The sequence below is a fragment of the Ranitomeya variabilis genome, chromosome 5, assembly GCF_051348905.1.
Source record: "Ranitomeya variabilis isolate aRanVar5 chromosome 5, aRanVar5.hap1, whole genome shotgun sequence".
Lineage (NCBI taxonomy): Eukaryota > Metazoa > Chordata > Amphibia > Anura > Dendrobatidae > Ranitomeya > Ranitomeya variabilis.
In genome coordinates, this window is record NC_135236.1 from 40,433,575 (window position 1) to 40,577,753 (window position 144,179).

A 144,179-nucleotide genomic window follows, 5' to 3' on the forward strand; every position below is an offset into this window, starting at 1 on the left:
ATTAATTTTGTGGTGTGATAATAAAACCATAATTGTTAGTTTGCAGGTGTTTGTTAGATCACATGTTAAAAAGATTCCACAAATGATCATTCATATGAAAACCATCATGATTACCTAAATAAATGGAAGTTAACGAGCGCTGATTGGCTATATCGCTGATCGGCCCATGTTATGAGTCCTTGTAAAAGGACAGTTAGAAGGCTATGAGTCCTCATAGTGCTCTTACACAAGGGTGCTCTTCAATGTCTGCTTCTGACCTATAAAGTGCTTGTATAACTTAATATGGTAAATTTACAGGGATATTCTTTATGAGGCAGCCCATTTAAGAGTGTTTTTTTTTTCTACTGGTCCCTTTAGATATGAAAACAATCAGTGGGTAACCTCATACCCATGAAATAACCTGTATTGTGTTGTTGACACCCTATGTTGGATCTCTCTCCCCTCTTAGCATCCATTATTAGGAGTATGAGCAGGATCAGACAATGGATTGAAGAAGAAATGGATCAAGAGTTGCTGGATCTAAAAAGTCCAAACCCAATATGTTGGCTAAATGGTTGAGGTGGAGTAGATAAATGGTGTTCTATCTGTTTCAAATTCAAATTCAAATGAGCTTTACTGGCAGGACTAAGTACATGTTAGCATTGCGAAAGCATATGGTAAAAATAGGGGGATAGGGGGTGGGGTAGGAAGGCATATAGAGGTCCAGGATATACCAGGCTCTTTTTAGAGGATAGGTGACATGTCTATGGTGGGGTATAGGAGTCCATGGCATATCAGGCTCTTTAGTGGGGGACAGGGACTTTTCCAGGGTGGGGTACAGAAGTCTATGACATATCAAGCTCCTCTTAGTCTGTGGCAGGCACTGACATATTCCGCTGCTATGGCCGATGCACTTTCCTCTTCCCCCAGTATTATCGGTAGTTTCTCTTCCTCCTCCATGGAGGTGAAGTCTGGGAGGATATCAGACGGTCTCTTGAAGTGAGAGTCCCTCGCTGCGGAGTATTTGGGGCACCTCAGCAGGAAGTGAGCCTCATCCTCCGCGGCCTCCTGGGGGCACTGCTGGCAGAGTCTGCTCTCTTGGGGCTTGTAGTTCTGTCGGGCCACCCAGATTCGATGAGTAGGCTGTGGGCACTTAGTCTGTATCGGCTCAGGATCTGTCGCTCTTTGGGGTTTTCTAGTTTCTCTAGATATGGGGCCAGTTTGTACTCCCTCTGTAGGTTCTGGTATATCATCAGTTTGTGGGATTTGTTTATGTCGTTCCTCCAGATGCTGAGATATTCCTCTTTGACTTTGTTTATCATCTTCTGGATTTCACCTTTTGTCAGGCCATGTAGGTTGATGGCTTGGTCAGACTGGCTTTGGGTACTTTTTGTTGGGAGGCTTCCTGGGGCTTCCTGGTGTAGGAAGGCTTTGTGATGGTAGGAGCTGGGACTGCAACTTTGTAGATAAGCCTTGAATGACAGCACCTTCTTCTTTATTGCGATGTGTAGTGGGAACCTTCCCAGCTCTGCTTGGCAGACACTGTTTGATGTGCTCCGATGGACTTGGAGAAGATGCTTGCAGAACTCTAGGTGGAATATTTCAGTCGGCCCTGCATCCCACTTTGACCAGTTTGGGTATGAGGCTGGGCCCCAGACCTCACTGCCGTACAGAAGGATTGGTGCAATGATGGAGTCAAATATTTTTAGCCAGACGGTTACTGGTGCCTTGAGATGGTACAGACATCTTCTGATGGCATAGAAGGCTTTGGATGCCTTGTCTTTTAGTAACTCTATGGCTTGCTTGAAGCTCCCTGACTGGCTGAGTTCTAGGCCCAGGTAGGTGTACCTGTTGGTTTCTGTAAGTGGACGGTTGTCTATCATAATTTTAGGATAGCCGGTAGGTTTCTGCTTTCTTTTCTGGACCACCATAATATTAGTTTTCTTCTGGTTGATTGGCAGTGCCCATGTGCTGCTGAAGGTCTCTAGGATTTTCAGATGATCTTGGAGGCCTTTCTCAGTTGGTGATAACAGCATGAGGTCATCCGCATACAGTAGAAATTTCACCTGGGTGTCATGGGGGTGAGTCCTGGTGCTGAGGAGGATTCTAGGGCCACCGCCAGCTCATTGATGTAGATGTTAAAGAACGTTGGACTGAGGCTGCAGCCCTGTCTCACTCCTCGGCTCTGTTGGAAATAGGCCATCTTCCTTCCATTGACCTTCACACTGCAACTGTTCTCAGTGTAGGAGCTTCGGATGACGTCATATGTTTTGCCTCCTATTCCACTCCCCTGCAGTTTTAGGAAGAGTCCTGGGTGCCACACTGAGTCGAAGGCCTTCTTGAAGTCCACAAAACGAGCGTATATCTTCCCGTTTTTTGTATTGTGGACATGGCTATTGATGAGGCTGTGCAGAGTGTAGATGTGGTCAGTGGTGCGGTGGTTTGGCATGAACCCTGCTTGGCTCTTTCTGAGGACGTTGTGCTCAGTGAGGAAGGTGAGGATCCTCTTGTTCAGGATGCAGTTGAAGAGATTACCCAGGTTGCTGTTGACACATATCCCCCAGTAGTTTGATGGGTCGTACTTGTTCCCATTTTTGTGTATAGGGGTTATGAGGCCTTGGTTCCAGTTTTTGGGGAAGCAGCCGGCCTGCAGTACAATATTATATAGTTTTGTTATCGCAACCTGGATGTCTGGAGGGCTGTATTTCAGCATTTCTGGGAGGATCCCATCTGGACCGCTGGCTTTTTTTACCTTTTATCTGTGTGATCCTTTCTGTTATTTCTGATTTCTGACAGTGTGATTGGTGTATCGAGAGGATTTTGGAAATCTTTGAACTTTTCCTCCATATCTTTCAGTTTTTTCACAAGCTCTTTTTGTGCCGGGTTCAGGTCTTCACGTGGGATGTCATTGTAAAGGTCCTTGAAGTACTGGAGTCAGATGTTGCCACTCTGGATGTGGAGGCTGTTGCTTTTCTGGTTGGATCCAAGGTGATTCCACAGTTCCCAAAATTTGTTGTCTTCAAGGGCATCTTGGAGTTGGAGGAGTTTGGTGGAGATGTGGTTTTGCTTTTTCTTTCTGAGGATGGCTTTGTAATTTCGTTGTACGGTGTGGTAGGCTTCTCTCAGAGTGGGGTTGATTGGGTCTCTGTGTTTTTTATTTGAGGCCATTCTTAGGGCCTTCCGTATGGTCTTGCATTCTTTGTCAAACCAGTTGTTGGGATTTTGTTTACTCGGCCTCTTGTTGGTGCTTCTTTTCAGGTCGGATATTTCTGCCATGGCATAGAGAATGTCGTTAAGGTCTCATACCGCTAGGTGTACTCCTTCTGGGTTAAGTTCATACACGTTATTATGGAAGAGTTGGAGTTTCTCCTTGATCTCTGGTGTGTTGATGGCATCTTTATATTTTTGGGCTGACATCTGGGACCATTTGAAGGATGGTGGCAAGCTAAAGAGGCCGGTCTTTTGCGGGGTTTGTGAGGGTGATTTATTTGTGGATTTGATGTATAGGAGCAGTTGGTTGTGGTCTGACAGATGTGTTTGTGGGGTGACTATAAGGGCGCCAATATTTGTAGGGTCCATATCTGTGATAGTCTATCAAACTGCTGCCCACATGGGAGTTTAGGGTATGTCTTCCCATTGAGTCTCCCTTGGTGCGGCCATTGAGGATACAAAGTCCAAGGCTTCGGCATAGGTTCAACAGTGTTCTGCCGCTTTTATTTACTGTGCAGGCATAGCTGTTCCTGTCAGTGTGCACTGGGTTGTCACAGTCGGTATCTGCTCCAAATATATAGATGTTTCCATCAGTGGTCAGGTAGTCTCTTTCCCTTCCTGTTCTTGGGTTGAGGTCTCCGTAGATGAGAACGTTGCCCAGAGTCTGGAAAAGGGCAGCTTCAGTCTTTAGGGTCTCAAAGCTGTCTGGGTTGAAGTATGGAGACTCTAGAGGAGCTACGTAAGCTGCACAGAGGTAGATGTCGGCCTGGGATGTAAGGATGGAGCGACTTATTCTTATCCAGATGTGGCTGTCTCCTCTCTTCACTGCTCTGATATGTTCATGGACCGCCTCTTTGTACCAGACTAATATTCCTCCTGAGCTCTGGCCCTGTTTGATGTTTTTGCTTTTCAGAGCAGAGACAGATAATTCCCTGTATCTGGTGTCCATGTTTCAAGGAGGATCTGTATATCAATGTCTTTCAGTCTTTGGTTAAAGTCTGGGTCGTTTGTCTTGCATCTGAAGGCTGAAGAGTTCAGGCCCTGGATGTTCCAGCTATCGATGATTAAGGTTGACATTGTGTGGCTGTATACCTTCTAATGGGTTGTCCTGCATAGCACATCTTGGATTGCTGACTGGTGATCTTGTTGTAGGCAATTGGTCCAGTCGCGTAAGTTGCTTGCATATGGAGCTGATCATGGTCTTCATTTCTGCCAGCTCACTGCCCTGCTTCACTCTGTGTGGGGTGGTTGGTGTCTTCCATGGTTTGTGTCTCTCATCAGCTAGTTTTGCATACAGTTTGCAGTTTCCAGTTTGTTTGAGTGAGACATCCTTATTTTGTGGGTCTTTTACTCTGATTTGTCCGCCCCTGCTGATGCCACTTTTAGAATGTTTTTATAGTATTTGCACAACGCTGTGTGCCATGCCTTGGGCTGCTCACTATAGAAGAGGTAATTTGTCTTTCTATTCTCTTTCTTAAGGCCCCGTCACACTTAGCGACGCTAAAGCGATCCCGACAACGATACGACCTATCAGGGATCGTTGCTGCGTCGCTATGTGGTCGCTGGTGAGATGTCAAACAGTGAGATCTTCCAACGATCGCTGCTGCGATCTCACTGTTTGACATCTCACCAGCGACCTGTAGCGACCTGTACAACGATGTCACATGGGAGCTATTATGACGATTCAGTGTCTGAGTCGTCAACGAGGTCGTTGGTAAGGTGTCAAACACAGCGATGTGTGCTACCCAGCGGGACCTCAACGATCAAAAAAAGGTCCAGACCATTCCGACACGACCAGCGATCTCACAGCAGGGGCCTGGTCGCTGCTACGTGTCACACATAGCGAGATTGCTACTGAGGTCGCTGTTGCATCACAAAACTTGTGACTCAGCAGCGATCTCGCTAGCGATCTCGCTTAGTGAGACAGGGGCTTTAGTAAGGTCTGCAAAGAGAGTTTCTGGTTAATCTTTGATGATGGAATGTTTTATGGCCTTTTTTTCTTTCATGCTCCTGTGATCTCTGGGATATGTTATCTCCTTGATGCCTGAGACCCTGCCATCTGCTGGGGTTTCATCTCCGTTGGTCTTGTGTCAAACATGTTATTGACCCCCTAGGCCTCATATTTCAAAACTATCTTTAATGCCCATAGCAGCCAATCACAGTACAGCTTTTATTTTACCAGAGCTGCTTAATCTCATCAGGACCAAGTGCCATAAATTTACCGGGCTCGGTCCTGAGCCTAAAATTCTTATTATTGTAAATTTAAGAAGAGTTAAGGCTCCTGCAAACTAACAAGAACAGGTCCAGATCCCTGGGGAGAAGACAGAAGTGCCTTTTATTTAGATAGCTCCACCCCAGAGTGTGGTCCAGAAGGTAAATGTGGAGCCTTTGGACACATTCAGTGTTTGGTGTGCCAGGATATGAGATCTCCAGAGCTGTGCTCTTATTAAAGAGAACTGAACCTTAATTTTATTTCCCTGAGCAGGTTATCCTCCTAGCCACACAGACTGTACTATGTGCTATTTTTGTTTTTTTGCGTTATGTCAGAAGGGTCATGTTTGTTTATCTAATTTTGGACAGCTGAAAACCTAAGCAGCAGCAACTACTCACAGAAGCATTTGGTGGCATGGCGGCTCCGACTGCAAGGTCAGCTGATGATTTTTCCATTTGGAAGGCGGTAAGAAGAGCCCTGCAGAAAATGATCCCAGGTGACAACATAGAGGCCTTTTTGACCATTTTTTAAAGGGTCGCTGAAGGGAAAAACACCCCCCAGAGCAAGGGGTGGAAGTGCTGGCTCCATACTTAATTGGGAAGCCCCAGAAAGTCTACTATTACTTTGCCTTACAAGATGCCAAAGAATAAAAGAATAAGTGAAATTGAAAACTGAAATTTTGGCACGCTTGGGGGATGACAATAATTGTTAGGGCACAAGAAAGTTTGTAGGAAAGGTCCAATGGCTGGATGTGCTAAAGGACAGAAATATCCAAGAAGGATGGGAGATTTTGCTAACTGAAATTCTCACTGAACAATCAGTAACAATCCAGAAAAGAACAAATAATTAAATGCATTTAAAGAGACCAGGATGGATGAACAAAGAACTAAAACATTTGTTAAAAAGGAAGAAAAATGTATATTAAATGGAAAGAGGGGGACATATCTAAAGAACAATATAATGCTGTTTGCAAAGAATGCAGGGCGTTAAAAGGGCTGAAGCCAATAATGAAGTTAGGCTTTCAAGGGAGACAAAAAGCAATAAAAAAGGATTTTTGGGGTACGTCAAAAGCAAAAGAAAAGTCAAAAGATGCAATATGATTTTTACAGGAATAAAAGAGTGAAGTGGTCAAAAATGATGTTGATAAGGCTGAACTTTTAAAGTCCTATTTGTTATGATCCGGTGACCTTGGAGCCCCATGAGACTTTCTCAGGAGTAGGTGGAACCTATACTGACCGCAATCACTAAACTGACACCGCAACTACAAGAAGCCGTGGGATGTACCTAACAATCCTAGACACCTCGTCACAGCCGGAGGACTAAATACCCCTATAGATGGAAATGGGAATCCTAACTTGCCTCAGAGCAGAACCCCAAAGGATAGACAGCCCCCCACAAATATTGACTGTGAGTATTAGAGGAAAGACACACGCAGGCAGAAAACAGGGTTTAGCAAAAGAGGCCACTCTAGCTAAAAAGGAAAGGATAGGACAGAATGCTAAGCAGCCAGTAATAAAACCCTGAAAATATCCACAGCAGATAATACAAAAATTCCACCATCTAACTAAAGACATGGAACGTATATCTGCATCTCCTGAGAATCCAACTTGACTGGAAAAATCCTGTCACAGTCTAAGCTGGACAAGAAAAAACAATGAATAGCACTGATCTATAAAGCACACCGCATGTGTGCTGCAGAAACAAAAACCAGACACTTATCTTTGCAAGGCAGGAGGAACCAGACTGAGATCCAAACCTTCCAAGAACAATGGACAACTGGCAAGGACTAATGAATCCTGCAACCTTAAATACCCCAGTCAGCACTGCAATCAGCAGGGACACCTGCCCAGGATTGCAACCCAGGGACAACTGTATTACCACCAACAACCACCGGAGAGAACCCAAGAGCAGAATTCACAACAGTACCCCCCCCTTGAGGAGGGGTCACCGAACCCTCACCAAAGCCCCCAGGCCGATCAGGACGAGCCAGATGAAAGGCACAAACTAAATCAGCAGCATGGACATCAGAGGCAAAAACCCAAGAATGATCCTCCTGGCTATATCCCTTCCATTTAACAAGGTACTGAAGCCTCTGCCTCGAAAAGCGAGAATCCAAAATCTTCTCAACCACATACTCCAACTCCCCATCAATGAAAACAGGGGCCGGAGGATCGACAGAGGGAACAACGGGCACCACATATTTCCGCAATAAAGATCTATGGAAGACATTATGGATAGCAAAAGAGGCCGGAAGCGCCAAACGAAAAGACACTGGATTAATAATCTCAGAAATCCTATAAGGACCAATAAACCGAGGCTTAAACTTACGGGAAGAAACCTTCATAGGAACATGACGGGAAGACAACCAAACCAGATCCCCAACCCGAAGCCGGGAACCAACACACCGACGACGGTTAGCAAAACGTTGAGCCTCCTCCTGAGACAACACCAAATTGTCCACCACATGAGCCCAAATCTGCTGCAACCTGTCAACCACAGAATCCACACCAGGACAGTCAGAAGGCTCAACCTGCCCTGAAGAAAAACGAGGATGAAAACCAAAATTACAAAAGAAGGGCGAAACCAAAGTAGCCGAACTAGCCCGATTATTAAGGGCAAACTCGGCCAATGGCAAAAAAAAGCCACCCAATCATCCTGATCAGCAGACACAAAGCATCTCAAATAAGTCTCCAGGGTCTGATTAGTTCGCTCGGTTTGGCCATTTGTCTGAGGATGAAATGCGGAAGAAAAAGACAAATCAATGCCCAGCCTAGCACAAAAGGCCCGCCAAAACCTAGAAACAAACTGGGAACCTCTGTCGGACACAATATTCTCTGGAATACCATGCAAACGAACTACATGCTGAAAAAACAATGGAACCAAATCTGAAGAGGAAAGCAATTTAGGCAAAGGCACCAAATGAACCATCTTAGAGAACCGGTCACAAACCACCCAAATAACTGACATCCTCTGGGAAATTGGAAGATCAGAAATAAAATCCATAGAAATATGCGTCCAGGGCCTCTCAGGGACCGGCAATGGCAAAAGCAACCCACTAGCACGGGAACAACAAGGCTTGGCCCGCGCATACGTCCCACAGGACTGCACAAAAGAACGCACATCACGTGACAAAGAAGGCCACCAAAATGACCTACTAACCAAATCTCTGGTACCAAAAATACCAGGATGGCCAGCCAACACATAACAATGAACCTCAGAAATCACTCTGCTAGTCCATCTGTCAGGAACAAACAGTTTCCCCACCGGACAGCGGTCAGGTTTGTCAGCCTGAAATTCCTGAAGAACCCGTCGTAAACCAGGGGAAATGGCAGAGAGGGCCACCCCTTCTTTCAGAATGCCGACCGGTTCAAGGACCTCAGGAGAATCAGGCAAAAAACTCCTAGAGAGGGCATCAGCCTTAATATTCACACAATACGGTGCTTAGGTCCCTCAAGCCAATGTCGCCACTCCTCAAACGCCCACTTCATAGCCAACAATTCCCGATTGCCGACATCATAATTGCGTTCGGCAGGCGAAAATTTACGGGAAAAGAAGGCACATGGTTTCATCAAGGAACCAACAGGATCCCTCTGGGACAAAACGGCCCCTGCGCCAATCTCAGAAGCGTCAACCTCAATCTGAAACAGAAGAGAAACATCCGGTTGACGCAACACCGGGGCAAAAGTAAATTGGCGTTTAAGCTCCTGAAAGGCAGAGACAGCTGCAGATGACCAATTCGCCACATCAGCTCCTTTCTTCGTCAAATCGGTCAAGGGTTTAACCACGCTGGAGAAGTTAGCAATGAACTGGCGATAAAAATTAGCAAAGCCCAAAAATTTCTGAAGGCTTTTCACGGATGTGGGTTGAATCCAATCATAAATGGCCTGAACCTTAACCGGATCCATCTCGATAGATAAGGGAGAAAAAATGAAGCCTAAAAAAGAAACCTTCTGCACTCCAAAGAGACACTTAGACCCCTTCACAAGCAAAGCATTATCACGAAGGATCTGAAACACCATCCTGACCTGCTTCACATGAGACTCCCAATCATCGGAAAATATCAAAATATCATCCAAATATATAATCAAGAATTTATCAAGATGAGTCCGGAAGATATCATGCATGAAAGACTGAAAAACAGATGGAGCATTAGAGAGCCCGAATGGCATCACAAGGTATTAAAAATGGCCTTCGGGCGTATTAAACGCAGTTTTCCATTCATCACCCTGCTTAATCTGAACAAGATTATATGCCCCCCGAAGGTCAATTTTAGTAAACCAACTAGCCCCCCTAATCCTAGCAAACAAATCGGAAAGCAGAGGTAAAGGGTATTGAAACTTGACCGTGATCTTATTCAAGAGGCGATAATCAATACAGGGTCTCAAGGAGCCATCCTTCTTAGCAACAAAAAAAAATCCCGCTCCCAACGGTGAAGAAGATGGCCGAATATGCCCTTTCTCCAAAGACTCCTTAACATAACTCCGCATAGCGGTATGTTCAGGCACAGAGAGGTTGAAAAGTCGGCCCTTAGAAAAGTTACAGCCTGGAATCAAGTCAATAGCACAATCACAGTCCCTATGCGGTGGAAGAGAACTGGACTTGGGCTCATCGAATACATCCTGAAAATCAGACAAAAACTCTGGAATTTCAGAAGAGGAAGAAGAGGAGATTGACATCAAAGGAATGTCATTGTGAACCCCCTGACAACCCCAACTAGTCATAGACATAGACTTCCAATCCAACACAGGATTATGTACCTGCAACCACGGAAAACCCAGCACGATAACATCATGCAAATTATGCAACACCAGGAATCGACAATCTTCCTGATGGGCTGGCGCCATGTGCATGGTCACCTGTGTCCAAAACTGAGGCTTATTTTTAGCCAAAGGTGTAGCATCAATTCCCCTTAAAGGAATAGGATTCTGCAAAGGCTGCAAGGGAAAAACACAACGCCTGGCAAACTCAAAGTCCATTAAGTTCAAGGTGGTGCCTGAATCCACAAACGCCATGACAGAAAATGAAGACAATGAGCATATCAAGGACACAGATAACAGAAATTTAGATTGTACAGTACTGATGGTAAATGAACTAGAGATCCTCTCTGTACGCTTAGGGCAGACTGAAATGACATGAGAAGCATCGCCACAATAAAAACACAACCCATTCTGACGTCTGAATCCCCGTTGTTCCGTTCTAGACAGAATCCTATCACATTGCATTGGCTCAGGCATCTGCTCTGAGGACAACGCCACAGCGCGCACAGTTCAGCACTCTCGCAAACGCCGATCAATCTGAATGGCCAGAGACATAGAATCACTCAGACCGGAAGGCGTGGGAAACCCCACCATAAAATCTTTAACGGATTCAGAAAGACCCTTTCTGAAAATTGCCGCCAAAGCATCATCATTACATTTAGTCAACACAGACCATTTTCTAAATTACTGACAATACAATTCTGCCGCTTCTTGACCCTGAGACAGGTCTTCTCTGCTTGATCCACAGAGTTTGGTTCATCATATAATAATCCTAAAGCCTGAAAGAAGGCGTCTACATTAAGCAAGGCCGGATTCCCAGATTCCAGGGAAAATGCCCAATCCTGAGGATCGCCACGCAGCAGGGAGATGACAATTTTAACCTGCTGAATGGAATCACCAGAGGATCGAGGTCTCAGAGCAAAAAACAGTTTACAGTTATTTTTAAAACTCAGAAATTTGGACCTGTCACCAAAAAACAAATCAGGAATAGGAATCTTAGGCTCTAAAACCGGAGTCTGAACAATATAATCAGAAATACCCTGTACCCTAGCAGCAAGCTGGTCTACACGAGAAGCTAATCCCTGAATATCCATGCTAGCACCAGACTCCTCAGCCACCCAGAGAAAAAGAGGGAAGAAAATACAAAGCAGGCTGTTGTGAATTCTGCTCTTGGGCTCCCTCCGGTGGTTGTTAGTGGTAGTGCAGTTGTCTTGGGGTTGTAATCCAGGGCAGGTGTTTCTGCTGATTGCAGCTTTACTAGGTATTTAGGTGTGCAGGATCCATTACTCCTGGCCAGTTGTCCATTGTTCTTGGAGGGATTGCATCTCTCTCTGGTTCCTCATTCTCTGCTGCCAATTCAGCTAAGATAAGTGTCTGGTTTTTTGTCTCTGTGCACACATGCAGTGTGCTTTGCAATTCAGTGCAATTCATTGTGTTTTTGTCCAGCTTAGACTTTGTTTGGATTTTTCAGTCATGCTGGATTCTCAGGAGTTGCAGATATACTTGCTATGTCTTTAGTTAGATGTAGAATATTTGTATTTTCTGCTGTGGATATTTTTAGGATTTTAATATTGACCGCTTAGAATTCTGTCCTATCCTTTTCTATTTAGCTAGAAGTGCCTCTTTTGCTAAATTCTGTTTTCTGCCTGCGTGTGTCTTTCCTCTTATACTCACAGTCAATATTTGTGGGGGGCTGCCTATCCTTTGGGGTTCTGCTCTGAGGCAAGATAGAATTTCCATTTCCACCTATAGGGGTATTTAGTCCTCTGGCTGTGTCGAGGTGTCTAGGACGTGTTAGGTACACCCCACGGCTACTTCTAGTTGCGGTGTTAGTTTAGGGTTTGCGGTCAGTACAGGTACCACCTACTCCTGAGAAAGTCTCTCATGCGGCTCCAAGGTCACCGGATCATAACAGTACAACTGGCCATCAATGAGTTAAATGCATCTCAGAAGAAGGGAAGAAAGGTGTTGAGCCATTTTTTTTTCTGTAGCCTGTTTTTTCTTTCTTTCCCTCTTTTCCTCTGGGTGACTGAGGAGACTTGTGCTAGCATGGATGTTCAGGGATTATCTTCTCATGTGGACCAGCTAGCTGCTAGGGTACAGGGTATTTCTGATTATATTGTTCAGACTCCGGTTTTAGAGCCTAAGATTCCTATTCCTGATTTGTTTTTTGGTGACAGGTCCAAATTTCTGAGTTTTAAAAACAACTGTAAACTGTTTTTTGCTCTGAAACCTCGTTCCTCTGTTGATCCCATTCAGCAGGTTAAAATTGTCATCTCCCTGTTGCGTGGTGACCCTCAGGATTGGGCATTTTCACTAGAATCTGGGAATCCGGCCTTGCTTAATGTAGATGCCTTTTTTCAGGCTCTAGGATTATTATATGATGAACCAAATTCTGTGGATCAAGCGGAGAAGACCTTGTTGGCCCTGTCTCAGGGTCAAGAAGTGGCAGAATTGTATTGTCAGAAAATTAGAAAATGGCCTGTGCTGACTAAATGGAATGAGGATGCTTTGGCAGCAATTTTCAGAAAGAGTCTTTCGGAATCTGTTAAAGATGTTATGGTGGGGTTTCCCACGCCTGTTGGTCTGAGTGATTCTATGTCTCTGGCCATTCAGATTGATCGGCGCTTGCGGGAGCGCAGAACTGTGCGCACTGTGGCGTTGTCTTCAGAGCAGATGCCTGAGCCTATGCAGTGTGATAGGATTCTGTCTAGAACGGAACAACAAGGATTCAGATGTCAGAATAGGTTGTGTTTTTATTGTGGCGATGCTTCTCATGTCATTTCAGTATGCCCTAAGCGTACAAAGAGAATTGCTAGTTCAGTTACCATCAGTACTGTACAACCTAAATTTTTGTTATCTGTGACCTTGATCTGCTCATTGTCATCATTTTCTGTCATGGCGTTTGTGGATTCAGGCACCGCTTTGAACTTAATGGACTTTGAATTTGCCAGGCATTGTGGTTTCCCCTTGCAGTCTTTGCAGAACCCTATTCCTTTAAGGGGCATTGATGCTACACCTTTGGCTAAAAATGAACCCAGTTTTGGACACAGGTGACCATGTGCATGGCGCCAGCCCATCAGGAAGATTGTCATTTTCTGGTGTTGCATAATTTGCATGATGCTATTGTGCTGGGTTTTCCATGGTTGCAGATACATAATCCTGTGTTGGATAGGAAGTCTATGTCTGTGACTAGTTGGGGTTGTCAGGGGGTTCATAATGACGTTCCTTTGATGTCAATCTCCTCTTCCACCTCTTCCGAGGTTCCAGAGTTTTTGTCTGATTTTCAGGATGTATTCGATGAGCCCAAGTCCAGTTCCCTTCCACCGCATAGGGACTGTGATTGTGCTATTGACTTGATTCCAGGCTGTAAGTTTCCCAACGGCCGACTTTTCAACCTGTCTGTGCCTGAACATACCGCCATGCGGAGTTATGTTAAGGAGTCTTTGGAGAAGGGGCATATTCGGCCATCTTCTTCACCGTTGGGAGCGGGATTTTTTTTTGTTGCTAAGAAGGATGGCTCCTTGAGACCCTGTATTGATTATCGCCTCTTGAATAAGATCACGGTCAAGTTTCAATACCCTTTACCTTTGCTTTCCGATTTGTTTGCCAGGATTAAGGGGGCTTGTTGGTTTATTAAGATTGACCTTCGGGGGGCATATATTCTTGCTCGTATTAAGCAGGGTGATGAATGGAAAACTGCGTTTAATACGCCCGAAGGCCATTTTGAATACCTTGTGATGCTATTCGGACTCTCTAATGCTCCATCTGTTTTTCAGTCCTTCATGCATGATATCTTCCAGAAATATCTTGATAAATTAATGATTGTATATTTGGATGATATCTTGATTTTTTCCAATGATTGGGAGTCTCATGTGAAACAGGTCAGGATGGTATTTCAGATCCTTCGTGATAATGCTTTGTTTGTGAAGGGGTCTAAGTGTCTCTTTGGAGTGCAGAAGGTTTCTTTTTTGGGCTTCATTTTTCCTCCTTCATCTATAGAGATGGATCCGGTTAAGGTTCAGGCCATTCATGATTGGATTCAGCCCACATCCGTGAAGAGCCTTCAGAAATTTTTGGGCTTTGCTAATTTTTATCGCCAGTTCATTGCTAACTTCTCCAGCGTGGTTAAACCCTTGACCGATTTGACGAAGAAAGGAGCTGATGTGGCGAATTGGTCCTCTGCAGCTGTCTCTGCCTTTCAGGAGCTTAAACGCCAATTTACTTTTGCCCCGGTGTTGCGTCAACCGGATGTTTCTCTTCTGTTTCAGATTGAGGTTGACGCTTCTGAGATTGGCGCAGGGGCCGTTTTGTCCCAGAGGGATCCTGTTGGTTCCTTGATGAAACCATGTGAATTCTTTTCCCATAAATTTTCGCCTGCCGAACGCAATTATGATGTCGGCAATCGGGAATTGTTGGCTATGAAGTGGGCGTTTGAGGAGTGGCGACATTGGCTTGAGGGAGCTAAGCACCGTATTGTGTGAATATTAAGGCTGATGCCCTCTCTAGGAGTTTTTTGCCTGATTCTCCTGAGGTCCTTGAACCGGTCGGCATTCTGAAAGAAGGGGTGGTCCTCTCTGCCATTTCCCCTGGTTTACGACGGGTTCTTCAGGAATTTCAGGCTGACAAACCTGACCGCTGTCCGGTGGGGAAACTGTTTGTTCCTGACAGATGGACTAGCAGAGTGATTTCTGAGGTTCATTGTTATGTGTTGGCTGGCCATCCTGGTATTTTTGGTACCAGAGATTTGGTTAGTAGGTCCTTTTGGTGGCCTTCTTTATCGCGTGATGTGCGTTCTTTTGTGCAGTCCTGTGGGACGTATGCGCCGGCCAAGCCTTGTTGTTCCCGTGCTAGTGGGTTGCTTTTGCCATTGCCAGTCCCTGAGAGGCCCTGGATGCATATTTCTATGGATTTTATTTCTGATCTTCCAATTTCCCAGAGGATGTCAGTTGTTTGGGTGGTTTGTGACCGGTTCTCTAAGATGGTTCATTTGGTGCCTTTGCCTAAATTGCCTTCCTCTTCTGATTTGGTTCCGTTGTTTTTTCAGCATGTGGTTCGTTTGCATGGTATTCCGGAGAATATTGTGTCCGACAGAGGTTCCCAGTTTGTTTCTAGGTTTTGGCAGGCCTTTTGTGCTAGGCTGGGCATTGATTTGTCTTTTTCTTCCACATTTCATCCGCAGACAAATGGCCAGACCGAGCGAACTAATCAGACTTTGGAAACTTATTTGAGATGCTTTGTGTCTGCTGATCAGGATGATTGGGTGGCTTTCTTGCCATTGGCCGAGTTCGCCCTTAATCGGGCTAGTTCGGCTACCTTGGTTTCGCCCTTCTTTTGTAATTTTGGTTTTCATCCTCGTTTTTCTTCGGGGCATGTTGAGCCTTCTGATTGTCCTGGTGTGGATTATGTGGTTGACAGGTTGCAGCAGATTTGGGCTCATGTGGTGGACAATTTGGTGTTGTCTCAGGAGGAGGCTCAGCGCTTTGCTAACCGTCGTCGGTGTGTTGGTTTCCGGCTTCGGGTTGGGGATTTGGTCTGGTTGTCTTCCCGTCATGTTCCTATGAAGGTTTCTTCCCCTAAGTTTAAGCCTTGGTTTATTGGTCCTTATAGGATTTCTGAGATTATCAATCCGGTGTCTTTTCGTTTGGCCTCTTTTGCCATCCATAATGATTTCCATAGATCTTTATTGCGGAAATATGTGGTGCCCGTTGTTCCCTCTGTTGATCCTCCTGCTCTTGTGTTGGTTGATGGGGAGTTGGAGTATGTGGTTGAGAAGATTTTGGATTCTCGCCTTTCGAGGCGGAGGCTTCAGTACCTTGTCATATGGAAGGGTTATGGCCAGGAGGATAATTCTTGGGTTTTTGCCCCTGATGTCCATGCTGCTGATTTGGTCCGTGCCTTTCATCTGGCTCGTCCTGATCGGCCTGGGGGCTCTGGTGAGGGTTCAGTGACCCCTCTTCAAGGAGGGGGTACTGTTGTGAATTCTGCTCTTGGGCTCCCTCCGGTGGTTGTTAGTGGTAGTGCAGTTGTCTTGGGGTTGTAATCCAGGGCAGGTGTTTCTGCTGATTGCAGCTTTACTAGGTATTTAGGTGTGCAGGATCCATTACTCCTGGCCAGTTGTCCATTGCTCTTGGAGGGATTGCATCTCTCTCTGGTTCCTCATGCTCTGCTGCCAATTCAGCTAAGATAAGTGTCTGTTTTTTTGTCTCTGTGCACACATGCAGTGTGCTTTGCAATTCAGTGCAATTCATTGTGTTTTTGTCCAGCTTAGACTTTGTTTGGAGTTTTCAGTCATGCTGGATTCTCAGGAGTTGCAGATATACTTGCTATGTCTTTAGTTAGATGTAGAATATTTATATTTTCTGCTGTGGATATTTTTAGACTTTTAATACTGACCGCTTAGAATTCTGTCCCATCCTTTTTCTATTTAGCTAGAAGTGCCTCTTTTGCTAAATTCTGTTTTTCTGCCTGCGTGTGTCTTTCCTCTTATACTCACAGTCAATATTTGTGGGGGGCTGCCTATCCTTTGGGGTTCTGCTCTGAGGCAAGATAGAATTCCCATTTCCACCTATAGGGGTATTTAGTCCTCCGGCTGTGTCGAGGTGTCTAGGACGTGTTAGGTACACCCCACGGCTACTTCTAGTTGCAGTGTTAGTTTAGGGTTTGCGGTCAGTACAGGTACCACCTACTCCTGAGAAAGTCTCTCACGCATCTCCAAGGTCACCGGATCATAACAGCAGGCTACAGAAAAAAAAATGGCTCAACACCTTTCTTCCCTTCTTCTGAGATGCATTTAACTCATTGTTGGCCAGTTGTACTGTTATGATCCGGTGACCTTGGAGCCGCATGAGACTTTCTCAGGAGTAGGTGGAACCTATACTAACCGCAATCCCTAAACTGACACCGCAACTAGAAGTAGCCGTGGGATGTACCTAACAATCCTAGATACCTCGACACATCCAGAGGACTAAATACCCCTATAGAAGAAAATGGGAATCCTATCTTGCCTCAGAGCAGAACCCCAAAGGATAGACAGCCCCCCACAAATATTGACTGTGAGTATTAGGGGAAAGACACACGCAGGCAGAAAACAGGGTTTAGCAAAAGAGGCCACTCTAGCTAAACAGGAAAGGATAGGACAGAATGCTAAGCGGTCAGTAATAAAACCCTGAAAATATCCCCAGCAGATAATACAAAAATTCCACCATCTAACTAAAGACATGGAACGTATATCTGCATCTCCTGAGAATCCAACTTGACTGGAAAAATCCTGTCACAGTCTAAGCTGGACAAGAAAAAACAATGAATAGCACTGATCTATAAAGCACACCGCATGTGTGCTGCAGAAACAAAAACCAGACACTTATCTTTGCTGAATTGGCAGCAAGGCAGGAGGAACCAGACTGAGATCCAAACCTTCCAAGAACAATGGACAACTGGCAAGGACTAATGAATCCTGCAACCTTAAATACCCCAGTCAGCACTGCAATCAGCAGGGACACCTGCCCAGGATTGCAACCCAGGGACAACTGTATTACCACCAACAACCACCGGAGGGAACTCAAGAGCAGAATTCACAACACCTATTTTGCATCTGAATTGTGTAAGAAAGCAATTGTAACATCAACTAATCTTTATCGAGCTATGAAAGGAATAAAATAATTCACACGATCTATAAACAGAGAGATGGTGAGGGAACACTTAGCTAATATGAATGCATTTAAATCTCCTGGTGCAGATGAATTACATCCTAGGGTACTGAAAGAGATAGCAGAGGAAATTTCTGAACCAATAGCTAGAATCTTTGAAAAATCCTGGAGATCAGGAGAAGTCCTAGAAGATTGGAGAAGGGCAAATGTTGTCTCCATAAAAAAAGGAAAGAAGAAGGACTGTTGTGTATCCGCTTTTTGGGCTCCCCTGGTGGTTGCTGGTGGTACTGGTGACTTGTTTGCACTTTGCTGCTTCTGTTCACCTGCTTCCATCAGCGTTTGGGAGTTTCCTATTTAGCCTTGCTCTCCAGTCATTTCCTTGCCGGTCATCATTGTAACCAGAGCCTTCGGTTGCATGTTCCTGCTACTAGTCTGCTGATCAGCTAAGTGGACTTTGTCCTTTTGTTTTGTATCTTTAGTCCAGTTTGCAGTTTTTGTAATTCTCTGTAGCTGGAAGCTCTTGCGGGCTGAAATTGCCACTCCTGTGTCATGAGTTGACACAGGAGTCTTAAAGTAATTTCAGGATGGTTTTTTGAAAGGGTTTTCAGTTGACCGTGAAGTCCTCTTTTGTATCCTTCTGCTATCTAGTAAGTGGACCTCTCTTTGCTAAATCTACTTTCATACTGTGTATGTCTTTTCCTCTTATTTCACCGTTATTACATGTGAGGGGCTGCTATCATCTTTTGGGGTATTTCCCTAGAGGTAAGCCAGGTCTGTTTCTTCCTCTACCAGGCTTAGTTAGTCCTCCGGCTGGCGCGTGGCATTTAGGAAGCCGTAGGTATGCTCCCTGGCTACTATTAGTTGTGTGGTAGATTTAGCTCACGGTCAACTCGAGTTTCCATCACCCGAGAGCTCGTTCGTTATTTATATGTTTCTTACGTTCCCTTGCCATTGGGAACCATGACAGTATGACCGGCCATGTGTTAAACTTATTGGCAGAAGAAAGGAGAGAAAAAGGAAGTCTGTAAATTTTTTTTTTTTTTTTTCCTTTTTCCCTATGCTTGCTCCATAGTTGGATCAGTTGTATTTCAGCTCTAATTACTGCCTTTGCCTTTCTCTCCTTATAATCCTTGAATGGCTCTGAGCTCACCTGTTTAAAGATGGATCCTCAGAGTTTGGCTGCAGGTTTAAATAATCTTGCTACGAAGGTTCAAAATTTACAAGATTTTGTTATGCATACTCCTATTTCTGAACCTAAAATCCCTACACCAGAGGTGTTTTCCGGAGATAGATCTCGGTTTCTGAATTTCAAATATAATTGTAAATTATTCCTTTCTCTCAGACCTCACTCCTCAGGAGATCCTGTCCAGCAGGTTAAGATTGTAATTTCTTTGCTGCGAGGTGACCCTCAAAATTGGGCATTTTCATTGGCACCAGGGGATCCTGCGTTGCTCAATGTGGATGCGTTTTTCCTGGCTTTAGGGTTGCTTTATGAGCAACCTAATTTGGAGATTCAAGCTGAAAAAGCTTTGATAGCCCTATCTCAAGGGCAAGATGAAGCTGAGATATACTGCCAAAAATTTTGTAAATGGTCTGTGCTTAGTGGAATGAGTGCGCCTTAGCAGCAAATTTCAGAGAGGGCCTTTCTGATGCCGTTAAAGATGTTATGGTCAGGTTCCCTGCGCCTACAGGTCTGAATGAGTCCATGACAATGGCAATTCAGATTGATCGGCGTTTGCGGGAGCGCAAACCCGTGCACCATTTGGCGGTATCTTCTGAAGAGACGCCAGAGAAAATGCAATGTGACAGAATTATGTCCAGAAGCGAGCGGCAGAATTATAGGCGTAAAAATGGGTTATGCTTCTATTGTGGTGATTCTGCTCATGTTATATCGGCATGCTCTAAACGTACTAGGAAGGTTGACAAGTCTATTTCAATTGGCACTTTACAGTCCAAATTTATTTTGTCTGTAACCTTGATTTGTTCATTATCAGTTATTACCGTGGATGCCTATGTGGACTCTGGCGCCGCTCTGAGTCTTATGGACTGGTCCTTTGCCAGGCGCTGTGGGTTTGATTTAGAGCCTCTGGAAGTCCCTATACCTCTGAAGGGTATTGATTCTACACCTTTGGCTTGTAATAAACCACAGTTCTGGACGCAAGTGACTATGCGTATGACTCCAGACCATCAGGAGGTGATTCGCTTCCTTGTGTTGTACAATTTACATGATGTTTTGGTGCTTGGATTACCATGGTTACAGTCTCATAACCCAGTCCTTGACTGGAAAGCTATGTCTGTGTTAAGCTGGGGATGTCGGGGGGCTCATGGGGACACTCCTATGGTGCCCATTTCGTCATCTATTCCATCTGAGATTCCGGCATTTTTGTCTGATTATCGTGATATTTTTGAAGAGCCTAAGATTGGTTCACTCCCTCCTCACAGGGATTGTGATTGCGCCATAGATCTGATTCCTGGCAGTAAATTTCCAAAGGGTCGTTTGTTTAACCTATCTGTACCTGAACATGCTGCTATGCGCGAGTATATTAAGGAGTCCCTGGAAAAGGGACATATTCGTCCTTCTTCATCACCTTTAGGAGCCGGTTTTTTCTTTGTCTCTAAAAAGGATGGCTCTCTGAGGCCTTGTATTGATTATCGACTCCTGAATAAAATTACAGTCAAATATCAGTATCCGTTGCCTTTGCTGACTGATTTGTTTGCTCGCATAAGGGGGGCTAAGTGGTTCTCTAAGATTGATCTTCATGGGGCGTATAATTTGTTGCGAATTAAGCAGGGGGATGAGTGGAAAACCGCATTTAATATGCCTGAGGGCCATTTTGAGTATTTGGTAATGCCTTTCGGCCTTTCTAATGCACCTTCTGTCTTTCAGTCCTTAATGCATTATATTTTCCGTGAATATTTGGATAAATTTATGATAGTGTACTTGGATGATATTTTGATTTTTTCTGATGACTGGGAGTCTCATGTTCAGCAGGTCAGGAGGGTTTTTCAGGTTTTGCGGGAGAATTCTTTGTGTGTAAAGGGTTCAAAGTGTGTTTTTGGGGTTCAAAAAATTTCCTTTTTGGGGTACATTTTTTCCCCTTCTTCTATTGAGATGGACCCTGTCAAGGTTCGGGCTATTTACGACTGGACGCAGCCTACTTCTCTGAAGAGTCTCCAGAAATTCTTGGGCTTTGCTAATTTTTATCGTCGATTTATAGCTGGTTTTTCTGGCGTTGCTAAACCTCTGACGGATTTGACTAAAAAGGGTGCTGATGTTGCCAATTGGTCCCCTGCTGCCGTGGAGGCCTTTCGGGAGCTTAAGCGCCGCTTTTTGTCTGCTCCTGTGTTGCGCCAGCCTGATGTTTCCCTTCCCTTTCAGGTTGAGGTCGATGCTTCCGAGATTGGAGCGGGGGCGGTTTTGTCGCAGAAAAGTCCCGACTGCTCAGTGATGAGACCTTGTGCGTTCTTTTCGCAAAAATTTTCGGCCGCCGAGCGAAACTATGATGTTGGTAATCGGGAGCTTTTGGCCATGAAGTGGGCATTTGAGGAGTGGCGTCATTGGCTTGAGGGTGCCAAACATCAGGTGGTAGTTTTGACTGATCACAAGAATTTAATTTATTTGGAGTCTGCCAGGCGCCTGAATCCTAGACAGGCACGTTGGTCGTTGTTCTTTTCCCGGTTTAATTTTGTGGTCTCGTACTTACCGGGTTCTAGGAATGTGAAGGCAGATGCTCTTTCTAGGAGTTTTGAGCCTGACTCTCCTGGGAATTCTGAACCTGCTGGTGTCCTTAAGGATGTAGTGGTTTTGTCTGCTGTCTCTCCTGATTTGCGACGTGCTTTGCAAGAATTTCAGGCGGATAGACCTGATCGTTGTCCGTCTGGTAGACTGTTTGTTCCTGACGAGTGGACCACTAGAGTCATCTCGGAAGTTCATTCTTCTACTCTGGCAGGTCATCCGGGAATTTTTGGCACCAGAGATTTGGTGGCTAGATCCTTCTGGTGGCCTTCCCTGTCTCGAGATGTGCGTGTTTTTGTGCAGTCTTGCGATGTGTGTGCTCGGGCCAAGCCTTGTTGTTCTAGGGCTAGTGGGTTGTTGTTGCCCTTGCCTATTCCGAAGAGGCCTTGGACGCACATCTCTATGGACTTTATCTCGGACCTCCCTGTTTCTCAGAAGATGTCTGTCATCTGGGTGGTGTGTGACCGTTTTTCTAAAATGGTTCATTTGGTGTCATTGCCTAAGTTGCCTTCCTCATCTGAGTTGGTCCCTCTGTTTTTTCAAAATGTGGTTCGCCTGCATGGTATTCCGGAAAACATCGTTTCTGACAGGGGTACCCAGTTCGTGTCTAGATTTTGGCGGGCAGTCTGTGCCAGGTTGGGCATTGATTTGTCTTTTTCGTCTGCATTCCATCCTCAGACCAATGGCCAGACGGAACTAACTAATCAAACTTTGGAGACTTATTTGAGGTGTTTTGTGTCTGCGGATCAGGATGATTGGGTTGCCTTTCTGCCGTTGGCGGAGTTTGCTCTTAATAATCGGGCTAGTTCTGCCACTTTGGTTTCTCCTTTCTTTTGCAATTCAGGGTTTCATCTGCGTTTTTCATCTGGTCAGGTTGAATCTTCGGATTGTCCTGGAGTGGATGCGGTAGTGGATCGGTTGCATCAGATTTGGGGACAAGTGGTGGATAATTTGGAATTGTCCCAGGAGAGGACTCAGCAGTTTGCTAACCGCCGTCGTCGTGTTGGCCCCCACCTTCGTGTTGGGGACTTGGTGTGGTTGTCTTCCCGTTTTGTCCCTATGAGGGTTTCTTCTCCTAAATTTAAGCCTCGGTTCATCGGTCCTTATAGGATTTTGGAGATTCTTAACCCTGTCTCCTTTCGTTTGGACCTCCGGCATCTTTCGCTATCCATAATGTGTTCCATCGGTCGCTGTTGCGGAGATATGAGGTACCGGTGGTTCCTTCTACTGAACCTCCTGCTCCTGTGCTGGTGGAGGGTGAATTGGAGTACGTGGTAGAAAAGATCTTGGACTCCCGTATTTCCAGACGGAGACTTCAATATCTGGTTAAATGGAAGGGCTATGGTCAGGAAGATAATTCTTGGGTAACTGCCTCTGATGTTCATGCCTCGCATTTGGTTCGTGCCTTTCATAGGGCTCATCCAGATCGCCCTGGCGGTTCTTGTGAGGGTTCGGTGCCCCCTCCTTAAGGGGAGGGTACTGTTGTGTATCCGCTTTTTGGGCTCCCCTGGTGGTTGCTGGTGGTACTGGTGACTTGTTTGCACTTTGCTGCTTCTGTTCACCTGCTTCCATCAGCGTTTGGGAGTTTCCTATTTAGCCTTGCTCTCCAGTCATTTCCTTGCCGGTCATCATTGTAACCAGAGCCTTCGGTTGCATGTTCCTGCTACTAGTCTGCTGATCAGCTAAGTGGACTTTGTCCTTTTGTTTTGTATCTTTAGTCCAGTTTGCAGTTTTTGTAATTCTCTGTAGCTGGAAGCTCTTGCGGGCTGAAATTGCCACTCCTGTGTCATGAGTTGACACAGGAGTCTTAAAGTAATTTCAGGATGGTTTTTTGAAAGGGTTTTCAGTTGACCGTGAAGTCCTCTTTTGTATCCTTCTGCTATCTAGTAAGTGGACCTCTCTTTGCTAAATCTATTTTCATACTGTGTATGTCTTTTCCTCTTATTTCACCGTTATTACATGTGGGGGGCTGCTATCATCTTTTGGGGTATTTCCCTAGAGGTAAGCCAGGTCTGTTTCTTCCTCTACCAGGCTTAGTTAGTCCTCCGGCTGGCGCGTGGCATTTAGGAAGCCGTAGGTATGCTCCCTGGCTACTATTAGTTGTGTGGTAGATTTAGCTCACGGTCAACTCGAGTTTCCATCACCCGAGAGCTCGTTCGTTATTGATATGTTTCTTACGTTCCCTTGCCATTGGGAACCATGACAAAGGACCCAGGAAATTACAGGTCTTGTGAGCCTTACTTCTTTACCAGGAAAGATCTTTGAAGAAATTATTAAACATCATGTATGGAAGTATTTGGATAAGAATACAGTAATTAACCAGAGCCAGCACGGGTTTGTGGCAAACAAGTCATGCCAGACTAATCTAATTTACATCTATGATGGAATCACTGACTGGGTGGATCAGGGAAATGCAGTAGATATAGTATATCTTGACTTCAGCAAAGTATTTGATAAAGTATCTCATACTATCCCTATTGGAAAATTGACCACTTATGGGATTGACAAAAAGTATAAAAAGTTGACAAAAGTATAAAAGTGGTAATAAATGGTTGTACATCCAATTGCAATAGTGTTTCAGGTGGGATAACACAAAGCTCTGTCCTGGCCCCAGTGTTGTTCAACATTTTTATGCAAAGCTAGGAGGGATAGCTAACACTAGAGAAGACAGAGAAAGGATTCAGAAGAATCTATATAAGCTTGAACAATGGGCACTGACTAATAGGATGGTATTTAAAAGGGATAAATGCAAGATTCTACATCCGAGCAATAAAAATGAAAATAGCATCTACAAAATGGGAAAAGAACTAAGCAAGAAAACGTGTGAAAAAGACTTGGGTATACTAATAGATCACAGACTGCACATGAGTCAACAGTGTAGTGCAGCAGCAAAAAAGGTAAGCAAAGTTCTGGGATGTATTACAACCTCGATCATGACAAGTAATTATCCCCCTCTACTACTCCTTGGTCAGGCCTCATCTGGAATACTGTGTCCAGTTCTGGGCACCACATTTTGAAAATGACATTGAAAAATTTGAGTAAGTTCTGAGAAGAGCTACCTGGATGGAGAGCGGACTTCAAAGTATGTCCTACGAGAAACAGTAAAAGGATCTGGGAATGTTTAGCTTGCAAAAAAGAAGGCTGAGAGGAGAAATAATAGCTGTCTACAAATATCTGAAGGGCAGTCACAGTGTAAAGCAGACCTGGGCAAAGTGCGACCCGCGGGCCACATCCGGCCTTCTGGCTGTCTCTGTCTGGCCCGCGGAATGAGAAAGCCATGGGGCTTGAAACCAGAGGTCCACGGTCTGCACCGTGCCTTCCCACTCGCTGTCTCTGCTATCTCCATAGGCACCGACTGCAGTGGTGGAGGAGGGGCCTATGGCCACTTCCTCCACCAATCAGCATGTGAAACAGCTGACGCGATGACATAATTTCATCTCGTCAGCTGGGTACTGTGGAAAGTCAGTGCACCAGAGGCAGGGAGAAAAGCAAAGCGCCAGTGAATGGGACTGAAGTGAGTATGTGTTTTTCTTGTTTTTTTCATGTGTATGGGATGTTTGGGTCGGCATGGGAAGGCTATGGGGGTGACAAGCTGCACATGGTGCTGTATATGAGGGTGACATGCTGCACATGGTGCTGCATATGGGGATGACATGCTGCACATGGTGCTGCATATGGGGGTGACATGCTGCACATGGTGCTGCATATGGGGGTGACATGCTGCACATGGTGCTGCATATGGGGGTGGCATGCTGCACATGGTACTGCATATGGGGTGACATGGTGTTGGCTATGGGGGTGACACGCTGCACATGGGGAGGCTATGGGGGCATCATTCTGCACATGGGGAGGCTTTGGGGGTGTAAGCAGTTGGCAGGGAGCCTCATGTGCTTCATCTCACCTGAACACAAGGCAGATGTGTCCAGTGTGGCACCCTGATGTATTATTAATGCTAATTTAATGTGCAGTTCCTTAATGTTCATTAATGTATGTCATGTATTGTAATGTGGTGTACTGGATACGTTTAGGATTAGGGATAGAGGTTAGCATAGAGTAATAGCAGGGTTAGAATAGAGGGGGGCACATTAGAGAATAGATAGGAGTGTTAGTTAGATGCAGGCAGCATAGGGGTTAAGCAGATGGAAGGAGTCACAGAGCAGAGCAGCACAGAGTAGCGAGGTATAGGACAGGCACTTCCTGATTCGAGGCAGAAGCCCAGGTAACCTGCCCAGGGCGAGATGCATGCAGCAGTGAGAGCAGAAGGTTCACAGGCCATGGGGATAAAGCTGCTAGGCAGTAAGAGGCCCCAGGCTGGGAGTCATGCAGGCGGTCACCAGCATGAATAGGAGCCAACCCAAAAAGGATGGATCTAGGGTCTAAGACCGGGACAGGATCAGCTGAGATGGTGATCCTGGCACTTTTGCCAATTGGAACCGGACTTGGGACTGGTAGGAAGCTGGTGGGCCTGGAGCATGAGTGGGACAGAGATTGCCCAGAAGAGGGACTGGGATTGTCCAATAGTGGGTCACAGATTGACCAAGAGTGAGACAGAGGCTGCAACGATACAGACAGAGGCTGCAAGGATATAGACAAAGTTGGCAGGAAAAACCGAGTCTGCCTGGAAGGCAGGGAAAGATAAGAAGATGTCTCTGTGTTTAACTTGTGCTACCTCTGTGATGAATGCAGATAAGATGTCTCTGTGTTTGAACTGTGCTGCCCATGTGATGAATATACTGCTGTCTAGTAAAGTTAAGCTGTTAGAAAAAGACCACGTCTCAGAAGTGATTTGCAGAGCTCATGAATGTAGAGCCGACATGACAGCAGTCGAGAAGCCTCTGACCATAACCGTGAGTGTGTTTCTGTGTACGCTGCAGTTGTGTGAATAAGTGAAAAATCAGCTCACCCCTGAGGCATAATTCCAGTCTAGGATAGGGGCACAGGAATCCTGCTGCTGGCTGCTGCACAGCACTTGGCAACTTGAACAGTGTGAAAATGGATCCAGCTCACACACCAGGGTGTTGATAAAAATCTTTCATTCGGCTTCATTTGGAAAAATTCTTTTTAATATGGTAAAACATTAATTAAGACATCTCAGACAACATTGCAAATATAAAATAGGGGGTGATGTATAAGAAGAACCATACGCGTTGAACTTTATTGGTTTTTTGCCAAGAAGAGTGGGCAGCATTACCATCTGAGAAAATAAAGAACCTCATCCACAACTACCACAAAAGACTTCCAGCTGTCATTGATGTTAGAGGGGGCAATACACGGTATTAAGAAATGGGGATGTGAACTTTTGATCGGGGTCATTTGGATGTTTTGGGTTGTCATTATGATTTAAAAAGAGAAAACAGAGTAGTTTGACAATAAATGGCTTCACCCAACCACCAACCATGAGTGGAGGAATAGTTTTAGTGTTATCATTCATATTCTCTGAAAAAAAGGCCAAGAAAGCAAAAATTCTGCCAGGTATGTAAACTTTTGAGCACAGCTGTATATGCTAACTGCATATAACATATATGTAGTATTATATTTACTATTATTGCTGATACATCCCACTTGATGGTCTTTTTGGTACAGTACTTTGTAATGCTGGGACTAGTTGTGCAATCCAATGCCAAAAAATCACAAAAGGACAGCGCCACAATGAAAGGTGAAAAAAATAGAGGCTTACATCTTTATTCTGCCTTCTGTAGCGACGTTTCGGTCAGCAGACCTTTATCAAGCTCAGATAACAGTGTTTCCAACCACCATTATATACAAATAACCCCACAACACATAATTACATAGCACCAATAGAATGTGACAGAAAAGAAAAAAACATAGCACAAACTTAACCAATATACAAAATGTTAAAAACAGTCCCGCCGAGACCTTTACAAAACAGTCCCCCAAAAGACATGAGCAGTTAATAAATCTGATCGCTATTATAAATAACTAACATCACACAAGAGCTCCCATCCCCAGATCGTAAACAATAACATGCCACCAATCGTTATATCGCATTATGGTCCCCATGGCGATAGCCACTCCCGCGGGCGTAACCTTCCGAGTTACCAACCAATCCTAACTCTAGCAGCACACCATAAACAGCTTGATTATATGTGGGGATTCCTTAGCAACCAGGCAATCCCCACATGTATTCATAATGCATAATGTGGAGTGAATTATACAGAGAATATATGATGTAAATAAGTATGTATGTGAAGCAGGAAAAGATGACTAAGAACAGACAGTGTACCAATGATTATATGTGAAAAAATAAGGTAAGCATAACAAACAATAATAAAGGATAGAAATAAGAGTGAAATAAAGTAAATAAAATAAAAATAAGATGATGGTGTGTAAAAATAACGATATATTGAAACAACAGTGCACTATCCAGTAAACATAGGGAGTGGGGGAGTAATGGCGGATAAAAATAATGGCGATTATGAAAGACTGCATCAAGATATCTTACAGCTGTGTGTGGTGAAACATATATTTGTAAAGTTATATATCATATAAAGATTAGTGATGAGCGAATATACTCGTTGCTCGGGTTTTCCAGAGCACGCTCGGGTGATCTCCGAGTATTTGTGACTGCTCAGAGATTTAGTTTTCCTTGCCGCAGCTGAATGATTTGTGACTGTTAGACAGCTTGATTATATGTGGGGATTCCTTAGCAACCAGGCAATCCCCACATGTATTCAGCCTGTCTAGCAGCCGTAAATCATGAAGCTGCATCAACAAAAACGAAATCTCCGAGTACTAAAAAATACTCGGAGATTACCCGAGCAACGGGTATACTCGCTCATCACTAATAAAGATGTAAATTACAGGTAAATAGAATTTATAAAAATTAATTACAGGGACAAAATTCAAACCATCAGTAGTTATATAATTATAATTATAACAATCATTTTCCTTAATAAATGATATAAAAATAGACTGTTATATGTTTAAGAAAATAACTAATAATAAACTACATGCATGTTGATTACATGGTATACAAAAATGTGGAAGCAGATGGATATATTTACAGTTAAGTCCATATATATTTGGACAGAGACAACATTTTTCTAATTTTGGTTATAGACATTACCACAATGAATTTTAAAGAAAGCAATTCAGATGCAGTTGAAGTTCAGAATTTCAGCTTTCATTTGAGGGTATCCACATTCAAATTGCATGAAGGGTTTAGGAGTTTCAGCTCCTTAACATGTGCCACCCTGTTTTTAAAGTGACCAAAAGAAATTGGACAATTGACTCCAAGGCTATTTCATGGACAGGTTTGGGCAATCCCTTCGTTATGTCATTCTCAATTAAGCAAATATAAGGCCTGGAGTTGATTGGCGGTGTGGTGCTTGCATTTGGAAGGTTTTGCTGTGAAGCAAATATGCGGTCAAAGGAGCTCTCCATGCAGGTGAAACAAGCCATCCTTAAGCTGCGAAAACAGAAAAAACCCATCAGAGAAATCCCAAGTCACTGATTGGTTGCGGTCAAACGGCCACGACCAATCAGTGACGGGCACAGTGCGGCCGCGAAATGGCCGCTCCCTACTCCCCTGCCATCAGTGCCCGCTCCATACTCTCCTCCAGTCAGGGCTCACACAGGGTTAATGGCAGCGTTAACGAACCGCGTTATGCCGCAGTGTAACGCACTCCGTTAACGCTGCTATTAACCCTGTGTGACCAACTTTTTACTATTGATGCTGCCTATGCAGCATCAATAGTAAAAAGATCTAATGTTAAAAATAATTAAAAAAAAAAATTAAAAAAATCATTATATACTCACCTTCTGTCGGCCCCCGGATCCAGCCCAGGCCTTTCCCTCTCCTCACGACGGTCCAGTCCATACATTGCGGTCTCGCGAGATGATGACGTAGCGGTCTCGCAATGCACTCTTGGGACTGGAGCATCGGTAAACGCCTGGGCTGGATCCGGGGGCCAACGGAAGGTGAGTATATAACTATTTTTTATTTTAATCTTTTTTTTAACAGGGATATGGTGCCCATATTGCTATATACTACGTGGGCTGTGTTAGATACTGCATGGGCTGTGTTATATACTACATTTCTGTGCTATATACTATGTGGGCTGTGCTATATACTACGTGGCTGTGGTATATATTATGTGGCTGGGCAATATACTACATTGCTGTGCTCTTTACTACGTGGCCTGGGTTATACACTGCATGGGCAGTGTTATATACTACATCTCTGTGGTATATACAGTTATATGAAAAAGTTTGGGCACCCCCATTAATCTTAAGCTTAATGTTTTATAAAAATTGTTTTTTTTGCAACAGCTATTTCAGTTTCATATATCCAATAACTGTTGGACACAGTAATGTTTCTGCCTTGAAATGAGGTTTATTGTACTAACAGAAAATGTGCAATCTGCATTCAAACAAAATTTGACAGGTGCATAAGTATGGGCACCCTTATCATTTTCTTGTTTTAAATACTCCTACCTACTTTTTACTGACTTTCTAAAGCACTTTTTTTGCTTTGTAACCTCATTGAGCTTTGAACTTCATAGCCAGGTGTATGCAATCATGAGAAAAGCTACTTAAAGTGGCCACTTGCAAGTTGTTCTACTGTTTGAATCTCTTGTGAAGAGTGGCATCATGGGCTCCTCAAAACAACTGTCAAATGATGTGAAAACAAAGATTATTCAACATAGTTGTTCAGGGGAAGGATACAAAAAGCTGTCTAAGAGATTTAACCTGTCTATTTCCACTGTGAGGAACATAGTAAGGAGATGGAAGAACACAGGTACAGTTCTTGTTAAGGCCAGAAGTGGCAGGCCAAGAAAAACATCAGAAAGGCAGAGAAGAAGAATGGTGAGATCAGTCAAGGACAATCCTCAGACCATCTCCAGAGAGCTGCAGCATCAACTTGCTGCAGATGGTGTCACTGTGCATCGGTCAACTATACAACGCACTTTGCACAAGGAGAAGCTGTATGGGAGAGTGATGCGAAAGAAGCCGTTTCTGCAAGCACGCCACAAACAGAGTCGGCTGAGGTATGCAAAAGCACATTTGGAGAAGCCAATTTCTTTTTGGAAGAAGGTCCTGTGGACTGATGAAACCAAGATTGAGTTGTTTGGTCATACAAAAAGGTGTTATGCATGGCGGCAAAAAAACACAGCATTCCAAGAAAAACACTTGCTACCCACAGTAAAATTTGGTGGAGGTTCCATCATGCTTTGGGGCTGTGTGGCCAATGCCGGCATCGGGAATCTTGTTAAAGTTGAGGGATGCATGGATTCCTCTCAGTATCAGCAGATTCTTGACAATAATGTTCATGATTCAGTGACAAAGTTGAAGTTACGCAGGGGATGGATCTTTCAGCAAGACAATGATTCAAAACACCGCTCCAAATCTACTCAGGCATTCATGCAGAGGAACAATTACACTGTTCTGGAATGGCCATCCCAGTCCCCAGACCTGAATATCATTGAACATCTGTGGAATCATTTGAAGAGGGCTGTCCATGCTCGGCGACCATCAAACTTAACTGAACTGGAATTGTTTTGTAAAGAGGAATGGTCAAAAATACCTTCATCCAGGATCCAGGAACTCATTAAAAGCTACAGGAAGCGACTAGAGGCTATTATTTTTTGCAAAAGGAGGATCTACTAAATATTAATGTCACTTTTCTGGTGAGGTGCCCATACTTATGCACCTGTCAAATTTTGTTTGAATGCAGATTGCACATTTTCTGTTAGTACAATAAACCTCATTTCGGGGGGCGTGGCCTGACGATTGATGGCGCAGGTCGCATAACGCGGGAGCTCCGGACCCAGGACTCTCTAAATGGCACATAGCGGTACGCAGAAGGCACCTTCTCTCCTACAATCCCCCACACCGCCTTCTTACCGGTCGGTGAGTTCATGGGGAAATCTAAATCCGGCGCTGGGGACCCGTCAAGGCGCATAGTGGACTTTTTTGCGGCCTCCCCGCCACAGTCCCAGAAATCCAAGATGGCGCTGCTGTCTCCCAGATCTTCCAGGGCTGCACGCCGAGGTTCTCATTCCTCTGTCTCTAGCGCTGCGGCGGCTGACCTCCCTGATGCCCCGGTTACAGCGTCGCTCCTCAGAGAAATGCTGGGAGATCTCCGGGCCTCCCTGCAGGAAGACATGCGCTCCATGATGGCGGAGCTCAGGAGGGAGGTGGAGGAGCTGGGGAGCTGTACTGACCATTTAGAAAACAAAATGTCAGAGCTGGTGTCCTCTCACAATGAGTTATGGGAAGCCCATGACAATCTGCAATTGCTTGCTACAAGAACTCATGCTAAAACTCTAGATCTAGAGGATAGATCTAGACGGAATAATGTCAAGCTCAGAGGCATTGCTGAAACTGTTGGGACTGAAGATCTTAAAGCCTTCCTACAAGATTTTATTCTTACTGTCCTCCCACTCTATACTAAAGAAGGCATCATAATTGACCGCATACATCGGATCCCCAAGCCCTCAGGGCTAGACCCCTCGGTCCCTAGAGACGTTCTTGCTCGTATTCATTTCTTTGTCATGAAGGATGAATTCTTACAAGCCCTAAGAGCAAATCCATCGTTGCCTGATCGCTTTGCAGCCGTCACTGTTTTCCCGGACCTATCGCCTGTAACTTTAGCCCTACGCAGGGAGTTTCTCCCGTACACCACAATTCTTAGAGAAAAAAGTATATTATACCGCTGGGGATTCCCCACCAAGCTCTGCATTTGCAAAGATGGTTCGATCACCACGTGTCTAACCCTGTCGCAAGCAGCCAAGACTTTGTCGCAATGGGGCTTTGATCTTCCTGGACCCCCCTCTGCCTCTGCTTCCTCCAAGCGTGAAGGTCCTAATCCCCGAAGACGCCATATTATCCCTGACTGGAAGGTCGCGTGATGTGTTAACTTTCTGCATCTCCTGGTTGGAAATTTTTTTTCCTTTTCCCGCACAATTTTAGTACTTTTTTTCTTCTTCCTCTTGTTGCTAACTTTTGCTGAGGTTGGTCCCCGGTGGTCCCTTCTCAGCTTATTGCCCCACAGGTGAACTGTTTGTTGTTTTCACCTTGGATTCAGGAATTCCCTGAATGGTCCTTTGTTGTAATGTCTTGTTATCTGGTTCTCCTTTCCCCCCTCCTTTCCTCCTCCCTTCCTATATTTCAGATCGCTTTCACCGAATTGCCCATGTTGCTGCTGTCTCTGTTACTGTGCACAGGTTTTCATTCACAAGTTTTAACTGTTTACTATGAGTGTGTCATTATATTCTATTAATGTCAATGGCCTTAATTCGCCCGGTAAGAGATCACTTGTCTGGCGTCAGCTTGCTAAGTCTAAGCCGGACATTATATGCTTACAGGAAACTCATCTGCTAGAACGAGATAATGTCAGAATGTACTCAAACCTGTATCCCCACCAATTTTTTGCAAACGGGAATTCTAAAAAAGGTGGGGTAGCTATTTTTTTTAGTAGGGCTAATTCCTTTCAGCTAATTAGCTCTGTGGTTGACCCTGCGGGCAGATATATTATAATTTTATGTTTAATCAACAATGCTCCCTACACCATTGCCTCTGTGTATGGACCAAACGTTGGCCAAGCTAAGTTTTTGAATACCTTTTTTTTGGAACTAAGTAAATGTCAACATGGTTATAAACTAGTCGCTGGAGATTTTAATATTCCAGTATCCAAAAGTTTGGACTGCTCGTCGTATTCTGTGTCTAGGGGTGAGGCAGCCCACTTAATTAACTCCTGCAATCTCCATGACATTTGGAGATATGTTCACTGTAATGAGAGAGACTACACGTTTTGGTCACCTCGTCATGCTTCCTATAGCAGAATCGACTATATTTTAGTAGACGACGTAGCTCTCCCCCACTGTATTGCTGCGTCTATAGGCAATATCACTTGGTCTGACCATGCTCCAGTGTCAGTTACTCTTAAAGACCCCCTCTGGCGCCTTAACGACCACCTCCTTTCTGAGCAAGCGAACTCTTCACAAATCGAGCACTCTTTGCAGGAGTTTTTTGCTTTTAATGACTCTGCAGATGTGCGCGAGGACTCCCTTTGGTTCGCTCACAAGGCAGTAGTGCGTGGTCTTTTTATTAAAATGGCTGCGACAGCTAAACGTAAATATAACTCCAGTCTTCAGTCTGCCCTAGCTGAGGTGACCCAGTTGGAGTCCCGCCACAAAGCTCAACCCTCTGCCCAACTTTTTTCTAATCTCTCTACTGCACGACTTCACCTCCTACAACTTCTCCTGCACAGAGCAGAAAATTCGCTAAGGAAGTCCAGGGCTAAATTCTACTCTATGGGAGATAGAGCTGGTACTTTACTTGCTAAACGCGTTAAAAAAAAAGAAGCCCAATCAAAAATTCCCTATCTTCTTAAACCGGATGGCGCCCGTATTTATAACCCTATTCATATTGCGGAGGAATTTGCTTCATACTATGCCTCCCTATATAATCTCGATTCTGACCCGGGTACCCCCCAGCCTTCCCAGGCCTCAATAACTGCCTTTTTAAGTAAAGCAAACCTCCCTGCGGTTAATTCGGAACAGTTATCCTTTCTCAATGCTCCTATTGAGGCATCTGAAATATCTCAAATAATTAGAGAGGCCAAAAAACGGTCGGCCCCTGGCCCGGATGGCTTTTCCTTTTCTTACTATTCTCAGTTTCTCACTATCTTATCTCCTTATCTTTTACGTTTATTTAATTACTGGCGCTCAACCGGTTCTATCGAGAAAGAGGGATTGGAGGCTTGTATATCGACTCAAACCTGGGAAGCCTATGACCTCCCCTGGTAATTTTTGCCCTATCGCCCTTCTAAATTGTGACATTAAAATTTATGCTAAGGTCTGGGCTAATAGGTTGATGTCAGTCCTCCCATCCTTAATTCATGCAGATCAAGTTGGCTTTGTTCCAGGTAGACAGACTAGGGATGGCACGAGACATCTGATTGACCTTCTGGATGTTGTGGAGAGGGGGAGACTTCCCTGTGTGTTCCTATCTCTTGACGCGGAGAAGGCGTTCGACAGAGTGCACTGGGGTTATATTGCTGCTACTCTGCACAAATTCGGTCTTGTTGGCCAGATTTTCTCAGCCATTATGGCCCTATACTCCAACCCATGTGCCTCTGTCCGTTCTGCTGGTTTCAAATCCCGTGTCTTCTCCATTTCTAACGTGACCCGGCAGGGTTGCCCCCTCTCCCCCATCATCTTTGCTCTTGTCATGGAGCCTCTTGCGGCGGCGGTGAGGCAATGTTCGGACATTAAGGGTGTATTAGTGGGTAATCATGAACACAAAGTTGGCCTCTATGCGGACGATGTGGTACTGACCTGTTCTGCTCCCCTTTGTTCTCTGCCAGCAATTTCTTCCATTCTTTCTCAGTTTGCCGAAGCCTCTTATTATAAGCTTAATTTGACCAAATCTACAATCTTCCCCCTGTTCATTTCACCTTCCCTTCAACTTCAAATCCAAGCTAAATATCCCTTTATTTGGTCCCCCCTTGGTTTTACATATCTGGGCATACAAATTACCCATTTAAAAAGCATAGTTCGAGTTAATTGTGACTCAGTCCTTCTCGAAATTAAAAAGGAATTAGACCACCTCTCTAGCTCCCACCTTTCATGGATGGCTAGAATACAAACGTCTAAAATGTTAATTCTACCTAAACTTATATATCTTTTTAGATGTCTCCCTCTTTCCATTCCCTCTAAATATCTTTCAGCTTTTCAATCAGTTATTGACCGTTTTATTTGGCAAGGTAAGCCTCACAGAATAAAACGTTTAATAATGTCGCTTCCGTACTCCAAAGGAGGGTTAGGTGTTCCTAGAATTCAATCATATCACAAAGCTGCCCTTATAGAACCCCTTAAGATTTGGTGGGAGGGGAACTCTTCTCTTCAATGGTTTATTATTGAATTGCAATTTGCCCCCAGGGGCTCCCTCAGATTACTACTAGAGCTCAGCCTGCTCCAGCCGCCTAGTTGGGTCCCCTCTCTTAAAACAATCGTTTCTCCCTCTAAAATTTGGGCAAATCTCTGTCCTACGCATTGGCCATTCTTATTTGATTATGTTTCTATCCAGGCATTGGAGGGGGCGGTGGAGGGCCTGTCTCTCTCCGCTTGGGGGAACTGCGGGATACGCCGGATCAATGACCTTTATGATGGGTCAGGCCTGAGGTCATTTACAGACCTTTCTGCTCGGTATAATCTACCTCCCAAGGATTTTTTTCAATATTTTCAAGTTCGTAGTCTCCTGAAGCGTCAGAATATGTTTGGGGTGCCCGCTTCCCCCCTGGGGGGAGGAGACTCCGGTCCAGAGGTTCTTTAGACCCAATACTTGGATCTCGCATGGTATTTCAATAATTTATAGATCGCTTCTCTCCCATGATTTCTCAGATAGACTCTCCTTTATGTCCACTTGGGAGGCTGCTCTCTCTTTTGAAGCCTCCTTTGAGGATTGGAGTTCGGCTATGCAACATTCTTCTAAATTCTCTTCGTGTCTCGGTCATCTTGAACAAACCAAAAAAATTCAGCTCCTGTGGTATCTCACACCTACCAAATTAGCCAAATTTTATCCTACAATTTCCCCTCTGTGCTGGAAAAATTGCAACCTTACTGGCTCGCTTGCTCATGTGTGGTGGAGTTGTCCTCGTATGCAGTTGTTTTGGCGTCAGGTTGAAGTCATTCTTTCGGAGGTAATCCATATTCCTATTATTCTAACAGGTCCTTTAGCAGTTCTAGGTATATCGCTGATAGAGTTCCCGCCTTCCCTACAACCCATTATATCTAACATTCTCGTTGCAGCTAGGCTATGCATTGCAAGGCACTGGAGATCCTCAACTGTCCCCTCAAGATCTGAATTAATTGCTAAGATTAATCTCCATTTTAGCTATGAATCAATCACTGCTGACTGTCTCTCGAAAAAAAATAAGGTTCTTACATGGTGGGATCCCTGGATCTCTTCGCCCTTTTTTTCTTCCCCGGACCACCCTTCACCTCCCGCGCCCTGTTAACTGAGAGGTATAAGTTCTTAACTGAGATGTATAAGTTCTTTATTATCTTTGCTTTAAATTCTTGTATGTATGATCTCTTGCTTTATTTTGATCTCCATATAGCGATCTCTACCCCCCCTTTTCCTCCCTCCCCTCTGCCCTGTATTTGTACCTTTTCTTGGTTATACAATAAAAATTTGAATGGTTAAAAAATAAATAAACCTCATTTCAAGGCAGAAACATTACTGTGTCCAACAGTTATTAGATATATGAAACTGAAATAGCTGTTGCAAAAAACAAAACAATTTTATAACACATTAAGCTTAAGATTAATAGGGGTGCCCAAACTTTTTCATAGAACTGTACTATGTGGCTGTGCTATATACTATGTGGCTGTGCAATATATTACGTTGGTGTGCAATATATTACGTGGCTGTGCAATATACTATGTGGCTGTGCAATATACTACGTGGATGGGCAATATACTGTGTCTGTGCTATATACTACGTGGCTGCGCAATATACTACGTGGCTGGGCAATATACCATGTGGCTGGGCAATATACTACGTGGCTGGGCAATATACTACGTGGCTGGGCAATATACTATGTGGCTGTGCTATATACTATGTGGGCTGTGCTATATACTACGTGGCTGGGCAATATACTACGTGGCTGTGCTATATACTACGTGGCTGTGCTATATGCTACGTGGGCAGTGTTATATACTACATGGGCTGTGTTATACGCTACTTGGCTGTGGTATATTTCTCTGCTGTATCTGTGCATCATGAATCGTGGTATGTGTTAAAGAGGGGGGCCCACTGAGACTCTTTCGCCCGTGGCCCTCAAAAACCTGGAGCTGGCCCTGGCTTCACTGATTGGTCACGCCCGGCCACGAAAAATCAGCGACAGTCGCAGTCCGCCCACGAATTGGCGCGGAATTTGAACCAAACTTCGCTAATTGGTCGCGGCCGACCGGCCGAATCCTGTGTATAAATTGCAATATTCTGAAAACTTCATAAATAAACTACATAACAACTTTTATAGCCAATCACCATGGTAACACTCAATATTACAGTAATCTGTACCATTAGTGACAAAGACCCACAAGACCTATCATCTGATATATGAAACTAACACCGAACAAAAGATGATACATGGTCAGACCAAGTATAATGCAAAAAATATATACTTTATTGATGACAATAAAACCAAGTGTAAGGAGGGAAATGGCAACACATAGGCAATGCTGAATGGATAGCAGGAGGCACGTGCCCAGGAATGTCAATCCCCAAAGACCCAGAGATATGGCCTAATAGAACATTCCCTATTATATACAGGCCCAATATATGAAAAAATCAGCAAAAAAATTAAAGCAATATACAAAAACCAAATAAACATAATTACGTTGGTGGTTATATCTTTATTATCTTTGTATACTCCCTGGATTGCTGCTTTCAGCGTTGTGTCCCACCTTGCTAGGTCAATCTACTAATATCCCTATTTCAATTTTTTTGTTGCGTTTATTTGGTTTTTGTATATTGCTTTAATTTTTTTGCTGATTTTTTCATATATTGGGCCTGTATATAATAGGGAATGTTCTATTAGGCCATATCTCTGGGTCTTTGGGGATTGACATTCCTGGGCACATGCCTCCTGCTATCCATTCAGCATTGCCTATGTGTTGCCATTTCCCTCCTTACACTTGGTTTTATTGTCATCAATAAAGTATATATTTTTTGCATTATACTTGGTCTGACCATGTATCATCTTTTGTTCGGTGTTAGTTTCATAAATAAACTACATACATATTCTAGAATACCCGATGCGTTAGAATCGGGCCACTATCTAGTCTACCATAAAGAGAAGACTGCATGAAAGTAAATACAGAGGATTCACTGCACGGTGCAGCCACTCATAAGCATGAAGAAGAAAAAGGCTAGACTGGACTGTGCTAAAAAACATCTAAAAAAGCCAGCACAGTTCTGGAAGAACATTCTTTGGACAGATGAAACCAAGATCAACCTCTACCAGAATGATGGAAAGAGAAAAGTATGGCGAAGGCGTGGTACAGCTCATGATCCAAAGCATACCACATCATCTGTAAAACACGGCGGAGGCAGTGTGATGGCTTGGGCATGCATGGCTGCCAGTGGCACTGGGTCACTAGTGTTTATTGATGATGTGACACAGGACAGAAGCAGCCGAATGAATTCTGAGGTATTCAGAGCCATACTGTGTGCTCAGATCCAGCCAAATGCAGCCAAACTGATTGGTCGTCGTTTCATACTACAGATGGACAATGACCCAAAACATAAAGCCAAAGCAACCCAGGAGTTTATTAAAGCAAAGAAGTGGAATATTCTTGAATGGCCAAGTCAGTCACCTGATCTCAACCCAATTGAGCATGCATTTCACTTGCTAAAGGGAACCTGTCACCCCGTTTTTTCAAGATGAGATAAAAATAGCGTTAAATAGGGGCAGAGCTGAGCTTTACATTAGTGTATTTTTTGTGCCTTTATTCCCCACCTATGCTGCCGAAATACCTTTGTAAAGTCGCCGTTTTGGGCTGTCACTCACGCTGGTCTGGTCATATGGGCGTGGTGACATCGCTGTTTCTCCCCCAGATCTTGCTCATCTTTCCATTGGTGGCGTAGTGGTGTGCGCATGCCCAACAGGCGAATCCACTGCGCAGCTGAAGGAAAAGAGCGCGATCTGCGCTATTCAGCGGTTTATCGGTGGGCGCAGCCATCTTCCTGAGGCCGCGCGTGCGCAGATGGTAGTGCTCGGCTTCCCGGGGCTTCAGGAAAATGGCCGCGGGATGCCGCGCGTGCGCAGATGGAGATCACGGCCGCCATTTTCCTGAAGCCCCGGGAAGCCGAGCACTACCATCTGCGCACGTGCAGCATCCTGCGGCCATTTTCCTGAAGTTCCGGGAAGCCGAGCACTACCATCTGCACACGCGCAGCCTCAGGAAGATGGCTGCGCCCACCGATAAACCGCTGAATAGCGCAGATCGCGCTCTTTTCCTTCAGCTGCGCAGTGGATTCGCCTGTTGGGCATGCGCACACCACAACTCCACCAACTGAAAGATGAGCAAGATCTGGGGGAGAAACAGCGATGTCACCACGCCCATATGACCAGACCAGCGTGAGTGACAGCCCAAAACGGTGACTTTACAAAGGTATTTCGGCAGCATAGGTGGGGAATAAAGGCACAAAAAATACACTAATGTAAAGCTCAGCTCTGCCCCTATTTAACGCTATTTTTATCTCATACTGAAAAAACAGGGTGACAGGTTCCCTTTAAAGACTAAACTTCAGACAGAAAGGTCCAAAAACAAACAGCAACTGAAAACCACCACAGTGAAGGCCTGGCAGAGCATCAAAAAGGAGGAAACACAGCGTTTGGTGATGTCCATGAGTTCAAGACTTCAGGCAGTCATTGCCAACAAAGGGTTTTCAACCAAGTACTAGAAATGAACATTTTATTTAAAATTATTGAATCTGTTCAATTACATTTGGTCCCTTTAAAAAACAGGGTGGCACATGTTAAGGAGCTGAAACTCCTAAACCCTTCATCCAATTTTAATGTGGATACCCTCAAATGAAAGCTGAAAGTCTGAACTTCAACTGCATCTGAATTGTTTTGTTTAACATTCATTGTGGTAATGTCTATTACCAAAATTAGAAAATTTGTCCAAATATATATGGACTTAACTGTAAATATATCCATCGGCTTCCACATTTTTGTATACCATGTAATCAACATGCATGTAGTGGGAGGCTGTTCACTATATCTCCACCCCAGGATGTGGTCCAGAAGGTAAATGTGGAGCCATTTGGACTGATTCAGTGTTCAGTGTGTCTGGAGATGATGTCTCCAGAGCTTTGCTTGTGGTACAGAGCACAGAGCCTTGTTTTTGTTTCCTTGATCGGGCAAACCCCGCAGCCACACAGACTTTACTGTATGCTATGATTGTTTTTCTCATGATGCCAGAAGGGACGTGTTTTTTTACCTAATTTTTTATTGGTTTATGCAGTACATTTTTAATAAACCAGCGGAAAGCTTAAACGGAAAGTGTTCCAGTGACTACCTCTTTAATCAACCAGGTGAGTCGATCTACCACAGGGTACTAGAGGCAATAATGACAGTTTTTTCCTTTTGGACAGTTTTGATAAATGAGGCCCGCTGGGTTTGAAACCTTCTGGTTTTAGAAGAACCTTAAACATTACATGATGCTTCTGGAGAGTTTTGCCTATTCCATGGTCCGTAAACCATGCACCCTACCCCCTTCTTACTTGGAGAGTTTTTTAGCCAGAATATTATTCTTAAAGAGATTCCTTGGACTTAGATATTGATAACCTCTCCCAAGGATGGGTGGTGGTCTGATATCCAACACCTCCACCACCTATCAGTTGTTCACAGCTCCTGCTATGGCCATATATACCAGACCACCAAGCAGCTCTGTTTAGCACACTACACGGGGACAAAGAATCTTCTCCTTTTGGATAAGATATAATGCCATCGTGTGACCACAATTCTTCTTCTCAGATCTTTTTTTATGGCTATTTTAAACTAAATGACACCAGCGAGGTAATGGAGTGCAACCTGGAGGTGTCAGGAAAACACGTGTGCACGTATAAGGACCCTGCCACAGGCAACATCTGGCAGTGTGTGCGACCACGGAAGCTGCCGTGTGACTCCTGGGTCTATCACTCCATGGGTGGATTCCACAAAGTGACAAACCAGCTGGAGGACTCAATACTGAGTGGGTGAGTGAGGTCATCTACAAACCTGTATCAGCTTCATCACATCTGTGATGCCATGAGAGCAGATTTGAATTCACAGATTAAGTGACATCAGCACATTTATGATGTCATGGCATCAAATCTATGATGTGGTAGCAAATGAATGGCCTTTAAGGAGATGAACATTCAAGATCATTAAACTTGAACTCGGATGTTCCTGCTTTAGAGATCTAATATTTATCACCTATGTAAAACAAAGCAATCTGTGACATCATAGGTGAGTTATGTTATCGCAATCGTGATGTAATCACACTAAAACAAAATTACTTGATTGGTCAATATTTCACCAATTGGGGGAATAAGGGTGTTCCCAAGTTTTCATGAAATCCATAATTGATTTCCATGATTTATGAATATGCAATTAGAGCTTTAGATTGTAATTAAGTCCATTCACCTTATTGTCCCTATTGCCTCCTTCCAGCTCAGTCACTGACAAAATTATCCCTGGCTCAGTGTCTCTGATCAATGTCACGACTGGAAACAGCTCAGTGGGTAAGATCCATGCAAGTTTATGTAGATACAGAGTACAAGCTAAGGGAAAAGTTGCAGCTGCATCCCCCTCTTCCCTCTATTTTCTGGTTTTCCCCACATGGTCAGTCTACATTTGCTAAGCATTGTTTCCACTCTATCAAATAAAGCTGTGCAATATATCCTGCTTTGGGACCTTTTCCTTTTTCCCTGCTGAATTTTATTCATCCTGAAAATCAGAGCCATATCTAGGGGTGCAGGAGGCCATTGTTTAAGGCACAGTCCCATTAAAGGGAACCTGTCACCCCCCTCAGGCGTTTGTAACTAAAAGAGCCAACTTGTGCAGCACCAATGCTGCATTCTGACAAGGTGGCTCTTTTAGTTATGATGCCTGCACATGCTGAAATAAACACTTATAAAATGTGCCCCCTCATACCCTGAAATCGTCCCGGGGCGGGACTTTCCTTCCTAATTAGACGCAGCACAGCCGTCACTCCGCAGCTGTGTGAGCGCCGGGTGCCGTCTCCTCTTGCTGCATTATCATCCCCGGCGTCTGCGCTGTAAAGTTTTTTCCGGGCATGCACAGTTGCGCTGCCCTTCGTACTTACAGCGCAGGCGCCGGGACGATAATGCAGCAAGAGGAGGCGGCGCCCGGCACGCACAGCTCCGGAGTGACGGCTGTGCTGCGTCTAATTAGGAAGGAAAGTCTCGCCCCCAGGACGATTTCAGGGTATGTGGGGGCACATTTTATAAGTGTTTATTTCAGCGTGTGCAGGAGTTTGTAACTAAAAGCCACCTTGTCAAAATGCAGCATCAGTGCTGCACAACGTGGCTCTTTTAGTTACAAACGCCTGAGGGGGGTGACAGGTTCCCTTTAAGTGTGGGAGAAGGCATTGATTAGTAATAACACCATTAGTAAAGCAGTAATTCACCAATTCATTAACCTAGATTCTCGGGAAAGTAGGCATTAACCCCTTTACCACCTTAGACCATAAAGAAGCTGACACTATCCTCTCTATATGCATGTAGAAAAATGCATATGCGGCTTTTCTACATGCATTTGCATATTTCCCATAAGGGATGGGGGCAGTGTTCTGGATCACTGCGTTGAGAAACACGTGATGGTGTCTCCGCGGTGTTGGATGTTTTGATCTCCCCGAGGTCATTCATCCTTATGTTTATAGCCTTTTCACTAGACACTGCTCCTAATAGCCAGTTTCCTACTAAACACTGATGAGGGGCAAATACCCCGAAACAGCTGTCTGTGGATGGATACCATGTTTTGGCATAGGTGGTTTTCCTTTATTGGATGCTGCCCTTCCCGTGGTTGTTCCTTCCCGGTGAAAGACCTGGCTATTCATTGCTTGCGTTGAGAAACACGTGATGGTGTCTCCGCGGCTTTTCTACATGCATTTGCATATTTCCCATAAGGGATGGGGGCAGTGTTCTGGATCACTGCATTGAGAAACACGTGATGGTGTCTTCGCGGTGTTGGATGTTTTGATCTCCCCGAGGTCATTCATCCTTATGTTTATAGACTATCCTCTCTATAATCATAGAGCATCAGTTATGCAAGTGTTAACCTTTCTAATACCCTAGTCCAGCATGGTAGCATGCATGAAGCCTTTTTCTATTAAAGACCACCATAGATTCATGCATGAAGCCCTCCACTACCACAGTCCACTAAGGAAGCATGCATGAGACTCAACACTACCACAGTCCACCAAGGAAGCTTAGATAAAGCCGTCCACAGGAAGCTTGCATGAAGTCCTCCACTACTACAGTCCACTAAGGAAGCATGCATGAAGTCCCACTATCATAGTCTGCAAAGGAAGCTTGCATAAAGCCCTCCACTACCATAGACTACCGAAGAAGTAGACATGAAGCCCTCCACTACCATAGACTACCGAACAAGCAGACATGAAGCCCTCCACTACCATAGACTACCGAAGAAGCAGACATGAAGCGCTCCACTGACCCTGTTAAATCGTGGAGCCTTCTGGATATTTAGACTACAGTCAAGAGTGCCGCTAGGTTTAAATAAACGGCTGGATCTTATATTGCAGCTTGATTAACTAATTTGTCTAAGGATATGTATTCTGCAAGAATGAATTATTTGTGATTTTTTTCATTAGTCCTAATTAATTCCAGTATTCCCAGTAGATTTTCTTACTAATTAATTTACCACCATTGTTATTATGCCCACAGGTTTTATTATTGCGGTTTTTGATCACTTACCGTTTCACTATTGCAAAAGTTTCTGTGTCAATGTTAGAATCTTTACTCATGTGGTTTCATTATGGTTAATTGTTTGGAGAGTCTATGATTGCTCCCCTGATATTTTTAATTAATGAACCTGTTTTTGTATGTCCTTTTTGTATTTAATACCAGCGATATGGGTCTGTCTTTAAAGCATGAATAAGACCTGAATGGTCGAAACGCGTCTGTTTGGACCACCAGTGACCCCATTTCTATGTTGCATATAACCTAATTTTGGTTTTAAATATGTCTCCAATAAATTGATATTTTAATGAAAATCTACACTGGAGAATCTTCTCTCTTCACTATTGGCTTAGGACTATGTCTCTGATCTGGGTGGCTCCGTGAGTGGACACACACTGGACTTCGTTTGAGACTGGTGAGCTGACAATCTTAGAAGCAATGGCTTTTCCTCAGTGGAGTCCATAGAGGACCTTTTTAAAAAATTGGAAAACCGCAAGAGTAAAGAGACCAGGCTTTGGTGGGACATTGTTGTAAATTCTGTTCTCGGGCTCCCTCCTGTGGTCATGAGTGGTACTGTGTGAGTTTGTTCTTGGGCTCCCTCTGGTGGCCTTTAGCGATATGGCTGGTCTTGGCTGGGCTCAGCTGTTTCATCTCCTGCTAGGCTGGGCCTATTTAACTCACCTGGACCTTTATTTGTCGCCTGCTGTCGGTGTATTCAGTCCTGATCCTGTGCTCTCCTGAATATTCCTTGTGACCAGTCTCCTGCTATGAGAAGCTAAGTTTGCTTGTTCAGTTTCTCATTATTTCCTTGAAAACGTTTCTCATTATATAATGAGTTCAGCCCAGCTTGCTTTTATGTGATTTTTTGCTTGCTGGTTAGTTCTGGGTGCAGAGTGCGCCTCTCACATCGTGAGTCGGTGTGGGGGTTCTTGTATTCTCTGCGTGGTTTACTTTTGATAGTTTTTGTATTGACCGCACAGACACCTATCTATTTTCTGCCTATCTAGTATTAGCGGGCCTCATTTGCTAAATCTGTTTCATCTCCACGTTTGTGTTTTCCCTTTGACTCACCGTTATTATTTGTGGGGGGCTATCTAAAACTTTGGGGTACATTTCTCTGAGGCAAGTGAGGTCTTTGCTTTCTCTCTAGGGGTAGTCAGTTTCTCAGGCTGTGTCGAGACGTCTAGGTTTTCAGGTAACGTTCCACAGCTGCCTTTAGTGTGTTTGGATAGGATCAGGATTGCGGTCAGTATAGCTTCCACATCCCCAGAACTTGTCCTATATACTCAGGGTATATTTGTCAGGTCAGTTTGAGATCCTACCACCAGGATCATAACAGTGCAGCAGGCCCGAAAGTGTTAATGCAGCTAAAGAGGGAGAAGAGAAATCTTAAGGTCATTTTTTTTTTTTCCTCTGCACTGTGTTTTGCCTCTCTCCTCCCCTTAATCTCTGGGTGGTTCTGTATGCAGCTACTAATATGGACATTCAGAGTCTGTCTTCTAGTGTGGATCATCTCACTGCAAGGGTACAGGGCATTCAGGATTATGTGGTCCGCAGTCCCATGTCAGAGCCTAAAATACCTATTCCTGAGCTGTTTTCCGGAGATAGATCTAGGTTTTTGAACTTTAAGAATAATTGTAAGTTATTTCTTTCTCTGAGACCTCGCTCATCTGGCGACATTGTTCAGCAAGTCAAAATTGTTATTTCTTTGTTGTGGGGTGACCCTCAAGATTGGGCATTCTCTTTGGCGCCAGGAGATCCAGCACTGCTAAATGTTGATGTGTTTTTTCTGGCGCTTGGAGTGCTTTATGAGGAGCCAAATCTGGTAGACCAAGCAGAGAAGGTTTTGCTGGCTCTCTCTCAGGGTCGGGATGAAGCAGAGGTTTATTGTCAGAAGTTTAGGAAGTGGTCAGTGCTCACTCAGTGGAATGAGTGCGCCCTGGCGGCGATTTTCAGAAAGGGTCTTTCTGAAGCCCTTAAAGATGTTATGGTGGGGTTCCCCACGCCGGCGGGTCTGAATGAGTCAATGTCTTTGGCCATTCAGATTGATCGGCGTTTGCGGGAGCGCAAACCTGTGCACACTCTGGCGGTATTTTCTGAGCAAAAACCTGAGCCTATGCAATGTGACAGGATTCTGACCAGAACATAAATTAGACGTCAGTAAATTTCCTTACACTTACGGCCACTCGATCATAGACTTATTTAAACTGGAGAAAAACGAGTCATATTACGCCTGGATATGAAAAGAATATCCTTTATTACAAGACTATAAACAATCTTGCTTTTGAAACAATGGTACATACAATACATATATTGGTAAGTCCACTAGGTTACTAGACAGTGACTACAAAGGTGCAACCCATGAACCGGGACACATGGCAGGACATAAATATTTAGAAAGTAATAAAATTAATATCCACTAAATACCAACAAACAGAAAGGCCCAAAGCTGCAGCACATAGCAGAGTTCAATATTTTTAGCACGGCTAAATTGCCACAGTGAGTACCGCCGTCATGTGCCACATTAATATGCCCATATTCGCTGTATTAACAAAAGTAAGTACACAGATTTACCCATTTAGTGGTGAAATGTCCTGGCTGGGTCCCGGTCCCGTACCCCTATACGGGACCGGGACCGGGATGGGCATATTAATGTGGCACATGACGGCGGTACTCACTGTGGCAATTTAGCCGTGCTAAAAATATTGAACTCTGCTATGTGCTGCAGCTTTGGGCCTTTCTGTTTGTTGGTATTTAGTGGATATTAATTTTATTACTTTCTAAATATTTTTGTCCTGCCATGTGTCCCGGTTCATGGGTTGCACCTTTGTAGTCACTGTCTAGTAACCTAGTGGACTTACCAATATATGTATTGTATGTACCATTGTTTCAAAAGCAAGATTGTTTATAGTCTTGTAATAAAGGATATTCTTTTCATATCCAGGCGTAATATGACTTGTTTTTCTCCAGTTTAAATAGGATTCTGACCAGAGTTGAATGGCAAAACCACAGACGTCAGAATGGGTTGTGCTTTTACTGTGGTGATTCTGCTCATGTTATCTCAGCATGCTCTAAGCGCACAAAAAGGGTTGCCAAGTTTGTCACCATTGGTACTGTACAACCTAAATTCATTTTGTCTGTTACTTTGATTTGCTCTTTGTCATCCTACCCAGTTATGGCTTTTGTGGATTCAGGTGCTGCCCTGAATTTGATGGATTTGTCATTTGCCAGGCGCTGTGGTTTTATCTTGGAGCCTTTACAATTCCCTATTCCGCTAAAGGGAATTGATGCTACACCATTGGCCAAGAATAAACCTCAGTACTGGACTCAATTGACCATGTGCATGGCTCCTGTACATCAGGAGGTAATTCGCTTTCTGGTGCTACATAATTTGCATGATGTTGTCGTGTTGGGTCTGCCATGGCTGCAGGCTCATAATCCAGTCCTGGATTGGAAAGCAATGTCTGTGTCAATTTGGGGGTGCCAGGGGATTCATGGCGATGCTCCTTTGGTGTCAATTGCTTCTTCTAATCCTTCTGAAGTCCCTGAATTTTTGTCGGACTACCAGGATGTATTTGATGAGCCCAAATCCAGTGCCCTACCTCCTCATAGGGATTGTGATTGTGCCATAAATCTGATTCCTGGTAGTAAGTTCCCTAAGGGACGACTTTTTAATTTGTCTGTACCAGAACATACCGCTATGCGGAGTTATATAAAGGAGTCCTTGGAGAAGGGACATATTCGCCCGTCCTCGTCCCCTTTGGGTGCGGGGTTCTTTTTTGTGGCCAAGAAGGATGGTTCTCTGAGACCCTAAATAACATCACGGTCAAATTTCAGTATCCCTTGCCACTGTTGTCCGATCTGTTTGCCCGGATTAGGGGGGCCAGTTGGTTCACCAAGATAGATCTTCGTGGAGCGTATAATCTTGTGCGCATAAAGCAGGGCGATGAATGGAAAATAGCATTTAATACGCCCGAAGGTCATTTTGAGTACTTGGTGATGCCTTTTGGGCTTTCTAATGCCCCCTCTGTGTTTCAGTCCTTCATGCACGATATCTTCCGAGAGTACCTGGATAGATTTATGATTGTGTACCTGGATGATATTTTGGTCTTTTCTGATGATTGGGAGTCTCATGTGAAGCAGGTCAGGATGGTATTTCAGGTCCTGCGTGCCAATGCCTTGTTTGTGAAGGGCTCTAAATGTCTCTTCGGAGTCCAGAAGGTTTCCTTTTTGGGCTTTATTTTTTCTCCTTCTACTATCGAGATGGATCCAGTCAAGGTTCAGGCTATTCATGACTGGACTCAACCTACATCTGTGAAGAGTCTTCAGAAGTTCTTGGGTTTTGCTAATTTTTACCGTCGCTTCATCACTAATTTTTCTAGTGTGGTGAAGCCTTTGACGGATTTGACCAAGAAGGGTTCTGATGTGACGAATTGGTCTCCTGCGGCCGTGGAGGCCTTTCAGGAGTTGAAATGTCGGTTTTCTTCGGCTCCTGTCTTGCGCCAGCCCGATGTCTCTCTTCCCTTTCAGGTCGAAGTTGATGCTTCAGAGATTGGAGCAGAGGCTGTTTTGTCGCAGAGAAGCTCTGATGGCTCTGTGATGAGACCATGTGCTTTCTTTTCAAGAAAGTTTTCGCCTGCCGAGCGGAATTATGATGTTGGTAATCGAGAGTTGTTGGCAATGAAGTGGGCATTTGAGAAGTGGCAACATTGGCTTGAGGGAGCCAAGCATCGTGTGGTGGTCTTGACGGATCACAAGAATTTGACTTATCTCGAGTCTGCTAAACGGTTGAATCCGAGACAGGCTCGATGGTCGCTGTTTTTCTCTCGTTTCAATTTCGTGGTTTCATATCTTCCGGGTTCGAAAAACGTGAAGGCTGATGCCCTTTCTAGGAGTTTTGTACCTGACTCCCCGGAAGTTTCTGAACCGACTGGTGTTCTCAAAGAGGGGGTGATTTTGTCTGCTATCTCTCCTGATCTGCGACGGGTGTTGCAGGAGTTTCAGGCCAATAGACCTGACCATTGTCCACCGGAGAGACTGTTTGTCCCAGACAGATGGACCAGTAGAGTTATTTCCGAGGTTCATTCTTCGGTGTTGGAGGGTCATCCTGGGATTTTTGGTACCAGGGATTTGGTGGCGAGATCCTTTTGGTGGCCTTCCTTGTCGCGGGATGTGCGTTCCTTTGTGCAGTCCTGTGGGATTTGTGCTCGGGCCAAGCCTTCGTGTTCTCGTGCCAGTGGATTGCTTCTGCCTTTGCCTGTCCCGAAGAGGCCTTGGACGCATATTTGCATGGATTTTATTTTGGATCTTCCTGTCTCTCAGAAGATGTTGTCTCTCAGAAGATGTCTGTCATCTGGGTGGTTTGTGATCGTTTTTCCAAAATGGTCCATTTGGTACCCTTGCCTAAGTTGCCTTCCTCCTCCGATTTGGTGCCATTGTTTTTTCAGAATGTGGTTCGTTTACATGATATTCCGGAGAACATTGTGTCCGAGAGAGGATCCCAGTTTGTGTCCAGATTTTGGCGATCCTTTTGTGCTAAGATGGGCATTGAATTGTCTTTTTCGTCACCCTTCCATCCTCAGACGAATGGTCAAACCGAACAAACTAATCAGACCTTGGAAACTTATTTGAGATGTTTTGTTTCTGCTGACCAGGATGATTGGGTGACCTTTTTGCCATTGGCTGAGTTCGCCCTCAATAATCGGGCTAGTTCTGCTACTTTGGTTTCACCTTTCTTTTGCAATTCTGGTTTTCATCCTCGTTTCTCCTCGGGTCAGGTTGAGTCTTCTGACTGTCCTGGGGTGGATTCTGTGGTGGATAGGTTGCAGCAGATTTGGAACCATGTGGTGGATAATTTGACTTTGTCCCAAGAGAAGGCTCAGCGCTTTGCTAACCGCCGTCGCTGTGTGGGTCCCCGACTTCGTGTGGGGGATTTGGTATGGTTGTCTTCTCGTTATGTCCCGATGAAGGTTTCCTCTCCTAAGTTCAAGCCTCGTTTCATCGGTCCTTATAAGATTTTGGAAATCCTCAACCCTGTGTCTTTTCGTTTGGACCTCCCAACATCGTTTGCCATTCATAATGTGTTCCATAGGTCATTGTTGCGGAGATATGTGGTGCCTGTGGTCCCTTCTGTTGATCCTCCTGCTCCGGTCTTGGTCGAGGGGGAGTTGGAATATGTGGTGGAGAAGATCTTGGATTCTCGTATTTCGAGACGGAGGCTTCAGTACTTAGTGAAATGGAAGGGTTATGGTCAGGAGGATAATTCCTGGGTTGTCGCCTCCGATGTCCATGCGGCCGATTTGGTTCGTGCCTTTCATTTGGCTCATCCTGATCTGCCTGGGAGCTCTGTTGAGGGTTCGGTGACCCCTCCTCAAGGGGGGGGTACTGTTGTGAATTCCGTTCTCGGGCTCCCTCCTGTGGTCATGAGTGGTACTGTGTGAGTTTGTTCTTGGGCTCCCTCTGGTGGCCTTTAGCGATATGGCTGGTCTTGGCTGGGCTCAGCTGTTTCATTTCCTGCTAGGCTGGGCCTATTTAACTCACCTGGACCTTTATTTGTCGCCTGCTGTCGGTGTATTCAGTCCTGATCCTGTGCTCTCCTGAATATTCCTTGTGACCAGTCTCCTGCTATGAGAAGCTAAGTTTGCTTGTTCAGTTTCTCATTATTTCCTTGAAAACGTTTCTCATTATATAATGAGTTCAGCCCAGCTTGCTTTTATGTGATTTTTTGCTTGCTGGTTAGTTCTGGGGTGCAGAGTGCGCCTCTCACATTGTGAGTCGGTGTGGGGGTTCTTGTATTCTCTGCGTGGTTTACTTTTGATAGTTTTTGTACTGACCGCACAGACACCTATCTATTTTCTGCCTATCTAGTATTAGCGGGCCTCATTTGCTAAATCTGTTTCATCTCTACGTTTGTGTTTTCCCCTTGACTCACCGTTATTATTTGTGGGGGGCTATCTAAAACTTTGGGGTACATTTCTCTGAGGCAAGTGAGGTCTTTGCTTTCTCTCTAGGGGTAGTCAGTTTCTCAGGCTGTGTCGAGACATCTAGGTTTTCAGGTAACGTTCCACAGCTGCCTTTAGTGTGTTTGGATAGGATCAGGATTGCGGTCAGTATAGCTTCCACATCCCCAGAACTTGTCCTATATACTCAGGGTATATTTGTCAGGTCAGTTTGAGATCCTACCACCAGGATCATAGCAGGACATGACCTCCCTTAAATCTTACTTGGCTAAGAGCCTTATATCCAGAGGGTTGAGGATCAATAAGAAACCTACATTTTCTTACTCTGATAAGTTTACACTAGAATGGGAACAAATATTATCACAATGTTCATTGAAGTTAATGGAACTAATTACTAAATACGAAGAAGTTGAAATTAATCTGGTTAAGGATGATATCACTAAAATCCAGACTTCATTGAATAAATATAATAACTTGGAGGACTTTAATACATTTAATCAGAAAATGGAAAATAATTTACTCAAATTAGAGGAATATGTTGCAATGCTGACATCAAACGTGACAAGTTTGAAAGAGATATCCTGTAATAATTATAGGGGATAACTCAGGAGACTCTTTGCGTGGAACAAAACAACTACAGGACACAGTTTCATAAGTGGTAAAGTCTATATTATCACACGGTGATTCAAACAGGTGCAGAGAGAAACTCAAGTCCACAACACTTGGTGTAAATATTAAACGCAGCTTAGCAGTCTATAGGAACATTCAGAGGAAAATGCAATCACGCAGAAAGTCTATGAAGCACAATTATTCTTGAGGATACTTGACACGAATAAGTCCTTGCTTAGTCCAAAACACAGATAGATATGCTTATAAGGCAGTTCAAATAATATCTTAGCTCAACCAGGCAGGCCTGGGTAATAGTCTCAGGTCCTTGCAGAGCAGCAAACAGCTTACATGTCCAGCAAATGTAGATGGAAGTAAACATGAGCAGCAGATGAAGGAGGATTACTGGAACTGGTGTATGCAGCAGGAACTCACAGCAGAGTAGCAGGATCACCCCACAGATTCACAGGAGCAGGTATATAGCCAGGGAGTCAACAGGGTCAGGAGCTGGATGCAAGGCAGAATACTTAAGCACAGACTGAAGGCTGGGGTGGAGTTTTATAGCAGGAAGACACAGTGCACATGAGACCAAAGACGCCATCTTGGAAAAGGGCAGTAATGCACAAAAGGTAATTAAAAATGTTCAGAGTCCTGACATATACGGGACTATGAACTTAACCAGGTATATACCTGCAAGACTTTCCGTTCATGGAGAGGAGGCAATAAACGCACTCAGCATGGCTTCTCCAATTTCCATTATAAAGGTCGGAGAGTCAGCTGCACCACGTCTCATGAGTCTATGGGCTCCTCAAGCTCTAATTTTAATACCTCAGAAGATTTTTTGGATACGTCTTTTGGCTCCAATAGGTACAGTGAGACACACAAAGATAGACCAGTGTCTAGTGCTACTTATAAGCCAAAAAAGGATGGAGGAGAGCGGGGAGGAAGCATAAACGCAAGAGGATATCCTCTCAGGAACAGGAGGAAATTTTAAAATGTCCTGTCTGGAACCTTTCAAGTTACATTCTCTCCGAAGCTCAAATGACTTTATTGGGGAAAGGACTCGTTTTTTGTCCGGTAAAAAAAAATTGATATTTTTAGAACACTTTTGGATGTGAATAGATTCGTGAGGAATTTGACTTTGAAATGCCATTTTGATAATAATTTTGCCTCTACTGAAATTGCGCAATGTTCTAATTATTTGGAAAAATCCACTCAGAACATTTTTCCACATGGAAACTACGTGATCTTCAATCATATTCTTTGGAAAAAGACTGTATTATGAATAGCAATTTTCATATGTTGAATACATTGTTCTACCCTATACGATGTAGACCATCAGTCTTAGATACTTTTCAGGAACTGGTAGAAAGAGATTTAGTGAAATTGAACAATAATTCTCACAATATTTATGACAATTTAACTGCTTTAGAAAGACAAGCTATGAATGATTTATGTACTAATAACGATTATTAGTGAGACAGGCTGACAAGGGTGGAGGAGTGGCCATCCTAAACGCAGGACTTTTATTATTCTGAAAATCTTTGCCTTCTTAATGATTCTATAACTTACACCCAACTTCCCCACGACCCTACAGTGGAATTTCATGATCATCTTGGCAAATTATTGAATGATGGGTTGGCAGTAGGTGCCATTACACAAAATTTTTTTGACTATATAAACACCCAGTTACTCCCATTTATCATGCATTTCCCAAGATCCATAAAAACATTTTTCCTCCTTTCAGGGCTATCATTTCTGGTATAGGTTCACTTACTGAAAATCTGGGGGAATGGGTGGATCATTATTTACAAGAACAAGTTATTAATCTTCCTGGATATATCAGAGATACAAAAATGATCATTTCTGCATTAGACAGTTTTCAGTGGTTTTCCCAATATTCTTGGGTAACTTGTGGTGTAGTGGGTCTGTACCCCTCCATCCCACATAACACTATTTTATCCAGCTTGTCGTATTTTCTGGATAAATATAGTTCCGATAAGGAGGAGATCCAATCATTCCTTTTGGATGCGGCTTCTTTTTTACTTACTCATAACTATTTTTCTTTTGACGGTTCATTTTTTATTCAAAAACAGGATGTCAGTATGGGAGGCAAGTGTTCCCCTTCATTAACAAATATCACGGTAGCGGTGTGGGAGGAAAGATACATCTTCAATGATAATAATCCTTTCATTGATAATATAGTGTTTTTTGGTCGCTATATTGACGATCTGGTACTGATTTGGAAGGGTGAGATTTCAGTGGTCACTGATTTCATCAGCTATATAAATAATAATGAATTTAACCTGTCTTTCACTTTTACTTCATCAAAAATTTCTATTAATTATTTAGACATTTCTCTTTCAGGGGACAATACTACGAATAAGATAGTAATTTCCACTTTTAGAAAATCCACTCATAGCAACTCGATTCTGGCGGCTCATTCTTGTCACCCTACACACGTAATTAAAAACATACCATTGGGTGAACTGATTAGGCGGAAAAGAATTTGCAGCTCAGTAATGACATGAAAGAGAAACTTAAAGAAAGAGGATATGCTGACTGGATCTTATCTAAAGCAAAAAAAAGCAGTTAATAAAATTGATAGAGATACACTCTTGTCTAATAATGATGTTGATCCAGATTTTTCCTCTAAAAAGTGGTTAAGAATAATAATAATAAAAAAAGTAAAAATAGTAATAAAAATAAGAAGAGTTAATGCAGCAGTTCTAATTCCCAGGATACTATATGTGCCTCATTTATGATACATTTTTCTACTAATTTTAGTCCCCAATATGATGAAATTGTTAAAAATTGTTAAGAAATATGTTCCTCTCTTGCACAATGATCCTCAACTTGCACATATTCTAAATAATGCCGCATTCGTTATTTAGCTAAAAGAGCTCCTTCTTTTCGAGACGTTTTATCTCCAAGTCTTTTTCTGAGCAGTAACTTGACTGCAACAAAAAATAAAATGTGGTTAACGCATAAAGAATTTTTTAAATGTGGACATCATCCTTGCAAAATGTTCAAAAAACTAATAGTTTTACTTCCAGGGTGACGGGCATTACATATCCCATTCAAACATATATGAATTGTAATTCCAGGGAGTCATTTATCTAGTGGAATGCGTTACCTGCAGACTTCAGTATGTGGGATGCACCATAGATCCCTTAAAAAGAAGGTTTAGGGTATGTGCACACGTTGCAGATTTTTCTGTGGAATTTTCTGTGCAGATTCTTCCCTCTCTTGCCAGAAAACACAGGTGCGGATTTGGTGCGTTTTTGCAGCGTTTTTTTATGCGTTTTTTCCATGCGGATTTGTATGTGTTTTTGAAAGCTAAATAAAGATCTATTATTGAAAAGAAAAAAAAAGTTTGTGATGTCATTTCTTGTCCAACCTCCTCTTTTACATTTGTCCAACCCACACTCCATTACAGATAGATAGATAGATAGATAGATAGATAGATAGATAGATAGATAGATAGATAGATAAAAGGAATGAGGCCGGCGTCACACTAGAGAGTTTTACGGACGTATGAGAGGCGCAAAAATAACGCATTGCACACTGACCAATGATTCTCTATGGGGCAGCTCCTATCTGCCGTATATTTCGCAGCCGTATTTTACGGACGTAGAAAATTGCAGCGTGCTGCGTTTGTCAGCGTATTGCGCAAAAAATCCACCAATGAAAGTCTTGCCAACCTTGCCAACGGATTACATACAGAACACTGTTTTGGGAACATTTTTGCGTATTGCACCCGTAAAAAGCGGACCGTATTTTCCTATGCCAAGTGTGACGCTGGCCTGAGATAGATGATAGATAGATAGATAGAATGAGATGGATAGATGTAGATAGATATATGGATAGTTTGGCTTCTTTCACACATCAGTTTGTTTCCGTCAGGCAGGATCCAGCGAATTTTTGAAAAAACGGATCCGTTGCAAATAGTGAAAAACTGATGGAACTGATCTGTTTTTTTAAAAAGAGCGAACGGAAAATGTGCATGATTTGAATGAAACATGCATGAAAAAATGGATTTGGAGGCCGGATTCATCATTTCACATCTCAGCTTCATACGTTTTTCGCCGGACAGAATAAACGTTCTTCTGTACGTTTTCTCCGCCCGCCGGAAACAGCTTTTTTGATTGATCCAGCAAAAAACGGAGAAAACATGTGGCCATCAGGCGCAATCCGGCGCTAATACAACTCTATGAGAAAAAAACGGATTCATAGCCTAGAGAGGGGCCATGGATATTGGCCCCCCGGGCTACAAATACCAGTCCACAGCCGCCCCAGAGATGGCGCATCTTTAAGATGTTCCAATTCCGGCACTTAGCCCCACTTTTCCCAGTCCCCTGTAGCAGTGGGATATGGGGTAATAAGGGGTTAATGTCAACTTGCTATTGTAAGGTGACATTAAGGCCGGTTAATAATGGAGAGGCGTCAATAAGACGCCTATCCATTACTAATCCTATAGTAGCGAAAGGGTTAAAAAAGAAAAAGACGCAGCCAAAAAAAAAGTATTTTAATATTCTTAATTTAACCATACTTACCATACTCGATCGCCTGCAAAAAATTTTTAAAAAAATAAACCAACCGTATACTTCCTGTCTGCCGTAGTCCAATTAATTACGAGTCTCCCACGACGATCTCCCCTATAGAACAGTGACATTGGGTGATGTCACTGCTCTATAGACCTTCAGTGACACACTGACAGGAGACAATGGCTCCTGCAGTGTATCACTGAAGAGGTTACCTCAGTTCAGGGTCTCACTTTATGGAAAAGCTGCATGGGAATTTTCCCACACAGCATTGCCAGAAGTGAGACTAGCTGATGCTGCTGCTTTCCACAGGAGATCGTTGTGGGACACTCGTTTTAATTGGATATCTGCGGATCAGGGAGTATAGTGTTTGTTTATTATTTTAATATTTTTTACCAGTGACAATGGCTTTGGGGATCAAGGTAACAAGGTGATGGTGAGTATGCACTCTATGTTTTATGTACTGTATGTCTATATGTATGTTCTGTATGTCTATATGTATGTGTTGTCTGTACTGTATGCATGTGTTGTATGTACTGTATGTATGTACTGTATGTTATATGTCGTATGTACTGTTATATGTTGTATGTTCTGTTATTTGTTATATGTTGTATGTACTGTTATATGTTGTATGTTGTATGTACTGTTATCTACTATATAATTGTCTAAGGGTCACTTCCGTCTGTCTGTCTGTCTGTCATGGATATTCATTGGTCGCGGCCTCTGTCTGTCATGGAAATCCAAGTCGCTGATTGGTCGCGGCAAAACGGCCACGACCAATCAGCGACAGGCACAGTCCAGTGGCAAAATGGCCGCTCCTTCCTCCCCACAGTCAGTGCCCGCTCCATAATCCCCTCCAGTCAGCGCTCACACAGGGTTAATGGCAGCAGTAATGGACCGCATTATGCCGCGGGTAACACACTCCGTTACCGCTGCTATTAACCCTGTGTGACCAACTTTTTACTATTGATGCTGCCTATGCGGCATCAATAGTTAAAAGATCTAATGTTAAAAATAATAATAAAAAAAAAAATCGTTATATACTCACCGTCCGTCGGCCCCTCGGGTCCAGAACCGGCCTTTCCTGCTCCTCGCGATACTCCGGTGACCGCTCCATGCATTGCGGTCTCGCGAGATGATGACGTAGCGGTCTCGCGAGACCACTACGTCATCATCTCACGAGAGCGCAATGCACACTTGGGACCGGAGCATGTGGTAACCCCTTCGCCTGCATCCGGGCCAACAGAAGGTGAGTATATCACTATTTTTTATTTTAATTCTTTTTTTTAACAGTGATATGATGCCCACATTGCTATATACTGCGTGGGCTGTGCAACATACTACGTGGGCTGTGCTATATACTACATGGGCTGTGCAATATACTACGTGGGCTGTGCTATATAATACATGGGCTGTGCAATATAATACGTGGGCTGTGCTATATAATACGTGGGCTGTGCTATATAATACGTGGGCTGTGCTATATAATATGTGGGCTGTGCAATGTACTGCGTGGGCTGTGCAATATACTACGTGGGCTGTGCAATATAATACGTGGGCTGTGCAATATAATACGTGGGCTGTGCAATGTACTGCGTGGGCTGTGCAATATACTGCGTGGGCTGTGCAATATACTACGTGGGCTGTGCTATATTTTGCGTGGGCTGTGCAATATACTATGTGGGCTGTGCAATATACTACGTGGGCTGTGCTATACACTGCGTGGGCTGTGCAATATACTACGTGGGCTGTGCAATATACTACGTGGGCTGTGCAATGTGTTATGTGGGCTGTGCAATGTACTACGTGGGCTGTGCAATGTACTACGTGGGCTGTGCAATGTACTACGTGGGCTGTGCAATATACTACGTGGGCTGTGCAATATACTATGTGGGCTGTGCAATATACTACGTGGGCTGTGCAATGTACTACGTGGGCTGTGCAATGTACTACGTGGGCTGTGCAATATACTACGTGGCCTGTGTTATACACTATGTGGGCTGTGTTATACACTACGTGGGCTGTGTTATACACTACGTGGGCTGTGTTATATACTGCGTTTGTTTGGGCTGTTATATACTACGTGAGCTGTGTTATATGCTACGTGGGCTGTTATAAACTACGTGGCTGTGTTATATGCTATGTGGGCTGTTATACACTCCGTGGGCTGTGCTACATACTACATGGCTGTGCTATATACTCTGTGGGCTGTGTTATATACTACGTGGCTGTGCTATATACTCTGTGGGCTGTGCTATATACTTCGTGGGCTGTGCTATATACTACGTGGCTGTGCTATATACTGCGTGGCTGTGCTATATACTATGTGGCTGTGCAATATACTACGTGGCTGTGCAATATACTACGTGGCTGTGCTATTTACCACATGGGCTGTTATATACTACATGGCCGGCCGCGAACAATCAGCGACAGATGCAGTCCGGCCGCGAATTGGCGCAGGATTTGAACCACGCTTCACTAATTGGTCGCGGCCGGCCGAATCCTATTCAATGTATTATTCTAAAATCTTCATAAATAAACGACATACATATTCTAGAATACCCGATGCGTTAGAATCGGTCTACCATCTAGTATGTTATATGTTGTATGTACTGTTATATGTTGTATGTTCTGTTATATGTTATATGTTGTATGAACCGTTATATGTTATATGTTGTATGTACTGTTATATGTGGTTTGTTGTATGTACTGTTATATGTTATATGTTGCATGTTGTATGTACTGTTATATGATATATGTTGTATGTACTGTTATATGTTGTATGTTATATATACTGTTATATGTTATATGTTGTATGTACTGTTATATGTTGTATGTACTGTTATATATTATATGTTATATGTACTGTTATATGTTGTATGTACTATTTTATGTTATATGCTGTATGTACTGTTATATGTTATATGTACTGTTATATGTTATATGTAGTATGTACTGTTATATGTTATATGTACTGTTATATGTTGTATGTTACATGTTGTGTTGTATGTTATATGTTATATGTACTGTTATGTTATATGTTGTACGTACTGCTATGTTATATGTTGTATGTACTGTTATATGTTGTATGTTATATATACTGTTATATGTTATATGTTGTATGTACTGTTATATGTTGTATGTACTGTTATATATTATATGTTGTATGTTGTACGTACTGCTATGTTATATGTTGTATGTACTGTTATATGTTGTATGTTATATATACTGTTATATGTTATATGTTGTATGTACTGTTATATGTTGTATGTACTGTTATATATTATATGTTGTATGTGCTGTTATATGTTATATGTACTGTTATATGTTGTATGTACTATTTTATGTTATATGCTGTATGTACTGTTATATGTTATATGTAGTATGTACTGTTATATGTTTTATGTTACATGTTGTGTTGTATGCTATATGTTATATGTACTGTTATGTTATATATTGTACGTACTGCTATGTTATATGTTGTATGTACTGTTATATGTTGTATGTTGTATGTACTGTTATATGTTATATGTTGTATGTACTGTTATATGTTGTTTGTTGTATGTACTGTTATATGTTATATGTTGCATGTTGTATTTACTGTTATATGTTATATGTTGTATGTACTGTTATATGTTGTATGTTATATATACTGTTATATGTTATATGTACTGTTATATGTTGTATGTACTGTTATATATTATATGTTGTATGTGCTGTTATATGTTATATGTACTGTTATATGTTGTACATACTATTTTATGTTATATGCTGTATGTACTGTTATATGTTATATGTACTGTTATATGTTATATGTAGTATGTACTGTTATATGTTATATGTACTGTTATATGTTGTATGTTACATGTTGTGTTGTATGTCATATGTTATATGTACTGTTATGTTATATGTTGTACGTACTGCTATGTTATATGTTGTATATACTGTTATATGTTGTATGTTATATATACTGTTATATGTTATATGTTGTATGTACTGTTATATGTTGTATGTACTGTTATATATTATATGTTGTATGTGCTGTTATATGTTATATGTACTGTTATATGTTGTATGTACTATTTTATGTTATATGCTGTATGTACTGTTATATGTTATATGTACTGTTATATGTTATATGTTGTATGTACTGTTATATGTTGTATGTTACATGTTGTGTTGTATATTATATGTTATATGTACTGTTATGTTATATGTTGTACGTACTGCTATGTTATATGTTGTATGTACTGTTATATGTTGTATGTTGTATATACTGTTATATGTTGTATGTTGTATGTACTGTTGTATATTGTATGTACTGTTGTATGTTCGTGTTTTGTTTTTTTTGTTTTTTTACGTTCAACACATTAGCTGGATGATGGGACTACTACTGTCCCATCATTGGCTAATGTGTCAGTCACTGTCACTGTAGCAGGCATAGCCGGATGGGACTTATAGTCCCATCGGACGATGCCTGCAGGCAAACACCCCCCAAAAAACCCAGACAGCTCACACAGACCCACGACAGCCTGCACAGACCCCCGACAACCCGCACAGTCCCCCGACAGCCCACACAGACCCACGACAGCCTGCACAGACCCCCAACAGCCCGCACAGACCCCCGACAGCCCACACAGACCCATGACAGCCTGAACAGACCCCCGACAGCCCGCACAGACCCCCGACAGCCCCACACAGACCCCCAACAGTCTGTGATCCCCGCACAGCCCCTTGATCCCCGCAGGCCCCCGCGATCCCCTCATAGCCCCGCGATCCCCGCACAGCTCCGTGATCGCCGCACAGCCCCACGATCGCCGCACAGCCCCACGATCGCAGCACAGCCCCACGTTCCCGGCAGGGCCTCGATCCCCGCACACAGCCCCACAGATACACACAAACACCCGCACACAGACACACACATCTTCTCCGCACACACACAGTCTCTGCCCACACTCCGCCCACACACTCTTCCCCCTCCCGATCTGCAGCGCTTCTTGCTCCCAACTCCGCAGCAAAACCGCAGATCTTTTTTAGATCTGCGGTTTTGCTGCGGATGTGCCCGACTCAATGCAAGTCAATGGGTGTAGAAACGCTGCAGATCCGCACAAATAAATGACATGCTCCTTCTTTTAACTGACAGCGTTCTCGGTGCGGAGTTTTCCGCACCACTAGCACAGCATTTTTTTTTCCCATTGATTTACAATGTACTGTAAATCACTTGTGGATGTGCAGCGTTTCCGCGCTAAAAAAAAACGCTGCGGATCCGCAGGAAATCCGCAACGTGTGCACATGGCCTTAGAAAACACCTCTAAGAAGCCGCAAGGACCTCTGCGACCCATAATATTTCAGCAGTGTCTAATCATTGTAAAACAACACATGCTGGTAACACTCATACCCTCAGAGTCACTGCTATTGAGAAAGTCTTTAAACCACCAGGGGGGGGGAGACTTTAGAAGAAAAGTGTTAAACCGTGGATCCTTCTGGATATTTAGACTACAGTCAAGAGTGTCGCTAGGTTTAAATAAACGGCTGGATCTTATATTGCAGCTTGACTAACTAATTTGTCTAAGGATATGTATTCGGCAAGAATGAATTATTTGTGATTTTTTCATTAGTCCTAATTAATTCCAGTATTCCCAGTAGGTTTTCTTACTAATTAATTTACCACCATTGTTTTTTTGCCCACAGGTTTTATTATTGCTGTTTTTGCTCAGTTACCGTTTCACTATTGCAAACGTTTCTGTGTCAATGTTAGAATCTTTACTCATGTGGTTTCATTATGGTTAATTGTTTGGAGAGTCTTTGATTGCTCCCCTGATATTTTTAATTAATGAATCTGTTTTTTGTATGTCCTTTTTGTATTTAATACCAGTGATATGGGTCTGTCTTTAAACCATGAATAAGACCAGAATGGTCGAAACGCGTCTGTTTGGACCATCATGGACCCCATTTCCGTGTTGCATATAATCTAATTTTGGTTTTAAATACAGTGCCTTACGAAAGTATTCGGCTCCCTGGAACTTTTCAACCTTTTCCCACATATCATGCTTCAAACATAAAGATACCAAATGTTAATTTTTGGTGAAGAATCAACAACAAGTGGAACACAATTGTGAAGTTGAATGAAATTTTTGCTTATTTAAAATTTTTGTGGAAATTCATAAACTGAAAAGTGGGGCGTGCAATATTATTCGGCCACTTTAACTTAATACTTTGTTGCGCCACCTTTTGCTGCGATTACAGCTGCAGTCGCTTGGGGTATGTCTCTATCAGTTTTGTAGATCGAGAAATTGAAATTCTTGCCCATTCTTCCTTGGCAAACAGCTCGAGCTCAGTGAGGTTTGATGGAGATCATTTGTGAACAGCAGTTTTCAGCTCTTTCCACAGATTCTCGATTGGATTGAGGTCTGGACTCTGACTTGGCCATTCTAACACCTGGATACGTTTATTTGTGAACCATTCCATTGTAGATTTTGCTTTATGTTTGGGATCATTGTCTTGTTGGAAGACAAATCTCCGTCCCAGTCTCAGCTCTTTTACAGATTCCAACAGGTTTTCTTCAAGAATGGTCCTGTATTTGGCTCCATCCATCTTCCCATCAATTTTATCCATCTTCCCTGACCCTGCTGAAGAAAAGCAGGCCCAAACCATGATGCTGCCACCACCATGTTTGACAGTGGGGATGGTGTGTTCAGGGTGATGAGCTGTGTTGCCTTTACGTCAAACATATCGTTTGGCATTGTTGCCAAAAAGTTCGATTTTGGTTTCATCTGACCAGAGCACCTTCTTCCACATGTTTGGTCTGTCTCCCAGGTGGCTTCTTGCAAACTTTAAATGATTGTTGTCCTATGGACAGACTGTCCCACCTCAGCTATAACAACAACAAGAGAAAGCAGTATAAGGTGCCAATAAAAAAACATTTATTTAAACATCATTAAAAACCACAAAATTTCCACAAAAATGTAAAATAACCAATAAATTTCGTTCAACTTCACAATTGTGCTCCACTTGTTGATTCTTCACCAAAAATGTACATTTTTGAAGCATGAGATGTGGGAAAAGGTTGAAAAGTAACAGGGGGCTGAATACTTTCGCAAAGCACTGTATGTCTCCAATAAATTGATGTTTTAATAAAAATCTACGCTGGAGAATCTTCTCTCTTCACTATGCAAAAGTTTGGGCACCCTTGGTCAAAATTACTGTTATTGTGAACAGTTAAGCAAGTTGAAGATGCAATGATCTCTAAAAAGCCTAAAGTTAAAGATGACACATTTCCTTTGTATTTTAGGGAAAGAAAATGTCATTTTTTACATTTTAAAAATTACAAATAGACAAATGAACTGCTGCAAAAGTTGTGGCACCCTTGAGATTTGTGTGTTCAGATAACTTGGAACAAAGTTACAGACCTTAATTAACCTGTTAGGTTATGGCTTGTTCACTATCATCATTAGGAAAGGCCAGGTGATGCAAACTTCCCAGCTTTATAAAAACCCAGCCTCCTCTAACCTTGTGCCAAAAACATCAGCCATGGGTTCTTTTAAGCAGCTGCCTACTGCAGTTTGAAAATGAAAACAGTGGAGTTCCACAAAGCAGGAGAATTCTTTAAGAATATAGCAAAGAATTTTCAAGTTGCTCTTTCCTCATTTAGAAATGTAATTAAGAAATGGCAGTTACCAGGAACAGTGGAGGTCAAGATAAGGTCTTGGAGACCAAGCAAAATTTCAGTTAGTGCTGCTCATAGGATTGCTATAGAGGCAAGTCAGAACCACTGTGTTACGGAACCCCCCAGCACCCAGAATATGTTGTGCAGTCATATGTATGTATAATAGGTTCCATGGGCAGGGGGACAAGATATTCTCCTTCTGACCTCCCCCACCTTTGTAATTCCCACAGTAAATATCGGCAGGCTCCGGCCACCTGCGGCTATTGTAATGTATGTCTGGCCTGCCGCTTTTCAATTGGCCTGCCCTCTGTATCTGTGTGATATATTCTGTGTCCTGTGAGTAAAGTGTTGTTACACTGGAAATACGTGGAGAAACAGTGATCTTTTATATGCGCCCATGTAATCAAGGAATTCCAGCCAGCGTCCTTCATTCAGACTCCAGTCAAAGCAGAGTGGACCTCCTGAAACACGGGGTGGTACTGAAAGAGGTACTCCAGCACGGTAGACCCCGTTACACTGGTGGCAGACAGCGGGATATGATACCCCGTCTACAGGAGGAAAGGAATGAATGGAAAACAACTACCAGAAGTTAAAGAGGACTACATTAAAGATCTGGTGGAAGCCCGAGGGTTAATCGCCAGCAACAAAACAAAAGCGGATTTGATAGCAGCCATCATGGAACACGACAGTGCAGCGCCCCCCAATGTGAACGTGGAGGAGACTGAATTCCAGAGGGAGGTAAAGAACCGACTGGCGTTCTATGGCCCAAACACTGCAGTAGAGATCATACAAGAGGTGATGGCTGATGTGCGTACTGATCTGAAGGAAAAGATGGCCGAGCGGACCAGGATAGAGCTAGCCAAGATGGAGATGGCAGAGCGGACCAAAGTGGAGCTGGCCAAGATGGAGATGACAGAGCGGGGAGAGGAGAGTCAGCGAGCTGGGGGAGCTCTGGCCTCCACCCTGGTACCTTCAACAGTAAGCCACAAAAAGATCCAGTATAATGCCTTCCGACAGTTGAGGGAGGCAGAGGAAGACATTGATGGCTTTCTGCAGGACTTTGAGCGGCAGTGTGCCCTTCATCAAGTGAAGCCGGAGGAACGGGTTCAGATTCTGGCCAGCAAGCCGACAGGCCGGGCTTCGGATGCCTATCACACAGTACCTGATGAGGACTGTATGGACTATGAGCGGATCAAAGAAGCGATCTTGGCCCGGTATGCGCTGACACCAGAGGCATACCGCCAAAAGTTCTGCAGACTTATAAAACGCGTAACCAATACCCATGCTGAATGGGCCTGTAAATTACGGTGGTCACTGCTACAGTGGGTACAAGGGAGCCAAGCAACCACTAAGGAGGACGTCCTCCAGCTCTTCTTGTTAGAACGATTCTTTAATGGACTAACCCCTGAGACACAGGAATGGCTTCGGGACAGGCGGCCAACGACTCTTGAGGAGGCCGCTCGTCTGGCCGATGAACATCATGATGCCAGGAGGCCTCAGTTGTCCGGACCAAAGATGGTCACTAGGGGTCCGCCCATGGACCTGGAGGGCCCCAAACCACAGAAGATTGTAGGGGGATCAGCTAAAAACCCGGCCTACCACAGTCACCCTGGGGTGCAATGCCACACCTCCCATCAGCTGGGCCATCTGCAAAGACAATGTCCCAACAGGACTCAGCATACCCAGTGGCCAAAGGCGGGAACAGCTACCTTCAGCCGGGCCGCTGTACACTGCTACCAAGGCGAAGCTAACCCGGCATTGGGGGCTACGACTAACCAGGGGATGGAAGAGATGGAGGAAGTGCTGCATGAAGTAGACCCCGTGCAGGCAGCCCAGGCAGATAATCGAAAACAGCATCGACAGGTCGTGTGGGTTAATGGGAAATGTATGCAGGGACTAAGAGATTCCGGGGCAACGTTGACCCTTGTGAAGCCTCATCTCGTCCGGGACCAAGAGAAGACGGACCGGACAGTGGCAGTCCGTGTAGCAGGGGGAGCCATACATCGACTGCCCACTGCCAGGATTCACCTGAACTGGGGAGTCGGGGATGGCCTTGTTGAGGTCGGCTTGATGGAGGATTTGCCTGCAGACGTCTTGCTGGGAAATGACTTGGGGCCCATGTTGTCTGCCTTCTCGGTTGCCCCTCTGGCTGAGACATATCCTGTGACCACACGGAGACAAGCTCGAGCTGCAGAGGCGGAATCACACTCAGAGGAGGCCCAGGTAAGACATCCCAGCCCTACACGTATTCCCATAGCCAGACACATTTCTTGGGCCACCCCAGCTGAATTTAAGAGGGAGTTACTTGAGGATCCTTCGTTGGAGGGATATCATGGGAAGGCACAGGAGGGGAGAGGGGTACTGGAAGGGGAACAGTTTGTATGGAAGCAGAGAATCCTCTACCGGATCACAGAGCAGCACCACACAGGGACGAGCCCCACTATAAAATGACAGCTGGTAGTACCCAAGAAGTATAGGCAGGAGTTACTGCGAATCTCTCATGACAGTCTTGGCCGGGCACTTCGGCGTCAGTCGCACCAGGCATCGTCTGACCCAAAACTTCTTTTGGCCGGGGGTAACCTATGATGTTCGTCAGTACTGCCAGACCTATGACAGTTGCCAGCGCATTGGCAAGAGGGGAGATCGATGCAAGGCCAATTTACGCCCCCTCTCCATTGTGGAGGAACCCTTTAGCTGAGTAGCGGTCGATCTGATAGGGCCGTTAGCCAAACCCAGTCCGTCAGGGAAAAAGTATATATTGACAGTGGTAGATTATGCCACACGGTATCCAGAGGCGGTTGGTTTACCTAACATACTGGCAGAGACGGTGGCGGCTGCCCTGCTCCAGGTTTTCTCACGGGTTGGATTTCCCCGGGAGATTATCTTGGACCAGGGTACCCAGTTTACAGCAGAGGTGACCAACCAACTGTGGAAGCTGTGTGGCGTAAAGTCCATTAGAAGCGCCCTGTACCACCCACAAACCAATGGGTTGTGTGAACGCTTTAACAGGACGTTAAAACAACTCATTGGGACTTTTACCAGGACCTACAGGGAATGGGAGAAATTCTTGCCACACCTCCTGTTTGCCTATCGAGAGGTGCCCCAAGAATCCATGGGGTTCTCCCCGTTCGAACTGGTATATGGGAGGCCGGTAAGGGGACCCCTAGACTTAGTGCTAGAACACTGGGAAGGGGAGGGCATCATAGAAGGGGTACCTATTGTACCCTATGTGCTGGAATTCCGGGACCGCCTACAGGAGCTGACCCAGGCTGTACGTGGGAACATGCAGGTGGCCCAGCGGCACCAGCGCGTATGGTACGATCGGAGGGCCAGAGAACGCACCTACCTTGGAAATAGGACAGAAGGTTCTGGTGTTAGAGCCCACTAGGCAGAACAAGTTCCAAGCTGCATGGCAGGGGCCCTACCAGGTAGTGGGGAAAATAGCCGACACCACCTATAATGTCGCCGATTGTGATGACCCCAGGGTTATCCGCATGTTCCACGTGAATATGCTGAAGCCCTACCGGGAGCACCCTGAAGAGGTAGTGGCCATCTGTGCACCTGAAGCAGAGGATTTAGCCGGACTTCCCTTGCCTGATGTCTTAGGGGAAAGGACTCAGTCCAAAACATGGTACCAGGTACACTTGGGTGAAGACCTAGGTCCCCGGGAGAGACAGCAGGTTTTTGTTGAGGCAGTGACAGAAGATGTTTTCGGGGAGACCAGGGTACACTCGCCTGGCACAACACAAGGTTGAGACCCAGGATCAGACCCCCCTGCGACAGCCCCCCTTCCGCGTCCCGGAGTCTGTACGAGAAGGGATGTGACAAGAGATACAAGAGATGTTGCGTTTAGGGGTCATTGAAGAGTCAGATAGTCCCTGGGCATCCCCCGTAGTGTTAGTGCCCAAGAAGGATGGGACTACATGCTTTTGTGTAGACTATCATAAGCTCAATGAGAAAACGGTGACTGATGCGTATCCCATGCCGCGTGTGGATGAGTTGTTAGACCGGCTGGCGGGAGCAAAGCATTTGACCACCATCGATCTATGCAAAGGCTACTGGCAGATTCCCCTTAGTCCTGACGCTATTCTCAAGTCGGCATTTGTCACCCTGTTCGGCTTATTCCAGTTTCGAGTTATGCCATTCGGGATGAAGAATGCCCCGGAGACCTTCCAGAGGCTGGCTGACCGGCTTCTGGATGGTCTCCAGGACTATGCTTGTGCCTACCTGGATGACATCGCCATTTACAGCGCGACATGGGAAGAGCATCTAAATCACCTAGAGACAGTATTGGACAGCATCCACGAGGCCGGAATCACCCTGAACCCAAACAAGTGTCACGTGGGAAAAGCAGAGGTTCAGTATTTAGGGCGTTGGGTGGGAAGTGGGAAACAGCGACCAGAACCAGCCAAGATTGAGGCCATAGCTAAATGACCCACCCCATGCACTAAAACCCAGGTCATGGCATTTCTAGGGACAGCGGGGTATTACAGGGTATTCGTTCCCAATTACAGCAGCGTAGCCAAGCCCCTCACTGATCTGAGCCGTAAGAACCAACCCCGCCAGGTAACCTGGACCCCAAAGTGTGAGGAAGCCTTCCGCCAGCTAAAGGACCCCTAACCAATACCCCTGTATTGGCCGCACCAAATCCAACTAAACGTTTCCCTGTTCACACGGATGCTTCTATGTGTAAGGAATCTCTGGAAAATAGGTGGACCCTCTAAGACCGCGACGACGAACCCCTCACGGCCGAGCTGACCTGGTAGACCACCCCCAATACAGGGAGTGTTAGGGGCAGGAGCGTGAGGGACTATCGCCACGGAAGCTGGAGGACCAAGGAATAAGAGAGAAATGGAAAATGAGGGAAAAGGACTGGAGAGGAGAGACTGGGCCCGGGGGTAGGCGAAAGGACACGGGAGGACTGCAGGGAGACGGAACTAGAAGGAATACGATACCATGAGACACAAGGAGAGCTGGAAACACAGGAACGGAGACGAGACAAAACTTCAGACACTGACGCCAAGGACGGACGCAGGAACTGAGGAAAGACAAATAACAAGGCACAGGGTCAGAGCACCAAAAGATGCACAGAGGTTACATGCGACCAGGAGCACTTGCAAAGAACAAGTGATCACCAGGCACAGAGGCAAGGAGCAGACAGGAAGATATAGTAGCGCTTGAGCTACTTCTGGGTGGAGAGGGTCCTCCAAGAACATAGAGAGGACAGGGCGGTCAGCGGTAGAAAGGGGCTAGAGGTGCGCACGCGCAGAACGGAAGCCGGCGTGCGCGCGCACCCGATGATCAGCTGACGCCGGGAGCGAGCTCTGGAGGAGAGATGCCGCAGCAGCAAAGCCGTGCTGGGACGCCGAGGACAGGTAAGTATAGCAGGGAGAAGCGGGTGGCGGCGGCGTAACAGTACCCCTGTCTTTATTCCCCCTCTTTCTAAGGTTAGAAAGAAATCTAGACAAAATTTGGGGAGCCAGAATGTTCTCCCGAGGCTCCCAGGACCTCTCCTCAGGACCAAAACCCTTCCAATCCACCAAGAACAATGTCTTACCCCTGAATTTTTTCATAGCAAGAATGTCCCTAACCTCAAAGACATCATCAGCCGAAACAGGCGAAGGAGAACAAAGGGAAGAGGCATGAAAGTGATTAAACATAGCCGGCTTAAGGAGAGAAACATGAAAAGAATTAGAAATAGGAAGAGAGGCTGGTAACTTAAGCTTATAAGCAACATCATTAATGCGAGTCAAAACCTCGAACGGACCGATATAATGGGGCCCCAGCTTATGAGAAGGAACTTTAAGACGAATAAACTTAGAAGATACCCAGACCTTATCCCCGGGATGGAAAATAGGAGAATCAAGACGCCTTTTATTGGCATGTCTCTTCATACTAAGTTGGGCCGACTCGAGAGAAAACTTGGTCTCCTGCCAGACCTTGGAGAACTCTCTAGACAAAAGATCTGCCGCAGGTACAGAAGAGACAGGAGGAACCGGTAGAGGAAGACCAGGATGTTGACCATAGACGACAAAAAATGGAGACTTGCTGGACGCTTCGCTGGGATGGTTGTTGTAGGAAAATTCGGCCCACGGTAGCAAATCAAACCAGTCGTTTTGATGGGCATTAGTGAAATGACGAAGATAAGTTACTAACGTCTGATTAGTGCGTTCCACTTGGTCGTTGGTTTGAGGGTGGTAAGCTGAAGAGAAATCAAGCGAGATGTTCATAGACTTACAGAGGGATCTCCAGAATCGAACGATGAACTGGGCTCCACAATCAGAAACAATATGTTGAGGAAGTCCATGAACATGAAAAACATGATGAACAAAAATCTTCGCCAATTCAGGTGCAGAAGGTAAACCCGGAAGAGCGATAAAATGGGCCATTTTAGAAAAACGGTCCATGACCACAAAAATAACGGAGCAGCCAGAGGAACGAGGCAAGTCAGTAATGAAATCCATAGACAAATGTTGCCACAGAGAAGAAGGCACCAGTAGAGGATGAAGAAGACCAGAGGGTAATCGCCTGGAAACCTTATTCCTGGCACAGGAAGGACAAGAGGCGATGAAACTTTGGACATCTTTAGACAGAGAAGACCACCAAAAATAGCGGGAGATCAAATGAAGGGTCTTCTTGAAACCGACATGTCCGGCCAGTTTGGAAGCATGGCCCCAAAGTAAGACACGTCTTCTGTGCTCCACCGCGACAAAGGTTTTACCCGGAGGCAAAGATGAGAAAGAGACCGGAGCAACCGAGATGACTCTGGCAGGATCAATGATGTGTGCAGGCCCCTCCTCAATATCCACCGACTGAAATGACCTAGACAAGGCGTCAGCTTTGGAGTTTTTACTTCCTGGCAGGAAACGAAGTTCAAAATCGAACCTGAGGAAGAACAAGGCCCACCTGGCCTGTCGTGGATTCAGTCTATGTGCAGAACGGATGTAAGCCAAATTCTTGTGATCCGTGTAGATCACAAAACGATGTAAGGCTCCCTCTAACAGATAACGCCATTCCTCCAGTGCCAATCTGATAGCCAATAGTTCTTTATCTCCAATGGAATAATTCCTCTCAGAAGAAGAGAAGGTCTTGGAAAAAAAACCACAGGGCAGAAGACGACCAGAAGGTGACCTTTGGGAGAGCACAGCTCCAGCACCGACAGCCGAGGCATCAACCTCAAGGACGAAAGGTTTACTGGCTACAGGACGTTGAAGTATTGGCGCGGATGCAAAGGCTTGTTTGAGAGAATGAAAGGCCTCCTCGGCCTCAGAAGTCCATTGGTGAGGATTGGCTCCCTTACGAATCATGGAGGAGATGGGAGCCAACAGTGAAGAAAAGTGAGGGATAAACTGCCGATAGTAGTTGGCGAATCCAAGAAATCGCTGAATTGCTTTAACACCAAGCAGACGTGGCCAGTTGAGAACAGCAGAAACCTTTCCTGGATCCATGCACAGACCTGCATCGGACATAATGAAACCCAAAAAAGGTAGAGATGATTGTTCAAAGACACACTTCTCCAATTTTGTGTAAAGCCGGTTCTCTCTCAAATGCTGAAGCACCTGCCGAACATCTCTCCTATGGGAAGGCAGATCAGGAGAAAACACGAGAATATCGTCCAAGTACACTACCACACAGGTGTAAAGAAGATCCTGAAAAACGTCATTCACCAGTTCCTGGAAGACGGCAGGTGTGTTGCATAACCCGAAGGGCATGACTAGGTATTCGTAATGACCATCCCTGGTGTTAAACGCAGTCTTCCACTCATCACCAGAACGGATACGGACCAAATTATAGGCCCCTCAAAGGTCTAACTTGGTGAAGATTCGTGCTCCTCGCAGACGATCAAAAAGTTCAGGAATAAGAGGAAGTGGGTACTTGTTCTTAATCGTGATGGCATTGAGGCCCCGGTAGTGAATGCATGGCCGAAGGGACCCAACTTTCTTCTTTACAAAGAAAAAACCAGCTCCAGCAGGTGAAGAAGACTTCCGAATGAAGCCTCTGGCCAGATTTTCTTGGACGTAATCTGACATTGCTTGAGTCTCAGCAGGCGATAGAGGATAGATGCGACCTCTAGGTGGAGTAGAACCAGGAACCAGATCAATTGGACAGTCATAAGAGCGATGCGGTGGTAGAATCTCCGCCTCCTTCTTGTTAAACACATCCAAAAAAGAGTGATAGGCAGAAGGAATATTCACAGATTCCGGAGAGACTCGAGAGGAGCCAGTTGGCGTGACGGAGAGTAGGCATCTATTCTGACAAGACTGTCCCCAATGTAAAATATCCCCTGAACGCCAATCCAGAGTGGGCTCATGAGTTCTTAGCCAGGGAAGCCCTAAAAGAAAAGAATGAGACAGAGATGGTAAAACCCAAAAAATCAATTTCTCACTGTGTAGGGCTCCAATCTGAAGTTCAACCTCCCCCGTGACCAAGTTGACGGTCTCCCACAAAAGCTGACCATCAACAGAAGCTAAATGTCTAGGAGTCTCCAGAGGTCTTACAGGTATCCCAAGTCTATTTACTACCTCAAGTTGAACAAAGTTACCAGCTGCACCAGAATCAATATAGGCGTCAAGAGAAAAATGACGAGAACCCAGATGTAAAATAACAGACAGAATCAGGGGGGGAGAGGAATCAAAGCTGCCTAGGGGGACCTCTCTTACCTGCCCTAGGCGGAGGCGTTTCCCGGCTTCAGAGGACAGGAACGTAGGAGATGAGAGGCACTACCGCAATAAAAACAAAGACCCTGTGTGAGTCTCTCCTTGCGGCGTTGCTCGGCAGACTTGAGGCGATCTACCTGCATGGGTTCAGGAGAGGAAGTGGAAGCAGCCGAAGTGACTAAAGGAAGAGATGACCCTCGAGAAGGTGTTGACAGACGGAGAGGTCTTTTCTCTCTGACAAGCTCGCGAGAGCGCTCCCGAAAGCGCAAATCAATGCGTATAGCCAAAGAGATTAGATTGTCCAGAGAGGTGGGAGTATCTCGTCCTGCCTACTCATCCTTAATCCGAGAGGACAAACCATGCCAGAATGCACCAACTAAAGCCTCGTTGTTCCAACCTAGGTCTGAGGACAGCGTACTGGGCTACAGAAAGATTACCCTGAAGAAGGTTGAAAAGAAACTCAGTAGTAGAGACCAGGCGACCAGGTTCGTCAAAGACTTTACGAAAGGTATCAAGGAACGGTGCGAGTTGAGTGACTAACGGATCGACTCGTTCCCAGAGGGGATTTACCCATGCCAGCGCCTCACCCTCCAAATGAGAAACAATAAAAGCTATTTTAGCTCGGTCGGTGGGATAGAGTAAAGGAGACAATTCAAAGTGCAGTTGACACTGATTAAGAAATCCGCGGCATAGTTTAGGTTCCCCTCCATACCGCGGAGGCCTGGCTAAATGGGGAGACGGTTGGGGAGCGGAGGCCTGGACAGGAGCAGAGGCGATATTTTGGAGAGAGTGAAGCCGATCATCCACTGAGGCCATAAAATTCAAAATATGGGACTGAGTATCCCATTGTTGACCAAGCTCCTGCAGAAGAGCGGCCAGCTGAGCGGCGTTACCCGGATCAGACGACTGCAAGGCCGCTAAGCGAGACTCCATGCTCTTAAGGAAAGACATGATCCTGGTCTGATTTTCACGCAAAAAGAGTAATTCCTTCTGGGTGGCTGAGACACCAGCGGGGTCCATGGCCTGGTGATACTGTAAGGAATCTCTGGAAAATAGGTGGACCCTCTAAGACCGTGACGACGAACCCCTCACAGCCGAGCTGACCTGGTAGACCACCCCCAATACAGGGAGTGTTAGGGGCAGGAGCGTGAGGGACTATCGCCACGGAAGCTGGAGGACCAAGGAAGAAGAGAGAAATGGAAAACGAGGGAAAAGGACTGGAGAGGAGAGACTGGGCCCGGGGGTAGGCGAAAGGACACGGGAGGACCGCAGGGAGACGGAACTAGAAGGAATACAATACCATGAGACACAAGGAGAGCTGGAAACACAGGAACGGAGACGAGACGGAACTTCAGACACTGACGCCAAGGACAGACGCAGGAACTGAGGAAAGACAAATAACAAGGCACAGGGTCAGAGCACCAAAAGATGCACAGAGGTTATGTGCGACCAGGAGCACTTGCAAAGCACAAGTGATCACCAGGCACAGAGGCAAGGAGCAGACAGGAAGATATAGTAGCGCTTGAGCTACTTCCGGGTGGAGAGGGTCCTCCAAGAACATAGAGAGGACAGGGCGGTCAGCGGTAGAAAGGGGCTAGAGGTGCGCACGCGCAGAATGGAAGCCGGCGCGCGCGCGCACCCGACGATCAGCTGACGCCGGGAGCGAGCGCTGGAGAAGAGAAGCCGCAGCAGCAGAGCCACGCCGGGACGCCGAGGACAGGTAAGTATAGCAGGGAGAAGCGGGTGGCAGCGGCGGCGTAATACTATGTTTGGATTGGGGGCAGTACTGAGCCAAGTCGGGCCGGACGGCCAAGAACACCCGGTAGCTTACCTGAGTCGGAAACTACTGCCCCGTGAAGTAAGCTATGCGGCCATCGAGAAGGAGTGCCTGGCTGTAGTATGGGAACTCAAAAAGTTGCAACCATATTTGCATGGACGACAGTTTTCCCTCCTAACGGATCATAATCCCCTAGTCTGGCTTAATCTGGTCTCCGGAGAAAAACCCAAGATTACTGCGGTGGAGTTTAGCCCTACAACCTCTGGATTTCACCATCCACTACAGACCCGGAAAACAAAACGGTAATGCCGATGGACTAAGTCGACAAACGGAACTGGTACCAACCCCACAAACTTCGGTCATCCCCAAAACCAATCCGTTAAGGATCAGACTGTGTATGCCGATCGCGTCGCTGAAAAGGGGAGTCGCGATACGGAACCCCCCAGCACCCAGAATATGTTGTGCAGTCATATGTATGTATAATAGGTTCCATGTGAAATGCATCAGTCCACAGGCTGCGCCCCTGGGCAGAGGGGACAAGATATTCTCCTTCTGACCTCCCCACCTTTGAAATTCCCACAGTAAATATCGGCAGGCTCCAGCCACCTGCGGCTATTGTAATGTATGTCTGGCCTGCCGCTTTTCAATTGGCCTGCCCTCTGTATCTGTGTGATATATTCTGTGTCCTGTGAGTAAAGTGTTGTCACACTGGAAATACGTGGAGAAGCAGTGATCTTTTATATGCACCCATGTAATCAAGGAATTCCAGCCAGCGTCCTTCATTCAGACTCCAGCCAAAACAGAGTGGACCTCCTGAAACACGAGGTGGTACTGAAAGAGGTACTCCAGCACGGTAGACCCCGTTACACACTGCTTGACTGAAAAAGACCTTCAGAAAGATTTATTAGACACTGGAGTTGTGGCACATTGTTCTACTGTTCAGAGACACCTGCACAAATATGGTGTTCATGGAAGAGTCATCAGAGGAAAACCTCTCCAGCATCCTCACCATAAAGTTCAGCATCAGAAATATGCAAAAGAACATCTGAACAAGTAATTTGAAAACAAATCCTGTGGACCGATGGCGTTAAAATAGAACTCTTTGGCCACAATGATCAAAGGTATGTGTGGAGAAAAAAGGGCACAGAATTTCAGGAAAAGAACTTATCAACAACCATTAAGCATGGGGGTGGATCATTCATGCTTTGGGGTTGCGCTGCAGCCAATAGCACATTTCACGGGTAGAGGGAAGAACAGATTCAATAAAATTGTAACAATTCATGAAGCAAACATAACACTATCTGTAAAAAAAAAGCTAAAGAGGATGGCTCCTACAAATGGATAATGACCCTAAACACATGTCAAATTCCACAAAAGATGACCACAAAAGGCGCAAGCTGAAGGTTTTACAATGGCCCTCACAGTCCCCTGATCTGAACATCATTGAATATTCGTGGCTAGACCTCAAAATAGCAGAGGAAGCAAGACGACCCAGGAATCTCACAGAACTGGAAGAACTTTCCAAGGAAGAATGGATGAAAATCCCTCAAAGAAGAAATGAAAAACTCTTGTCTGGCTTCAAAACGCGTTTACAAACTGTGATACTTTCAAAAGACGGTGCTACAAGGTACTAAACATGCGGGGTGCCCAAACTTTTGCATCAGCCTGTTTTCCTTTTTGTTATTTTTAAAATGTATAAGATAAAAAAAACATATATATATATATATATTTTGCCTAAAATGTAGTAGAAATCTGTCTTTTAGAGATGATTTCATCTTTAACTTGCTTAATTGCTCACAATAAATGTAAATTTGACATCGGGTAGACAAACTTTTACATGCCACTGTAGAAAGCTTTCACACATCCCAATATAGATAGACATTCATTTGGAGTACTCTGTGTAGAGGATGCAACCGTCCATCCATCATACCAAACAATTGTCTTGTAGGACTCACCTCCAACCTCCCTGTATGCCAACGTGGTCAAGACTCTCCGCAGCCCTCTGGGTTTTATTATGCTGATAGATGGACATCGCTATCTTGCTTGAACCATCGTTTTCCTCAGCCCACAGATGCTCTCACGTGCTTGAAAGGAAAAGACATCTACATGATGGGAGACTCAACTCTACGTCAGTGGTTTGAATATCTTGAGAGCACTATTCCAAGTAAGATCACTTTCTGTCTCCTTCAGGCTTAACTTAGTTTCTGATCTACAGGGTCCATATTTCAGATATGAGGTATAAGATATGGGCACATCATTTAGACTTATACCCCAAGATGTTTTTTTTCAGCAAACCCAGAGGATTTCACGAGCCGCCACTATAGGCAGAACAGCAATATACAGTGGGTACGGAAACTATTCATACCCCTTTAAATTTTTCACTCTCTGTTTCATTGCAGCCATTTGGTAAATTCAAACAAGTTCATTATTTTTATCATTACTGTACACTCTGCACCCCATCTTGACTGAAAAAAAAACAGAAATGTAGAAATTTTTGCAAATTTATTAAAAAAGAAAAACTGAAATATCACATAGTCATAAGTATTCAGACCCTTTGCTCAGTATTGAGTAGAAGCACCTTTTGAGCTAGTACAGCCATGAGTCTTCTTGGGAATGATGCAACACGTTTTTCACACCTGTATTTGGGGATTCTCTGTCATTCTTCCTTGCAGATCCTCTCCAGTTACATCAGGTTGGATGGTGAACATTGGTGGACAGCCATTTTCAGGTCTCTCCAGAAATGCTCAATTGGGTTTAGGTCAGGGCTCTGGCTGGGCCAGTCAAGAATGGTCACAGAGTTGTTCTGAAGCCACTCCTTTGTTATTTTAGCTGTGTTCTTAAGGTCATTGTCTTGTTGGAAGGTGAACCTTCGGCCAAGTCTGAGGTCCAGAGCTCTCTGGAAGGGGTTTTCATCCAGGATATCTCTGTACTTGGCCACATTCATGTTTACTTCAATGACAACCAGTCGTCCTGTCCCTGCAGCTGAAAAACATCCCCATAGTATGATCCTGCCACCACCATGCTTCACTGTTGGGATTGTATTGGGAAGGTGATGAGCAGTGCCTGGTTTTCTCCACACATACTGCTTAGAATTATCACCAAAAAGGTCTACCTTCGTCTAATCAGACCAGAGAATCCTATTTCTCATAGTCTGGGAGTCCTTCATGTGTTTTTTAGCAAACTCTATGCAGGCTTTCTTATGTCTTGCACTGAGGAGAGGCTTCCATTGAGCCACTCTGCCATAAAGGCCCAACTGGTGGAGGACTGCATTGATAGTTGGACTTTGTGGAACTTTCTCCTATCTCCCTACTGCATCTCTGGAGCTCAGCCACAGTGATCTTGGGGTTCTTCTTTACCTCTCTCACCAAGGCTCTTCTCCCACGATTGCTCAGTTTGGCTGGACGGCCAGGTCTAGGAAGACTTCTGGTGGTCCCAAATTCCTTCCATTTAAGGATTATGGAGGCCACTGTGCTCTTAGGGACCTTGAGTACTGCAGAAATTCTGTTGTAACTTTGGCCAGGTCTGTGCCTTGCCACAATTCTGTCTCTGAGCTCCTTGGCCAGTTCCTTTGACCTCATGATCCTCATTTGGTCTGACATGCACTGTGAGCTGTGAGGTCTTATATAGACAGGTGTGCGCATTTCCCAATCAAGTCCTATCAGTTTAATTTAACACAGCCGGACTCCAATGAAGAAGTAGAACCATCTCAAGGAGGATCACAAGGAAATGGACAGCATGTGATATAAATATGAGTGGCTGAGCAAAGGGTCTGAATACTTATGACCATGTGATATTTCAGTTTTTCTTTTTTATTAAATTTGCAAAACTTTCTACATTTCTGTTTTTTTCAGTCAAGATGGGGTGCAGAGTGCACATTAATGGGAAAAAATGAACTTTTTTGAATTTAACAAATGGCAGCAATGAAACAAAGAGTGAAAAATTTAAAGGGGTCTGAATACTTTCTGCATCCTCTGTGTGTATATATATATATATATATATATATATATATATATATATATATATATATATATATTTAAAATGGGTCATGGTTAAAAGGGATATCTAGGGATTTTGTTTAGTAGCAGGGTCTCAACAGGCTCATGTTTGGAACTTCAGGTAAAACCATAAGCTACGGGGTACAGATTACACAGTCTGATTCCAGGGTACAGGAAGAGGATCAGAATTAGGGGTTCTGGACATATGGGAAGGACAAAAACGCTGAGTATGTAATCTCATATTTTTAACTTTGGGTAAAACAAAAGCTTTTGCGGCCTTACGGAATATGTTGGCGCTATATGAATAAAATTATTATTACCCCAACAGTAAACAGGTATAGGATCAGATTCAGGGTTCAAGATGCAGTTGCAGAGTTTATACACCCCAAAAACTCTGATGGGTGGGCAAGGTTAGTCCTGAGCAGAACATTTACAGTTTCCAGTTATTTCGTACGCTGCATGCTCACTTCTACACTTTATGCTATACCAGATAGCCTTGTGTGTGGTGGCAAAACATTTTAAAAGAGTTGTCCGGCTAACAAAGTACATTTTTATCAATAGATTTTAGAATAAAAACAATTGGGTGTATTAAAATAATGTTCCTGTGCTTAGATAATTTTATAAAAATGCCCCTGCTATGTACTGTGTAATGGCTGTGTCTGACCATGCAGAGCTGCTCCAGTTCTTTAATTGGCACATAACACAACTCTTTGATGGGTGAGGAAGAATAAGTAATTATGCAGATGATATAACAGTGGCTTGTAGCTCCTGCTTTCTGTGAGGTAAACACTTCCTTCCCTGTTTTATCACAAAAGAGAGTGTTTCTATTGTGTCCCCAGTTCCCTGAGCTCATCATAAATCAAGTCAATAATGTAAGAGCTCTGGCTGCAGCTGCCACTAAAATCATATGTCACTGACTTTATTTGTGATGAGGACTGATGCAGCAGAAATACTCCTGTGATAAATCAGGAAGGGAAATTTGTTACCTCACAGAAAGAATCAGCTGTGAGCTCATGCTGTCCTTTCTGTGCACTCTCTGTGACGCTGAGTCACGTTTCATGGACAAGTCTTGAGTGGGGGAAGTTAAGGTCATAAATCAGTAGGGTACGTCATAAATGAAAGGGTGAGTTTCTGCATTAGATAACCCTGACAAAGGAACAAAATGAGACTGCTGGCTGAATTGGTCAACCACCAGCCAAATAACAGTTTTACAACCGAAGGCAAATCTTTCATGAAATCCAAGGACCAATGAGTCCATGGTCTTTATGGAATTGGCAATTAAGCCAATTGCTTGGCCGACCAGTTATGACAGACTTTAGAGAGTGCCCAGACTTCACAAGCGGATATAAAATCTTTTATATCATTATTCATAGATAGGCACCCAAAAGCCTAGTAATAGCTTCCCGCATCCCAGGATCACAACTCAAGACGAAATCATAAAACTTCTGCAACAGACACAATCCTAGGTACACAGGCAGAAATAATTTGCACTCAGAAGTGATGGAAAGAGCCAACGACGGGACTTTATTGATCTCAGTTTCCCACTCCGAAGATACCACAAAAACCACAACTGGAGAAGAAACAGAACCAAGACTGCATGATAGTGTGGCAGACTTCCCATTCTTGGACTCTGGCCTCAATATGATAGAGAAAATGAATCTAGAAAAAAATAAAGACCATCTGGCCTGTCTAGGAGTTAGTAATGTAACTAATTCAATATGCGTTAACTTCTGATGGTCAATGACAGTTTAAAAGCCAGTGACTCTCAACTTCTAACATCATGATTTCTTTCAGCCGACTTCTTTTTATAGAAAAAAGCACATTGCCGCAAATTGGTCAGAGTTTTGGAACGCTAAGATATAACAGCGTCTACCCCAACCTCCAAAGCCTCCACCTCCACAATGAATGTTTCTTGAGATCGGGTTGGATTAGAACACGAACAGACATAAAACTCTTTCCATTTTTCAAAATCGCTAATAGCAGTCAGTAGCCAAACCTTGAGATCCACCCCCCGTAAATGTGAGGTCAATAAGAGATTTAGCAATCTGAGAAAAAATCCCTAATGAATTTCCTATATTAGTTGGTGAATCCTACAAAACATTGTAATGCTTTGAATGACCTGGTTGTACTCAATCTAATAAGGCCTGCACCTTCCCAGGACACATCAGCAGATAAAATGAACCCTATGAATGACATTTCTTGAACAGAAAAGTCTTTCTGACAGCAATCAATAACAGGATTGTGAAAATGCAGCCATGGAAGTCCCAGTACCACTCCAGCAGGTAAATTATCTAAGACTAAATAGGAAATGGATTCAGAGTGAAGTGCTCCCACTTGAAGCGTGAATTCCATCGTTATTGGTTAACAAAGCACTGAAGTAGAGGTGTTTGTCAATAACAAAAATTGTATTTTTTTTTCCAGACTAACTTTCCCTAATCCTAATTTTAGAACCAGTCAATGAAAGCCAATGCTGGCAACACCTGGTTCTTGAAGGACACAACCGTATTAAACTGTACTTTATCTTTGCAGAAAAAAGGTACCTGGAAGTCTGGGTGACCCCCTCGACAGTCACTCAGGCTTTGGTGTTTCCTAGGTGGCTTTTCAACTTGACAGTGAGTTCTACAGTCTTTTAAAAAATGTCCTGCAAGTTTACAGCATAGATAAAGTTCAAGATCTTGGCTAAATCTTTTTCTCCACAACACAAAAACTGGCAACTCCAACCTCCAATGGCTTCACTGTCGGTAACAGGACATGGTCCGGGAGAGTATAATGAGCACCATGCTGTTCACCACAACTCTCATGGATTGTCCACCAAAGAACAAAGGGAATAATGAAGAACCAGAGCATCCTTTAGAGTCTCGTAAGATCTAGCAGTAGCAAGTCTAGCTCCTGAGAGCTGCGTCATTCCAGGGAATTGCAGTGGGCCATTGGCGGTACTCGGTGCAGTAGTCCTCAACGGTGCGGCACCCCTATTCCTGTCTGGTTCATCATATATTAAACCTAATGCATCAGAGAAGGTATCAACTGAAGCCCGTTGTGGGGTTTGTGGGCAAAAAGAAAATGCCGAGGTTTGAGGGCCCACTCACATAAGGGACACGATTATTCCCACCCTCTGAAACTCATTCTCTGAGGACCGAGGCTGCAGGTTGGGCCGGTTTCACATTAGCATTTGCAGCAGCTGCGGAGGGCTGCGGACTTCCTCCGTGAAGCCCCGCCCTCGGCCGCCAGCTCCACCTATTTCTGCATGCGGCCGGCATGCGGCCTGTGTACCTATCTTTAACATTAGGTACGCAGGTCGTGCCGCAGTATGCGGATGCTTCCGCATGCGTCGTTTTGACGATGAGGCAACCAGCATAGGACGCAGCTTGTAGCAATTTCTTTTTTTTTCCGCATCGTCAAAACGATGCATGCGGAAGCATCCGCATACAGCGGCACGACCTGCGTACCTAGTGTTAAAGATAGGTACACAGGCCGCATGCCGGCCGCATGCAGAAATATGCGGAGCTAGCGGCGGAGGTGCGGCCGAGGGCGGGACTTCATGGAGGAAGTCCGCAGTCCTCCGCAGCTGCTACAAACGCTAGTGTGAAAGTAGCCTTAAAAAAATTGCCGAAAGTGTTTGCACCTCCCAGAAAAATATTGCAATTACACATGTTTATTTATTTATTTTTTGTATTGGAACAACTCAAAAGGAGCTGAGAAAAAATTCGACAAATTGGCAGGACAAAATTCATCAACTTAATATTTGGTTTCACACCTTTTGAAATAATCACATGCAATCAATCACTTACTATAACCATCAACAAGTTACTTTCACCTCTAAACTGGAATTTTGGACCACTCTTCTTTTGGAAACTGTCTCTCAGGCTATGTGCACACGTCAGGATTTCTGGCAGAAATTTTCCTGACAAAAAACGGACATTTCTGCCAGAAATCCGCATGTGTTTTTTCCACGATTTTACCGCGTTTTTACCGCGATTTTACTGCGTTTTTGATGCGTTTTTTCCCAATGCATAGAATTGCGGGAAAAACGCAAAAAAACCCCCGCAAAATTAATGAACATGCTGCTTTTTTTACCGCGATGCATTTTAAATGATAGGTTGCATAATGCATGCATTTTAATGAGTTTTTATAGCGTTTTTATAGCGAAAAAAAACATGAAAAACCCTGAACGTGTGCACATACCCTCATAGTTGAGGGATGTTGTCACAGGGTTACCGTGCCAGAGAGGAGTCAGAAGACCGCAGAGTCTGATTGCTCCTACTACTGTGCCGAAAAGAAGCATTTCACCTTCTTGTTAAACAGTGTAAATTTCTTTTGGCAGAACAGGGGTTAATCGATCATGTTGAGAACTCTGAAAGCTAGGGCTCTCAGCTGAGCACGGTTAGCCACTCCTATCTCCTATATAATCTGGGTCCTGACTGAAACACAAAGTCAGAGCTAGCTTATGCTGCATGGCTGGGAGGATAGTAGTTTGGTGGTTGTATGAGAAGGCATTTGGTGGGTTTATCTGTGACTGTTGCTTGGGTTTGTAAGTGTGATAATTCCCTTTCCTTCTCCTACTTTGTTTTTTCCCCATGCTCCACTTCTCGGTGCATTCCTCTGTTACATGTGAGTGAATATTTGTATGAATGGTATTTTCCGTTGCCCCTGTTCATCTGGTTGGTGTATTATGGTGCTGAAATACTCCCTTCTTCCCTGGGTGGGGGAAGGGTACAGACAGCCGGTAGATGCAGGAGATAAGGCAAGGTACGTAACATCTTCACCTTCAAAATTAACCAGGGGAACAAATTGAGCTAGCGTTCCCCCTAGAGTTAGGGACAGGGAAGGAGCCCCAGGTCCTGGGTCACCCAACATCCGAGCCGCGACAGGTGCCTTCTCCCAGCAGCAATTTTAAGATCTCTCCACAGGTGTTCACAGTAACATCACTAAAAAGTCCAGGGTTGCAGAGCAGCATTGGAATAAAACACATTCGCAAGACGACTTCACTGTATTCAAACAGGCAACACTCGCTTTTAAATCTGCCCTCACCTCTGCTTAAGAGGCCTATTTCACAACCCTCGTATCTTCACTATCCTACAACCCCAAACAGTTATTCAAAACCTTTAACTCCCTCCTCCGCCCCCCACTGCCCCCTCAAACCTCCCTCATCTCTGCTGAGGACTTTGCCACACACTTTAAAAATAAGATTGACCAAACAAGGCAAGTCTTCTTTGTTCAACCACCACAACCCCTTTGTATACCAGACCAATGCCTAAACCCCATAACCTCCCTCTACAAGATCACTGAAGGGGGGCTTAATTGTCTCCTCTCCAAATTGCACCTCACCACCTGTGCGCTTGACCCCATCCCATCCCACCTCCTCCCCAACCTCACCACCACACTTATCCCATCCCTAACCCACCCCTTCAACTTATCACTAACTTCTGGCACCTTCCGTTCTGCTTTCAAACATGGCACAATCACGCCTATCCTTAAAAAGCCAACCCTCAACCCAACAGCTAAGTCCAGTGATTGCCCAATATCGCTGCTTCCATTCGCTTCCAAAATCCTGGAGCAGCATGTCCACGCTGAACTTTCCTCCTACCTCTCATCTAACTTGCTCTTTGGCAATCTACAATCTGGTTTCCACCCCATCACTCAACTGAGACAGCCCTGACCAAAATCACTAACGACCTACTTACAGCCAAAGCTAGCGGACTATACTCTGTACTCCTCCTTCTAGACCTGTCCTCTGCTTTTGACACAGTTGACCACTGATTCCTACTACAGATCCTCTCCTCCTTTGGCATCAAAAACCTAGCCCTATCCTGGATCTCCTCATACCTTTCCAACCGCACATTCAGCGTATCCCACTCCCACACTACCTCCTCATCCCACCCTCTCTTTGTTTGAGTCCCCCAAGGCTCTGTTCTAGAACCCCTACTCTTCTCAATCTATACACTTGGCCTGGGACAACTCATAAAGTCCCATGGATTCCAGTACTACCTTTATGCTGATGACACTCAGATCTACCTTTCTGGCCCAGACGTCACCTCTCTGCTGTCCAGAATCCCGGAGTGTCTATCAGCCATATCCTCCTTCTTCTCCTCTTGCTTCCTCAAACTCAATGTGGACAAATCTGAACTCATCATCTTTTCTCCATCTTATAGATCTTCCATACCTGACCTATCTATCGCAATTAACGACATCACGCTTTCCCCCGTACCGGAAGTCCGCTGTCTAGTAATAACCCTTGACTCTGCCCTGTCCTTCAAACTGCATATCCAAGCTCTTTCCACCTTCTGTCGCCTCCAGCTCAAGAATATCTCTAGAATCCGCCCTTTACTACCACCTTGACTACTGCAACATCCTTTTCTGTGGCCTCCCTGCTAACACCCTTCCACCTCTCCAGTCCATCCTTAACTCTGCTGCCCAACTAATTAATCTCTCTCCTCGCTACTCCTCCGCTTCCCCTCTCTGCAAATCTCTTCACTGGCTCCCATTCCCTCAGCTTATCCAGTTCAAATTACTAATACTGTCCTACAAAGCCATCCATAACCTGTCTCCTCTATATATCTCTGAACTAATCTACTGATATCTTCTCTCACGTAATCTCCGGTCCTCCCAAGACCTCCTTCTCTCCTCCACATTTATCCTCTCCTCCACACTTATATGCTCCTCACCCAACCACCTCCAAGACTTCTCCAGAATATCCCCCATCCTCTGGAATTCTTTGCCCCAACACATCCGACTATCAACCACATTCGGATCCTTCAGACGGAACCTGAAAACCCACCTCTTCAGGAAAGCCTACAGCCTGCACTGACCCCGCTGCCTCTTCACCACTACCAAAGCTACCACCTCACCAACACCGGAGCTCCGACAACCCTCAACCTATTGTCTCCATCCCCACCATCCTGTAGAATGTAAGCCCGCGAGGGCAGGGTCGTCACCCCTCTGTATCAGTCTGTAATTGTTAGTTTGCTTACTGTAAATGAAATCTGTAATTTATATGTAACCCTTTCTCATGTACAGCACCATGGAATCAATGGTGCTATATAAATAATAATAATAATAATAATAATAATAATAATAATAATAAAATACTTCATTTTCAGGAACTATTTCAAAGGTGCCAACACTTTCGGCCATAACTGTATTCCAGTTGTAATGTGACACTGAGTAACTCTTCACGGACAAGCCACGAGTCGAGAAAATCAAGGAGGTCAAGGTTATAAGCCAAGAGGGAACATCATAAACAGTGGGGTGAAACAAAGACATGGTCAGGTATAGTCTCAGATCAGAATTCCAAGAAGGTTTGGGATCAAGACAAAGTGGCTAGGCAAATGAATGGTCAAAGGCAAATCCAATATTAGAATATAAGAACTCAGAGCAGAGAACAAACACACACTACTTAAGCTAAGCTACAACTGGCAATATTCTAATAATTACCAGACAGCTAGCCGGGTAATCACCTAGAAAGGATGGCACCTGGAGGAAACCCCACAGGCGCAGCCAGAGTGGACAGCTGTCATTCATTGTATTAACAGCTCGGCACTCCCCTGCCTCAAATTGGGTGACTGAGATGTCACTCACAATCCTGACCACTCAGCACGCCCTTGATCCTATAAGGTGGTTGAGTGGTCACTCAAAGCGTCCTTAGGACACTGTGAGTGGTGGAGGGAGTTATGCCAATCTCTTGTTTCCTTCGTTAGCCAGGAGATGTGGTATGTGCAGACCAAATCCCTACACAGTGAGACACAGTCATTACACAGTAATTAGCAGGGGCACATTTATAACATTATGTCAGCACAGGAACATTTTTTAACACATCCAAATGTGTAACTTGTTTTTATCCAAAGATCTATTGATTAACATGTAATTTGTTCATGTGACAATCTCCTTACATTTTTTAAATACTGTATATTGTAAACTACTTTGTAAATTTCCACATGCATTTCCATAATCTGAATGTTAGATGTATGAAAGGACAATTGTAGTAGACACATGTGTGAAGTAATACAAGTCATTTCCTATTTTAGGTCTCAAGAAGATAGATCTACACGTTCATTACCTTTCGGGACCTCTCTTAGCAGTAGATGCTGACGCTGGTCTGGTCATCAGATATAGGTCCCATGGACTGCCCTTAAAGACCTCGAAGACATTGGTTTCTAACCTTCAATATGAATCCGCTCAACTGGCCGGGATCGATGGTGGCCCTAACACCGTTGTAGTGATGACTTTTTGCCCCCATTTTGCATCTTTTCCACTGAGGGTTTACTTAGAAAGATTGGAAAAGGTCCAAAAGGCAGTTGCATCTTTGCTTTTTCGGAGCCCTGAAACTACTGTGATAATTAAATCCGCTAATACTGGTTTTGAGAAGTTATGTATCAGTGATTGGTTATCTCTTCAGCTGGACATTATAATGAGGGCGGTCTTCAAGGGAATGGGTGTGATAATCCTGGATGTCTGGGACATGACATCCTGCCACTATCTTCCCATCAACATCCACCCAGGACCCCCAGTCATCAAGAATGAGGTGGACCTCATGTTGTCTCACATATGTCCAAAATGATGAGATGCCTGATATAGAAGGGTTAATGTTTTGCCTTTAATTTGCCTTTAGCCTTTAATTGCTAGAATTTGTTCTTATGATGCAGTAGTCTTGTAGTCTCTGATCCACGGATTTTATGCATCTTATATGTTTTCAATAGTCAGCAAACAACATGTTCTGGGTACATGACAAATAAAGGTCAGCATGACCTGGGGTAACAAGGGGGCTACATGAGTTACATTGAGTTACATTTGTTGTACCGTAAATGGTAAAAAATACTGCCTCGTGTTTCATTATATCAGATAAAGTGACTTGCTCACAGCATTTGTGCAATTGCCTTGTTTCTCCAAGTGTGCTTGTCAGTGAAGGGGTAACGTCCTGATTTGGCCTCACTGGTGATCTGGCATATCTGACATTGGGTCAGAACGAAAACAGCTACAACAGTTTTTGGCGCCCGCACGCGGGACCGTGGTAACCAGCCTATTTGGAATCCGTATGTGGGAGCTTCCTGGGAGATTGGACATGAAAATCCAGCTATCGCGAGGTGAGAAATTTTATTCTTACGCTTTATTTTGCACTTGCAATCTCTCTGGATCTCTCCATATCTCTGGGTAAAGGCTGCAAATATGGTTCAAAGAACCTACATCACCAGTGAGTTTTGTGGTTTGTCTGTTTATGTCCGTATGAGAGTTGAATAATAGAGTAATAAGTAGTGTTGAGCGATACCTTCCGATATGCAAAAGTATCGGTATCGGATTGGATCGGCCGATATCCAAAACATTTCGGATATCGCCGATACCGATACCCGATACCTATGCATGTCAATGGGACACAAATATCGGAAGCGATCTTGGATGGTTCCCAGCGTCTGAAGGAGAGGAAACTCTCCTTCAGGCCCTGGGATCCATATTCATGTAAAAAATAAAGAATAAAAATAAAAAATATGGATAAACTCACCCCTCCGACGGCCCCTGGCTCTCAGCGGTGCAACCGGCAGCCTCCGTTACTAAGAATGCAGTTAGTGTAGGACCATTTTTTACATGAATATGGATCCCAGGAACTTCCAATTCCGATTTCCGATATCACAAAAATATCGGAACTCGGTATCGGAATTCCGATACAGTGAATATCGGCCGATACCCGATATTTGCAGTATCGGAATGCTCAACACTAGTAATAAGACGATCATGGTTATCTATATTATCTGATATTAACTGATTGTATAGTGCAGCCCTGGGGCAGACTCTGTGCAGTTTTGTTGTTTTGGTCTTTTGCTCATCTTGGATTGTCAGTACATTGTATAGGGTTGTATTTCTGTGGTTTATGTTTATGTAGTTGGCTTTGGTGTTTTTGGAGTGTTAGTGGACACTGCTGCAGTTTTCATAAGTTGTGTTAATTCCAAGGTACAGTAGGCAGGCTGTGCAAATCCTTGTACATACACTGTGTTCCAAATTATTATGCAAATTGGATTTAAGTGTCTTAAAGATTTAATTGTTTTGTTTTTCAAATAAACTCGTCGATGGTATTGTGTCTCAGGGCTCAATGAATCACTGAAATCAATCTTAAACACATGTGATAACTAGTTTTCCAGGTGATTCTAATTAAAGGAAAACTACTCAAAAATGTTGTTCCACATTATTATGCAGGTCACAGGTTTCAAGCAATATGGGAAATAAAAAGGATCTCTCTGCTGCTGAAAAGCGTTAAATAGTGCAATGCCTTGGACAAGGTATGAAAAAATTAGATATTTCACGAAAACTTAAGAGTGATCATCATACTCTGATGAGATTTGTGACTGAAACAGAGCACAGACAGAGTTCATGCAAATAAAGGCATAATGAGGAAGTTTTCTGGCAGACAAATTCATTGGATTAAGAGAGCTGCTGCCAAAATACCATTACAAAGCAGCAAACAGTTATTTGAAGCTGCTGGTGCGTCTGGAGTCCCTCAAACCTCAAGGTGTTGGATCCTTCAAAGGCTTGCTGTGGTGCATAAACCTACTTTTCGGCCACTCCTAAACAGTGTTCACAAGCAGAAACGGTTGCAGTGGGCCCAGAAATACATGAAGACTAATTTTCAAACAGTCTTGTTTACTGATGAGTGTCGAGCAACTCTGGAGGGTCCAGATGGATGGAGTAGTGGATGGTTGGTGGATGGGCACCATTTCCCAACAAGGCTGCGACGTCAGCAAGGAGGTGGAGGAGTCATGTTTTGGGCCAGAATCATGGAGAAACAGCTGGTAGGGCCCTTTAAGGTTCCTGAAGGTGTGAAAATGACCTCTGCAAAGTATATAGAGTTTCTGACTGACAACTTTCCTCCATGGTCTAAAAAGCAGAAACGTGCCTTCAGGAACAAAATCATCTTCATGCATGACAATGAATCCCTCTGAGTAATTGGCTGCTATGGGCATAAAAGGAGATAAACTCATGGTGTGGCCACCATCTTCCCCTGACCTCAACCCTATAGAGAACCTTTGGAGTATCATCAAACAAAAGATCTATGAGGGTGGGAGGCAGTTCACATCAAAACAGCAGCTCTGGGAGGCGATTCTGACTTCATGCAAAAAAATACAAGCAGAAACTGTCATGGTTCTCAATGGCAAGAGAACGTAATAAAGCATACAAAAGGACTAGCTCTTGGAAGATGGGAACTCGAGCTGACCATGAGCTAAACCTACCGCACAACTAACAGTGGCCGGGTAGCGTGCCTACGTTTTATCCCTAGACGCCCAGCGCCAGCCGGAGAACTGACTGACCCTAGCAGAGGAAAATACAGACCTGGCTTACCTCGAGAAATTTTCCCCAAAAGGCAGACAGTAGCCCCCACATATATTGGCGGTGATTTTAGAGGAAATTGACATACGAAGTATGAAGATAGGTTTAGCAAATTGAGGTCCGCTTACTAGATAGTAGGAAGACAGAAAAGGGAACTTCACGGTCAGCTGAAAACCCTTTCAAAATACCATCCTGAAATTACTTTAAGACTCTAATATCAACTCATGACACCAGAGTGGCAATTTCAGCTCACAAGAGCTTCCAGCCTCAGAAATATTCAATCACAGAGAACTGGAACAAAAATGCAAAACAAACTTAGGACAACAAGTCCAACTTAGCTGATAGTTGTCTAGGAGCAGGAACATGCAACAGAAAGTCTTCTGGTAACATTGTTGGCCGGCATAGAAATGACTGAGGAGCAAGGCTAAATAGAAAACTCCCACATCCAGATGGAAAACAGGTGAACAGAGGAGATGAAGCACACAAGTGCAGTACCACCAGAAACCACCGGGGGAGCCCAGAAACCAAATTCACAACAAGAAACTCTCCATAAACTCACAAGTTCAATGGATGCAAGAATTGTGAAGGTGATATTATTGTTATTATTATTATTTATTGTTATAGCGCCATTTATTCCATGGCGCTTTACAAGTGAGGAGGGGTATACATAATAAAAACAAGTACAATAATCTTGAACAATACGAGTCATAATAGGTACAGTAGGAGAGAGGACCCTGCCCGCGAAGGCTCACAATCTACAAGGGATGGGTGAGGATACAGTAGGTGAGGGTAGAGCTGGTCATGCAGCGGTTTGGTCGATCGGTGGTTACTGCAGGTTGTAGGCTTGTCGGAACAGGTGGGTCTTCAGATTCTTTTTGAAGGTTTCGATGGTGGGCGAGAGTCTGATGTGTTGTGGTAGAGGGTTCCAGAGTAGGGGTGATACGCGAGAGAAATCTTGTATACGATTGTGGGAAGAGGAGATAAGAGGGGAGTAGAGAAGGAGATCTTGTGAGGATCGGAGGTTGCGTGTAGGAAAGTACGGGGAGATGAGGTCACAGATGTAAGGAGGAGACAGGTTGTGGATGGCTTTGTACGTCATGGTTAGGGTTTTGTACTGGAGTCTCTGGGCAATGGGGAGCCAGTGAAGGGATTGACAGAGGGGAGAGGCCGGAGAATAGCGGGGGGACAGGTGGATTAGTTGGGCAGCAGAGTTTAGAATAGATTGGAGGGGTGCGAGAGTGTTTGAGGGGAGGCCACAGAGCAGGAGGTTGCAGTAGTCAAGGCGAGAGATGATGAGGGCATGGACTAGGGTTTTTGCAGATTCTTGGTTGAGGAATGAACGGATTCGTGCAATATTTTTGAGTTGAAGTCGGCAGGAAGTGGAAAGGGCTTGGATATGTGGTTTGAAGGAGAGATCAGCGTCAAGGATAACCCTGAGGCAGCGAGCTTGTGGGACTGGGGAGAGTGGGCAGCCATTTACTGTAATGGATAGGTTCGTTGGGGGGGTCACGTGAGATGGGGGAATGATGATGAATTCTGTTTTGTCCATGTTAAGTTTCAGAAATTTAGCGGAGAAGAAGGATGAAATAGTGGACAGACATTGAGGGATTCTGGTTAGTAGGGAGGTGATATCTGGTCCAGAGATGTAGATCTGTGTGTCATCAGCATAGAGGTGATACTGAAAGCCATGAGATTCTATGAGCTGTCCCAGGCCAAAGGTGTAAATGGAGAAGAGCAGGGGCCCAAGGACTGAACCTTGTGGGACTCCGACAGAGAGGGGGCGAGGTGAGGAGGTGGTGTGTGAGTGGGAGACGCTGAATGTCCGGTCTGTTAGGTATGATGAGATCCAGGATAGGGCCAAGTCTGTGATGCCAAGGGATGAGAGGGTCTGTAATAATAGGGAATGGTCCACTGTGTCAAAGGCAGCCGACAGGTGATATCAAAGAAGGGTCCTATGTTAACATGTAACTTGGCCTGTTGGGATGTTTTGGAGTTAAATAGCTTTATTGTTCAGTGAATGTGACCTCCTAATGCTGCAAATTCCACAAATGAGCATTTTCAGTTCTTTAAAACATATCAAATGTTTAGAAATGCTACTGTGCCTAATAATTTGGAACAGTGCATTTTGAGTTTTTATTCATTTTGGAGATTGTACTGTTATCATTGGGAGGTTTCTTCAATAAAATTCAATGTATACTCTAACGGGTGATGACTTTTATTAGACTGACTGTCATTTGCACTGACCATTTAGGAAAATGCGAGAAAAATGTAATTTGCATAATAATTTGGAACACAGTGTATGTGTATGAGAACCTCTGAATGACATGAGTGATATGAGTGATGAGTAACTGAGTATAAGGGATAAGTAAATAATTCCCTGACTAATTAGGGGTTCCATTAGGTGTGGTCCTCTGTATATGACAGAGGACATTATTCAACTCACTTTGAGCTGAATCAGGCGGAGTGATTGAGGTAAGGGATTTTGTTCTCTTCTTTTTGTAAAAATCAACTGATCGCAAGAAAAAAAAAAAAAAAATCCCTGAATGAGCATGTGTGAATTAATCATCACATAAGTATCATTACTTATCCAATGGTTGCTGAGGGTCCAGGATGGATGAGTTGTGGATATTTTTAATCTACATCTGAGATTCAGTGAAATCCGTGTTATATATGGTTTGACATTGGATAGTTTCCTGGATGCATTTGGCCAGTCGCAGTCAGGGTTCAGCAGTTACTCAAATTATACAGTTATTTGCCCTTATAGTGATGTCCCTTGGGGTCTAGAGGAGGATGAAGGTTTTGTAGAAATTGATTAAGTCTAAGAACTGCTGCATCCTGTTTCTGTGTGAAAGACACTTAATTTCTAAGCTTCTGATGGCAGGGGTGAATGAAGCCGCTGCACCATTGCTTGTGAGGTTCTCCTTTCTGTGTGGAGGGTCCTGTAAGTTCTTATCTCTGCTGAGTGCCTGCTGGGAGGGGTGGATGAAGCCGCTGTGAGAGTTTTCTATATATTCTGTCCTTGGTGTAGTACGCGCTGGGAGATTTGTGTTTAAAGTAACAGTACTATACTAAAAGAAAGAAAAAGAACTGTGCGTGTTTTAGAACAAATTTGTGAGAGATTGTTTGGTCATCAGTGTGTGTTGTCACCTTCTTCTAGTTGTGTGATTGATACCTAGCTAATTGAGGATCAGCAAAAGAAGTAGCCAACTGCATGGCTGATCTAGTAGGTTAGAGGCTTATCAAACCTGGGCCTTCTTACTTTAGTCAGCGAGTTTTTTTTGTGGGTCAGAGGCACTGAGCCTTCCCACGATCCATGGAGCTGGTCTAGTAGGTTAGAGGCCTATCACACCTTGGCCTTCCTACCTTAGTCAGCTGATCTAATGGATGAGAGGCAAAGAACCTTCTCGTTACATCCTGTAGGTTTTCCGGGTGAGAGGCAAGGAGCCTTCCTGCTACACCTTTACAGGCTCATTCTGACTTGCTATGTGTGGCCCGTAGACAAGGTTCAGGCACACTGAAAAGGCATTGGCAGAAAGGTGAGCTGTCTGGAGAAAAAGTTGAAGCCATGGGCAACTTGTTCTGTTTGCAGTCAGGGCCCCCAATGGGATCCAAAAAAGCTATACAGATTGTAAAGGACAGAGAAGGAAAGGAAGCAGTGAAAGATGTGGGACCAATATTTAAAAAGGCGAACATGCTGGAGTGTGGATGTTTGGATGTACAGAAGTGGCACAGTTTCAGAGAAGATAATGGAGGTTGGATAAAAGACAAGGGAAGAGAGCAACAAGTGAATACATGGTGTCGTGTGGCAGAGGAAATACAACTAGGGTTGAGCGAAACGGGTCGGCAATTTTCAGAAGTCGGCGACTTTTGGCAAAGTCGGGTTTCATGAAACCCGACCCGACCCCTGTGTGGGGTCGGCCATGAAGTCGGCGATCTTCTGAATCTGGAATCGGAATTCCGATACCGATTCCCGATATGTTTAAGATATCGGGAATTGGTATCGGAATTCAGATTTAAGTGTAAAATAAAGAATTAAAATAAAAAATATCGCTATACTTACCCTCTGATGCGCCCTGGTACTAAGCGGGAACCTTCCTTCCTTAGAATCAGCCTTCCAGGACCTTGCGGTGATGTCGCGGTGACGTCGCGGCTTGTGATTGGTCGCGCGGCCGCCCATGTGACCGCTCGCGCAACCAATCACAAGCCGCGACGTCACCGTGACGTCACCGAAGGTCCTGGAAGGGCTGATTCTTAGGAAGGAAGGCTGCCGGAAAAAAGCAGGGCACGTCCGAGGGTGAGTATATACCTAATAGGAATATACTCACCCTCGGCTTCTTTCCGGCAGCCTTCCTTCCTAAGAATCAGCCCTTCCAGGACCTTCGGTGACGTCATGGTGACGTCGCGGCTTGTGATTGGTCGCGCGAGCGGTCACATGGGCGGCCGCGCGACCAATCACAAGCCGCGACGTCACCGCGACGTCACCGCAAGGTCCTGGAAGGCTGATTCTAAGGAAGGAAGGTTCCCGCTTAGTACCAGGGCGCATCAGAGGGTAAGTATGGCGATATTTTTTATTTTAATTCTTTATTTTACACTTAAATATGGATCCCAGGGCCTGAAGGAGAGTTTCCGCTCCTTCAGACCCTGGGAACCATTGGAAACCCAATGCACTGCATTGGGTTTCGAGTTTCGGCCGACCCCGACCCCGACTTTTTTATAGGATCGGCCGATTTCACTCGACCCGACTTTTGAAAAAGTCGCGTTTCGTGAAACCCGACCCGATCCTATAAATGTAAAGGTCGCTCAACCCTAAATACAACAGTATGGATGTAAAGAAACTACGGTAGGACAAGGTGTATTATGACTGTTTTGATGCACAAAAATGTGTGACTATGACTGCTGGCGCCCCACCTCTTGTCTTGACTTGTAAACACTGTGGTCAGACAAACCCAGACTGTAGAGATACTTGTATGACCTGTGCTGCAACCCGACCTAACCCAATTACGCTAAATCCTGTCCGGACCAGATCACATGTAGTGACAAAAACCTGACACTATAGTGTGGGTAGTGGAGACACTGACTTTTGGGGAGGAAACTGACAGTAATCCTGAGAGGGAGGAAGTTGTAGAACACTATGTCACCCCCACTGATCATCCGGTCACATCCACCACCAGACAACCAACCACATCAGGACCAAGAAGGGTGAGTAAGGTAAGACAGATACAGGAATATTATCCCTGGAGCCCCTCTGACCAGCTACCTATGCTAAAACAGTTGCCTGACCATGAGAACCAACCTTTCCACAATCTCATTGGTAGTCAGGTCTGGCATTATCAAGTTTTCATGTATCACAGTGCCGGCTGCCCCAATGTCAATCAAAATCAGTCTACCTAGTGTCCTTTTGTGACATCTGCAAAAGTCTTAATTATGCGTCCTAGTATGTAACCTGCCTTTGCACTCTCTCCAACCTTTCTAGGTCTGCCCAGGTGCACTTATATGCCCGGTGTATTGTTTTTATTTGTCTGTAAAATGGGAAATGTTGGTTCTCAGGGTCAGGCAACTGTTTTAGCGTAGCTAGCTGGTCAGAGGGTCTCCAGGGATAATACTCCTGTATCTGTCTTACCCTACTCACCCTCTTTGGTTCTGATGTGGTTGGTTGTCTGGTGGTGGAGGTGACATGCTGTTCTACAACTTTGGTGACAATTTACCCCCCACATGACATGCATGCCATACTCGTACAAGTTCAACCAAAACACCTGTCTATGGCCAGACAGCTCAGACATGAATGTGCTCTACTAATTCCTGAATATATAAAGTCACTGAAGCAGAAAACAGCTGACCGTACCATCCAATTTCAAGCTTTGTGAACACACCGGCTGTCAGCAGACGCTGGCCAGCTGATCTCGGGTGCCGAGCCCAGAAGACACACTGTTGTAAATCATTAGAAGGAAGAAGTGGCAGCACTCACCGATCTTCAAAGCAGATGAATCTTTATTGCATTAAAATCTTCACGGCTCGGGGGTGCATATACAAAGGAGTGTACAAGCTCAAACGACGGCCGTTTCGCGCTGCTTGAGCGCTTCAACGGGTTTGTGAATGCTATTCACAATGATATTCACAAACCCGTTGAAGTGCTCAAGCAGCGCGAAATGGCCGTCATTTGAGCTTGTACACTCCTTTGTATATGCACCCCAGAGCCGTGAAGATTTTAATGCAATAAAGATTCATCTGCTTTGAAGATCGGTGAGTGCTGCCACTTCTTCCTTCTAATAATTCCTGAATATGTCACTCTCAAAAGATGTAATGTTCTGAATCCAGCCACCCTTTCTGCCTCTGGATTCAGGAAAGGGGGAATTAGTGACAGTATTTGCCTGCATAGAACTTATGAGTCAGGAGACAGTGGGTTTTGCATACGTTCATGAAAAAAAAGCCTGTTCCTAATGCAGATTTTGAGTTTTTTTTGTAGATGGCTCCAGATACCATCAGGATGGATGATTCTACACTGGATATGCAGTAGTATCCTCACATGAGGTAATCTGAGCTGAACCACTCTCTCCTCACATGTCAGCCCAGGAGGCAGAGTAGAAGGCACTCACTGAGGCATGTAGAGCTGCTGCAGGTAAAGTCGCCAATATTTACACAGATTCATATTATGCATGGGGAATATCCCTTGATTATGGCCCTATCTGAAGAAGCAGAGCGTTTCTTACATCAGCTGGTAAGCCCATTAAAATGCAGAGCTGGTGAAACAATTAATGGAGGCATTGATGTTACCAGTCCAGGTTGGCATAATCAAGGTGAAAGCACGCACAAAAGGTGGCTCCATGGAGGTATAGGGCAACAGAAGGGTGGACGAGGCTGCTAAAGTAGCAGCAAGGTGGCCTACGGAGCAGTGGACGGTGGCGGGGAGTCAGCATATTCCAGCCACACTGAGCCTAGATGTCCTGAAATCCCTCCAGCAGCAGGTTTCCCCCTAGGTGAAGGAACAATGTGGAAAAATGAGAGCTGAGCTGAGCTCAAATGGAGTATGAGAGAATAAGGATAAATTGTGTTTACAGAGTTCCCTGTTCCCAATCATGGTGCAAGCAAAATATAGCCCCACTCACACCTCAAAAAGTCACATGTGTGCCATGGTAAATGCCTTCTGGATCGCTCCTGGTTTCAGTTATGCAGCCGCGAAACTCGTGCAGTCCTGCCTCATCTATGCACAGCACAACCCAGGTAAAACAGTAAAAGTCCCTAGGAAAGCGACACTCAGGCCTCTCTACCCATTTCAGAGACTGCAGATTGTCTACATACAGCTACCCAAGGTAGGAGTGTATGAAAAATGTCCTAGTATGTGTATATCTCTTCTCTGGTTGGCCGAAAGCCTATACGGTAAAATGTGCAAATGCTAAAACTACTGCAGACAAACTAATGAAAGAACTGATCTTCAGGTATGGTGCCCCAGAAACCATAGAAAGCAATAGGGGTACACACTTCACGGGAGAAATAATGAGGGAAATCATGCAGGCCCTGGGAGTACAGCAAACATATCATGCACCATATAGACCACAAAGAAGTGGGAAAGTGGAAATACTAAATGGGATACTTAAACTGAAAATTCAAAGGCCATGGCAGACACAGGAAAGAACTGGGTAGAGTGCTTGTCTCTTGCACTGTTTTCAGTCAGACATATTCCAAATAGAAAGACAGGCTTGTCTCCTTTTGAAGTCCTGTTTGGTAGTACCCCAAAGACTGGTCTGTACTTCCCACAGGTGCTAAAAATGCAGCACGGTTCCATGACAGCCTATGTCCAGGCCTTGCAGAAAAGACTTAATGTGGTGCATAAACATGTGTCCTCATCCATTCCAGATCCTAATGCCAGTACAGACGTGCATCAACTGAATCCAGGTGATTGGGTGGTCATACGCAGACATGTGAGAAAGAGTCTAGATCCACGGTTTGACAATCTATTTTGAAGTCCAGCTGACCTCATTCACCTCAGTGAAACTTGAGGGAAAGCCCACCTGGATCCATGCCAGTCTCTTCACTTCACCAGCGGAATGACTGTTCTTCTAATCCCCTTGCCGACAGTGGCAGGATTATTGCACTTTACAGAGACACTGGATAAAATTTTAAATGTTGACTGGGACAACAAACTTATTCGACATCATGCTCTTCTTATAATGGACATGAAAGGATAAAAACCAAAAGACTGTTGGATCTGTACACACAGCCCAGTATCTGCAAGGACCATGCTGTACTTAGCCTTACCCCTGGAGCCATGGAAGTTATTAACACCACACTGCATACACAATGAGACTTGGACTCAGATTTTCTAGGTTCCTTGAGGTTCTTAATGAGACTAATACAATACAGAGACTCCTTAAATCCAGCCAATAGGTTTAGTGGCCTAGCGGGATGGATTTTTTGGTATTTTAAAGACTTGCATGCAAATTTTATTGTTTTGTTTATTACTTTATGTAGCTGTAAAAGCGTTAATATATGTATTACCTAAGCTATTGAATAGTGTATGCGTGAAAAAGGAATCTAAGGCTGAGCCTTCCATAGTGTATCATAGACCCCAGATAACCACTGCTGACGGGGAAAGTGAGTGTCCACACTGAGGGTGGATGGGTGAAGCAGGTAGAAAGCCCCCTTATGGGTACAGGACCCATGAGACAGTAGCTCCTTTGTGGACATCAGCTGGCCCAGTGGCAAAGGTTAAACCATTTACAAAAGGGGGAAATTGATATAGAAGGGTTAATGTTTTGCCTTTAATTTGCCTTTTGCCTTTAATTGCTAGAATTTGCTAGAATTTGTTCTTATGATGCAGTAGTCTGCGATTCAAGGATTTATACATCTTATCTTATATGTTTTCAATAGTCAGCTAACAACATGTTCTTGGTACATGGTAAATAAAGGTCAGTATGACCCGAGGTAACGGGGGGGGGGGGGGCTACATGTGTTACATTTGTTGTCAATGGTATAAAATACTGCCTCGTATTTCATTATATCAGGTGTCCAAAAAGTATCGTTTCTCCTTGCTGAGAGTGACATGATAAGCATGTCGAGGTGAGGAGACTTAAAGCTGCAATGCTCCTCTGGGAAATATGCAAATTGTCTCTTCAGAGAGGAAGAGGACTAGAACTCTAGTGCCACCTATTGGAAGTAGCAATCCTAACAGTCAATCTCGACCCCGAAACACAGTGTCTGCAAATTGAGATTCTGGTTTGGCTATTATCCTAAGGGTACCGTCTCACAGTGGCACTTTGGTCGCTATGACGGCACGATCCGTGACGTTCCAGCGATATACTTACGATATTGCTGTGTCTGACACGCTACTGCGATCAGGGACCCCGCTGAGAATCGTACGTCGTAGCAGATCATTTGAAACTTTCTTTCGTCGTCAAGTGTCCTGCTGTGGCGGCATGATTGCATCGTGTGACACAGGTTGTATACGATGTGCGCACAGTAACCACGGCTTCTACATCGCAAATACGTCATGAAATTATCGCTCCAGCGCCCTGCATTGCAAAGTGTAACCGCAGTCTACGACGCTGGAGCGATAATGGAGCGACGCTGGAGCGTCACGGATCGTGCCGTCGTAGCGACCAAAGTGCCACTGTGAGACGGTACCCTAAATCATGTGACAAGGCTCGTTAAAGGGTTGACATTGACTGTTAGGATTTCTACTTCCAATAGGTGGCACTAGGATTCTAGTCCTCTTCCTCTCTGAAGAGACAATTTGCATATTTCCCAGAGGAGCATTGTGGCTTTAAGTCTCCTCACCTCGACATGCTTATCATGTCACTCTCCGCAAGGAGAAACGATACTTCTTGGATCCCGGTCAGACGCCTCTCAATCAGCCAAACCAGATCTCCACTTTGCACTGACGAGGGGCAGTACCCTGAAACACAGTGTCTGCAAATTGAGATTCTGGTTTGGCTATTATCCTAAGTCATGTGACAAGGCTCGTTAAAGGGTCGACATTGACTGTTAGGATTGCTACTTCCAATAGGTGGCACTAGAGTTCTAGTCCTCTTCCTCTCTGAAGAGACAATTTGCATTATATCAGGTACAGTAACTTGCTCACAACCTGTGTGCAGTTTCCTTTTTCTCCAAGCGTGCTTGTCAATGAAGGGCGTAACCTCCTGATTTGGCCTCACTGGTGATCTGTCATATCTGACTTTGGGTCGGAACGCAAAGAGCTACAACATCCCCTACAGTTTACCTGCACAGTATGATACCCCCACCTAGTGTGATGTCGCCCACAGCTTCCCCACACAATATGAGGCCCTCGCTGTCGTTCACATAACATGATGGCCACACAACCCCCTCACTATATGTTGCTCCCACAGCCCTCCACACATTTAACCCCTTTCTGTCATTAGACATACTATTCCGTCCATGTGGGGTGGGCCCTACTTCCCATGGATGGAATAGTATGTTATAGGCGATTGCCAACTCACGGGGGAGCGCGGCCGATCGCCACCGGGTGACAGCTGATTATTACAGCTGACATCCGGCACTATGTGCAAGGAGCGGTCACGGACCACTCCTGGCTAATGTGCCAAAGATGATCGCAGCATTCCGGCGGCACTGGGAAGCATCGCGCAGGGAGAGGGCTCCATGCGTGCTTCCCTGAGACCCTCGGAGCAACGCGATATGATCGCGTTGTTCCGAGGGTCTCATACCTCCTCCTCCCTGCAGGTCCAGGATCCAAAATAGCCACGGGGAGCCTTCCGTGTCCTGCAGTCCTCTGAGAAGGTGCCGGCAAGCCTCTCTCAGTGCCTGTGTGATCGCTGATCTGACACAGTGCACTGCAAAGTGTCAGATCAGCAATCTGTCACTGTAACATGATGTCCCCCCGGGGCAATGTTACAAAGTAAAAAAAAATACTTACACGTGTAAAAAAAGAAAATCCTAAATAAAGAAAAAAAAATATTGTTCCAATAAATACATTTGTCTAAAAAATAAATAACTAAAAGTACACATATTTAGTATCGCCGCGTCCGTAACAACCCGACCTATAAAACTGTCCCACTAGTTAACCCCTTCAGTGATCACCGTGAAAAAAAAAAAATGAGGCAAGTGCAGAGCCCCAGAGCCCTGGTCGTTGCAGTAATGTCGCTCTGCCACTAAGGGGAGTGATGTTACGTCTGATTGCACTGAAGGAGTTCACCTGACCAGGTATCACAGTCACACACTACACTTCACACTCCGGCCACTAGGGGGAGCAAAAGGTTCTATCTATTAGGCCACTCCTCACACTCTGGTAAAACTGGGGGTTGGATAGGAAGTTAGGCAGAAAGCAGCCTGGGAGAGTTCCAGGGAGGACCTGTCAGGTGTGGGATCCTGACAGCGGCCTAGCACGAGACAGATCGTTACGGAGCTGTGCCTGCACTGCATAGCGGCAGTCTCCTAAGAAAGGACAAGAAGCGAAGTATATTGTGGAGAAGTGAGAAACGAGATCACAGCACTAGGAGATAATACCAGGAGGACTCGTGCCCTAAGATCGTGGCAACATCCTTCTGAGGTGCGTAGCCAGTGGCCGGAACACCGAGGGAGTACTGACTTCACGCATTACTCCAGATAGCGGCAGGGGCAGCTAATTCCAAGTTGGCTGTCCACCCTTTACACCTACGAAGACAAAGGAGGCAAATTGTGGGAGAGGGGCGTCTCTAGGGTCCCTATAAATTAACTCCAGGCCTACCCCGTCATACGGGTGCGTCCTATCCATACCATCTGGGGGACGGAGAGAGAGAACATCAGAAACACACACAAGAGTTGTGAGGACTTTCCCGTGGTGCTCAGCAGGGAGGTACTACAACACCCAAGCGCTAAGAAGGAAGGCTACTGATTTCCACCTGCAAAGGGAACTCTGGATGTGCCTTTGGACCGGCCGGACTCAGCCAGCCCTGTTAGCAGTACTCTGGACCATGGACCTTGAAGTCTTCAGTAAAAGGTAAAGAGACTGCAACCGTTGTGTCCTCGTTATTCATCGCGCCTTACATCATCCACCATCACCATCTATACCTCAAGGGAAGCCCTGGGAACATACTTCACCTGTGGGAAGGTATACCATCTAGCTGCCATTCCATCACCCCAGCGGACCCCTAGCAGCGTCGGTCACCCTGACCGAATACCACAGGTGGCGTCACGAACACTTGACAAACTGTCACCTTTGATTGGGCGCCCCTTAGCAGGGTCACGGACCGGGTCGGGCCACCGTGACATCCCCAGAACCGCGACAGAGTTGAACGGGTGTCGAGTACCCCGTTGCCCTGTGTCTGGGGGCGCTCCAATTTTGGCGTCACGAACAGGATCTACTTAAGCCTGAGAATCAGGTCATGTGTGCCTTGGAACTGTGTCTGAATTGTGCTTGAACTGTGTATTGCTATTTGCCGCCAAAACCCGACATTGCCGCGCCGTGTGGAGCGCGAGGAGAGGAGCCATAGCTTCGTGGGCGGAGCCGGACGAAAAGAGCGCGAAGCAAGAAGACGGGTGCTGTGCTGCTGCTTGGAAAGCCGGAAGTGGAGACGCGGTGAAGTGCTGACCCTGAGGGGAACCCCGACTTCCACCAGGTTAACAGAGGGGAGGAGCGGCCATGTCCGATATGGGAGGGGAGGTAGCGGTGGTCGCAGCCGCAGACGCAGAAGCCCCTCTGGCCCCGCAGTAGGCACAGCCGCGGGCTTTGTACCGCCACCGGGTCCCTCAGAGCTTGCCGCTCCCATCGGCCAGCCACACTGCCACAGCTACGGCGGCCATAATGCCCTTCTCCATGCCATACATACCTGGAGCATCCTGGCTCCCACGATACTCTGGAGAATCGCATACATTAACTGAGTTTAAAGAAGGGATCTGCAGCCTGCTTGAGTTCTATCCCCTGACAGAGCCTCAGAAAGTTCACATGATAACGGGCCAACTATTTGGAGCGGCCCTGAGGGAAGTGAAGTCCTGGCCTGCTGCGGATAAGAGAACTGCGCAGCAGGTCTTTGTAAAGCTTAAAACCACCTTTGACACCCGCACCGCCACAGAAATTAAATTGACAATCTATGGGTGTAAGCAGAGGCCGCAGGATAGCTTACGGCACTATGCCCTTAATCTCCAGGAGGCATTGCGGGCCATCAAGCAGAATGACCCAAACGGCATGCAAGATGAGGATAAACTCTTAAAAGAGCGGTTCATCGAGGGGCTCCTGTGCGGTCACCAAAGGGCCCAACTGCACCTCCTGGCCATGCAGAATCCTGACCTGACTTTCGCACAATTTAAAGACAAAGCCATCCAGGTGCTCCAGTAGCGACAGCCCAGCCGTGCAGTACTCCCCAGGCATCAAGCTCTCACGTACCACCAGGAGGTGGCGTCAGATGCTCCAGTTTCTGCCGAGGCCAATGCCCAGATCCTAGAAGACAATTCCCCTGCAGAACCACGCCTCCAGATGCAGGAGCTGACCAAGAGCGTTGCAGCCTTAGCCCGGACCGTCCAGTCCCTACAGGAGGCCCCCAAGGAGAAGATCAAGCTGGCTTCCAGACCAGAGGATGTTCCCTGGCGGCGACAGAGGAGGATTCCGCCGACCAGAGGCGATCGCTTTCATCAGGACGGACGACCCATCTGCCGCCGCTGCAACCAGGTGGGCCACGTTGCAAGGTACTGTCATTTAAACGAGAAGCCCCTGGGGCAGAGGGCCAACCCCCAGGAGTAGGACGACCAGGCCTGCAAAATTGGAGAGCCAAATACATTGGAGGACGACAAGTTCTCCCCATTGTGATCGATGGTCTCCCCATGAACACTTTGTTGGACACCGGTTCTCAGGTGACAACTATGCCTTACATCCTTTATAAATGTTATTGGGAGGACACCGACATCACTCGTGGCCCCGATGATGATTTCACCATAATAGCCAGCAATAGTCAGCCATTGCCACAAGTGGGGTACAAAGAGGTCACTATTAAAGTGGGGCGGGTAGAATTGGAGGCCCAAGGGATTGTAATTGTTGATATTGACCGACGTGAATGTAACCCCATGATGACCATTGGTACTAATGTCATAGAAAATTGTCTTGCAGAGGTTATTGTCTTGTTACAGCAGGTGGCAGAAACAGCTGGTTACAGTGAACAACGTGCCCTGCAGAAAGAAATCAGAGCTCTGATGCAGAGACAACAGGTAGAGCTGACTGGTGGTGAAATTGGCCATGTCACCGTGAGAGATTCAATCCCCATTGCAATACCCCCCAGGAGTGAAATGTTAATATGGTGTCGGGCAGCAATAGGTCTCAGGGGTAAGGACTACCAGGCCCTGGTAGAACCTGTATATTCAGATAGTAGGCCTACCCTACTGACCGCCAGTGGAGTGGTTGAAGTCCGCAAGGGGAGGGTGCCAGTACGTGTCCTTAACTGTGGAGAGGAAGAGGTCCACCTAACCAAATATGCCACACTTGCCAAACTGTTTACTGTTGATAATAATGCGGTACAGGCACCAGAACCCTTGGTCCCGTCCAACCAGGCGGAGAACAATGGCTCTGCAGGGCAAACGGTAGATTGGTGTCGGGAATTGCACGTGGGCACTGACTCTACCCCATCACACCAGAAACAGGGGGCCTACAGGGTGGTTCATGAGTATGAGCGGGTATTCAGCAAACACCCCCTAGATTTTGGGCAGGTAAAAGGGATTCAATATCATATCCCCACAGGAGATCATCCACCCATAAAAGAGAGATACCGTCCTGTATCCCCAGCTCATTAACAGTGTGCCAAAGACATGCTGCGAGAGATGAAGGAGGCTGGGGTAGTGAGAGACAGTTGTAGCCCCTGGGCAGCTCCATTAGTCCTCGTCAGGAAGAAGGATGGCACAATGAGGATGTGTGTTGATTATAGGCAGCTAAATCGCATTACACATAAGGATGCATACCCACTGCCCAGGATAGAAGAGTCCTTGGCTGCTTTAAAATCTGCTAACTACTTCTCTACCTTGGATCTCACCAGTGGGTATTGGCAGGTTCCCGTGGCAGAGGTGGACAAGGAAAAGACGGCTTTCACGACGTCGATGGGTCTCTGTGAATTCAACTACATGCCCTTCGGACTGTGCAACGCCCCGGGAATGTTCCAGAGGATGATGGAGTGCTGTCTGGGACACAAGAACTTTGAAACCGTGTTGCTATATCTGGACGATGTCATTGTCTTTTCCAAGACTTATGAGGACCATCTGAAGCACCTGGCCGAAGTGTTCGAAGCCCTGTCCAACTTTGGCTTAATGGTAAAACCGTCCAAATGCCATCTGCTAAAACCCAAAGTGCAGTACCTGGGCCATGTGGTGAGTGCCGAAGGGGTGGCTCCAGACCCTGACAAGGTCATCTGTGATCAAGGACTGGCCGAAGCCCGGCAATCTCCATGAAGTCCGGCAGTTCCTCGGGTTGGTAGGCTACTACAGGAGGTTTATCAGGGACTTCACCAAGAAAGCTGCGCCATTACAAGACCTGTTGGTGGGCCAGTCCAAGAAAAACAAGTGTAAGAATACCACATTTGACTGGAACGATGGACTGGAGGGATCCTTCACTTGTTTAAAGTCGGCGCTAACGGGAGAAGAGGTACTGGCCTACCCTGAGTATGACCAACCGTTTGTGCTGTATACGGATGCCAGCAACATGGGATTGGGAGCCGTGTTGTCCCAGGTCCAGAAAGGCAAGGAGAGGGTAATTGCTTACGCCAGCAGGAAACTTCGTCCCACTGAAAGGAACCCTGACAACTACAGTTCCTTTAAGTTGGAGTTCCTCACCATTGTTTGGGCAGTGACGGAGAGGTTCAAGCACTACCTGGCCTCAGCAAAATTCACCATCTTCACGGACAATAATCCACTAACGCACTTGGACACAGCAAAACTTGGCGCCTTGGAACAGCGGTGGATGGCCCGGTTGTCCAATTTCGACTTCACCATCAAGTACCAGGCAGGGCACAAGAATGCGAATGCCGACGCATTGTCCAGGATGCCCAACTTGCCAGAAACGGGGGAAGACCCGGAAGCACTTGAAGAGATAGAATTACCTGCTTTCCATCGCCCCAAGGCCACCCAGTGTTCCCATCATGTGGAGAACAGGCACAAGAATCCCCTGCCCCCCACGGATGGGCAGAGACCCGGGACGGTGACCCTGCGGTCCGTCGGGTGAAAGAGCTCCTGACGCAGGCAGGTTCGCATCCCGGCCCGGATGATCCACAAGAGACACAACAACTGTAGAAGGGGAGAGGCAAACTGTTTATTCACGATGGTAAGCTGTGCCGACCCATGCACTCATGAGTTGGTATGGCAGATAGTAGTCCCGCGGCAAGATGCGCCAATGGTTCTGGGAGCGTACCACGATGGAGCAGGACACTTCGGATGGAGGAAGTTGGAGAGTCTACTCTGCGGGAGGTTTTACTGGATTGGCATGAAGAAAGCTATCGAGAAGTGGTGTCAAGAGTGTGGCCCATGTAGCCTACGCAGGAAGGACCGTGACAGCCAGAGGGCTCCCCTGCAGCCTATCATCACCAAACGGCCTCTTGAGCTGGTCGCGCTAGATCATGTGAAGCTAACACCCAGCCAGTCAGGCTATGTCTACGCTCTTACCATCGTGGACCACTACTCTAGATTTCTGGTAGTTGTGCCAGTCAAAGATCTGATGGCCAGAACGGCCGCCAAAGCCTTCCAGCAGTACTTCTGAAGATCACATGGGTACCCGGAGAAGGTGCTGACCGATCAAGGGCCAGCATTCGAAGCGGAGGTGTTCCAGGAATTCTGTAGTTTATACGGGTCTAAAAAGATCAGAACAACGCCGTATCACCCACAAACTAACGGGATGTGCGAGAAGATGAACCACGTGGTAATCGACTTACTGAAGACCTTGCCTGTGGAGGAACGGAACTTGTGGCCAACCAAGTTGCCTAACTTGGTAGATATGTACAACCACATCCCAGTGAATTCCACCAACTGCACTCCAGCATACCTGATGCGAGGGAGATCTAGCAAATTACCTGTTGACCTCGACATGGGGGTCCTAACCCCCGAAGACACCTCGCCAAATGCAGATTGGGATACAGAAAGGCAGCAAAGGTACCGCAAAATACAGGAATGCGTGGAAAGAAGTTTAACCCAAGCCAGACAAAACAAGAAAGAGACTACAACCAGCATACTCCTGCAATTCCCTTGTCAACCGGTGAGCAAGTGCTCAAACGGAAGAGGAGATTACACAAGCTTGACGATTAATGGGAAGCGGAACCATATACCGTCCAGCCATCTGATTTTGACAATACAAAGGTCTGTCTCATCAGCAAAGATGGGGGAGAAACTTCAACGGCAATATCCAGAGACTACCTCAAAATATGCCCTAAGTTGAGAGATAGGGAAACAGACCCAGGGACATCTCCACCCGTGGAAAAGGAGAAGATGATACACACTGTTCTTGGCGATTTTCCCCAGTCTTGGACTCAAATAAATCAGGCCATCGTGGTACCTGTTTTAACGTTTCGTCTGTTGAAACCGCCAGAACCAAATGTGATGCCAGATCATCCAGAGCCTCGACCACAGCAGATTCCACCAGAGGATACCATGCCAACAGTTGAACCGGCTAGTTCCCCCTCTGCTATCGGTGAATCTGCCATGCCCACAATTAGTAGCAGCAGTCGTGAGAGCTCCAGTATACCAGTGCTACCCAGACTCACTAGAAGTGTAGCTAGAAGACAGTGCACCACACCAGCGATAGCAAGCACAGCGGGCCCTGTTAGGTCACTAGCAACCCCTGCACTGCGAAAGTCTACGCGTAGCACTAAAAATCAGACCCCAATTCGCTACAAAAATTGGAAATATTAATGGTTGCTACAGTTTGTTTGAAGATGTTTGTATATATGTCTTTGTTACAGATTTAAAATGGACAATGGAGTAATGGACAGTGAATTGCTCCAAAACTTTCATTATACTTTTAAAAGGGATCCCTTTGTTTACCCGGGATCCCTGCTGTTTCAAGTTTGCACTCACTGAACTGGGAGTCATGAACTGTGCGTGACCAAGACTTTGACAACGTTCAAGTGTCCTCACCTCCCATAAAGGGAAGCACTGTTATATTTAATTGTTTACAGCATTCCAAAATGTTGTATGTCTTTTGCTAACATGTATTGTTGTTCTTCTTTTCCCAGTCCGGGAGTACTGGATTTAAGGGGGGGGGGGAGTGCAGCACCCCAGAGTCCTGGTCGTTGCAGTAATGTCGCTCTGCCACTAAGGGGAGTGATGTTGCATCTGATTGCACTAAAGGAGGTATCACAGTCACACACTACACTTCACACTCCGGCTACCAGGGGGAGCAAAAGGTTCTATCTATTAGGCCGCTCCTCACACTCTGGTAAAACTGGGGGTTGGATAGGAAGTTAGGCAGAAAGCTGCCTGGGAGAGTTCCAGGGAGGACCTGTCAGGTGTGGGATCCTGACAGCGGCCTAGCACGAGACAGATCGTTATGGAGCTGCGCCTGCACTGCATAGCGGCAGTCTCCTAAGAAAGGACAAGAAGCGAAGTATATTGTGGAGAAGTGAGAAACGAGATCACAGCACTAGGAGATAATACCAGGAGGAGTCGTGCCCTAAGATCGTGGCAACATCCTTCTGAGGTGCGTAGCCGGTGGCCGGAACACCGAGGGAGTACTGACTTCACGCATTACTCCAGATAGCGGCAGGGGCAGCTAATTCCAAGTTGGCTGTCCACCCTTTACACCTACGAAGACAACGGAGGCAAATTGTGGGAGAGGGGCATCTCTAGGGTCCCTATAAATTAACTCCAGGCCTACCCCATCATACGGGTGCATCCTATCCATACCATCTGGGGGACGGAGAGAGAGAACATCAGAAACACACACAAGAGTTGTGAGGACTTTCCCGTGGTGCTCAGCAGGGAGGTACTACAACACCCAGGTGCTAAGTAGGAAGGCTACTGATTTCCACCTGCAAAAGGAACTCTGGATGTGCCTTTGGACTGGCCGGACTCAGCCAGCCCTGTTAGCAGTACTCTGGACCGTGGACCTTGAAGTCTTCAGTAAAAGGTAAAGAGACTGCAACCGTTGTGTCCTCATTATTCACGCGCCTTACATCATCCACCATCACCATCTATACCTCAAGGGAAGCCCTTCACCTGTGGGAAGGTATACCATCTAGCTGCCATTCCATCACCCCAGCGGACCCCTAGCAGCGTCGGTCACCCTGACCGAATACCACAGGTGGCGTCACGAACACTTGACAAACTGTCACCTTTGATTGGGCGCCTCTTAGCAGGGTCACGGACCGGGTCGGGCCACCGTGACATCCCCAGAACCGCGACAGAGGCGACCCGGTGTCAAGTACCCCGTTGCCCTGTGTCTGGGGGCGCTCCACAAAAAACAACGCTTTATTATCATACCGCCAAACAAAAAGTGGAATAACATGCGATCAAAAAGACAGATATAAATAACCATGGTACCACTGAGAACGTCATCTTGTCCCACAAAAAACAAGCCACCAAATAGTGTCATCAACGAAAAAATAAAAAAGTTATAGTCCTCAGAATAAAGCAATGCAGAAATAATTATTTTTATATAAAATAGATTTTATCGTATAAAAGCACCAAAACATAAAAAAATATAAATGAGGTATCGCTGTAATCGTACTGACCCGAAGAATAAAACTGCTTTATCAATTTTATCAAACGTGGAAAGGTATAAACGCCCCCCCTCAAAAAAATTCACAAATTGCTTGTTTTTGTTCATTCTGCCTCGTAAAAACGGAATAAAAAGCGATCAAAAAGTGTCACGTTCCCGAAAATGGTACCAATAAAAACGTCAACTTGTCCCACAAGAAACAAGACCTCACATGACTCTGTGGACCAAAATATGGAAAAATTATAGCCCTCAAAATGTGGATACACAAAAACTATTTTTTGCAATAAAAAGCGTCGTTTAGTGTATGACAGCTGCCAATCATAAAAATCCACTAAAAACCCCTTATAAAAGTAAATCAAACCCCCCTTCATCACCACCTTATTTAGGGAAAAATAATAAAATTTAAAAAATGTATTTATTTCCATTTTCCCATTAGGGCTAGGGCTAGGGTTAGGGCAAGGGTTAGGGTTAGAGTTGGGGTTAAAATTAAGGTTAGGGTTGGGGCTACAGTTAGGGTTGGGGCAACAGTTAGGGTTAGGGTTGGGGCTACAATTAGGGTTAGAGTTGGGGCAACAGTTAGGGTTAGGGTTGGGGCTAAATTTAGGGTTAGGGTTGGGGCTACAGTAAGGGTTAGGGTTGAGGCTAAAGTTAGGGTTAGGGTTGGGGCTAAAGTTAGGGTTAGGGTTGGGGCTAAAGTTGGGTTAGGGTTGGGGCTACAGTTAGGGTTAGGGCTACAGTTAGGGTTGGAGCTAAAGTTAGGGTTAGGGTTGGGGCTAAAGTAAGGGTTAGGGTTGGGGCTAAAGTTAGGGTTAGGACTACAGTTAGGGTTGAGGCTACAGTTAGGGTTAGGGTTGGGGCTAAAGTTAGGGTTGGGGCTAAAGTTAGGGTTAGGGTTTGGGTAAAAGTTAGGTTTTGGGGCTAAAGTTAGGGTTAGAGTTTGGATTACATTTACGGTTGGGATGTCAGGGTTAGGGGTGTGGTTAGGGTTATGTTTGAGATTAGGGTTAGGGGTGTGTTGGAGTTAGGGGTGTGGTTAGGGTTGGGATTCGGGTTAAGGGTGTGTTTGGGTTAGGGTTTCAGTTAGAATTGTGGGGTTTCCACTGTTTAGACACATCAGGGGCTCTCCAAACACCACATGGCGTCCAATCTCAATTCCAGCCAATTCTTCGTTGAAACAGTAAAACAGTGCTCCTTCTCTTCCGAGCTCTCCCGTGTGCCAAAACAGGGGTTTACCCCAACATATGGGGTATCAGTGTACTTAGAACAAATTGGGCAACAACTTTTGTGATCCAATTTCTCTGGTTATCTTTGGGAAAATAAAATTTGGGGGGGCTAAAAAGTCATTTTTGTGTGAGAAAAAATGAATTTTTATTTTCACCGCTCTGCATTATAAACTGCAGTGAAACACTTGGGGGTTCAAAGTTCTCACAACACATCTAGATACGTTTCTTGGGGGGTCTAGTTTCCAATATGGGGTCACTTGTGGGGGGTTTCCACTGTTTAGGTACATTAGGGGCTCTGCAAACGCAATGTGACGCCTGCAGACCATTCCATCTAAGTCTGCCTTCCAAACGGCGCTTCTTCCCTTCCAAGCTCTGCCATGCGCCCAAAAAGTAGTTTTCTCCCACATATGGGGTATCAGCATACTCAGGACAAATTGGACAACAACTTTTGGGGTCCAATTTCTCCTGCTACCCTTGGGAAAATACAAAACTGGGGGCTAAAAAATAATTTTTTTCAATGTATAGGCACATCAGGGGCTCTCCAAACGCGACATGGCGTCCCATCTCAATTCCACTCAATTTTGCATTGGAAAGTCAGACGATGCTCCTTTCCTTGCGAGCTCTGCCATGCACCCAAACAGTGGTTTACCCCCACATATGGGGTATCAGCGTACTCAGGACAAATTGCACAACAACTTTTGGGGTCCAATTTCTTCTGTTACCCTTGGAAAAATACAAAATTGGGGGCGAAAGTTCATTTTTGTGAAAAAATATGATTTTTTATTTTTACGGCTCTACATTATAAACTTCTGTGAAGCACTTGGTGGGTCAAAGTGCTCACAACACATCTAGATAAGTTCTTTAGGGGGTCTACTTTCCAAAATGGTGTCACTTGTGGGGGGTTTCAATGTTTAGGCACATCAGGAGCTCTCCAAACGCGACATGGCGTCCCATCTCAATTCCAGTCAATCTTGCATTGGAAAGTCAAACGGCGCTCCTTCCCTTCCGAGCTCTGCCATGAGCTCAAACAGTGGTTTACCCCCACATATGGGGTATCAGCATACTCAGAACAAATTGTACAACAACTTTTCGGGTCCAATTTCTCCTGGTACTCTTGGTAAAATAAAACAAATTGGAGCTAAAGTAAATTTTTTGTGAAAAGTTAAATGTTCATTTTTTTTTATAGATAAAAGGAAAAAGACGTGCATTCTGGGATTTATGAAATTGGAGCTGGTTGAACCTGGAGAAATCCAGACCATTCAGAAATAGAAGAAAACAACCGCACTCAAATTATGGATTTGCGTCATAAATGTGAGGATTTTAATAGGAACACCACAGTGATATAATCAATTGTTGAGGTAACGTTTCAACCCTTTCATTGGCCTTTATCAAACCTCACTGTAAAAATACAGAGAAAAATAATATTAGAAATCATATGTAAATTAAAGCAAAAGTATACATATACAGCCTCAATATACAAAACAGGAGAATGCGGACAGGGCACCAAAAGTAGAGAGCATACAAAAATAGCAGGGGAACCCATGTAGATGAGAAAATACTATATACAAAATACACAATATCACAATATTTACATAATATTTACAAGAAATGCCCTAAGAAATGTAATAAAAAATTGGGATGGACTGCTACAGAGCAAGGAGGCGAGGGCGGAGGAAGTGGACAGTGGTGCCTTACTGATATATAAAATATGAACAACATGGTACGGTTAATACATGCAAAAACTATTATAGCATGTGTATGCAAAGTGTTAAGCATAACTGACCTTCAAGAAGAAAAACAGGGGAGGTGAGCAATGTCAAGAAGGACACAGTGGCTCCTGAGGAGGGTAAAAAGGAACATCAAATAACAATAAAGTGCAGGGAAGGATAGAGATTAGGGCAAGAGAGCAGACAGAGCTAACAGCACAATTGCCAAAAAACAAGGCCAAAAAGAGGTAATGGAGACACAGCGCACATACCACTACAGAAGGAGGAAACTGGATGTATCCAGAACAGCACGGATAGGGAATGGGGTCCCTGTAGGAACTAAGAATACAAAAGCGCAAATAAAAGGGCTTGTAAGATTAAAAGACGCTGGAAGGGGTGCGCTTGTAGGTAGCAGAATATACAATACCTGTGGGTCCTATGGCAGGAGGAACGGCGGTGGTGTGGACCATGGATAGTGGCTGTGAGTAAAATAGACCCGGGGCAGGAAATGAGGTAGGGCGGGAAGAGAGAGAGGATGACGTAGGACGCACAGCGTCAGAGGCGCAAGGGACCTTGCACCTGCACAGTGTGCAGGGGACCCAGGTGGAACGCAAGAGGAGTGCGCATGTGCAGAGAATGCTGGGCCAGAATGAAGCGTGGGGTGAACGGCGCACGACGCATGCGCAATGTAGGTATGGCGACAGCGGGAGCGCGGTACTACGGCGCGTGCGCATAGCAGCGGTTGCTCAGCTGTGTTGGAGCCAAGAGTGTTGTTCTACTGGGGAGGGAGCCGGAGGTAGAAGTGAAGACGAGAGATATAAGGATGTGTGAATGGGCAAGGGAATGGAATAAATAGAAGTAAGGAGAAAGAAAGGGAGCATGATATAGGAGAAAAGAGGGAGAGAGGTAGTAAAAAAAAAGGGAAGATAATAATGAAACAAGTGGGGTGAAAAGTAGAAAATTTTGAAGCAAGAAAACAGAATAAATTAAAAAATTAAAATGAAAAAACTAAAAAATATAAAAGTTGTAAAGTGATAAAATAAACACGAAATAAATGAAAAAATAACGAAAGGAAAATCCTGATGATATAAAAATACATTGAAAAATAAAAGTAAAAAATAAAAATAAGGTAGAACAACCTGAAAAAGGGGGAAAGGGATTTAAGAAAGAATGGAGTAATACATATAGAATAAAAAACAAAAAACAAAAATAGTAATGAGGAAAATGCAAAAATAAAATACTCATAAAGTGGAAATAAAAGGAAAAAAAAAAGGAAAAAAAGAACAAAGGAAAAAATATAAGAAAAAATGTAAAAGTAAAAAATGAAAATAAAAATAAAAATAAAATAAAAATAAAAATAAAAGTAAAAATAGAAAAAATAAAAATAAAAATAAAAAAGGAAAATAATGGATCTGGGTACTTACCCCAGTAGAGCGTAATGGATAACGATACTCAGGCTACCTGCAAGTGGGGGGATAGGTTAGTAAATTTAGAATAGAGAGGGTCAGCATGCTCACACCTACATAAGGACAGTTCAGATTAAATGAACAAAGATATGACTGGAAACATGCAATATATGTAATAACATAAGGCTCAGCCGGAGGTCACATGGCCACCTGGTAGAGAGATATTAATCAAATTAAATCGAGTTCCCTATTAAGACCTTTAGGCATTAGTGTCTGTAAGGTAAAAATCCAATAGAATTCGCGTTGGCGTAGTAGTTTTATGTGGTTCCCACCTCGTCTGGGACTCTCAACCTGTTCAAGCACCTGGAAGCGTAGCTGGGATACTGAATGGTTGGCCGCTACAAAATGGTAGGGAAGGGGAAGCCAGGTTTTCTTACACCTTATGGTGGATTTGTGGCTGGATATGCTGCGTTGTTTCACCCACGTAAAGAAGCCCGCATGGGCATTTCACGGCGTAGACCACGTTATTAGACTCACAAGTGAAGAATCCCTTGATTGGAATTTGTTTACCGGAGTGTGGATGGGTGATAGTGTTACACTTATTCACATTTGAGCAACAAGCGCAGTTTAGACAAGGATATGTGCCACGCCTTTTGGTGCCCAAAAAGGTTTGGCGAGGTATCCTGGAAGAGCTGCCCAGGTCTGCCTTGACAACTCGGTCCCTGATGTTGTTTGGTCTATGTTTACACATAAGTGGCGGTATCCGGAATGCTTCTATGTGTGGGTATGCGTTGTGCAGTAGAGACCAGTGTTTACGGATGGTATTGTAAATCATGGGCATAACCGGGTGATGAGTATGGACAAAGGGAACTCGTTCTGGTTTAGTTGGTGATATGAAATTTGGAGATGGATTAAGGGCTGACCTCTTTTCTCTGACAAGTAGATTGCTGGGGTAGTGTCTTGCTGCGAACTTGCGGGACATGTCATCAAGATGGGTGGGTAGTAGATCTGGGTTAGAAACAATACGTACCACTCGTTTAAACTGCGACCGGGGCAGGCTATTCTTGGTGGAGACCGGATGGCAACTCTGATAATGAAGAAGGCTGTTGGTGTCAGTAGGTTTTGAGAAAAGATCAGTGCTGAGATCTCCGTTAGGACCTCTGATGACCAGAGTGTCTAAAAATGAGATTTGGGATGTACTGAAGTTCAATGTGAATTGGAGTTCAGCACGGACAGAGTTGAGATGGTCTGTAAAAGTGATAAGGGAATCCTGTGGGCCTGTCCATAGACAAAAGACATCGTCTATGTAGCGAAGCCAGCAGAGATTATGGGACTGAAACAAAAAGTTATTGTAGACATAGTTTTGTTCAAAAGCATCCATATAGGTGTTGGCGTAGGCTGGAGCTACGTTAGCACCCATGGCAGTACCTTGGGTCTAAAGATAAAAGTGATCGCCGAAAAGAAAAAAATTATTGCGTAAAATCAAAGACAAAAGGTCAAGACATAGCTGTTTGGAATGGTATGAGAATGAAGATTGCTCCAGGAGATCACCAACTGCTGCTATACCTAGATCATGCCTAATGGAGGTATAGAGGCTTTTGACGTCAAACGTGACGAGGAGACATTCAGGCGGGGTGATGGCAAATTGCTTTAGGATTTGGAGGAAGTGCCCTGTGTCAAGAATGAAAGATCTCATATTTTTAGTAAGGGGAGTGAGAATTTTCTCCAAATAAATTGAGATGGGGGCCAGGATAGAGTCGGTTGAAGCAACTATGGGTCGGCCAGGTGGATTGAGGAGTGATTTGTGAATTTTTGGTAGTGTATAAATGACTGGAGTAACAGGATGAGGATTGGTGAGAAAAAGGCTAGTTTTAGAATCTAAGATATTGAGAGCTTGGTATTTGTGAAGGATCATGTTAATCTGGGATCTTATATTAGGGGTCGGATCAGAAGGGATTTTCTGGTATGTAGTAGTGTCTGATAATTGTCTCAGTATTTCAGCCGAATAATCAGCTGTATTCTGAACGACAATTGCCCCACCCTTGTCGGCCGGCTTTATGGTAATGTTCTTATTAGTCCTGAGTGACTCGATGGCCTGTTTTTCAACTGGGGAAATGTTTCTGTGAGTGGGAAAATTTCCCAAACTATGTTGCTCTAGTATAGTGTTGATTTCTCTTTGGGTTAGGTCAATATAGGCCTCAGTAGCATGATTAGTGCGTGGAGGATTGAAGCTACTGGTGGTACACAGCCCTAGGTTAACAATACTGAGTTCAGGGATAGGATCCTCCACAGCCGTGGGGATCCTATTCCTAGCAGAGTCCCGTGACAGTCCAAAATGGGTCTTGAGGCGAAGGTTACGGTAAAACCGTTGTAAGTCCTGGGTCAATTTGAACTTGTCCCATGGTGGAGTGGGGCAAAAGGATAAGCCCTTTTGTAGAACTGATAGTTCAGCGGGACTCAGGGTGTAGGAGGAAATGTTGATGACTGAATTGGGGGCCTTACCTGTGACCTCGTTGTCATACGTTCTCGGTTTCCTGGCGGCACTCCTTGTCGGTCGCCTCCGGGACGGGTGTTGGGCCTCGAGTTGGGTCGTCCGAATAAAAAACGATTCTGTGAACCGTTTGTAGAGCTGTCGCTGTCTGAGCTGTAGGGCCCGTAATGTCGAGGTCCATTGTTGCCTCGCCTGGTGTATGGAGATGCAGAATCGTTCCATCTGTAAACTCGGCCCGAGGCATAGTCCTCTGAATCCCGTTGAAACTTGGACCTCTTTTTGTCCTGTAAGTACTTACGATGTTCGTCTATTGATTTGTCGGTTTTAACCTTTAAGGAATTCCAATCGGTGGCTGCAAGTGTAGTGGACAATTGTTCTTCAATGGCAGTAAGCTTTTTCTCAGATTCGATGATAGCTGTTTGAAGGAAATCGATAGTCAATAAAATAATATCCAGTGAACACTTATTCAAGATCTTTTGAAATTTTTCACAAAAATCAGGTTGGTCAGAAAAAAGTGTAGGTCTTAGATGGCACCTAAGACCACGCGGGATCCTGCTGAGTCTATAGTATTCGGCTAATGTGACGGAATGTAGATCGAACGAAGTCAACCTCCTCCGCTCACGCTCATAATCCTTGGTACGAAGTTCCTGAGCTGGAGTCTTCAGGAATTCACCTGAGCTGGTAACTTTACCAAGTATCCTTGTGGCAGCAGTATCATCAAAGGCGAAGGTATCAGTAGACATTGAGGGCACAGGTGCAGACGTCCACAAGGATTAGCGATAAAAGGAAAAAGACGTGTACTCTGGGATTTATGAAATTGGAGCTGGTTGAACCCGGAGAAATCCAGACCATTCAGAAATAGAAGAAAACAACCACACTCAAATTATGGATTTCCTTATTAAATGTGAGGATTTTAATAGGAACACCACAGTGATATAATCAATTGTTGAGGTAACGTTTCAACCCTTTCATGGGCCTTTATCAAACCTCACTGTAAAAATACAGAGAAAAATAATATTAGAAATCATATGTAAATTAAAGCAAAAGTATACATATACAGCCTCAATATACAAAACAGGAGAATGCGGACAGGGCGCCAAAAGTAGAGAGCATACAAAAATAGCAGGGGAGCCCATGTAGATGAGAAAATACTATATACAAAATACACAATATCACAATATTTACATAATATTTACAAGAAATGCCCTAAGAAATGTAATCAAAAATTGGGATGGACTGCTACAGAGCAAGGAGGCGAGGGCGGAGGAAGTGGACAGTGGTGCCTTACTGATATATAAAATATGAACAACATGGTACGGTTAATACATGCAAAAACTATTTTAGCATGTGTATGCAAAGTGTTAAGCATAACTGACCTTCAAGAAGAAAAACAGGGGAGGTGAGCAATGTCAAGAAGGACACAGTGGCTCCTGAGGAGGGTAAAAAGGAACATCAAATAACAATAAAGTGCAGGGAAGGATAGAGATTAGGGCAAGAGAGCAGACAGAGCTAACAGCACAATTGCCAAAAAGCAAGGCCAAAAAGAGGTAATGGAGACACAGCGCACATACCACTACAGAAGGAGGAAACTGGATGTATCCGGAACAGCACGGATAGGGAATGGGGTCCCTGTAGGAACTAAGAATACAAAAGTGCAAATAAAAGGGCTTGTAAGATTAAAAGACGCTGGAAGGGGTGCGCTTGTAGGTACCAGAATATACAATACCTGTGGGTCCTATGGCAGGAGGAACGGCGGTTTCCCCAGTTGAAAAACAGGCCATCGAGTCACTCAGGACTAATAAGAACATTACCATAAAGCCGGCCGACAAGGGTGGGGCAATTGTCGTTCAGAATACAGATGATTATTCGGCTGAAATACTGAGACAATTATCAGACACTACTACATACCAGAAAATCCCTTCTGATCCGACCCCTAATATAAGATCCCAGATTAACATGATCCTTCACAAATACCAAGCTCTCAATATCTTAGATTCTAAAACTAGCCTTTTTCTCACCAATCCTCATCCTGTTACTCCAGTCATTTATACATTATTAAACCACTGAACCCATATCAAATCTCCAAGGCACAACAAAACTAATTGTACTATAAACACACGCAGAGAAGAAAATAGTATAAAGTGCCAATCTGCACTAAAAGATTTATTATTCAAATGATAAAATAGTAGACAAAAAACAATAATGTTTGCAAGGTGACTGCTAAGAAGCAGGGACAACCACAATTAGTTGTATATATACACGTTATAATCCACGACTGTGCGTGCATGCACATACCAATACACATAAATCCTTCAACTACATTGTGTAGGGGCAAAACACCCTGTAAAAATACATGAAGACAATGTGATGGAACAAGATGTAAACAGTAGTAATAAGCGGCACTTACATGGAAAGATGTCTGTAGTATGTGACGTCCCCGCCGCCCCAACGCACGTTTCGCTTCTTCGTCAGGAGGCGTGCGTTGGGGAGGGGTGAGGATGATTATAAAGAGAGACTGGCCAATCAGCACAGAATATCGCAGAGGTATACGTAAGCATAACAGCTGATGTGAGGCAAGCAATGAGTAACTTCTGGGACTTTATTGCGCGTGCGCGGCCGGCGACGCTCATCACTGAGACGCATATCACTCGCTGCCGTGGAACGCAAGCTAACATGGGCCGTCACTAAGACGGCGCATGCGCAAGTCTCCCAATGGCCACTCGTATATGCGCCAGAGAGCAGGACAACCACGCATGCGCTAAGTCCGGGAAAACTCATTGAAAGAAAAATGGATAAATATATAGTTCAGAAACAGGACATAATAATGTAAGTGCTCGGCACAGAAATATATGTGTTAGGAGTCGAGTTCCCGCCTCTGCACAGGGGGAATCTTGGGCCATCTCCGCAGCGGTCTCCCATTCTTCTCCTGCCACAGTGGTGCCTGCTCAGCGGAGACGTCGGCCCCACCGTCTTGCTCAGTCCCACTCTGTACAAAGAGTTACTGCTGCTTCTCCTGCTTCGGCTATTGAAGTCAGTGCTGGGCAGCGGCGAGCAGACACTTCTGGGACTAAGTCCTGCTCTTCTCGTTCTGAGCATGCCCTGAGTGAGATCTCTCAGTGGAGGTCGAGGGTCACATGGTCAGATGCTGCAGCTAAGTCCATTGGTCCTTTCAGGAAGGTCCTGTAGGTGCTAGGACTAAGTCCTGCTTGGCACACATTGAGCATGCCCAGGGCAAGATCTCTCAGTGGAGATTTAGGGTCACATGCTCAGGTATGGCAGCTTCTCATTGGTCCTTCTGGGAAGGTCTTTTACTTGCTGCAGCTATATAAGGCTCGCATGGCCGCACGGCCATGCGCTAGTATTGCTTTCATTTATGTACTTTGCGCCAGTGTGGTCTTGTATGTGTGTGTTCAGGGACCCGGCTGAAATAAGCCCCTAGAATGCTGGCACCTCCGGCGAGGAGTTCGTATGCTTGTGTGTTCAGGGACCTGGCCGAAATAAGCCCCTAGAATGCTGGCACCTCCGGCGAGGAGTTTCGTGTGCGTGCAAGACCACTGACTGCTCTTGTTTAGACAGTTAACCTGTGCCTCTGTGGAGTCTAACAGGGTGCAGCGCTTTGTGTTCACGGCTGCTCTGTGAAGTAACAGGGTTAGCTTACACTGCTATTAGTTCCGCTATTTACTAGCAGCAGGTTCTCCTGCACGGTGGACCCCGGGCTGCGAACGCATCTATCCTAATAAAATATAAACTTTCATTAGGTGCGTTCCGCTAGCCCTGTCATAACATAATACTAGCGCCAGGGTCTGGCTAGTAAATGGCGGACATACAGCAATCTTTGCGGTATATCCAGCAGCTGGAGGGTAGGTTGGCGGCTCTCGAGAGCTCAACCTCAGCTGTGGATATTTCCGCAGTTGCTGTACAGGCTGCTAGGGTAGCTGCAGCAACTTTGTCCACTGCCACCCCTGTTCCGACATTTTCGTGCCTCCCGCTCCCAGAAAAATTTTCTGGAGAAAGCAGATCTTGTAGGGCATTCGTGAGTCAGTGCTCTATTCACCTTGAGCTTCTGGCTGCACGTTTTCCCACAGAGCGGGCTAAGGTGGGATTTATTGTGTCCCTCTTGTCGGACAGGGCGTTGGAATGGGCTACGCCGCTGTGGGAGCGTGGCGATCATGTGATGCAGAGTGCTCCGTTGTTTCTGAGCACCCTGAAACAGGTCTTTCTAGGACCTCGAGTCACCCATGATACGGTGCTCCAACTGTTGGCATTAACTCAGGGTGAGTCCTTGGTCAGCCAATTCGCCATTCGTTTCCGAACTTTAGCCTCAGAGCTAGAGTGGTCGGATAAAGCCCTTATCCCCATATTTTGGAGGGGGCTGGCTGATCACGTTAAGGACGCTCTGGCCACTAGGGAGATTCCAGCCACACTGGAGGAGTTAATAACTGTCTCTACCCGCATTGACCTCCGTTTTAATGAGCGGAGGTTTGAGCGAGTCCAGTGTAGGCAGAGGTTTCGGCTGGATCCCACCTTCGCCAGACCTCTGGAATCTCCGGTCATGGTTCCTGAGTCACATGAGGCCAGGGAGGTGTCACAAGCGGGTTCTAAGTCCCGAACCGCTTGGGCTTCCAAGGTTCGTCATGTTTGCCAGCAGTCTGGACATCTTGCCACCAAATGTTCTCAGCGGTCGAGGAGACGTCAGCCTCTAGTGGTAGTCGGGGGAGGTACACTAGATACGGCGACGTTTGCCTCAAAATTGTCCTTTAAGGGGACAATTAACATTGGCTCATCTTCCCACTCAGTTGAGCTCTGCGTGGATTCTGGGGCAGAGGGCAATTTCATGTCTTCCGCCTTTGCCCAACATCACGCAATACCCCTGGTTATGCTAGCACAGCCAGTTACGGTACGAGTGGTGAATGGGTCGACCCTACCTTCACAGATAACTCACCTGCCATTCCTTTTACTCTGTCCATGTCGCCATCCCATCAGGAGATAATATCTCTGCTTGTCATACCTGAGGGTATTGATGAGGTCCTGTTGGGGATACCTTGGTTACGGTACCACTCTCCACATATCGAGTGGTCTTCTGGCAGAATTTTGGGATGGGGTGAGTCTTGTGAGGGTAGGTGTCAAAGGGAGTGCGTTCAGGTTGCTACTACTGAGGTACCTGCAGATCTATCCTCTCTCCCCAAGCAATACTGGTCGCATGCGGACGTGTTCTCCAAAAAGGCAGCGGAGATCCTTCCGCCTCACCGCCCCTATGACTGTCCTATTGACCTCTTGCCTGGTGCTGAGCCTCCCCGGGGTCGAGTTTATCCATTATCTCTCCCGGAGACGGAGGCTATGTCTCAGTACATCCAAGAAAATCTGGCAAGAGGGTTCATCAGGAAGTCAGTGTCACCTGCTGGGGCTGGGTTCTTCTTTGTTCAGAAGAAGAATGGGGAACTGCGTCCATGTATTGACTACAGGGGTCTTAACGCCATCACCGTTAAGAACAAATACCCATTACCCCTGATATCTGAGCTTTTTGATAGGCTACGGGGAGCAAGGGTATTTACAAAATTAGATCTGCGGGGTGCTTACAATCTGATTCGCATCCGTGAGGGGGACGAATGGAAGACGGCTTTTAACACCAGGGATGGGCACTATGAGTATCTGGTGATGCCCTTCGGGCTCTGTAATGCCCCAGCCGTTTTCCAAGACTTTGTGAACGATATCTTCCGGGATATGCTCACCACCTCGGTCGTAGTCTATCTGGATGATAATCTCATCTACTCTCCAGATATTGACTCCCATCGGAGAGATGTTCGCAAAGTCTTTGACCTCTTACGGGCAAACTCCCTCTACGCCAAATTGGAGAAGTGTGTGTTTGAGCAGGAGTCCTTGCCATTCCTAGGTTTTATCATCTCTGCCCAGGGTTTGGCTATGGATCCTGCCAAGCTACAGGCTGTGATGGACTGGCAGGAACCCCATTCTCTTAAAGCGGTGCAGCGCTTTATGGGGTTCATTAACTACTATCGACAGTTCATTGCACACTTCTCAACGTTGGTAGCTCCCTTGGTTGCCCTTACCAAGAAGGGAGCAAATCCCAAATCGTGGTCTGTGGAGGTCTCCGAGGCCTTTAATTCCATAAAGTCACATTTTGCTAGCGCTCCCATCCTACATCGCCCCGATGTAGACAAACCCTTTATCATGGAGGTGGATGCCTCATCTGTTGGTGCAGGAGCAGTCCTCTTCCAAAAGGATGCTCAAGGTCGGAAGCATCCTTGCTTCTTCTTTTCAAAGACCTTTTCACCAGCAGAGAGGAATTATTCCTTCGGGGACAGGGAGTTGCTGGCCATGAAATTGGCCTTCTCGGAGTGGAGACATCTCTTCGAAGGAGCTCGTTTTCCTTTCCAAGTCTTCACAGACCATGAAAATCTGGTGTACCTACAGACAGCCCAGCGGTTAAATTCTCGCCAGGCTAGGTGGTCCTTGTTCTTCTCCCGGTTCCATTTTACCCTCCATTTTCTATCTGGGGAGAAGAACGTTCGTGCCGACGCTCTCTCTCGCTCCGTGGTGTCATCAGTGGAGGAGGAAGAGGAGCCTCGGCTTATTGTCCCCACTGAGAGCCTGAGAACCGTAGCCCCGGTTTCGCTAGAGTCTGTGCCTCCGGGCAAGACTTTTGTTCCACCCAATTTGCGACCGGAGGTTCTCTCGTGGGCTCATTCGTCCAGGGTGGGTGGACATTTTGGGACAAAAAGGACATCTGAGCTGTTGGCGAGGACGTATTGGTGGCCACATATGGCCCGTGATGTCAGGGATTATATTCTGGCGTGTGTCTCCTGCGCCAAAAATAAGTCTCCTCGACAACGGCCAGCTGGGTTACTCTATCCATTGCCGGTGGCAGACAGGCCCTGGGAGATGGTCGGGATGGACTTTGTGGTGGGTTTGCCCAAGTCTCGGGGCTGTACCATCATTTGGGTTATCACCGATCACTTCTCCAAAATGGTGCATTTGGTGCCGCTTCCGCGGTTACCTTCGGCACGGGCCTTGGCAGCGTTGTTCATAAAGCACATCTTTCGCCTACACGGTATGCCAGACAAGATTGTCAGTGACCGGGGTCCCCAGTTTGCGTCTCGGTTCTGGAGAGAGCTTTGACGTCTTCTCAGCATTGAGTTAAATCTCTCCTCCGCATATCATCCCGAGACGAATGGATTGGTAGAGAGGGCCAATCAGACCTTGGTCACATATCTGCGACATTTTGTTTCTGCCAGACAGGATGACTGGGCATCCTTGTTACCGTGGGCAGAGTTTGCGCTGAACAATGAGGTTGCCGACTCCACTGGACAAAACCCATTCCTCCTCAACTATGGTCAGCATCCGCAGGTACCTGTGCCTATGCCCGTGTCTTCTGCCGACTCCAGGGTGGCAGACTGGGCTGTGGAAGCACGGGATATTTGGGACTGCACTCAGGATGCCATTCAGGCCTCTAAGGAGAGAATGAGGTCCTCCGCCGATGCACATCGGCGCCCCGCTCCGACCTTTGCTCCTGGCGACTTAGTGTGGCTCTCCGCCCGTAACATCAGGCTGCGAGTGGAGTCTGCTAAGTTTGCACCTCGCTACTTGGGTCCTTTTAAGGTCCTCGAACAGGTTAATCCTGTGGTCTATCGTTTGGCCCTTCCGCCACGCCTGGGTATCACCGACACCTTTCATGTGTCCCTCTTGAAACCCGTATACATGTCCCGGTTTTCCGAGTCATCTGCTGGGACATCAGGTTCGTCTTCGGACGATTACGAGGTGAACGCTATTTTGGGGTGCAAGGTGGTACGTGGCAAAAAATTTTATTTGGTGGATTGGAAGGGTCATGGCCCTGAGGACAGGTCCTGGGAGTCTGTTGAGCACATTCGGGCTCCGCAGCTCATTGCTGCCTTCGAGCGTGGCGAGGCCCAAGGAGGGGGGGCCCTAGGAGGGGGGTAATGTTAGGAGTCGAGTTCCCGCCTCTGCACAGGGGGAATCTCGGGCCATCTCCGCTGCAGTCTCCCATTCTTCTCCTGCCACAGTGGAGCCTGCTCAGCGGAGACGTCGGTCCCAGCGTCTTGCTCAGTCCCACTCTGTACAAAGAGTTACTGCTGCTTCTCCTGCTTCGGCTATTGAAGTCAGTGCTGGGCAGCGGCGAGCAGACACTTCTGGGACTAAGTCCTGCTCTTCTCGTTCTGAGCATGCCCTGAGTGAGATCTCTCAGTGGAGATCGAGGGTCACATGGTCAGATGCTGCAGCTAAGTCCATTGGTCCTTTCAGGAAGGTCCTGTAGGTGCTAGGACTAAGTCCTGCTTGGCACACACTGAGCATGCCCAGGGCAAGATCTCTCAGTGGAGATTTAGGGTCACATGCTCAGGTATGGCAGCTTCTCATTGGTCCTTCGGGGAAGGTCTTTTACTTGCTGCAGCTATATAAGGCTCGCATGGCCGCACGGCCATGCGCTAGTATTGCTTTCATTTATGTACTTTGTGCCAGTGTGGTCTTGTATGTGTGTGTTCAGGGACCCGGCTGAAATAAGCCCCTAGAATGCTGGCACCTCGGCGAGGAGTTTTGTGTGCGTGCAAGACCACTGACTGCTCTTGTTAGACAGTTAACCTGTGCCTCTGTGGTGTCTAACAGGGCACAGTGCTTTGTGTTCACGGCTGCTCTGTGAAGTAACAGAGTTAGCTTACACTGCTATTAGTTCCGCTATTTACTAGCAGCAGGTTCTCCTGCACGGTGGACCCCGGGCTGCGAACGCATCTATCCTAATAAAATATAAACTTTCATTAGGTGCGTTCCGCTAGCCCTGTCATAACAATATGTACAAAAATTATACCTAAATTTCAGTGATATATATGAATATAAAAAAAACGGACATATAAAGAGCAGAGTGCATAAATATACATAAATATATGAATAGTACGTTACATTATAGTATATTAATATTTAAGATAGCATAGCAGCATACCATATTGAAGTGCACACCATGCATTATAATATCTGGAAAAAATATATATATTTTTCCCCTATCCTTATCCCATAGTAAAGTGCATTGGTGAAAAAAAAAATATATATAATATATCATAATCATAATTACCATGTGTATAAAAACACACAGTATTACATACAAAAATTCAAAATGTTACATATACAAAAATTGTGACAGTGCATGCAGTATTACAATATCATTACTAATATCCATATTAAAAGTTATCCATATTGCTTTAAGCATAACAATCCATGCTAATTTTTCTTTTCTTTCTGGAAATAGGACCCAATGTCCAAAAAAGCCTCAAAATTCTGTGTCCATGTTATCGACTTTTGCCCAATGGTAGTATAAATAGCCAGACGAAAGGAACAGACTGGCGATGATAGCGTTCCCAAACATCAGGACGAACATTCAAACCAAGCCAATCTTTGTCATCAGGTAACTATAGGGAATGTAATATGAATTGACTAAAAAGAGATAATAAATATTAATATCAAGAACATAAACAAACTAAAAACAATACTATATAGCCCTACAAAAATAATAAATTCCCACCCTCCCCAACCCAGTAACATAGATACCTAATTCAGAGAAAAGAGCTGAACCCATGAAGTTCTCATTAAGGCCCAGGGGGGCAACTGTTTGGAGACGGTATATCCACCGACTCTCTATTTGTGCGAGTCTTTTAAATAAATTCCCACCCCTTTGGCCCATCGAGACCTGGTCAATAGCCCTCAGGATGAACTTACTGGAATCCGAATTATGAAAATCCTTGAAATGTTTGGGCAGGGTTTTAAGAGGTTCATCACGGCACATATTTTTGGATTTGTCAATGTCTCTTATGTGCTCCCTCACCCTAACCTTAAACTCCCTGGTGGTCATGCCGGTGTATATTTTTGCGCATGGGCATTGAGCAAAGTACATCACCCCCGAGGATGAGGTAAGTTTGTGCAGAATTTTAAAAGTACGTGTCCCATCTGAGCTGGTAAAATCCTTACATTTTATTAAATTTCTGCACGCCTTGCATAATCCGCAAGGAAAGAAACCTTGAGAAAAAACGGGAACAGTAGGATTAATTTGCCTAAAGTTGGGGGCATAGTGGCTTTCAACCAGAAGATCCCGTAAATTCGTACTCCTTTTTGCTGTGACCAATGGTTTTGTAGAGATAAATTTACGTAGAATGGGGTCAGTTTCCAACACTTTCCAGTGTTTGTTGAAAATATCAGTAAGTAAGAAGCGAAACGTGCGTTGGGGCGGCGGGGATGCCACATACTACAGACATCTTTCCATGTAAGTGCCGCTTATTACTGCTGTTTACATCTTGTTCCATCACATTGTCTTCATGTATTTTTACAGGGTGTTTTGCCCCTACACAATGTAGTTGAAGGATTTATGTGTATTGGTATGTGCATGCAGGCACAGTCGTGGATTATAACGTGTATATATACAACTAATTGTGGTTGTCCCTGCTTCTTAGCAGTCACCTTGCAAACATTACTGTTTTTTGTCTACTATTTTATCATTTGAATAATAAATCTTTTAGTGCAGATTGGCACTTTATACTATTTTCTTCTCTGCGTGTGTTTATAGTACAATTAGTTTTGTTGTGCCTTGGAGATTTGATATGGGTTCAGTGGTGTAGTTATGACTAATGTCCTGTTTCTTAACAGATTTAACCCCTTTAAAATTACTATGGATTTTAAGGCTAGAGAACTTGCATGGCAAAATAAGGCCTTTGATATATTTAAGCAAGGTGCTGCTTCGAATTTTAATGATACCAATTCAGATTATAAGGAAATTACGAAAAAATACAAAAACCTTGTTCACAAGAAAACTAGATTATGGTGGACTAAGACATCTATAGATAATTATCTTAAACAGAAGACTGTACCAAGAGGTTTGCGGATTCAACTATATCCCACTTTTCCCCTGGAAGATGAGCAGCTGGTACAGAAATGGGAAGAGGCGGCAACGACTTCTTCCCTATCATTTATGCAGATCATCAATGAAAAGAATAGCAAAATGTTGGAGGAGATTGATATACAGATTACTCAATCTCAGGCACATATGAATATATGCTATTTTTGTATCCTCTCTACTTTTGGCGCCCTGTCCGCATTCTCCTGTTTTGTATATTGAGGCTGTATATGTATACTTTTGCTTTACTTTACATATGATTTCTAATATTATTTTTCTCTGTATTTTTACAGTGAGGTTTGATAAAGGCCCATGAAAGGGTCGACACGTTACCTCAACAATTGATTATATCACTGTGGTGTTCCTATTAAAATCCTCACATTTATGACGCAAATCCATAATTTGAGTGCGGTTGTTTTCTTCTATTTCTGAATGGTCTGCATTTTTATTTAAACATTCCAAAAATTCCTGTGAAACACCTGAAGGGTCAATAAACTATTTGAATATGGTTTTGAGCACCTTGAGGGGTGCAGTTTTTAGAATGGTGTCACACTTGGGTATTTTCTATCATATTGACCCCTCAAAATGACTTCAAATGTGATGTGGTCCCTAAATAAAATGGTGTTGTAAAAATGAGAAATGGCTGGTCAACTTTTAACCCTTATAGCTCTGTAACAAAAAAAAAATTTTTTTTCCAAAATTGTGCTGATGTAAAGTAGACATGTGGGAAATGTTACTTATTAAGTATTTTGTGTGAAATATCTCTGTGATTTAAGGGCATAAAAATTCAAAGTTTGAAAATGGTGAAATTTTCAAAATGTTTGCCAAATTTCCGTTCTTTTCACAAATAAACACAGGTAATATCAAAGAAATGTTACCACTAACATTAAGTACAGTATGTCATGAGAAAACAATGTCTAAATTACAGGGATCCGTTGAAGCGTTCCAGAGTTATAGCCTCATAAAGGGACAGTGGTCAGAATTGTAAAAATTGGCCCGATCATTAACGTGCAAACCACCCTTGGGGGTAAAGGGGTTAATGTCCTCAGAGCCCCCTACACAATATGATGGCTCCCACATACTGCCTTGCATATTTCAAAAAGAAAACCACACATTATTGTACCCATCAGAACAGCATGAAGAGAAGATGTACTCATCTTTCCCTTTCTCCTGACTGTTTTTGAATTGCATTTACTCTCTCTATAGTATGCTTTACTTACCCATTATTTAGTTTCCATAATCTGTTTAATTTTTCTTGTGTTTTCATGCATATCTTTGAGAGGTCACTCCAACCCCTCCTTTGTTTTTATGTCCTTTGTTTCTCTTTGAGCATCTGGTCTGGCCATTCACAATGAACCCCTCTCTCACACTTGATTCTCCTTAGTCCCAGATATATTCAGAGCCATGCGTCTGCCCCAGACTTAGTCTGCTCCAGCCATCTTCCAAATTCCATCTTTCAAATTACAGATTTCTAATTACACTACTCTGAATTAGACTAGAATTACAGATTTCTAATTACACTACTCTGGATTAGACTAGAATTACAGATTTCTAATTACACTACTCTGAATTAGACTAGAATTACATTTCTAATTACACTACTCTGGATTAGACTAGAATTACAGATTTCTAATTACACTACTCTGAATTAGACTAGAATTACAGATTTCTAATTACACTACTCTGAATTAGACTAGAATTACAGATTTCTAATTACACTACTCTGAATTAGACTAGAATTACAGATTTCTAATTACACTACTCTGAATAAGTATAGAATTGGACTGGAATTGATTGTAAGGTAAAGGAATATAAAACTACTGCTACTAAAACAATGTAACGGTTTCTTATTACTTTTACCCCAATACTACAATATTTTTCCCTACCTCTTGTAATCCCTCCACCTAGTAAGGAACTAGTAATTTCCCCCTCCATCCTCCCCAGCCATCTCACCTCCTCCTCACAACTGTTCCTCCACATACAATCCTTTTTCTCCAGACACACACGGCCACATCATGTCCTATCCTGCTCCCACCTTCTAATGCTCTGTCTGATACTCCTCGTTGCTGACGTATACCAAAATCCTGGCCCTCCTCAACACATCCCCACACTCATTTCGAACACCCTACCACAATCATCTACACATTTTCGCAATGATGATAACCTCATACCCATTCATCCAGGTCCCACTCCCCCAGTCCCCTTACCTGGAACTCTATAGATATCACGCTCTGCAACAAACTGTCATTTATCTATGACATATTTATCACCAACAAACTCTCCTTCCTTGCCATCACTGAAACCTGGCTTGCCCCATCTGACTCAGCCTCTCCAGCTGCACTTTCCTATGGTGGATTCCATCACTCTCATACCCCTCACCCCAGGAGGAGTTGGCTTGCTCCTGTCTGATAGCTGCTCCTTTACCCCAATTCTGCTACCACCCTCTGCTACTCTTCCCTCGTTTGAGGTGCATCCCATCAGCATCTACTCCCCCTCCAACCTCCAGCTGGCTGTCATCTACCACCCCCCAGAACTAGCCATCTCCACCTGTCTCAACCACTTCACCATCTGGCTACTTCATTTCCTTTCTGCTAACATCCCCACTATCATCATGGGTGACTTCAACATCCCCATTGATGCTTCCACCCTAGCTGCCTCTAAACCTCTATCACTCACTGCCTCCTTTAGCCTCACTCAATGGTCCTCCACAGCCTCTAACAAAGATGGTCAAATGGTGGACCTTTTCTTTGCCCGCCTCTGTTTCCTTACTAATCTCACTAACTCACCCCTCCCCCATCTAACCACAACCTACTGACATTCTTTTTTCTCTCTTCTCCTAGTGTGCAACCCCACACCACAAACTCACTCACCCTTGTAGAAATCTCAAACACCTCAATTTACAATCACTCTCTGAGTCCCTTCTCCCTTTTACAGACATAGCTTCCCTTCTTGACACAGATGCTGCTGCCACTTTTTATAACACCACAATAACAGCAACACTTGACTTAGCCGCCTCTCTCATGCATAGCAAAACTCGTGCAATCAACAGGCAGCCCTGACTGACCAGCCTGACCAAAGAACTGAGACAGGCTTCCAGGGTCGCTGAGTGGAGATGGAAGAGATCCCGCTCTGCCGAGCCCTTCATCGCATACAAGCAGTCCCTCACCAGCTTCAAGTCCATGCTCACTGCCGCAAAACAAACTTCTCATCTCTCATATCCTCCCTGTCTCACAACTCTAAACAGTTTTCAATACTTTCCATTCTTTCAATTCTCTACTCCGTCCCCAGCACCTCCCCCTCTCCTCTAATTTCTGCTGAAGACTTTGCCTCTTTCTTTAAGCAGAAGATTGATACGATCAGAGAAAGCTTTGACCCGCAGCCCCCAATTGTTATGATCCGGTGACCTTGGAGCCGCATGAGAGACTTTCTCAGGAGTAGGTGGTACTTGTACTGACCGCAAACCCTAAACTGACTCCGCAACTAGAAGTAGCCATACTAGTAGTACCTAACACGTCCTAGACACCTCGACACAGCCGGAGGACTAAATACCCCTATAGATGGAAAGGGGAATTCTATCTTGCCTCAGAGCAGAACCCCAAAGGATAGGCAGCCCCCCACAAATATTGACTGTGAGTATAAGAGGAAAGACACACGCAGGCAGGAAAACAGAATTTAGCAAAAGAGGCACTTTTAGCTAGATAGAAAAGGATAGGACAGAATTCTAAGTGGTCAGTATTAAAATCCTAAAAATATCCACAGCAGAAAATACAAATATTCTACATCTAACTAAAGAAATAGCAAGTATATCTGCATCTCCTGAGAATCCAGCATGACTGGAAAATCCAAACAAAGTCTAAGCTGGACAAAAACACAATGAGTTGCACTGAATTGCAAAGCACACTGCATGTGTGCACAGAGACAAAAAACCAGACACTTATCTTAGCTGAATTGGCAGCAGAACATGAGGAACCAGAAAGAGATGCAATCCCTCCAAGAACAATGGACAACTGGCCAGGAGTAATGGATCCTGCACACCTAAATACCTAGTAGAGCTGCAATCAGCAGAAACACCTGCCCTGGATTACAACCCCAAGACAACTGCACTACCACTAACAACCACCGGAGGGAGCCCAAGAGCAGAATTCACAACACCCAATGCCCCTCAGCTGCTCAACTCTGTTCCTCCAAAACCAGCTTCTCCACCATGACAGAAGATGAGCTCTCCACCTTTCTGTCAAGATTGCATCTCATCACTTGCACACTTGACCCGCTCCTGTTTCACCTCATCCCTAATCGTGCCACAGTCTTCATCCCAACCCTAACACAACTCTTCAACCTCTCACTCAAAACTGCTTTCCTCCCCTCATCCTTCAAGCATGCCTTGATCACTCCCATCCTCAAAAATCCTCGACCCATTCTCTGTGTCTTGCTATCACCCAATATCTCTTCTCCCTTATGCCTCAAAACTGCTGGAACAGCATGTCCATCTTGAACTGTCCTCCTTCCTCTCCTCCTGCTCCCTCTTTGACCGGTTACAATCTGGCTTCCGACCCCATCACTCAACTGAAACTGCCCTAACTAAACAACCTACTAACTGCCTAGAGCAAGCGACACTACTCTGTCCTCCTTCTCCTGGACCTGTCTTCTGCCTTTGACACTGTCGACCATTCCCTCCTGCTACAGATTCTCTCATCTCTTGGCATCACAGATTTGCCCTATCCTGGATCTCGTCATATCTAACAGACTGAATATACAGAGCCTCCCTCTCCCACACCACCTCCTTATCTCGCCCCCTGTGTGTCGGTGTTCCCCAAGGCTCAGTCCTAGGGCCCCTGCTCTTCTCTTTCATCGCGGCAACTGAATGATTTACAGCTATTAGCTGAGTACATGCGGGGGTTGCCTGGTTGCTAGGGAATCCCCACATGTAATCTAGCTGGCTAATAGCTGTAATTCATTCAGCTGCGGTGATGAAAACTTAAGGTACCAGCGCTCCAACGATATAGACAACGATCCGACCTAAACTAGATAGCTGGAGCGTCGCTGTTAGGTCGCTGTAGAGACGACAAACACAGCAACTCCAGAACAATGCAGGAGCGATCCAGTGACGTAACGGCAACTCACTTATCGTTCACGCTCCATGTAAAAACATTGCTGACATTGTTGCTTTTGCTGTCAAACATGACGATACACGTTGATCTAGCGACCAAATAAAGTTCCAGACTACTGGCTCCGACCAGCGATATAACAGCGGGATCCAGATCGCTGCTGCGTGTCAAACACAACGAGATCGCTATCCAGGACGCTGCAACGTCACGGATCGTTGTCGTTCTTGTTGGGAAGTTGTTTAGTGTGAAGGTACCTTTAGTCTCTGAACACTAACAAATACTTGGAGATCACCCGAGCGTGCTCGGGAAAACCCAAGCAAAGGGTATACTCGCTCTTCACTGATCATTATTCATTGACAGACACCAAAAAGCCTAGTAACAGCTTTCTGCATCCCAGGATTACCACTCAAGACAAAATCATAAAACTTCTGCAACAGACACAATCCTAAGTACACAGGCACAAATAATTTGCACCCAGAAGTGATGGAAAGAGCCAACGATGGGACTTTATTGATCTCAGTTTCCACTCCGAAGATACCACAAAAACCACAACTGGAGGAGAAACAGAACCAAGACTGCATGATAGTGTGTCAGACTTCCCATTCTTGGACTCTGGCTTCAATATGATAGAGAAATTGAATCTAGAAAAAAATAAAGACCATCTGGCCTGTCTAGGAGTTAGTCGTTTAGCTAATTCAATATGCGCTAACTTCTGATGGTCAATGACAGTTTAAAAACCAGTGACTCACAACTTCTAACATCATGATTTATTTCAGCCAATCAAATTTTTTTTATAGAAAAAAATACATTGACGCAAATTGGTCAGAGTTTTGGAATGCTAAGATATAACAGCCTCTACCCGACCTTCAAAGCATCCACCTCCACAATTAATGTTTCTTGGAGATTGGGTTGGATTAGAACAGGAACAGACATCAAACTCTTTCAATTTTTCAAAAGCCCTAATAGCATTCAGTAGCCAAGACTTGAGATCCGCCCCCCGTAAATGTGAGGTCAATAAGAGATTTAGCAATCTGAGAAAAAATCCCTAATGAATTTCCTATATTAGATGGTGAATCCTACAAAACATTGTAATGCTTTGAATAACCTGGTTATACTTAATCTAATATTGCCTGCACCTTCCCTGGACCCATCAGCAGATAAAATGAACCCTAGGAATGACATTTCTTGAACAGAAAAGTCCTTCTGACAGCAATCATTAACAAGACTGTGAAAATGCAGCCATGGAAGTCCCAGTACCACCCCAGCAGGTAAATTAAGACAAAACAGGAAATGGATTCAGAGTGAAGTGCTACCACTTGAAGCGTGAATTCCATCGTTATTGGTTAACAAAGCACTGAAGTACAGGTGTTTTGTCAATAACAAAAATTGTAATTTTTTTTCCAGACTAACTTTCCGAAATCCTAATTTCAGAACCAGTCAATGAAAGCCAATGCTGGCAACACCTGGTTCTGGAAGGACACAACCATATTAAACTGTACTTTATCTTTGCAGAAAAAATGTACCTGAAGTCTGGGTGACCCCCTCGACAATCACTCAGACTTTGGCGTTTCCTAGGTGGCTTTTCAACTTGACAGTGACCTCTACAGTCCTTTAAAAAAATTCCTGCAAGATAACAGCGTAGATAGAGTCCAAGATCTTGTCTAAATCTTTTCTCCAGCACACAAAAACTGGCAACTCCAACCTCCAATGGCTTCACTGTCGGTAACAGGACATGGTCCGGGAGAGTATAATGAGCATCATGCTGTTCACCACATCTCTCATGGATTATCCGCCAAAGAGCAAGGGGAATAATGAAGAACCAGAGCATCATTCAGAGTCTCGTAAGATCTAGCAGTAGCAAGTCTAACTCCTGAGAGCTGCGTCATTCCACGGAATTGCAGTGGGCCATTGGCGGTACTTGGTGCAGTAGTCCTCAACGGTGCGGCACCCCTATTCCTACCTGGTTCATCATAGATTAAACCTAATGCATCAAAAAAGGTATCAACTGAAGCCCATTGTGGGGTTTGTGGGCACAAAGAAAATGCCGAGGTTTGAGGGCCCACTCACAAAAGGGACATGATTATTCCCACCCTCTGAAACTCATTCTCTGAGGACCAAGGCTGCAGGGTAAAAATTGCTCGAAAGTGTTGGCACCTTTGAAAAATTTCTCCCAGAAAAATATTGCAATTACACATGTTTATTTATATTTTTTTGTATTGGAACAACACAAAAAGAGCTGAGAAAAAAGGCAGATAGGACATAATTACACACAAAATTCGATAAATCGGCAGTACAAAATTCTTCGCACCCTCAACTTAATATTTGGTTGCACACCTTTTGAAATAATCAAATGCAATCAATCACTTACTATAACCGTCGACAAGATTCTTACACCTCTAAACTGGAATTTTGGACCACTCTTCTTTTGAAATCTGTCTCATACTTGAAGGGTGTTGTCACAGGGTTACCGCGCCAGAGAGGAGCCAGAAGACCGCAGAGTCTGATTGCTCCTACTATTGTGCCAAAAAGAAGCATTTCACCATCTTTTTAAACAGTGTAAATTTCTTTTGGCTGATAAGGGGTTAATCGATCATGTTGAGAACTCTAAGAGCTAGGGCTCCTAGCTGAGAATGGTTAGCCACTCCTATCCCCTATATAATCTGGGTCCCGACTGAAACACAAAGTCAGAGCTAGCTTATGCTGCATGGCTGGGAGGATAGTTGTTTGGTGGTTGTATGAGAAGGCATTTGGTGGGTTTATCTGTGACTGTTGCTTGGGTTTGTAAGTGTGATAATTCCCTTTCCTTCTCCTACTTTGGTTTTTCCTCATGCTCCACATCCCGATGCATTCCTTTGTTACATGTGAGTGAATATTTGTGTAGCGCCCCCACCGCCGCAGGGCCGAGGGGTACCCGGTACCGGGCCTCTGAGTCTCTGCTTCTGGGGTTGTCACGGCGGCTAGGCCCCGGTCCGTGACCCTGCCGTGGGGCGCACAGTGAATGCTAGGTGTGGATGTTGGTGGTGCAGTTGTGGGGTGCAGGTCGCGGTAAATAACGAGGACACCAGGTTGCAGTCTCTTTACCTCTTTACTGGAGATCTCTGAGTCCTCAGTCCAGAATATGGTTCACCAGGCTGCGCAAGTCCGGCCGGTCCAATGGCACCTCCAGAGTTCACTTCACAGGTGGAAATCGGTGCCTTCCTTCTTAGCGCTATGTGTTGTAGTCCTTCCCTGCTGTGCTTACGGAAAGTACCCCACAACTGTTGTGTCTGTTTCTCGTGCTCCCTCACAACTCGATTAAATGATGTTCTTCTAATCTTCCGTCCCTTCCTGATATTACAGTTAGAACAGCACCCGTTTGTCGGATAGGCCTGGAGTTCTTCCGGGACCCTAGAGACGCCCCTCTCCCGCAATTGCCTCCCAAGACTTCATAGGTGATTTAGGTGAGACAGCCCGCCTGAGACTGACTGTCCTGCCGCTGTTTAGAGTATTGCTTGAAGCTGGTTATTGTAATACTCCCTCGGCGTTCCGGCCACCGGTAGTGCGCCTCAGTAGGATGTTGCTCCGGTCTTACAGCACGACCCCTACTGGTATTCTCCTATCGCTTGATCTCGTTTCTCACTCAGCACAATCTATCTCGCTTCTAATCCTTTCTTGGGTCCCGCCACTTCCCGGAGCTGGCGCGGACCCGTTACGTTCCTTTCAATGCCAAGCCTCTGTCAGGATCCCACCCCTGACCGAGACCCTACTGTCTCTTCCTCCACAACACCCTCTGCCACTAGGTGTTGCTTCGTCCAATCCAGTCAGCTTTCTTTTCTAACTTCCTGCCTGACCCCCAGTTTACCCACTATGGTGGGGAGTGGCCTAATGAATAGAACCCTTAGCTCCCCCCGGAGGCCCAGCTGTGAAATGTATTGGTGTCTGTGATACCTGATCAGATGAACTCCTTCAGTGCCATCGGACGCACCATGGCTCCCCATAGTGGCGGAGCCACAGTACTGCAACGACCAGGACTCTGGGGCACTGCACTCCCCCCTGGTTAAACACAGTACTCCGGGACTGGGAAGAAAACAACAATACAAGTTAGCAAAAAGACATACAGTTTCATTGAGTGTAATAACAATAAGTATACTTGAACAGGCTTCCCTTTATGGGAGGTGAGGACACTTGAACGTTACAAACATGGTTAACATTATAAATTACAGGCTATAAATAACTCCTGTTACCCAACCGGGCATTCTACTTAAGTGCAAAATTGTTGAACAATAATTTAACATTGCCTTTAAGGACTCACACTCTAAATCCACTAAAGACCAATCACATTATAAGGCACTTTAACTTTTTCATTCTCCTTCTTTAAATCTGCAGGACCGCCTGTCCTATCGGCACCAGACCTACTGCCTCTCCTTTCTTTTACAGGACCGCCCCGTTCAGCCAGGGCCTACTGCCTTTTCAACTACTATACACAGTATAGAACATAACATTACTTTCAGTTTAAGAGCACTAAGTCATCTCTACATGACTCCTATGAGGACTCAGGGTTTACCTTCTATCCTAACTATCTATCAACATTATCTAAACATTTTCTATCGAACATTAAGCCTTCTCATTATCTTTCTTCCTTTCTTGCATGCTGGACACCACATCTATCTCTACGGGCCCACTGCATCCTTCTTCTATCTTTCACCTTTTAATTCTCAGAGCACATCATCAGTATTTCTTCACATTTAACTAATTAAACACATATAACTCTCTTGTACAAACATTATCATCACTTTTCTCTCATCAACATTATTGCTACTTGTCTTAAGCAATATTTCTATCGAAATGCGGCAAATGAACATCCCCTTTAAGAGAGGACCAAGTCTCTGTGAGGTAGCGTATTTTCTCAAGCTACCAGTCCATACTCAGCAAAGGTTCCAGTGCGGTATCTTCGCAAAGAGTCTTTAAGTAAAACCAGTAGGGAGCGCCTTTAATAAGGTGCAACTATTTACAAGAAGTTCGGATCATGCACTGTTCATGATTTCAGCAGTTTTTGAATAACATAGAAAAATAGAAAAGTAACCAAAAACAATAGGGATTCCGGGTCCATAGAGGGATCCCCTTAGGAGTTTACCCTGAGCGGGTTTAGCAGGACTACGAGAAACAGTAACTATTTACAGATTCATGGTATCGAGGTTTATCCTTCTAAGTCGGGAGGCGGCTTCCGCGAGTACCGGTCTCCCCCCGCCACCACATAGAGGGCGTCCGCACCCTGGATAGGGGTCTGGGTACTCACGGTTCTCCTTGGAGTGATGGCCCGCAGGCATTTGGCGCACAGAGAAATCGGGGCAATAACCGCCGGCCTTGAGGGATCATCAGAGGATGGTACGGTCACTTCCGGCTTGTATTTGCGTACGTGCAGGGCATACCACCCCTTATCCCCCCAGTGGCGGGTGTACCGAACCCGGTCTCCTGGGTAAAGATCCCGGCCTGGGTGTCCTTCAATGAGGTGTGCCTCTACATCCCGCCGGTTTACAAACACTTCCAAGGCAAGACCGGGCTCCTTAATGAAGCCCCAACCTCCCTGCAGCCGGAAGGTATTGATCACGCCATAGCGCTGCGGCCCCCAGTTCTCCTCCGCAACTTGCCTGACTTGGGCTTTATTCTGAAGGTCCTTCTCTCGCTCAGCCTGACGCCGGAGCTCCTTCTTGCGGGCCCATTCTTCCTCTTGCTGGCGCAGCTGTTGGCGGTACTCCCTCTGGCGGATGACTTCGATACTCTCCCCCTCCTCTTGGGCATCCCCTGGAAACCCCATCAGGTTGGTAGTGGCCACATGGGTCCATTTGAAGGTTACCCATTCTCCCTGGAGCTGCGTGGGTTGTTTGATGGGCCGAAGGGGGCGATCGGCCGTCTGCAGAGTTTCCCAGGGCCTCTCGCACTCGATGCGGCTACACACTCGCCCGGGTGGTTGTGGTGGGGGTGAGTCTATATCCACCAGCAGGGGCTCTTCAATCGCCACGCTGGGATCGGCGCGGTTACCTGCCTCCGATGCACCCCCGGTGTCGGCCTCCTCCGTTGTCGGCTGCAGGGCCGATACCTGGTGCGGGTGCGGCTCCTCGCCAGGGGTGGTTGCTCGCTGGCACAGACTCCGGAACTGCCGGCACAGCTCCTCCACTTCTGCCCTGAGGATTTCCTGATTAGCGCAGCCTGGTAAGGACTCCGCCGGCTCCCATTGGTAGAACCTGGCACGGGTCTTCTCTCCCTCCCCGGGGTGACTTCTGCGCTCCATGCTGCCAATCGGATTCTGCCTCGTGGTCTCCAGAAGTTCTTGCCCCTCCCCGTCCGGAGGGCTGCCTTTCTCTCCTCCACCATCCCACACTAGGAGGCGGGCCCTTCTCCTTGATGGGCATATTCTCTGGACATAGTAATATCGGTGAGGGGCGGGCTCCATCTTCGCGCCACTCTTCCAAGCTACGCCCACGAGGACACGCCCCATGTTCCCTGCGCGCCACATAGTGTTATAATGGCGGCGATTTTGGCGGGGAATGTCGGAACACAGTCTTTGCAACATAATACAGTCCTAACACAGTAGATCACAGTTCCAAGGCACACATGACCTGATTCCTCAGGCTTAAGTAGATCCTGTTCGTGACGCCAAGCTGTAGCGCCCCCACCGCCGCAGGGCCGAGGGGTACCCGGTACCGGGCCTCTGAGTCTCTGCTTCTGGGGTTGTCACGGCGGCTAGGCCCCGGTCCGTGACCCTGCCGTGGGGCGCACAGTGAATGCTAGGTGTGGATGTTGGTGGTGCAGTTGTGGGGTGCAGGTCGCGGTAAATAACGAGGACACCAGGTTGCAGTCTCTTTACCTCTTTACTGGAGATCTCTGAGTCCTCAGTCCAGAATATGGTTCACCAGGCTGCGCAAGTCCGGCCGGTCCAATGGCACCTCCAGAGTTCACTTCACAGGTGGAAATCGGTGCCTTCCTTCTTAGCGCTATGTGTTGTAGTCCTTCCCTGCTGTGCTTACGGAAAGTACCCCACAAGTGTTGTGTCTGTTTCTCGTGCTCCCTCACAACTCGATTAAATGATGTTCTTCTAATCTTCCGTCCCTTCCTGATATTACAGTTAGAACGGCACCCGTTTGTCGGATAGGCCTGGAGTTCTTCCGGGACCCTAGAGACGCCCCTCTCCCGCAATTGCCTCCCAAGACTTCATAGGTGATTTAGGTGAGACAGCCCGCCTGAGACTGACTGTCCTGCCGCTGTTTAGAGTATTGCTTGAAGCTGGTTATTGTAATACTCCCTCGGCGTTCCGGCCACCGGTAGTGCGCCTCAGTAGGATGTTGCTCCGGTCTTACAGCACGACCCCTACTGGTATTCTCCTATCGCTTGATCTCGTTTCTCACTCAGCACAATCTATCTCGCTTCTAATCCTTTCTTGGGTCCCGCCGCTTCCCGGAGCTGGCGCGGACCCGTTACGTTCCTTTCAATGCCAAGCCTCTGTCAGGATCCCACCCCTGACCGAGACCCTACTGTCTCTTCCTCCACAACACCCTCTGCCACTAGGTGTTGCTTCGTCCAATCCAGTCAGCTTTCTTTTCTAACTTCCTGCCTGACCCCCAGTTTACCCACTATGGTGGGGAGTGGCCTAATGAATAGAACCCTTAGCTCCCCCCGGAGGCCCAGCTGTGAAATGTATTGGTGTCTGTGATACCTGATCAGATGAACTCCTTCAGTGCCATCGGACGCACCATGGCTCCCCATAGTGGCGGAGCCACAGTACTGCAACGACCAGGACTCTGGGGCGCTGCATTTGTATGCCTGGTATTTTCCATTGCCCCTGTTCATCTGGTTGTTGTATATGGTGCACAACTACTCCCCTCTTTGCTGGGTGGAGGAAGGGTACAGACGGATAGTGGATGCAGGAGATAAGGCAAGGTATGTGACATCTTCACATTCAAAATTAACCAGTGGAACAAATTGAGCTAGGGCACCCCTGTTGTGAAATTGGATTCTGGGCTCCCCCGGTGGCCACTTGTGGAATTGAACTTGTGTTCATCATCCCCTCTGTTCACCTGCTCCTATCAGGATGTGGGAGTCGCTATATAACCTTGCTCCTCTGTCAGTTTCTTGCCGGTCAACAATGTAATCAGAAGCCTCTGTGCATGTTCCTGCTACTAGACAACTCCCAGCTAAGTTGGACTTTTGTCCTTGTGTGTTTTTGCATTTTGTTCCTGTTCACAGCTGCTGTTTCGTTACTGTGTCGGGAAAGCTCTAGTGATCGGAAATTGCCACTCTGGTGTTATGAGTTAATGCTAGAGTCTTAAAGTAATTTCTGGATGGTGTTTTGATAGGGTTTTCTGCTGACCATGAAAGTGCCCTTTCTGTCTTCCTGCTATCTAGTAAGCGGACCTCGATTTTGCTAAACCTATTTTCATACTACGTTTGTCATTTCATCTAAAATCACCGCCAATATATGTGGGGGCCTCTGTCTGCCTTTTGGGAAAATTTCTCTAGAGGTGAGCCAGGACTGTCTTTTCCTCTGCTAGGATTAGGTAGTTCTCCGGCTGGCGCTGGGCATCTAGGGATAAAATAACGTAGGCATGCTACCCGGCCACTTCTAGTTGTGCGGCAGGTTTAGTTCATGGTCAGTATAGTTTCCATCTTCCAAGAGCTAGTTCTCATATATGCTGGGCTATGTTCTCTCGCCATTGAGAATCATGACAGTTTGACTGGCCCAAAAAGGGTTAAATTACTGCTGAGAAAAGAGAGAAAAAAGAAGTCTGCTACAATTTTTTTTTTTTTTTCTCCCCTCTAGTTCTGAGTGTGCTCTTAATTGAATCACTTGCTAGTCTGCCTATACTGCAGCCTTCCTCTCTTTCTCTCCTTCTAATCCTTGAATGGCTCTGTGTTCACCTGTTTGAAATGGATCTTCAGAGTGTGGCTGCAGGTTTGAATAATCTCGCCACAAAGGTACAAAATTTGCAAGATTTTGTTGTTCATGCACCTATGTCTGAGCCTAGAATTCCTTTGCCTGAATTCTTCTCGGGGAATAGATCTCACTTTCAAAATTTTAAAAATAATTGCAAATTGTTTTTGTCCCTGAAGTCTCGCTCTGCCGGAGACCCTGCACAGCAGGTCAGGATTGTAATTTCCTTGCTCCGGGGCGACCCTCAAGACTGGGCTTTTGCATTGGCACCAGGGGATCCTGCGTTGCTCAATGTGGATGCGTTTTTTCTGGCCTTGGGGTTGCTTTATGAGGAACCTCATTTAGAGCTTCAGGCGGAAAAGGCCTTGATGTCCTTGTCTCAGGGGCAAGATGAAGCTGAAATATACTGCCAAAAATTCCGCAAATGGTCGGTGCTTACTCAGTGGAATGAGTGCGCCCTGGCGGCGATTTTCAGAGAAGGTCTCTCTGATGCCATTAAGGATGTTATGGTGGGGTTCCCTGTGCCTGCGAGTCTGAATGAGTCCATGACGATGGCTATTCAGATCGATAGGCGTCTGCGGGAGCGCAAACCTGTGCACCATTTGGCGGTGTCTACTGAGAAAATGCCAGAAAATATGCAATGTGATAGAATTCTGTCCAGAAGCGAGCGGCAGAATTTTAGACGAAAAAATGGGTTGTGCTTCTATTGTGGTGATTCAACTCATGTTATATCAGCATGCTTTAAGCGTACTAAGAAGCCTGACAAGTCTGTTTCAATTAGCACTTTACAGTCTAAGTTTATTCTATCTGTGACCCTGATTTGTTCTTTGTCATCTATTACCGCGGACGCCTATGTCGACTCTGGCGCTGCTTTGAGTCTTATGGATTGGTCCTTTGCCAAACGCTGTGGGTATGATTTGGAGCCATTGGAGGCTCCGATACCTCTGAAAGGGATTGACTCCACCCCATTGGCTAGTAATAAACCACAATACTGGACACAAGTGACTATGCATGTTAATCCGGATCACCAGGAGGTTATTCGCTTTCTGGTGCTGTATAATCTACATGATGTTTTGGTGCTGGGATTGCCATGGCTGCAATCTCATAACCCAGTCCTCGACTGGAGAGCTATGTCTGTGTTAAGCTGGGGATGTAAAGGAACTCATGGGGACGTACCTTTGGTTTCCATTTCATCATCTATTCCCTCTGAGATTCCTGAATTCTTGTCCGACTTTCGTGATGTTTTTGAAGAACCCAAGGTTGGTTCACTACCTCCGCACCGGGAGTGCGATTGTGCCATAGACTTGATCCCGGGTAGTAAATACCCTAAGGGTCGTTTATTTAATCTGTCTGTGCCTGAACACGCTGCTATGCGAGAATATATAAAGGAGTCCTTGGAAAAGGGACATATTCGTCCTTCGTCATCTCCCTTAGGAGCCGGTTTTTTCTTTGTGTCTAAGAAAGACGGCTCTTTGAGGCCGTGTATTGATTATCGACTTTTGAATAAAATCACGGTTAAATATCAATATCCGTTACCACTGCTTACTGATTTGTTTGCTCGTATAAAGGGGGCCAAGTGGTTCTCTAAGATTGATCTCCGTGGGGCGTATAATTTGGTGCGAATCAAGCAGGGGGATGAGTGGAAAACCGCATTTAATACGCCCGAGGGCCATTTTGAGTATTTGGTGATGCCTTTTGGTCTTTCAAATGCCCCTTCAGTCTTCCAGTCCTTTATGCATGACATTTTCCGCGATTATTTGGATAAATTTATGATTGTGTATCTGGATGATATTCTGATTTTTTCGGATGACTGGGACTCTCATGTCCAGCAGGTCAGGAGGGTTTTTCAGGTTTTGCGGTCTAATTCCTTGTGTGTGAAGGGTTCTAAGTGTGTTTTTGGGGTTCAAAAGATTTCCTTCTTGGGATACATTTTTTCCCCCTCTTCCATCGAGATGGATCCTGTCAAGGTTCAGGCTATTGGTGATTGGACGCAACCCTCTTCTCTTAAGAGTCTTCAGAAATTTTTGGGCTTTGCTAACTTTTATCGTCGATTTATTGCTGGTTTTTCTGATGTTGTGAAACCATTGACTGATTTGACTAAGAAGGGTGCTGATGTTGCTGATTGGTCCCCTGATGCTGTGGAGGCCTTTCGGGAGCTCAAGCGCCGCTTTTCTTCCGCCCCAGTGTTGCGTCAGCCTGATGTTGCTCTTCCTTTTCAGGTTGAGGTCGACGCTTCTGAAATCGGAGCTGGGGCGGTGTTGTCGCAGAGAAGTTCCGACTGCTCCGTGATGAGACCTTGTGCTTTTTTTTCCCGTAAATTTTCGCCCGCCGAGCGGAATTATGATATTGGGAATCGGGAGCTTTTGGCCATGAAGTGGGCTTTTGAGGAGTGGCGTCACTGGCTTGAGGGGGCCAGACATCAGGTGGTGGTATTGACTGACCACAAAAATTTAATTTACCTTGAGTCTGCCAGGCGCCTGAATCCTAGACAGGCGCGCTGGTCGTTGTTTTTCTCTCGGTTTAATTTTGTGGTGTCGTACCTACCGGGTTCTAAGAATGTTAAGGCGGATGCCCTTTCTAGGAGTTTTGAGCCTGACTCCCCTGGTAATTCTGAGCCCACAGGTATCCTTAAAGATGGAGTGATATTGTCTGCCGTTTCTCCAGACCTGCGGCGGGCCTTGCAGGAGTTTCAGGCGGATAGACCTGATCGTTGCCCACCTGGTAGACTGTTTGTTCCTGATGATTGGACCAGTAGAGTCATCTCTGAGGTTCATTCTTCTGCGTTGGCAGGTCATCCTGGAATCTTTGGTACCAGGGATTTGGTGGCAAGGTCCTTCTGGTGGCCTTCCCTGTCACGAGATGTGCGAGGCTTTGTGCAGTCTTGTGACGTTTGTGCTCGGGCCAAGCCTTGTTGTTCTCGGGCTAGTGGATTGTTGTTACCCTTGCCTATCCCGAAGAGGCCTTGGACGCACATCTCGATGGATTTTATTTCGGATCTGCCTGTTTCTCAGAAGATGTCTGTCATCTGGGTGGTGTGTGACCGTTTCTCTAAGATGGTCCATCTGGTTCCCTTGCCTAAGTTGCCTTCTTCTTCCGAGTTGGTTCCTCTGTTTTTTCAAAATGTTGTTCGTTTGCATGGTATTCCTGAGAATATCGTTTCTGACAGAGGGACCCAATTCGTGTCTAGATTTTGGCGGGCATTCTGTGCTAGGATGGGCATAGATTTGTCTTTTTCGTCTGCTTTCCATCCTCAGACTAATGGCCAGACCGAGCGGACTAATCAGACCTTGGAGAC

General features: G+C 45.2%; 1 protein-coding gene across 1 annotated transcript; it reads left to right on the forward strand.

The window, feature by feature from the left end:
* Positions 1-31,514: 31,514 nt before the first annotated feature.
* On the forward strand, positions 31,515-87,044 carry LOC143774825 (NXPE family member 3-like). Its single transcript, XM_077262593.1, has 5 exons — positions 31,515-32,150; positions 41,063-41,283; positions 41,741-41,811; positions 76,168-76,383; positions 86,236-87,044. Exons 1-5 carry the CDS (start codon positions 31,515-31,517, stop codon positions 86,766-86,768), a joined length of 1,677 nt encoding a protein of 558 aa, XP_077118708.1. The 3' UTR covers positions 86,769-87,044.
* Positions 87,045-144,179: the final 57,135 nt, after the last annotated feature.

Excerpts from the sequence above, each read along its gene's own strand:
- LOC143774825 (XM_077262593.1), top strand. The coding sequence starts at position 31,515 with ATGGCGCTGCTGTCTCCCAGATCTTCCAGGGCTGCACGCCGAGGTTCT. Across the intron at positions 41,812-76,167 it reads GACTGGAAACAGCTCAGTGG|GACTCACCTCCAACCTCCCT; the intron begins GTAAGATCCATG and ends ATTGTCTTGTAG. Across the intron at positions 76,384-86,235 it reads TCTTGAGAGCACTATTCCAA|GTCTCAAGAAGATAGATCTA; the intron begins GTAAGATCACTT and ends TTCCTATTTTAG.